The 144,179-nt window shown below is 36.6% G+C and overlaps 3 protein-coding genes and 1 long non-coding RNA gene across 5 annotated transcripts in view; 1 reads left to right on the forward strand and 3 right to left on the reverse strand.

Moving 5' to 3' along the window:
• Positions 1-942, forward strand: part of LOC132295220 (small ribosomal subunit protein eS24z) — a 4,054-nt gene extending 3,112 nt beyond the window's left edge. The window contains exons 4-5 of the mRNA XM_059793387.1: positions 457-543; positions 639-942. Coding sequence (XP_059649370.1) covers positions 457-543; positions 639-680 — 129 coding nt within the window. The 3' untranslated portion in view covers positions 681-942. The remainder of the gene's footprint in view (positions 1-456; positions 544-638) is intronic.
• Positions 943-1,812: 870 nt separating this feature from the next.
• LOC132295221 (uncharacterized) lies at positions 1,813-10,328 on the reverse strand. The gene is made up of 3 exons (XR_009478367.1): positions 9,592-10,328; positions 5,967-9,497; positions 1,813-2,401 (listed from the first exon to the last, which is right to left on the reverse strand). It is a non-coding gene; the product is annotated as an uncharacterized LOC132295221 (long non-coding RNA).
• Positions 10,329-12,282: 1,954 nt separating this feature from the next.
• LOC132295222 (5'-3' exoribonuclease 4) lies at positions 12,283-62,361 on the reverse strand. 2 transcript variants are annotated; one of them, XM_059793388.1, is made up of 22 exons: positions 61,990-62,361; positions 50,661-50,763; positions 50,379-50,455; positions 50,096-50,287; positions 49,804-49,923; positions 49,565-49,627; positions 49,292-49,441; positions 49,011-49,175; positions 48,641-48,718; positions 47,078-47,164; positions 37,042-37,122; positions 31,246-31,341; positions 19,212-19,282; positions 18,730-18,858; positions 18,506-18,582; positions 18,386-18,426; positions 18,207-18,281; positions 15,443-15,579; positions 15,239-15,343; positions 15,084-15,159; positions 13,977-14,059; positions 12,283-13,505 (listed from the first exon to the last, which is right to left on the reverse strand). In XM_059793388.1, exons 1-22 carry the CDS (start codon positions 62,194-62,196, stop codon positions 12,863-12,865), a joined length of 2,856 nt encoding a protein of 951 aa, XP_059649371.1. In that variant the 5' UTR covers positions 62,197-62,361; the 3' UTR covers positions 12,283-12,862. The 2 variants fall into 2 exon arrangements, with proteins under 2 accessions (XP_059649371.1, XP_059649372.1); XM_059793389.1 differs by lacking the exon at positions 18,207-18,281.
• Positions 62,362-69,965: 7,604 nt separating this feature from the next.
• Positions 69,966-80,409, reverse strand: LOC132296365 (VQ motif-containing protein 31). The gene is made up of 2 exons (XM_059794576.1): positions 79,875-80,409; positions 69,966-70,108 (listed from the first exon to the last, which is right to left on the reverse strand). The coding sequence occupies exons 1-2, from the start codon at positions 80,407-80,409 to the stop codon at positions 69,966-69,968; spliced, it is 678 nt and encodes a 225-aa protein (XP_059650559.1).
• Between the last annotated feature and the right edge of the window lie 63,770 nt (positions 80,410-144,179).

Genomic DNA, 144,179 nt, shown 5'->3' on the forward strand with positions numbered 1-144,179 from the left:
TAGGGAGGGGGAAGGGGTATAGAAGAGGGGATTTCTATCCGGACCGTCATATTATTTCCTCCCAAAAGTAGGAAGTAAGGGTTGAACGTTCTGCCCATCTTCTATTTTGCTTTTTCCCTTCAAGAAAACCATTCCTTTGACACGTAGATGTATCACAATAAGTTCATGCGGTGTATATTTCCCATGGGGTGGGTTTTTTTTTTCCTCTTAATTGTGCTGTTAGATGACATTTCATTTTGAACTGCAGTATGAACATTTTGAAATCAATCAATGAATTTGTCTCAAGAGTTTGATCAATTTCCTTGTTTTATGTATGATAATCTAATTTAATTCCTGTGTGTGTGTGTGTATTGTGGAGGGTTTTGGATTGTGGTGGAAAACTTTATTGAAGTACACTACTTTGTCAAATTAGTGTATCCCTTTGGCACATGTTTCTAATGTTTATTGTTTTCGCAGAATGGACTTGATACCAAGGTTGAGAAGTCAAGGAAGCAGCTCAAGGAGAGGAAGAACAGAGCCAAAAAGATCCGTGGAGTAAAGAAGGTCAAACAACTACTTATATTTTCTTCTTTCCTTTTCTTTTATTTCTTTAAAAGAGAGTCAATTTTTAACCTTTTTTCCCAACCCATTTTGTGCAGACTAAAGCTGGTGATGCTGCTAAGGGTGGAAAGAAGAAATAAGCTTTTCTGGAGTCGTGAGCTGTGTATGGCCTCATATGTAATGATGGGGCTTTTTGGTAGCCATTCTTCTCATTGTATTAGTGAAAAAGAGTCCCGGTGACTTCTGATTGAGTTATATTTGATCTTCAATTCGTGTATTTTAAGATATTAGTTTTGAGGATTTCAGAATAGTACCAGATGCTCTCTTCTTCCTTTGGCTGGTCGTTATGATTGTAGCAGAATTTTAATTGTTTTAAATATTTTGTTCTGGTTTCGAGTAGTATGACGCCCTTGCATTATACTATTAGTACTGTTCCTTTTTCGTGCATTATATAGGCTCATGCTGTTTATCCTGGCATTTGTTCATCCATGTGATGGGAGAATCTTGTAGGTTATGAAACCGAGAGGGCTAATTAGTTGTTGAAATCTGTTCTGGGGCTTGGTTGGTGCATGAGTTGGGAAGTTGGATGGGTTAAATTGCATTTTTTAAAATTATAGTAGTTTACAAAAATTGACACATTTACTTTGCTTTAAGTGATTGGCTGAGATCGTTACCATACAAATCTCCTTTTAGAAAATTACTTCATCATGATACATCAAATTGCAAAACCAAAATTGAGTAACCTATTATCGATCATTTTACTAAATTTTTGATAATTGTGCTCCTATACTCTAGTCTCAACCAAATTAACTAAAGCAACATTAAAAACCTCTAACCAATTCATTACTACTACTGCATTGGAACATTATTCAGCCTCTCACAACATTAAAAACCTCTAACCAATTCATTACTCCTTCCGCATTCGAACATTATTCAGGCCTCTCATGTTCCAACAATCTTGCGAAAAATGGTTTCGTGGTGGAATGTTAACGTAGCTTTAGCTCTAGTAACTCAACCATTAATCTAGCTTGACCATACTTTAGTGTATCTTGGTCGACCAAATTAATATCAACTGCGGCAGGAAACGCTATTCCTACAGTCGTGGATCAAGGTATTCAACGGAAGTCATGATAATGAATCTCGGTCTCAGAAGAGACTAATCATTACAAGCTATTCGTAGAAGTGGTATACTAATTAACTTTCGTACGAGATGGAAGCCGCATTTTTTCCTCAAATTACTGTTCTTTTACAATGTAATCATACTTGGGCCTTCCAGTCATTCAATGTTAATATTACATTCCTTTTCCATCAACACTGATCACTTGATTTTCACGTACATCTACCTCTACCATCACTCTCAAAAATTGCCCCAAGCAGGGACGGACCTGTGATGGGCTTGGGGGCAATTGCCCCGACTCAAATTTTTTCTTTTTGCTATCACACCCCACTAATTTTGCTTTTTTTGAATTATATACTTAAAAAAAATTGAGTTTGCCCCCACTAAAATTAAAGAAAAACTATACTATTGCCCCGTCAACAATTTTTTCTTAAAGATTTGACGCACCCAGCCCAATTTACACTATTTAATAAATTGAACAATTGGAATGCATCTAACCATCTTCATTAACATCATAGCTACGTGATGTCATCACACGTCAGTGTGCCTGTTTAGTAGTTTAAACAAAATACAAACAAAGCAAATCACAAGCCAATTACACAAATCTGACACAACTGAACCATAAATTACAAGTTCTACTACCAAATTCTTCTACAATAATTACGTATTATACAAAAGACTGTATGTTGCTTCTTTCCCAATTCAATACCCCAAGACTCTAGACTTGGCAGTGGCAACCAAACCCTGTACATGAAAAATATAGATATGAAAGGAGTGAGCTTAAGGTCCAGTGAATGCGCGCAACACTACTACATCATAGTAATATAAACAAATATTATCTGATAATTTCAATTAAATTTCATTAGCATATAACTTCCAACTTTACATACATTAAACTATAGTACTCTCCATCTAAGCTAGAGTATGAACCTTATATGATATAGTACTCTCCATTTAAGCCAGAGTATGGACCTTATATGATATAGTACTCTCCTTCTAGGCCAGAGGATGAACCGTATATAAAATATTACTCTCCTTCCAGGCCAGAGTATGGACCATATATAATATATTACTCTCCTTCCAGACCAGAGTATGGACCTTATATAATTATATGTATATATATTTACACATCAAATAAACATTTTTGATATTTCAATTAACACATTCAAGTATAAACTTCCAGTGAGTACACTCACATTGGCTACTTCCCGAATTATTTACTTATCCCTTGGTAATGTCGAAGTTGTCAATTCCTTGTCCTTGCCTCTACAATATTATAGCCATGTTATATTCATTTCTAAAAATAATTAACAATTAATCATCAATTTAAATATAAATCCCAACCTTGGTACGTAATTGTAATTGTAATTGAAATTCAAACCAAAGTTGTGTAAAAAAAGAAAAGAAACAGTGGGACTAGAGAAGCCAGACTAGAGGAGAGGATAGGGAAAGTGAAAGAGAGTGAGAAAAGAAGAGAGAGAACCAAAAAATGGGTGTTCTGCATAAAAGGAAGGAAAGTAAAAATAGTGGAAGGAAAAGGAGACAAATAAGGAAAGCTAGGGAAATTTGTGTATGCAATAATAAAGGTAGAAAATTTTGTAGTTTTAATCTTATATTGGAAGTTTATCTTATCTAATTTTTCAATAAATTATTATTGAGGTGCTCTTGAAGAAAATCCATTCCTCTCATTATTTCTTTCTTAAATAAGTTGTTAAATTATATGAAGCAATACAATTCTTACTTGATTGTAATTACTGCGCTAAAATTTAATTTATATGGTTGTAATTAGAGTTTCAATTACAATTATAATTATGTACCAAGGTTGCGATTTATATTTTAATTGATCATTAATTGTTAATTACTTTTATAAATGAATATAACATTGCTATAATGTTGTATAGGCAAGGAGAAGGAATTGACAACTTCGACATTGCCAAGAGATAAGTAAATAATTCAGGAAGTAACCAAGGTGATTATACTCACTGGAAGTTTATACTTGAATGTGTTAATTGAAGTATCGAAAATGTTTATTTGATGTGAAAATGCTTATATATACTATATAAGGTCCATACCCTGGCCTGGAAGGAGAGCCATATATTATATAAGGTCCATACTCTGGCATGAAAGGAGGGTAATATTTTATATAAGGTCCATATTCTGTCTTAAAAGGAAAGTACTATATCATATAAGGTTTATACTCTGGCTTAGAAGAAGAGTATTATATTTTAATGCATGTAAAGTTGGAAGTTATATGTTAATGAAGTTTAGTTGAAGTTATTAGATAATATTTGCTTATATTACTCTGATGTAATAGTGTTGAATTCACTGGGCTTTAAGCTCATTCCTTCCATATCTATATTTTTTAGGTACAGGGTTTGGTTGCCACTACCAAGTCTAGAGTCTTGGAGTATTGAATGGGGAAAGGGGTAATAGACAGTCTTTTGTATAATATGTAATTATTGTAGAAGAATTTGGTAGTAACTTGTAATTTATGGTTCAGTTGTGTCTAATAGGCTTGTGTTTTGCTTTATTTGTATTTTGTTTAAACTACTAAACAAGCACTCTGAAGTGTGATGACGTCACGTAGCTACGATGTTAATGAAGATGGTTAGATGCATTCCAGTTGTTCAATTTATTAAATAGTATAAATTGGGTTGGGTGTGTCAGTTTTTGGTATTAGAGCCTAGGTTTTCTAAGTTCTGGAGGTAGTAAGAGTCTAGACATGCAGTGGTAGTAGGAAGTGTGTAGTAAAGTCATTTATTTGACTTGAGTTGATACTAACAAATAAGTGAAGCGGATGTGTACTATACATGTATATGTTGTTATATTTGAGATTCACTGCAGATAATAAGTGATGGAAGGAGGAAGCGGTTATCATGGAACCAAGGAAGAAGCCTTTTATATTCCTGTTGAGGCTGAAGTGGAACAATCTATTTAGGATGGTATGGGAAGAGAACAGGAGCAGTTAACTAACATGCAGAAAATGGAGAGAGCTAAAACAAAATTGGCAGAACAAAATAAAAAATTCATTGCAAGTCAAATCATGGTAAGAAAGGGAGGAGAAACAACAGGAAGGAAAGAAAAGCTCTAATCATGAAAGGTTTATAAAGCTAACACCCACAGAATTTGAAGGGACTACGAAACCAAAAAAAGCAGAAGGGTGGGTGAGAAAGATGGAATCAATATTTGTAGTAATGGGTGCAGCTGAAGATCAAAAAGTAAACTTAGATACAATTATGTTAAAAAATGAAGCTAGTTATAGATGGAAAACTACAAAACATTTATTGCTTACTCCAGGGGAAAGAGATGTGATATTCTGGAATCTATTTATTACATCTTTTTATGAAAAGTATTTCCCTTTAGTTTACAGAAAACAAAAGGATCGGGAGTTTATTCTCCTAAAACAAGATAGAATGTCTGTAGTCGATTATGAAGCTAAGTTTACAGCTTTGTCGAGGTTTGCACCTAAATTTGTACAGGATGAAGAAGATAAATGTACGAGGTTCCAAGATGGGTTAGAAGCGGCTATTAAATCTAGAGTTTCAGTTTTTGAGGAAAGAAAGCCATAATTGCTTAAACAGATGTGAAAGAATTGCAAGAAAGAAGGGAACGATATAAAAGAAATAGATCTGAGCCAACACAATTAAGGGGAGGTGAAGTAGGATCTTCGAGTTAGAAAGGTCAAAAGTCACAGTATAGAAGGGGACGGGGTAGTGAGTTTCATGGGTAAACATCAGGCATTGGAAGAGGCCAAGTGTTTTCTTAGCAACAATCCGTACAACAAGGTAGTTTTGGGAGACGTGGTACTAACACGGGGTGTTTTCACTGTGGAAGGGAAGTCCATTAGAAGAAAGATTATCCTGTATTGAAGGCACAAGAATGTTATCATTGCCAGCAACCGGGTCATTGAAAAAGAGAGTGTCCTATGTTGATAGGTGTGACCTCAGTGGGTAGTGTTGCTAGTTCTGGTAGAGATTTTGCACGGGGGAGCTCGTTAAGAGGAGGTAGGGGTGCTCCAAGTAGTTCACAAGCCTGGGGAAGAGTGTTTGCTATGACATTTCAGGATGCTCAAGCAACATCGGAAGTGGTTGCAGGTACACTTTCTATCTATATCCCAATTGCAATATACAATCCCGATATTCATTTGCAACAACTACCACTTCCCCCATTGGTGTAGAAATAAACAATTTACTATCTAGTGATGAAAGTGGTCTACTCAAATGCATAGCAATTGATGATGTAATAAATGAATGTGTTGATCCAGGATCAATAAGTACAGTAACATTTATATCCAAAATAGAAAGTGTACCTGTCACAACTTCCGGTGTTGCTTGAGCATCCTGAAGTGTCATAGCAAACACTCTTCCCCGAGCTTGTGAACTACTTGGAGCACCCCTACCTCCTCTTGATGAGCTCCCCTGTGCAAAACCTCTACCAGAACCAACAACACTACCCACTGAGGTCACTCCTGTCAACATAGGCACTCTCTTTTTCGATGACCCAGTTAATGGCAATGATAACACTCTTTTACCTTCAATACTAAACAATATTTTTTCTGATGACCTTCCCTTCCACAGTGAAAACACCCCCTACTAGTACCACATCCCCCAAAGCTACCTTATTGTACAGATTGTTGTTAAGAAAACCCTTGACCTCTTCCAATGCCTGATGTTTGCCCCTGAAACTCACTACCCCGTCACCATCCATACTGTGACTATTGACCTTTCTGACTCGAAGATCCTGCTTCACCTCTCCTTAACTGTGTTGGCTCAGATCTATTTCTTTTATATCGTTCCCTTCTTTCTTGCAATTCTTTCACATCTCTTTCAGCAATCACGGCTTTGTTTACAAGTCTATTGTAATTTGTCTCCTCAAAAACTGAAACTCTGGATTTAATAGTCGCTTCTAACCCATCTTGGAGCCTCATACATTTATCTTCTTCATCCTGTACAAATTTAGGTGCAAACCTCGACAAAGCTATAAACTTTGCTTCATAATCGGCGACAGACATTCTATCTTGTTTTAGAGGAATAAACACCCACTCCTTCTGTTTTCTGTAAACTGGAGGGAAATACTTTTCATAAAAAGATTTAACAAATGGATTCCAGAATATCACCTCTCTTTCCCCTAGAGTAAGCAATAATTGTTCTGTTGTTTCCCACCAATAACTAGCTTCATTTTTTTAACATATATGTAGCTTAGTTTACTTTTTGATCTTTAACTGCACCCATTACTGCAAATATTGATTCCATCCTTCTTACGCACCCCTATGCTTCTTCTAGTTTCGTAGTCCCTTCAAATTCTAAAGGTGTTAGCTTTATAAACCTTTCATGATCAGAGCTTTTCTTTCATTCCTGTTATCTCTCCTGCCTTTCTTGTACCATGATTTGACTTGCAATAAACCTTTCATTTTGTTTTGCCAATCTTGTTATAGCTCTATCCATTTTCTGCATGTTAGTTAACTGCTCCTATTCTCTTCCCATACCACCCTGAATAGATTGTTCCACTTCAGCCTCAACAGGAATATAAAAGGTTTTTTCCTCGGTTCCATGATAACCACTTCCTCCTTCCATAACTTATTATCTACAATGAATCTCAAATATAACAACATATATATGTTTAATACATATCCGCTTTACTTATTTGTTAGTATCAACTCAAGTCAAATAAATGACTCTACTACACACTTCCTACTACCACTGTCAGTCTAGACTTTTACTACCTCCAAAACCTAGAAAACCTAGGCTCTGATACAAAAAACTGATGCACCCCAACCTAATTTACACTATTTAATAAATTGAACAATTAGAATGCATCTAACCATCTTCATTAACATCATAGCTACGTGACGTCATCACACGTCAGAGTGCCTGTTTAGTAGTTTAAACAAAATACAAACAAAGCAAATCACTAGCCTATTACACAAATCTGACACAACTGAACCATAAATTACAAGTTCTATTAACAAATTCTTTTACAATAATTACATATTATACAAATGACTTTCTGTTGCTCCTTTCCCCATTCAATACCCCAAGACTCTAGGCTTAGCAGTAGCAACCAAATCATATAACTGAAAAATATAGATATGGAAGGAGTGAACTTAAAGCCCAGTGAATGCAACACTACTACATCAGAGTAATATAAACAAATATTTTCTGATAACTTCAATTAAACTTCATTAATATATAACTTCCAACTTTACATGCATTAAAATATAGTACTCTCATTTTAGGCCAAAATATGAACCTTATATGATATAGTACTCTCCTTTTAAACTAGAGTATGGACCTTATATAAAATATTACTCTCCTTCCAGGCCACAGTATGGACCTTATGTAATATATTACTCTCCTCCAGCCAGAGTATAAACATTATATAATATATTACTCTCTTTCCAAGCCAGAGAGTATAGACCTTATATAATATATATAAACATTTCCACATCAAATAAATATCTTCGATACTTCAATTAACACATTCAAATATAAACTTCCAGTGAGTACACTCATCTTGACTACTTGCCGAATTATTTACTTATCCCTTGGTAATGTGGAAGTTGTCAATTCATTCTCCTTGCATATACAACATTATAATTAACAATTAATCATCAATTTAAATATAAATCTCAACCTTGGTACGTAATTGTAATTGAAATTCTAATTACAACCACATAAATTAAATTTCAGTGCAGTAATTACAAACAAGTAAGAAATGTATTGCTTCATATAATTTAACAACTTAATTAAGAAAGAAATAATGAAAGGAATGGATTTTGTTCAAGAGTACCTCAATAATAATTCATTGAACAATGAGATAAGATAAACTTTCAATATAAAATTAAAACTACAAAATTTTCTACATTTACGACTGCAAACACAAATTTCTCTACCTTTCCTTATTTGTCTCCTCTTCCTTCCACTATTTCTACTTTTCCTCCTTCTCTGCAGAACACCGATTTTCTGGTTCTCTCTCTTCTTTTCTCACTCTCTTTCACTTTCCGTGTTCTCTTATCTGGTCCGGCTTTTCTAGTCCCACTGTTTCTTTTCTTTTTCTTTTCCTTTTCTACACAACTTTGGTTTTAAAGTGCTGGTCCATAGAACTCCCAAAGCGCAAGAGGTAAAATAATGTATATATGAAACTTTTATTAGGTGTGTGACATGTGTCCAAGCCCACTAATACCCTCTTTCTTAATTTATTCCTTAAATAAGTCATCCAAAGCTTACCAACATGCTTCTATATAAATACATATCTATACAAGTCGCATGATATATATAATATATATGTATACAAACACACACATGGTGCTGGCAACTATTAGTTTCAATAGTTATCCACCTAACTTGAAATTCATCACAGCCAGCCCACCAACTTTAAAGCTCTAATTGATACCATACACATGAATATATAACAAACATGTGCAAATACTTCTAAGTACCACGTACCATGCATGTGTAAACAATTCTAATGCTAGAAATTAATTGTTTATAAAAATGAAATTTTTTATTTTTGTTTTCTCAACTCAATTAAATATAAATATTTAAGTTTAAATAAATATTAATAAGTTCATAATAATAAATAAAGAACTAAATTAAACCAAGTAAAAAAATTCAGAATGTTACAAGATTGCTCCCTCTCACATATTTTTCTGGGTCCATCTTGCTCGAGAGAGACAATACATCAAGAAAAAGAGGTTTCGAAAATGATGAATTAATATAATAGTGAATTAGGAGTCCAAAAATATTCAACCGAATAGGCACAGAACTCAAAATAGTCAAAATATCCCTCCAGTGTTAACATTCTGTAATACCTTTTCGATTTCATTTTGAGATTTGAATCACTGTAAAAAAACTGTCCTTCAGAAAAATGACTTTCAAATCTTTGCTATGTCAAATGCTTGAAAAAAAGAAGAAGAAGAAAATAGAAAGTATTACCACTATGGCAGATGGGAGGAGATTTGACCCTCTTCAATGGTGGTTTCGTGTTCCTCATGTAAACCCTAGAATATCCAATCGCTTTCTTTTCCCATTCTCTTGTTTGATATAAAGAAGGAATTTGTGAACCTTCTCTTTGCTCCCTTGCTTATTTACTAGCTTCATGCGTTTGCTTTCCATTAAAATAAACCACACAAAAAACCAAAAAAAAAAAATTACAAAAAAAAAAAAAATCAGAACTATTTTCACTCTCTAAATCTGGCTATATTATGTACAAAAACTGTGTTATACGTTATACTTTAAATTTTTTTTTTTTTACCTATCACGTGCCCATTTTTGTCCCAAAGCAGACTTGAACTCTCTAACCCCTAGGCCACATTTTCCCATAAAATTAGTGTTCTCTTAGTCATACTTGGGGCTTCCATTCATATTCAATGTTAATATTCCATTCATATTCCATCCGTAGGAATAAATAAGTGTGTGAGTTTCTTATCAATGATAAATAAAAAAAATAAAAAAAATGCATATAGCTCATATCTTGACTTGCCTGCCAATGATTTGGAAAAAAATAAAAATAAAACTCCATAATAATAATAATAATAATAATAAGGGAAAAGTGTAAAAAACTCCCTTGAAGTATTGGGTTTTGCAACTAACCCCTTGAACTACATAAAACCTCCTTAAACTAATAAATTGTTACATTTAACCCCCTTGAACTAACAATAGGTTGCCGGAAAAGCCAAATGACAACAATACCCTCAATTAATTAACCTCTCTTTATTTTGGGCCCTCATTTTTCTGCAGAGAGAGAGAGAGGGGGAGAGAGAGAGAGTGCTGATGCCCCATCGCCGTTCAAAGCTGCGAATTGGAGCAACGAAAGAGAGAGAAATTGACTCACAGAAGAAAAACAAAGCGGCCTCTTTCAAGAGAAGAGGATGATTCGGCTTTACAAGTGGCTATCCGTCGCTTCTCCCATCGCCGTTGAAAACTGGTTGTATGAATGGCGATTGGGTTGCGCGCTTGGGCCGTCGATTGATGATTGATGACGCCGGCGATTAGGTTGTGCGACTGGCGACGACGATGATGGGTGCTAACGACGGTGCGTGGAGGATGGACTTAGGGAAAGCTTGGCGATGGTGATGGTGGCGGCTGTGGTTGTTGGGGAGAGGCAGAGGCGGCAGCGGCTGTTGTTGGCGTCGGTGTGATGGTGGTGGCTGTGGATGAGAAGCGGCGGCGGCGTGGTATATTGGGTTGCTCTGTTTTTTCTTGAAACATAGAGCGAGAAAAACGACGGATCTATTGTAGAAGCCCTAGCAGAACTTCACGGTGGTCTCGAAAGTCTTAGAGCTTCTACGTCTCTGTCTTTTCCGGCCGCTTTCCACGGCGGCGGTTGTGTCATACGGTGGTCGCAGGTGTCACAAAAGGCAGCTACGTCGACGGAGCAAAGACAGAGGCCTCATCTCTGTTACAGAGAGAGGCTTGCGGCAGTGCTTGGCGGGATGGAACGGTGGTGCTTGAGGCGGAGCAATTGGGTCTCAATCTGAAATTAAATTCGGTTGCGAGGGTGAAGACGGAAAGGGGGTGTGTCGTCGGCAAAGTTTTGGCCTCGTTGTAATACACGTTCACTCTCTCCAGTTGGAATTATGTGCTCTGCGCACACCACCTCCTAGAACTTGGCTCGGCGACGGGTTGAAGTGGCGGCAGCGGTGATGGCTCTCCAGCTTTTATTTTTTATTTATTATTATTTTTTTTTTTATGTAAAAAATATTCAAGCATATGTCTCAAAATTATCTTCAACCAAAGCCAAGCTAATTTGGCTCTCCAGTTGCTGTTATTTATTTATTTGGCTTGGTTTTGTAATTAATTGGTGGTGATGATTGGTGGTGAAAGTCTGCTAATTTGGGTTGCAATGGTGATGATTTAGGTTTGGTTTTGCAGGGAGCATATAGGTTAATTGGTTTTGCAATTGGTGGTGGCTTTGTGATGGGGATGAGTGGTAATTGTGGAGGTTTTGGGTGAAGGAACGGTGATGGTTTTGGTTGAACGTGGTGGTGATTATGGGTTTTGCAGAGATGGGTGGTGGTCGCCGTCCTTGGAGATCATCTCCTTCTCCCTCAATCCCGTCGTAGTGGGTGGAAGGGTATTATTGTCCAAAAAAAATTAATTTGTCTGCCGCGTGAGAATCACGCTCTCAATTTTGGACGGTCGGTCACCGGATGGAGTGATCTGCAACAAATGTATAGTTTAGGGGGGTTTTATGCAATTTTGATAGTTTAGGGGGTTAGTTGCATGATTTTTAATAGTTCAGGAGAGTTTTTTGCACTTTTCCCTAATAATAATAATAGCAATTCTATCTCCAACCTCCCTCTCCCAACACCAGCTAGCGGATCAGAAGTAAATAACCTCTTATAAGTCACACAATTCTTATCGCTCTCACGCTCCGAACGCACTCCCGCTCTCACATTTTGCATGCGCTCTCGCTCAAATTCTCACTACTTATGACTTAATTTTGTCGTTCTCCCACTGCCTCTCGAATTCACTCTCCATCAGCATAATGAAACATAATCATCATAGTCAACCACCACAGAGACAGGGAACCTTAACAAGTATCTAGACGTTGCAAACTCTACAATATATATATATATATATATATATATATATATATATAATAGGTGCATGGAGCATAAAACATAGATTGTAACTATTTGTTTAACCAAAAATAATTAAAAACTTCTGTACTGATCACATCTCCCATGAGTAAAACATGTACTGCTTTTACACACATTAAACTGTAAGTTCTTTTTTTAAAAAATAAAAAATAAAATAAACAAAGCCGAAAAGAACAGTAAGAGGACGACAACAATGCCATGGCACAAGCCTAGAAGTCAGCTACAACACGTCCGTCTTATAATCCTCTTCAACTCCCCCAAAGAAAAAGGCATGAGAATACCTTAGCTAACTCTACAGCCAAATAGTAGAGCTGCTATTTTCCCTTTCTTTTAATTTTCAGAAAGAGTGCACCATCAATATAGAGGGAACCCCGTGTGTTTTACCTCCAACTGAGCTCCCACCACAGGCATGCATCCGTTAGTTTTGCTAAAAGGATTCAGCATTGATGCAATAGAAGATCAACAAAATAATGGCAGAAGATTGTTGTCACTCTGTGTCCAGTCCTTCGATGAATTTACAATTACATTCGGAAAAACCAACGGTAAAATTAGATTGTAGGCACCCGTCAATTGGAAACAATTGAGAATCAGCAGAAGCAACATTATTGCCGGTGCCCAAGATCAGATAGGTTCTTGACCTGATAAACTTTCTTCACCTGCTTCTCACCCATTGTAGCTGATAAAGTTTCTTCTTGTCTAAAATTTGTTCCAATATTTCCAGCCATTGGTCTGTTGATCCACTTAGTAGGGGGTGATGGTGGTGGACCAATGTTTTGCACAAACTGGTGACGGATGTTTGGTAACTGCCCTGAATTTGGCATCCTTGGAGAAATCATTGCTTGTGGCCTGGTTCTTGCGCCGGCTTCTATTGTCATACCGGACAACCCATTCCTTAAGTCTTCGTACTGTTCTTGATACATATATTTTTCTTGTCCCCTGAAATTTTGTCTGTTGCCTTGCAAATCGTAAGGTGAGGGGGCAGATCTAGGGTTACCCATTATGCCTCGAGGGTACTTGTTGTTTCCATGGTACTGATCTAGATCATCATCAAAGCCTCTTTCGTACCATGATGGTCCAGCTGGCCTTTGCCTATTTATTACATGGTTGCTGGGGGAATTCCGATATGGCATTTGCTTCAAAAATGCAGAATGATTGTGATTGGGTTTGATATTCAATGTATTCCTGAGCAGCCGATGTGCTGCTTCTCCCAAAAGAGGACCAGATATAGCTCCAGGTACTTGTGGCCTGAAAAATAGATACCACATAAGGAAACCACTAAGGATTTGAGATAAGTTGTAGTTAGTAACAACGAAAATAATGATGTTGAGAATAATGATCACGATGTATTGATAACCAAAATAACATTATAATTACTATTGTTGGTATGTTGATAAATAAATAAAAGATTCTATACAAAAAAATCATTGACTTCTAAATAGAATTCAAACTTCTAAGCTGCATTGCAAGGTAGTTCAACATTACTGAAGGTTTAACACCCGAGGGCAAATTTTATGACCTGCATGTATAACCAACAACTTTTTCCATGCCAATTTGTATTCCTGACAAAGTAACAGACCATGGTCCAGCTAGATGGGTAGTTTACATTTGCTAATAACGTTATGCAAAATTTGTTTAATTAGTTTAGCATTAGTAGTAGTCTGCAAAAAGGGAAGTTGCAGATTTTATAATTACAAAATAGTGTGAATTTCCTTGTACCTTTCTCTGCCTTGTTGACGCCGGCCACCAATTTCATCATGCCATAACATAGGGAAGGGTTTTATGTCAAGAGGTTTCAAAACCTGCAAAGATAAATAAATAAAAATAAATCAAAAGGAAAACTGGGCCAATTTTAAAAAGGAAATACTGAATAGCGTTGACAATAATAATATGAAACACATTAGCCACATTTCATGTACCCTAATTGGTCTTTAGAAATATAATTGCTGGGCCCACGTTAAATCACATTAAAGAGGCAACTGTTCATACAAGAACAATACACAACCATCCTTGCAACAGAGCTCATAACGCAAACAAAGATATCGGACTGGTTTATTGAAAAGATCAAAAGGAGGAAACCAAGTCAAAGGAAGCTTTTAACACAGCTATTGGACAGATCTGATTGACAAGATTGAGAGGAAACTGACCGAATCAATGGAAGCCTTTCACACTTGCAAATCATGTTCTTATGATCATACGGTGTTTCACTATTCTAAATTATACATCCTCCTCTTGCAAATCATGTTCTTACATGTTCTTAATTCTCCTTTGGTCAATCACTCCACAATAAAGTCGATGTTTCTTGGATAATGACTCCACAGCAACTGTGTTTGCTAGGTAGTTGCTACTTATTGGGGCTTTAGCCCTCTCATGTAGAGAACTTACCGATTGCCATTTGAACGAATTTTTATTTATCAGTTTTAATGTTTCGTAAAAATATTGCATTGACTTGACTCCTTTAATCTCGACGATTGAATATCAATAGGCAGTAACATGTTTTTTAATCCATTTAATTTGAATTGGTATTTCTCAATCAAAAATATTATTAAGAGACTACAATAATTAGTCTTGGACTGTTTATTTGTCAAAATGTATGTATAGCCAAAAACGGACCACACAAAAAGTCGGAGGGAGGGAGAGAGTAAGAAAAATAATAAAAAAACTCCTATAAGTAAACACAATTGTCTGACCCTCGTAGTTGGAATGACCAATATTGCACCTTTTTAAAATTGATAAATGAGAAATTATACATCCTCCTCTCGTCATGAAGAGAAGATTGTTTACAAGCAATTCTAAAAGAAGCCAACGGTCATAGCTGTCACGTACCTTCTCAGGCATGGCCACCCCCCTGGGAGGTTCTGGAATGTGTTTATGGGGTAGAGGATTCTGGTAGGTAACATTTCTGCAAAAACAAAAACATACTTGAGAGAGGACATGTTACTTGTGCTTTCAAGAACAACAATAACAGAAAGGAAACTTACAAGATACAGTTATTCTCAATGTATCGCAATCCTTTGACAGGGGAAGGAACCACATTCGCCCACCCATTCCTCTCACACAACCAAATGAATCCATTCATTCCTTCACTGCAAAAATTTTAATGACCAATGAAGCTTGCAAAACCACCTATGTGCATATTGATCCCAACTAAATTCTAACAGACTAAACTATACCAACCAACCAACCTGTAATTTGTTTCAATCGGCAAAGAAAAACTTTTGTCACATATTTGATAGTACCAAATAATTTGTGCAGCCAATGGATGAGCAGGATAGACGTAGAGCAGATCATACATCACACTATTCCGAACTAGCTCCTCCCGCTGCAAGTATCAAACTATTGATGAGCATACTTGAGAATTAGAATTAATTCTTTCATTTTGAGATTTGTGGGAATCAACAATTCCAACTTCCTCGTAAGAGAGTAAAATTTTAATATCTCATACCAATCCTTCCTTCTTAGAGCAATTCTGTTGTCAAGGGCTTATCTGTTATTACTTATATAATGTAGGGTGCTTATGTGTAATTTCTTAAACTTGTGAGTATAAATAGAATGTGGTGGAAGGATGAAATTATTCTGTCATTCTTTCTCTCTTTCCCTATCTCTCTCTTTTTCTCTCCTCCTCTTCTTCATCTTCTACTTTACTTTGTTTTGATTACATCTTAAAGTCAACAAGGTATTAGAGCATGGTTTGTAAAGCTATAGGGTGCGTAGTTGAAACCCTAGGGCCAGTTTGTATAAACCTTAGTGGATGTGAAGGGTTTTGAAGAGATTCCAAGATGGGATTTGTTTGCAAGGAAGTAGTATTAATCACATCTACACGTACCGCAGATTCCAAAATGCATGTAACAAAAAATATATGTTCAAATATTATTATTAAGAAAACCCAGGACTTTTGGTGGGGGTATTTTAGTAAAAGTAACCCCTCTCGGTTAGTTGTCAAAATTTTTTTAAAGGGGGTTTACTGTAAAACACTACAAGTCAAGGGGGCTTAATGTAGTTTACCCAATTTTCTAACATGCCCAGATTGGCCCTATTGGATACCCTACAAAAACCATTAAAAATTTGTCCCCTTCCAAAATCATATTAAGATATAAGGTCGGCAATGGTCAAGAAAACAAATTTTAGAAAGCTCTTTGGTGGTGAGATTGTTTATCGAAAACAATTTCCCAGTCTCTCGTTCCTAAAACAAATTCCATGTCTGAATTGACGAACTTGTCTCTCAGTGCTTTAAAATTTTAAACCTAAATTTTAATAGGAAACTAAGGGGCTGTCTCAGTTATGTTACCTGGTGTAGGGTACATGTTTTGGGTGCAGGTGTGGCTCTATGTATTGGACCTCGCTAACTCCAAAATATAAGATACGGGAACTCAGTTTGAAACATGTCTTAAACTTGGATACGAGTATGTAGACAGGTCTTCTCGTGTCAATACCGCTACATTAAGAGGGATAGGAGAGTCCATGTGACACAGCTGATTCGTTAAATGTTGGGTCCGCACTCGGTGCAATCAGGTTTTCCCAACCATTAATATACAGTTTGTTTGCAAAGATTCATTAGTACACTTACTTTTTGTCCCAGCAGTGGAAGCTGTCATGGATACTAAACCGCTAAACTACAGCTTAGCAGTTTTATGGCATGGCAAATAGCACTTAATCCTTGAAATTTCAAAAGCTTCTGAATTTTGGAAAAACTAAATCAATATATGTCACATTTTCATTGAGTCCAACTTTTGGACCCTTGAACCTCACATCATTACCTCCCGATCCTTTTTCTAAAGCCTCAGTTACAATACGAACAAAACTTTCTGTGAAATAACATAAGATCTCTCTGATCATTCCCTAATTCAATGCCTTACCTCAGACAGTTGATAGGTCCATACTCTCAACTGCTTTAACTGATGTATAAAACCATCAAATGACCTTGATGTAAAAAATATATATAATCAGTTTCCCGATGCTGAGGCGAATAGCATATATTGTCCCACTGGTTTTAGCTTATAAAGTCATTTGGAATAAGCCTCGGTTATCACATTTTTCCTCAGTCTTTCATTCCCTGGGGTGTGATGAAAAAGAGGCAGCACACACATTTCATCACTGGATATGGTGCTCTAATACCAAGAAAAAAAAATGGATGTTGTAAATAACCGAACCTCGCTTAAATGCAGTAAAAGCAGTTGCTTCTAAATAGGAGTCGGTATATAAGTTTGTTAATTGGCATTCCCCTCAGCTCAAAGCTAACAGCCGGATAATTGTTTCCTTGAGACGTAGTGGCCGCTGAAAGCCTTACATCCCACAGCCTCTCCACCACATTTTTTGTGAATCTCAACATATTCCTTAGGAAATCTGCATGCTTCCTTGGAAGAATTATCGTAGACATGCTCAGAAGATGATCTTTTTCAGGCCAAGTGGGCTGGGATAGTTCTTGGCAAGGCTGTACTTAATCTTGGGTTTTTGTGGCTGAAAACAAAAATACGACGAAGCTTAATTTGACTGCCATTCATACAAGTGCAGTAGTGGTATTGGTACATCCATTGACCCACAAAAACTACCTTGCACACAGAAAGAGATTCATGCTATAAAACTAACTAAAACCCTACTCATCAAATACCAATGGTTCAAGTGGGAAGCAAAAATTATGAGAATTCCCACACTGGAACTTCTTTACACAGTAACTGGTGTCCAATTTGGATCTCATCTCTTTTTTGGCTACAAGGCTTCCCCTCGGCCAGGCCTATTTTTATTGTTTTCCTTCCGTGTTCCAAATAAATCACTTCTTTTTTCCTTTCTTCTCTCTACCAGTCTTGAAACCTTGACCTGGCGCTAGGGAGATGAGACCCAAAGCAACCAAAGACAAAGGTAGACCAGTCAAATAGATCACATCATTACGCATCTATTAATTTTGCAACGTATGAGAGAGAAAAGGGTATGAAATAGACCCATAGAACAGACCGTCAAAGTTTCTTTAAGTTTCTTCGTTACAGCAAGCAACTTGTTCTCATCGATGAAAGGCAATTTGGCAATACCCTGATATCACAAATCGATCCAACTTAGCTTCCATTAGGGGGGGGGGGGGGGGGAAAGTATCAAAATCACAAGGTATATCATGCAGATGATAGATAATACTGTACCTGCCAAGCAAAACGCTTCCCATTCATGTCAATCTCAAAATCTGTCGAAGCAGAGAAACCCCAAATTTAATGGAAAAGAGGGAAAGATTTAAGTGAACCTTCACAATCAACTAATATTACCTGAAGGGTAGAATTCGTGGATAGGTGATGACGGATCAGTCATCAATCTCCTGTATTCTGCAGGCAGAGCACTTGAACTGTAAATGAAAGAGATAAGCTTGCACATCACCATAAACAACATTTGGAATACCACAAAGTAACCAAAAAAATTGAAAATTTCCATTTGCTATATAACTTCAGATTGTAGAAAAGTACAAAAAAGAATAATAAAAACAACAATAAACCTTGCAGCTGGCAAAGTTCCCATAAGCTGATCAAAAGGTTTAAAAGGCTCTCCAGGAAAAAATGTTATCTCTAACTCAGCTAGATCTTTTAGATCAGAAGCAAATGGAGCATAATGGTATGGGTAATACCTGAAACCAAAAGCACTAGATGTAAGATCTAACAATAAGCCTAGTGAATATCATCACTCCATACTGCATAAAATGGTCCAATGGTGGGTTGGGAATTAAACATTTGCAGGGTCATATCTATAAGCTTGCGCCTAACACATCCAAGAGTTTAAAATGCAAATATCATCCGCATTTTTTTATATTTCTTATCCACAGTTTTATACAAGGAAACAAAGAACAAAGATCCTACTTTTCACGAAACGTGCATGCACTGACACACACATGCCCACCACACAAACACATGAACAATTCTATAAGCAGAACAAGTGAAACAAAATATAAGGTTTTCCAATTTAATTGGAACAAAAACTGACCATTGCCATGAGCAGACACCTTGATAGTAATACCGGCAAACCCAACATAAACCTTCCACATACTTCAAAACCTGCAAGAGAAACTCGCATTAACAATCACATGGGCGTCTGCAGGGACTATGGATTTTTAACTATAATGCTACAGATGATTAATGAAATTTGATAATTGGTTCATCAGATGAAAATTTCTTTAACTTCCACAGTAACATCAGTAACTCTATATAGAAATATTCGTACGATGTACCATAAATTTCCTCTTGGGATACATAAAAAAATAATAAAAATTAAAAAAAAGAAAAAAGAAAAAGAAATGTACATGAGAAGAAATGGCTTTCCTATGAGTGGGATTCCAATTCTTTTAACAAATCCAAACTATTGTGATTCTCCATTATGGAATGGAGATGTGTGCAGAACAAGCAGTATAGTGATAAAGAAACATCTTTTTATCCTATTTGGGCATATCTAAAATAAATAAATAATTTTTTTTTTTTTTTTTTTTTTTTTTTTTTTTTAGCATTCCACAGAAGTAATTAGTTAAGCCATTGACAGATGATCCAAAAAGTTCTTCGGGAACTTCTTCAGATTTTGAAAAGAAGTAGTAAACCACCAATTTTTAACGCTTGAACCATAACATCAAATGAGTCAATAAAGCATAAACGTATTGGCTATTCTATCAAATTGGAGACAAGGAATCATATAGAACATCATGTAATTTGGATGAGATATAAGTGGGATAGTAAACTCGTGTTACTAATGATAGCCTCATTTCTAAAAGACCATGTAAGTCACTAATGCCCAACATTCATGTATTATGCTACAACCTAAGTAGCATACGCATGAACAGGGGGCAAAGAAATGATCGTAGTACTATTTATCGGCCGATTCCCTGCGACTTAGCTGAGTCATAATGGACTTGGTTGAGCCCGAGACCAATACTGACGGATACGTCGGTGGGAATTGGAATCACAACAGACTCAAATGAACACCAAATATCCATGGAAATCCCTGTAAGGGCAAAACCAAAGTACCCTGGGCCATTCAGAGCAATTCACTATGAAGAAAAGACTGTTCTCCCTTGCTAGCTGCCAGATCTTCCTGTTGTGCGAATATCGGTGTTGAACTCTTATAGGCTTTGGTTGAATATATAAACACGTACATGTTCTTCCACCCATCAAGTGTACAGATGCTTGATGACGAAAAGGAAGAAAGCTATTCACTCTAGTTAGGCTATCATGCTGAAAGATTTAGGTTCTTAGAGCTTTTCCAACAAGGTTCAATCATTACACCATGAGTTTGATCGATTGAACTAAGGTAATAAGGTCCGATCAATGAGATAAATAGTTTAATCAGTCAAACTAAATCCTCTCAATTGGTCTATCATAACCACTTTCTTTTGGACAAGTTAAGGTGATACCAAAAGCCAGGTGTGACACCAACACATTTCATTTTTATCCAACTTCATATATTTTGAACATGCAGGCCAAATAAAAAGTCAGGATGTTCCCAATTTCAACAAATAATTGTCCCACGAATGGCATTACTTGCCATAATGAGAAGCAACATAACTAAAAACTACCATAGGGAGAAATGACTTTTTTTTTTTTTTTGGGTAAGTGTAAAAAGGCCCTCAAAAGTGGAGTGCATCCCAAAGGAACAACAAGAGGCAAAAAGAGCCTCTAAGCTTTCAAAGAGGCCAAAAAACAACAATATCCTCAACAGATCTATAATCTTTCCCTGTAACCCAACAAAAAAGAGTAGAAACAATAGAGAGAACTTAAGAAAAGAAATAGGCAACTCATTTCCATCAAAATATCTCATATTCCTCTCGAGCCAAATGCACCACCACACACAAAGAGGCGTAGCCCTCCAAGCATCCTGAATACGAGCCCCCATAGGACAACCTCTCCAAGCCTCAATCAGCCCTCTAGAAATGCAGGCATAACCCAAAGAATGCCAAACAGACCAAGCATCAAATCCCAACATTCCTTGGCTATAGAACAATGCAAAAGACGATGATCCATTGTCTTCTCATCCCGAAGACACATGTAACACCGATTAACCACCACCTAATTCCTCCTCCTCAAATTATCCTGAGTTATCTTTCCCAAAACAGTGGTCCAAGCAAAGAAGGCCACCTTGAGGGGAGCCTTAGAACACCAAACACCCTACCACGGGAAAGGACCTTCAGACTCTTCTGTAAGACACCTGAAAAAGGACCGAACATCAAAGCGACCCTGAGCATTGAGAGCCCAAATCCAACAATCAGAATCTCCAACCATAACATCCCGACGATACAACACCTCCAGAAGACGAATGGCATCCTCTACTTCCCAGTCCTGAAAAATACGCCTGAATTGAACATCCCAAACCAACCTCCAGCTATCAAGATGATAACAGTTGACCACCATGGCCTGCCTATCCGTAACAATCTTGAACAGCCATGGGAAGGCGAGGGCAAGAGAAAGGCCCCCACACCAAACATTCTCCCAAAAGCGAATCCTCTTGCCATCCCTGAGACGAAACCAAACATGATTGAAGAAATCAGCCCAACCCTTCCGAATAAACTTCCAAACCCCCACACCCCTAGGACCACGCACCTCAAGAGAACTCCACCCTCCTCTACTCTCCCTATATCTGCTCACAACGACCCTCCTCTAAAGCCAATGCTGTTGAACCGGGGGGGGGGTGTTTGAATTGGTAAAAACTTTTTCAAATTAAACTTCCTTTAAATAGTTAAACAAGCATTCAAAGATTAGTCAAAACAAGATTTACAAGGAAACCCTCTTAACTAGGGAAAACCATGGTTCTTGGCCACTGCCAATATGAAATCCACTACTAGTTGTATGTATCTTGTTACACACTCAGCTGTCTCACTCTCTGCACACACCCAAGCACAATAATAAACACTAGTTTTCACAACCAATACACACACTAGTACACCACAGTGCATACAAGCACTCCCCTTGTCCTAAGCAACCATGCCTGGACCCATTAAGCTCTCATAGCTCACAACACACACCATTACAGATGCAAATCAGTATAAGGAAGTCTTTCCTACAATTAAAAATAGGCTAGACAACACAGAATTCTAAGTTACTACCTCAAAACTACAATCTGCTGCACTTAGGGTTTGAGGGGTAAAATGGGAAATTCCTCTCGAGATCAATTCAGCAGCACCTCACACAGTCGTCTTTCACTGTAGTACTCAAGTTTATAGCTTTGTACAATCAAACATAGCATGAGCATATAACACAGATCAATCACAGTCCTTATATCAGCCCAATGCAGCTTTAGCCTTAAGGTTTGAATACTTAAAATCAAAGCATACCATTTTTTTGTCACAAGGCCAACTTTAACAATCTTGATTCACCAAAATATACTTGCCAGCAGTTTAATAACTCAAGGAATAGCACAGTATAACCAATCAATACTTGAATCCAAGATTAAAACAGAAAAACAAGCTTAACTAGTGATCTCACAGCCCAAATTCATTTTCAGCATGTTTTCAACACAAACACAATACTGAGCAAGTGTAAATAGCTTGGTTATACCTGACACAGCCCTTGAAATAGACCACAGCAGTTTGGAACTCAAAATCTCTACTCAATCCAGCCCTTGCATGAATAATTCTGACAGCAGCATCATCTCAGCACTTTGTACTTACACATGAGTTCTAGGAAGCACGGACACTCTAAAATGGGCGAAGAATCCGTGTCCGACACGGACACAAGTTGGACACGCCCCAACACGTGTCGGACACGCCAAAAAACGTGTCTGGAATTTTTTATTTTTTTTGAATTTTCAAACATAGCACGGACACTCCGCGGACATGGCACGGACACGGACACGGACATGGCACAGACGCTTCTGGAATTTTTTTTTTTTTTTTCGAATGCTGATATGTTCTTTTTTGTTTTGTACTAACCTTTTGGTATTGTAAATGGTAAAAGTCCGAGGTCAAATGATGGATGGGAATAGTTGATAGTACACTGACTTGGTTTTTGTATCTTTTTTGGGGACTAGCCTTTAGGTTTTTGTGAATGTTTAGTGCTAATAGTAAAGTCCTGAATGTTAATAGGCCTTTCTGTCTATGCTTTTGTATTTGGAGTAAAGTTGAAATGATGATTAAATGATACTAGTTATTATTCTAATGTCTTGTTTTTTATTTGGTTTTATAACTCTGCAACATTGTTCTTTTATAGTTTATTAGTTCTGAGTTATGATTTGAGTTTTTTTTTTTTCATTGTGAGGTTGATGAAAAATAGTAACACTCAATAATTTTTAAAGTACATCATATATATATATATATATATATATATATACACACACACACTATTCGCCGTGTCCATGTCCTAATTTTATTGGATTTGCCGTGTCGCCGTGTCGGTGTCTTGTCGTATCCGTGCTTCTTAACCTGAGTTGATTCAATGGGCTTCTTGCATGGATCATCATCAAATAGCAAAGAAAAACTTGTTCATTCAAGGCTCTCGAGAGAATACTTGCTGCAACTTACTTTTCTCAATTCTCATTCAGCTTAAAACCCTAAAGTGCCTTATCACAGCATATATATACTAGTGTATACACACAGCAGCCCTTGTACAACTACTACACTACACCTGTCACCTTTCACCAATCATTGGGAGAGCTTAATTCAGATATTTCTAAGGCAATGAACCAATGAAGGCCTACCACCTCAGCTGTTTTGTCACTATTCTCACCAGCTTTAACATGTTACAGGTTGTATGCTGCAATGTCAATTTTATCCGGACTTAGCCTCTAAGAAATGTAATATTCTTGCATATACAACCACTCTAGGACCACTGATACGTGACATATTCTTGAGCACAGCTGGAAAAGACCAATATGCCTTTCAAACAGATTTTAACCTTCTCAGCAAATTAATAGTGCTGAAGCAATATAATTCACAATGTAGGCTCAACCAAAGTTGTTCAGTACAATGCAGCTATCAAGGCACACGTATAATCATGAAATACAACTTAGAAAAGACCATAATACCCCTATGAACACCTATAGCTAAATTTGAAGAGCCAAACCTCCACTGTCACATTGATTTCAGTAAGAACAGATAAACACTGCAATGTACTATCTTAGACCAGTGTATAAACTGTATTACAAAGTAGTAAATGACAGTACAAAACCTGGACCTTATTTCAAAACACAATGCAGATAGAATTCATACTTAAAGCCACTGAAACTATGCTTTTTGACATTAAGAAGGCAAACATTCCTTAAGGCAGCTTAGGACCAACAATCTCCCCTTTTTACCTTTAATGACAAAAACTAGTTGAACTTGAAATAAGATCTTGAGAATGAGAACTTCAAGGATGTAGTAAATAAAATAGCCCAAATGTAAAAAGGAATAGCCTGAAACTATCCTTATTTCAGTCCATTTCTCCCCCTTTTTGACATTGAAGGTCAAAAGGTGAGTAGGACCAATAATGTAAGTTAAGGAGGGAGAAGGAACAACCCTGAGAAGATCTCTAAGGGTTGAAAATCTTTGAGGAAGAAGAGGTTTGGTCATGATATCAGCAAGTTGATCCTCAGTGGGCAAGTAAGTGATGTCAATAAGGCCTTTTTGAACTTTATCTCTGAGAAAGTAATACCTGATGTCAATGTGTTTGCTTTTCCAGTACAGTGTGGGATTTTTGCTGATAGCAATAGCACTTTGATTGTCACAGAATAGCTTGGGAGGGCCTGAAAATTGAAGTCCAAGGTCTGAGAGTGTAGTTTGCATCCAAAGTAATTGTGAACCAGCTTGTGAGGCAGCTATATACTCAGCTTCAGAGGTTGAAAGAGACAGTGTCTTGCTTTTTACTTAGCCAAGAGACCACATTGGAGCCAAGAACATAACAGCAGCCAGAGGTACTTTTTCTGTCAAGTAAGGATCCACCCCAATCAGCATCTGAGAAGGCTGCAATAGACATTGAGGGTGAGAAAATGTAGTAGAGACCATATGAAATGGTGCCCTTGACATATCTGAGAATTCTTTTGGCAGCTTGGAGATGAGAAGCCCTGGGATTGCTCTGGAATCTAGCCACTAAACCCACTGAGTACATTATGTCAGGCCTTAAAGCTGTAAGATACAGCAGACTACCAATGATAGACCTGTAAAGAGTTGAAGGGACTAGTTTAGTGGTACATTCCAGTGAAAGTTTGGTATTAGGACATAGTGGTGTAGAAACAGCCTTGCAGTCATCCATTTTAAACTTTTTAAGTAGCTCAGAGGCATACTTTTGCGAGAAATGAAGATTCCATTGGATGTTTGAGTAATTTGAAGGCCTAAAAAATATCTAAGAGTCTCTAAGAGTGACATTTCGAACCTTGTCTTCATGAGATTAGCAAATTCTGAAGCTAATGAGGTGTCTGAGCCACAAAACATGATATCATCAACATAGATTTGCAAAATTAGAAACTGTGCTTGATGAGTTTTTACATAGAGAGTATTATCAACCTTGCCTCTATGAAATCCTTGTTCAACTAAGAACTGATGCAGCTTTTCATACCATGCTCTGGGAGCTTGCTTAAGACCATACAGAGCCTTACTGAGTTTGTAAACATGAGAGGGAAATTCTGAATCTTCAAAACCTTCAGGTTGTTCCAGGTATACTTCTTCATTTAGGTCTCCATTAAGAAAGGCAGACTTGACATCCATTTGGTACACCTTGACTTGTTTGTGACAGGCAAAAGACAGAAGCATTCTAATAGATTCCATTCTTGCAACTGGAGCAAAAGTTTCATCATAATCAATACCAGCTTGTTGAGGGTAACCTTTACACACCAGTCTTGCCTTATTCCTGATAACTGATCCCTTCCCATCCATTTTATTCCTGAAAATCTACTTTGAGCCAATTACATTCTTGTCTTCAGGTCTAGGAACAAGTGTCCAGGTATCATTTTTATTAATTTGATCAAGTTCTTCTTGCATAGTAGCTATCCAATCTTTACTTTTCTAAGCTTCAAAATAGGACTTTGGTTCAATGGATGACAACATAGCAAAATGACTGTATTCTTCACCATCTTCAGCTTCTAAATCATTAAGTTTCTTTTTGTTCCTTGTTTGAACTCCAGCTTCAGGTGAACCAATAATGTTCTCCATTTGAACTTGCTTTTGCAGCACTGGATAAGTGGTTTCCCTTGGGTTTTCAGGATTAGCAACTGAGGAGCTGGTTTCATTTGAACCAAGAGTGTTGTCAAAAAGGCTCCTCCAGACCAAAGCACTCCTCACTAGAGATAGAATCAAACTGAAGCTCCTCAAATAATGGTCTCCGTCCAACAGACTATGTGAACAGCTTCTCATAGAACTCAACAAAACCCTTGCAAACCTCGTCCTCCTTACACAATAACTCCCCTTCCACCCGGACCCTCCCAGTATGATTGCCCCTTCTATAGGCGTTGGCCAATCTATGGAAAAACTTCGTGTTCCTGTCACCCTCCTTAAGCCATAAAGCACGAGACTTTTGTCTCCACGAAATCTCCTCCATGATAGCAATCTCAGCAAACTCCGTCTAATAATTCACCCTCCTAACCTTCAAGGAGTCTGCCAGGACCCCTGACTCTCCATCCGATCAATATTAGCAATCTAAAAAAAAACCCGATTCTTCCTCCAAACAAGATTCCCGAAGACCTCTTTATTCCAAATCTTGATATTCTCCTTATGAAGGCGTAAGTTACTTGCGAGCATATGACTTGGGGTACCAACCACTCCAAAACCTTCCCACCATAATCGGACCCTATCCAGAAAACCCTCAGCACGAAGCCACATATTCTCAAATCTGAAGGGAGATCGCCTTTTATGTATCCCACCACAATCCAACATCAACGGAACATGATCAGAGATAGGGCGAGCCAAGGTAGCCTGAACAACATCAGAGAACTTCTCCTCCCAATCTCCTAACACAAGGAATCTATCAAGCCGAGATAGGGTAGGAGGAGAATGGCCACTAGACCAAGTAAAAGTCCCTCCCTCCAAAGGAAAATCGACCAGCCTAGAGTCATCAATAAACGCCGAAAAGGACTCCATGTCAGACGTCTACCTACCCACCGTCAATCTCTCAAATGGAGAGCGAACAACATTGAAGTACCCACCAATACACCATGGTAGCAACCAACGCCTTCCAATATTCCCCAGCTCCTCCCATAGCAATTGCCTAGACAAATCCTCAGTAGGCCCATAAATTCCAGAGAAGACCCATTAAAAACCATCCACCACGAAAGAGTACACATATGAAACAGAGAATCTCCCAATCCAAGAATCCACCAAAGACACCCATCCGCTAACCCACATAACAAGAATCCCACCCAAAGAGCCAATAGCATCCAAATCACACCACTCCACAAATCTCCCACCCAAAGGCTTCGCACAATCAAATCCATCATCGCAGCAATCTTGGTTTCTTGCAGACACACCATGTGACCTCCCCCTTTACGAATCATCAACTTGACCACTTTTCTCCTCACCGGGTCATTTAAACCCGGAACATTCCATGACATAATTTGTAGCTTCATAGGGAAACAGAAGCAAAATAAGTCCTTCCCCTCCACCCACTATACCTTTCCCTGGACCCCTATTCCGTCTTTCATAGGTAGCAAAATCCGCGGATCTCCGCACCTACCTCTCGCCCGCCCCATCCTGAACCCCACCCCTACATCCCATCCTTTCCAAAAACTATGTATTGAGGACATCATGGAACATACTCAACGCCTCCTCCATTCTCCCCTCAAAAGACACTCCCAAAAGAGAGCCCACCTCACCACCTTTCTCTCTAAACCACTCCTCTAAACCTTCCCTTCCTTCAACAGCATCATCACCTCCCGAACACTCCTCTTCTGGTCGAACAACAGCCAAAGGAACACACGTCTCCACAGCCTGCTCAATTCCTTCCCACTGAATCAACCCTAACTCTTCGTCAAGAGCAGAACACAGCACTTCCTCCCAATCCTCAAGGACAGAAGTGGAGGGTGCGCAACTAGCCATCGGAATCTCAAACTCCTCATCAGAAAAAAAAAAACCCCTTGACTCAGTCTAAAAACCTTTCAACGCCAAATGAACCCGCAGTTTCTTAATCAAAGAAGCAACAACAGAAACATCATCCAAATTAATCTGCACATCACGCCCCACACAAACAGTAACACCCTCTCGTATCATGTCTGGAAACCGCACAGAACCCAATTTCTTGCCCTGACCTTCACCTTTCCGATCATCCAAAATCTTTTCCGAAACTGCCTCAAACACCGAAGACAACCTTTTGGAGAAAGAGGACAGCAGTCCCTTCTCTAATCTCGAACACCGCTTCGACACCCCACAAGAAGGGGTATAAGAAGAAGAGGAAGGAGAAAGAAGAGAGGCTTCTCAGCAAAGAGGTGGACTTACCCGGACTGGAAACAAAGTGATAACTCAACACCCACTTCTGCTTCTCTTTACGTGACCATCTCATTCGAATTGCAGGAAGGAGAACCTTCTTCTTAGTCCTCAACCGGCGACCTTGCAGAGGGGGCACAACCCGTCGTCCATCCCTGTTCAAACTAGAAGGTTGAGGTGCAGGTCCATCAGTTGAAGAGGAAATAGGCCCAAACCTATTAACCACATCCAGACCACAACCAACAAGATCAACACGTGGGCCACCCTTCAAACTGCAGCCCAAACTTGAAGGAACATTCAAATAGCAACCATCCTTGACAACCTGGGCCGCCTCATCACTAACCGGTCCACTATGACATGGGTCCGGGCATCTAACAACCGCAGGCCCATCACAAGGCTCACGAGGAAACAGATCAACACTACAAGGGACAATGGCCCCAATCACCAGCCCAACCATGGGCCCATTAGAACAAGAGGATTGCGTGAACTTTCGAGGCCCAGAAATTGAAACATATGTGGATACAGCTGTATCCCATTGCGAACAGCCAATTCTTGAGCGACAACCACGTTGCTGGGTCCCTAACTCTTCCCCACCCACGCGTTAGAGGCACGTGGAGGCCACCTTGGTTTCTTCTCCGATCCCCAACATAGAAATCCGGCATACGGTCATGAACGCTGAAGCCTCCACCCCTATGAAAGTCCAGTCGAGCAACATGCCCGCTACAATTAGACGATGAAGAACCATCTCTCCTTTTCAGAGTGAAGAGCCTTCTGAAGCATTCTGTGTTACGAACCCACAACTTATCCCTCCACACCTTCCATTTCTGGAATTCAACCTTCCCCTTCTGTCCCATTGACTCTCATCTCAGCCAATCAACCTCCTTCAGCAAATGCGAGCCATCACCTCCTTCCAAACTGTCCATCGTCAGGACAAGCTCAGGGTGCTTCTCCTCTCAAACACTTTATAGCAGAATCGATCATCGTGAACGAAGATAAACGGAGGGCAACCACGACCATCAGAGACCGTGATACGAACTCTTTCTGCATCCAAAGATTCATCCACATCAACCCAAATAAAACCACCGCACAAATCGCCGACCGTCACAAACAAAGCATGGCTCCAGAGATGTAGAGGGAGGCCATAGAGCGTAACTTTCTTCAACCCCTTCTCCTTCAAAACCTCATAGTAACCCATTCTGAAACACAAATAATCCACTCGGAGAGTGGCCCTACCCCAGTCTCGACGACCCTTCTTGAGCACACAAGCCGCCTCAGCCGACGAGGGAAGACGAAAAAGAATCAAAGAGTCCAGCAAAGGCGAAACCACCACTTCAGCTGAGACCTTCCAAGCACGCGATGCCCAAGCAGCGATCTAAGCCCTATCACCCACTTCCTTGTCAAACTTACCCACCAAACACGATCGCAGGTCCTCTTTCCTCCTTCCAACCGAATTGTCATCCAAAAAGATCGAAGGACCTCTGTATGTATTTGCAGATCTGGCGGACAAACCCTGAAAAAGACGAGGTAATCTAGCAACCTCCAAGAACGAACGCATAATACACCAGGAAAAGAAGACAGATGAATAGAAAAAAGGGAAAAAGAGGAAAAAGAGCCTTCATCGGAGTAGATGACTCCGATGAACAGAGGTTCTGCTCATGAGAGAGAGAGAGAGAGAGAGAGAGTTATCATTTTCTATTTAAGTAAATGTTTTAATGCAAAATTGGACCACAGAGCATCACACGCTTTTTTCATTTTCTTTGTACTACATCTGCATACAAAGAAAATGAAAAAAGAGGTAACAGTGACCAAACATTATCAAATATACTGACTCCCAATAAAGCATTGAAGTTGACTAGCATTTGTAACATGGCCAACAGTGAGGCAATATTCTTTCCATGTCTCTGAAGTCCTGTTTTGGAAGCTGAGACATGGAAAGTTACTCGAAAGGAGGAAGATATTTGAAAAAAGTTCTGGACCATCTTTTCACTTTATAGTCTCTGTAGATCACAAGTCTTCATAGTTAAAACTTTCATAATCTATGTACAGATTTCTTTGAGTGAAATAATTACCCAGATCGCTTAATCAGTGTGTGCACAACAGATCATCATACTTAATGCATTGAATTATATCATAAATTGTCACAAACTACCTATAAATTTGTTTATAGTTTTTATCTAAAGTCCTAGATACCCAACTGTACTTGCTACTTTATATTAACCCACCAAAGCAAATATGATAGAACATATCACATGCATTCATTAGTATATGCAGAGCTTCACTGACCACCACCACCACACATTTATAATCCCATAAATAAGGAAGTTCATTGTAACATTGAAATGAAGTACAATTACAGCATTAAATCTTGAAGAAAACAATGTAGAATAAATAAAACAGAAAATTACCATAACACTGAATGTATATATTCAAAGTCAGAGCACTTTTTGAAGAAAATACAAGAACATCAAGTAGTTTGCTAGATATCATTTTATTTCTATATGACATTGTAATACATTAGTAGTTTCAAACATTATAAAGGTCATGATAAATAGAAAACACAAGGGCTGAAGATATTAATCTAAATAGCTTACAAGTATGACAAAACACATTAATCGAAACAGCCACTTGCAAGTTGCAACATTTGATGGGACTCACCGTATCTTTTCTAATCTTATCGATCTCATCTGCGTTTGATAACTCAAATTTCTCCGCATAGTACCTTTCTTTGTACCCAGGCTCCCCTAATTTCACCTGAGGAAAATAGAAAGACTAATTTTATCAGCTAGCATTAGAAGAGAGAGTAATGTTTCACATTAACAAGCAGATGCGCAAACATATAAAATTTTGGCATCCAAGAACATACATAATGGGGGAACTATTTTTTTTATGAACAAGATAAAACATATACAACTGCACGTACGAGCAGGGATTACTTGTCGAAGAATACCATTTGCCACATCAGAAAAATTGATATTAAGTCAGGAACATTTAAAATTTTGAACTTGCAACAGGGACAAGGATGGGACAGGGTTGGGAAAAAGACGGAACTGAATCATCCTCATAAGTGATCACAGAAGGCTCAAACACTCAAAATGAACGAATTGTTGAAGAATTAAAAGGGAAAGAGTGTATAAGAAAACAAGGGGGGTAGGAAGCATACAGATATCTCCACTGTCTTTAACTGTTGGGGTTCCAAGTCTATTAGCAATCACAACTTTACATAGCTAGAATCATAAATTTTGTGCTAATATTCTTCTATGGGAAATGGAATCATAGGGAAAGGAAAAAACAGGAACAAAAGTGGTAAGATAGTAAATATTAAAACAAAGAGCTTAGCAGTCGGCATGCTTATCCTGCTTATCACTTTGAAGGACAAAACACCTCATTCAACAATGGAATCAAACTCCAAATCAGTTGATCGAGGTAGCCAATATAGAAATTAGGTAGATATGAGTACCTAACCACACATTACCTGTGTTGTCAAGGTGTCATTACTTGCTGCGCCAAATTGTGTAAAGGTGGCAGCTTAAATAGCCTTTTCATACGACCACACGGCATTCCTACAGAATGCATGTTTTACACCTAAGAGCATCACACGGGGCATTTTCTACAGGAACAGTATCCAACACTTCTCTCCACTAATGGTACATACATAAGACTCCATAATGATCATGTCAAACGACTATGAATCACCAAACAAGATGAAGATTTTTTTCACCAATCACCCTATGGCTAAGACCGGTGACTACGCAACTCTTTCACCGTGTCGAGCGCTTTTTCAATAGGCTTATTATATCCAACAAACTAACTATTTTTAATGGGCCTCAATTTTCCATTTCTTTGCCCATGCAACCCGTCTTCTCTATAAATGTAATAGTCTCATAATCTCAAACAAGGCTCCATATCCATACCTTATTCACTACTTTCTTCACATGCACATAAGATATTTCAAGTGCAGTCCCAGCCTTCTCCACAGGCATATATATAAAAATACAAGGTTTGGCAACTATTTCTCTAGTCATGCAGCAAGCCTATTCACAGAGAAACCACCTTGTTTCTCCATAGGTATATCTTTATTGTTATATTTATTTTAATATTAAGGGTAGTCAGGGGCGGAGCTGCCCTCCAAAATTTTTCAAATTTTTTTTTAGCAGCCCCCAAAATAATTATATTGTAAATAAACTTAATTCACGGTCCCAAAATTCATAATAAATTCTAACAACCCCTACACACAAAAAAAAAAAATGCAACTTTATTTGCATATAGACATGTATAATATTCATTATATGAATTTAGGAGAGAAAAAGAAGAAAATTATACCAATGTCCCTTGTGTCTAATTAAATGAATAAAATTTTCTTCCCAGACATAGTGAAAGTGAAAGTAAAAGAAAGTGAAGTGAAGAAAAATTAAATTTCCAACGTCAATTTGGTTAGCACGAAAAAATTGCAATGATTTAAATAACATGTAATTTACCATAAAAGAAAGGGCAATGTTGTAAGTTCACAAAACATTCTCAATAAATCAAAATTTTCTAGTCTTTTTTGGAAGAAAATTTTACGGGAAAATTAGGTGGTTATTGAAAGTGATTTTCCTCAAAATTTTCATCTTCCTGCTAACCAAACTCCTAAAATGTTTTAAAAAAAATCCATTTCCTTTCTTTTCTAACTATTTCCATCTAATCAAATGAAGCCTAAAGATGGTGTTTATAAGAAAATTATTTAGGATTAAATATAAATCTCTATCAAGTAGTCTTGGGAGCATGGGAAGAAAGAAAAACTAAAGTATTGTGAGAGCACGACGGCAAGAATGCCAACAACAATAATGATATTATATATGTTAATATTTTTAGGTGTAAATTGCACTGACACCCCCTGAGGTTTTGGTCAACGCCACTCAACGGACTATCAATGGCTTTTTTTACATTGACACCCCTTGAGGTTTCAAAAATGTGCATTGACACCTCCTCCAGACCTCTAAGACTATATGAAACTACCTTTTAACCCTTGGACTTGTCAACAACTCCATTTAAATCATGAAATTACAAATTTAACCTCCTAACTAAGTTTAAAGGATCAAACTAACCTCTTCATCTCTTCTATACATCTAGATATAGTTTATATATAACAATACATATATCACCATAACTATCACCACATCGAGAAACCATTACCACAACATAAAAATAAAAAATAAAATTAATTAATTATTTTTTAAATAACTATGTAACTGTTCATCATCATAACCACTACAACCACACCCAAACACCACCATAACCAACACAGTAGAAAAAATAAATTTAAAACATCAATGGCTAACCTATACTTATACGTCTCAAACGCCACCAAAACCACCACCACACCAAAACAACACCACCAACACACCCAACCTCTACTAAAACCACCACCACCACCACAATAGAAAAAATAAAAATAAAAATTTGAAACACCCTGATAACCTAAACACCACAATAGCCACCCACACCCAAACAACACCACAACAACCACCACCAGAGTAGAAAAAAATTAAAAACAGCTATGGCCAGCCCATACCCACCACAAGGGAAAAAAAAAAAACACAACCATGTCCAACCCAGATGTCACCACCACCACAATTAGGGGTGTTCAAATAATCCGCCAATCTGTCAATTTAGTCCAATTCGTGTGGTTCAATTTGGTTTTCTAATCTCGTGGCTCGATGATGGTTTGAAAAATTAATAATCCGTAGTGACCGGATCGTTAACAAATTAGGTGTTGAAAAAACCGAATCGATCCGTAAACCGATCCATGGCAATCCATTCAATTTTTACACACACACACACACACATATATATATATATATATTGAGTAAAGTGATAGCTATTGCATTATACTGTAACCAATAGGGAATCTCACATGGGCATGGGCTCAAAAGCAGACAAAAGAGTCAAAAGACAGTCTGGGGAGAAAACAAAGCCATATGAGTGAGGCTTTTTTTTTAATTATCAAACAGGCGTCAATGTCTTCAACAGATGCTCCTACTGTCTTCTTAGATTGGTTAGGAACGATTGCAACGGAAGCCGGAAGTTCCATAAGTTGGATAACAGTACACACAATTACATAGGAGAGCCGCTCTCATCAGCTAAAGCTAAAGCACAACAGATCTCCTTTCTTCTCAGCAAATCTTCTTTCTTCTCAATAAATCTTCTTCACTACAGATTTTCTTTCTTTTTCTGCAAATCTCCATTCTTCTCCGATAAATCTTCTTCCTTCTCCATTCACGGTAGCATCGTTGACTTCCAATCTATGGAAACGTCCAATCCCTGAAACCGAACAAATCCAATCCATTATTTCACAAATCGGTTTGGTTCGGTTTGAGTATTCCCACGGATCGGTTCGGTTTCACAATTTACCAATCCGTTGAGACCAGTTTGGATTACCTTTAACCCCTAATCCAAACCAATCCGAACTGTGGTTAACACTAACCACAATAGAATGGAAAAAAAAAAAAAAAAAAAAAAATTAAAAGCAGCGACGGCTGTTTTTATCTCACCATTCCCACTAATTCTCCTCTCTCCTCTCACACCTACTTTCCATCCCTTACTCGTCTCAATCACAAATCCAACAACACCACAACCACTATACCACAACATTTTTTTCCCCAAATTCTGCAAATTAACGTGCCCTAGCCACCAATTACATTTCCCTCCATCGGCCACCCGAAACTCCACCAGCAAGAAGAATGACGAGGGGTGCAAGCGTCAGTGGCGAGTTTGGAGGACTGCGGTGCTCTGAAAGGCGGCGAGCTAGAAGTCTCCTCTTGCTGACCCTTCTCTTCCAAGTTTCTCACAAACCCATCAATCACACGACAAATCGCCAGCTGTGGTGACAAGGTTTTCCGGTCACTCGAGAAACAGTCGGAGGAGCGCCGCCGCTATATAGAAGCTCAGAGAGCAGCGGCTTCTGCCTCATATGACATTAGATCGAAAATTCAATCTGATGACAAGAGGACGATAGCGATGCGGAAATGGCCAGCTAATTTGCCCATGGATGAGACGGATTTGTAGCGGCGGAAGGCCCATGAGGCAGCGAGGATATGGCGCGATTCCAACGATGAGGTTGCTTGGCGAGGAATCGCGGCTAATCTGAGGTCTGGTTGGTACTATATGAATGGCAGCAGTGCCGCTCCGGCGGCAAAACAAATTCAAAATTTAGGGGTGGGAATGGCCGGAGGGACCGGGATACGGTTCTGGGCATGGCCGAAGGCTTGAGTTTGAGCAACCCAGTTCAGAGTATGGATTTGAGTATGGTCGGAAGAGCAAGTATGAAGAGCCCAAGCCAGAGTTTGGATCTGGGCATGGGCAGAAGCCGAAGTCGGATGTACCCACCTCGGGATCTGGGCATGGGCAGAGGCCAGAGTTGAAGTACCTTTATTTTCTCAAAAGAAACAGTAAGGGGTTTTTTGCACCTTTTGAATCTAAGAGGGGTGTTTCTTTCACTTAAGCCAAATTATAAACTTTTCTTGTATTTCGGCTTCTTCGGGTTGCTCGGATTAGTAAAATCTTTGCCCAAATCCCGTCCATAATAAATTTGGGCTCTAAAGTATAAACCCACTCTCAGTCCCATGATCTCAAGTATCTCGGCAATGCCCGTATAATTTTCGGGCGGGACTTAGGTTGCTCGGTTTAGGCCCACCCAAGCCCCACCCCTACAAGAAACCATTTGAATATATAGGGTAAAAGAAACAGTTTTTCTTCTAGATATCAATAAAACTCTTAGTCTTGATCATTAAGGTGGTTAATAATTGTAAAAATGACAACCAAAGCCCATTCTTAAAGAATAGGAACCAAATTCTTGTATTGATACCCCTTCCTGAAGCAACATTTGTTGAAGGCGTTCATGAATTCAATCACATAGCTAACCAATATAGGGAGGAAAAATAAAGTTAAACAAAGGATCACAGAAGCGATGAGCAGCTGGAAATGATTTAAACTTTGTACCAATTACAGCCCAAATAGAACAGTCTCCTGTTCAGAATCAGAGTTTTATTGCTGTAAGGTAAAAGAAACAGTTTTTCTTCTAGATATAGATAAAACTCTGAGTCTTGATGGTGAGCTTCAGCTTATATATATCCAATATAAATGAAGGCAATTAGTGATGGTAACTCCAAAAATTTCCCTCCAACTAATTTATTAAATAGTGTAAGTATTTAGATTCGAATTGCTTATGGAAGATTTACAACCAACACACTTCAAGCTGATCATTAAGGTGCTTAATAACTGTAAAAATGAGAAAATAAAGTTAAACAAAGGGCCACAGAAGTGATGAGCGTCCGGAAATCATTTCAACTTTGGTCCAATTACAGCCCAAATCAAACAGTCTCCTATTCAGAATCTGAGTTTTACTGATGTAAGTTAATCTAGGTGTGCAATAATTATATTATCTTGACAATAAAACCAATGAAAATAACTGACCTTGTCCACAGCTGGAGCCTGGGGCTCTTCAGAAACCTCTTTTCTTGACTTAAGCTTCATCTCTTCATTTCTCTCAATAGACTGAAAAGTAAAACCAGTGTAAGTAGTAAATAATAAATATTCACCCAAAATATATGGATTTACAACCAAAAAGAAAAAAATAAAATAAAGAAATAAAGAGAAAAATGAGCGGAAGACAGTTCCTAAGAATAAATGAAAACCTACGAATCACAGCAAGCAAAAAATGCTCACAAAAGAAAATTCAGGAAAAGTGACTTGACACTCTTGACAAATTTTTTTTTTTTGACAAGTAAAGATTGTATAAAAAGCGTTCAAAAGGGGAACGCATCCCTCAAAAGCAACCCATGGCCAAATAGGGCCTCTAAACCCTCCAAGACAACACTCAGACTTTAATGAAGTTTACTTATAAAAAAAAATTAAAAAAAAAATAAAAAAAGAAACACACACACACTGACTTTATAGTCCACAAATATTAATAATACAGCTTTGGATGATGTTTGGATAAAGCACAGAATTCCTAGCATTCACATGAGTCACCTAAAACTTTTTTAGAAAGCCAATAGAAAGAGAAGCAAAATTAACTGCAAACACCGGCTGCCAACTATAGTTCTGGTTATCATGATAACAATTATCTTAGGGTCACTAATAACCATCAAAAGTAAATGAAAACAATAGAAGCCTGAGTTTCTCAATTGGCATCAAACAACTGAAGCATTTTTGACAGGATAAAGAGTTAAACTTAAGACATTTGTTATAATAATGAATTAATTTAGTTAGGTTTCGACTAATTCTACTATGAGAATCACAATAGATGCAAAAAGCTAAACAATAATATATGGCAAAAAAAAACCAGCCAAACATCACATTGTGCAGTCACAAAGCTCCAAAAGTACAAACCAAACTGGATGATAATTCTCAAAAAATTAATTTTTTGTTATTTGTTTATTATGAGCCAATAAGAAAATCATATAAACATGCAAAGAGTAAGGCACGGGCCTGATTGAAGTGAGGTGTGTGTGAATTCAATTTAACCAATGTATAATTTGGAACAATTCAAGATATGCAACGCAGCTAATAAAAAATTCTTTTAGACATAATTTTTCATATTTTTTGGAAAATTAAGATATTCATTCATTGAAAAAAAAAAACACTTATCAAAAAATAATAATAATAATAATAATTGAAAAAAAGAAAACGATATGAATAAATGAATGAAGAAAAAATAAAAGGAGTGTTTTTTTTAGCCTGGAGCCAACTAAAAGGCATGAGCTTGAAGGCTTCACGTGAACCTCGCTAAAGGGGCCTAGTGTCACAAGCCTGGCCCTTGACAATTTCCATTTGACCCAAAAGCTTAAGTGATTAGATAGTGCTGCATACCCACCCTTATTAGCCCATGACTTTCCCCATCCAGATCCAACGTTGGACAAGAACCCTCTAAAACCTAGCATGTAGGATGTTGAGGCATTGCAACTGAGTGCCTGAACCTTAACGAGGCTAGGGCATTTTAAGGGCCTAAGCATGCCTTAGACAAATATGATTAAAGTGTACACACTTTGTATGCGGAAATACACATAAACAAATTTCCGGTGTAATGAAGCAAATGACCAATTCCAGTATTCTACTAGTCATTTTTCATGGAATGCAGCATTCTTAATAATGAACTGGCTGCACAATAAGAATCAACTTTTCAAAATACAACGTGATAAGCGCTTAGTGGACATCAAATTTTAGGGGACCTATTGTATTATGAAACTGATACAACCATCAGTTTGTTTAAACTAATAAATGCATATTTCTCAATCAACCAAAATGTATATTCTCTTTATAATATATATATATATATATATATTAAATAAGATTGTATATAAAGAAACGCATCCCTCAAAAGCTACACAAGACCAAATAAGGCCTCTAATCTCTCAGAGTCTAAAAAGTCCACGATCTCATCCAAGGATTTACAATTTCTCCCAGGAACCCAACAAAAAAGAGAGCTAATAATGGAGAATTTTAGCACACCAATAGAAGTCTCCTTCCCTTCAAAGGATCTCCTATTTCTTTCAAGCCATGAACACCACCAGACGCACAAAGGCGCGATCCTCCAAAAACCACGAACTATACAACCTCTCCAAGCTTCAATCAAGCCTCTAGAAGATCTGGGCATAACCCACTGAACCCCAAACAAACCCAACATCAAAGCCCAGCAATCCCGAGCCACTGGACAATGTAAAAGGAGATGATTAAATGTTTCCTCGTCTCTCTTGCACATACAACAGTTGACCACAACCTGTCTCCTCCTCTTAAGATTATCTTGGGTCAATATCTTTCCCAACACAGATGTCCAAACAAAAACACCACCTTGAGGGGGGCCTTAGAACACCAAATAGTCTTCCACGAGAATGCATCTCTTGGAAAATTCGCAAGACATCTAAAGAATGACTGAACCTCAAAATAACCCTTAGAAGAGGGGACCCACACCACATAGTCAGGGGTGCCACTCACAATCTCTTGGCGATACAGCAACTCCAGAAAACCAATAACTTCCTCAATCTCCCAATCCTGAAAATGCCTCGAAAAAAGCGCATCCCAGGATGTTCTTCCACTATCAAGACGATAGTAGTCACTCACCAAGGCATGTCTGTCTATGGCAATCTTGAAAAGTCTGGGAAAGGAGAGAGTAAGAAACCGCTCCCCACACTAGACCAAAAACAAATTCTTTTACCATCCCTGACTCGAAATCTGATATGCTTAGAAAATTCATCCCATCCCTTTTTGATGAATTTCCACACACCAACTCCACTAGGACTAATATCTAAACTTAGAGACAATTGTCATTGGAGACTGTCTTTTGAGTGGGTCAGCATTTCTGTAGTCTCTCATCCAAAGATACAAAGATGCTTGATACAAATTAAACCCATCTTTAAGCAAAATTATTCTTGACTTCAAAAATCCGTGTGTTTGAAACTTATCACGCTTACCAAAAGTACAACTTTCTCTACATGGGCTCCAAATTAAGAGCTCAGGACCATCTCTCCCCATACACCCAAACTGATACACACAGACCTGACAATTGCCAGCGCACACACAAAAGGGAAATATGTGACACACACACAAAGAGAGAGAGAGAGAGAGGCAATATGAACTGATTGTTTTCTGACTCATATAACGTGCAACTTGTACTTATCAACGAACGGGGGAAAAAAGAAACAAAAAACTATTAGTGGACTGTCCGTTTCTCTGTTTCCAGCAGGGCTGGAGTTTGGACCGTCACTATTGCCTACACTAGATGATTCTAAGCTTCTATAAAGGCTGTGGCACAGATATAAAACCAATTAATGATATGGTAGTATGTTTGAAGCAAGATCAATGTTTAAAATTTTTTCCTAAAATCTCTTAAAAGTTTGTGTGGGGATTCACTGGGGATCAATTTAAGTTTCATCTAGTGAATTAAGAAATGGTGTGCACTAGTAGGGGTGCACACGGTCCGGTTCCAACCGGAACCGATCTCAACGGTTCCTTAAAAATGGAACTGGAACCGTTTAGATCTGGAACCGGAACCGAAGAGATCTGGAACCGGACCTAACCGAACCGGCATTCACGGTTCGGTTCCAAGGAACCGTTGATTGTCGTTGACTGCTACAATGGAAACCTAAATTTTCTAGGAGCTTTGCAAATCTCCAGCCACCCTTCCTTCCAAGGCTTGATATGATAGGTCATTCTGGTATGCCAAAAAAAAAATAGAAATAGAATAGGATTTAGTCTGCAAAACAATTATTACAGTCTTACAAACCTTGATTAATTGATTTAGAAAAAAAAAAAAAAATTAAACCAAAACCTACAAGTTAGCAGTTGCAGATAGAGAGGGGGGCAAGCTTAAGAGTTGAGAGACAGCGGCTAAAGCTCGCGAATGGCGAACCCGAACTGGAACAACGGGCAATGGAAACTGAAAGATATGGGTTTTGATTTTTTGAACAATCTGAAATGATATGCCGATATGGGTTTTGAACTTTTGATTCTTGCAGACAGATAGATAAAGTGAAATATCAAATATATGGGTTTTGAACTTCTGATTCTTGTAGATTTTGTAGTTTGCAGTTGCAGAGAGAGAGAGAAGTTCAGAGTCGAGAACGAGAATAGAGATGGAGGCGATTGGGATTTGGGGAGGCTGAAATGATTTGCCCTAAAATATTATCTGATAATCTGAATATGTGGTCAGTGGTTTAAGTTACAAACTTACAACTAGCAGGATAGCACTAGCAGCCACGGCCCACAGCCCACAAGTATAATTATATAATATATATATAGATATATATATATAAATATTACGGTTCGGTTCCGGAACCGAACCATGAGACCAGAACCAGAATTGAACCGAATCTCAACAGTTCCTCATTTTAGGAACCGGAACCGGAACCGTAAGAACCGGAAATTCGGTTCCGGTCCCGGTTCCACGGTTCTTTTGTGCACCCCTAGTGCAGCCCCCCCTATCCTGCTAAGGGCTTGGGCGTTAGGAGGTTTGATATGCTCAATAAAGCATTGTTAGGTAAATGGCTTTGGAGGTTCACAGTGCAGAAAAACTAATTACGGATGAGGGTTATAAGGTCAAAAGTTGGGGAGAATAGACGTGAATGAAGCTCTGAGGAAGTGATTTCTCTAGCAGGGGTGAGAGCTTGGAAATTCATTTGGAAAGGTTCAAATGAATTTTAAAAGCATGTTCGGTTCAGGGTGAGGAATGGGACACATTCTGTTTTGGGAGGATACTTGGTGTGGGAATAGACCACTTGCATGCACTTTCCCGAGACTACCCAGGATTGCAGTGGTTAAGCATATGTCATCACTAACTAATATTGTCTTGATAACGAGAGGGTGACATGGGTTGTGCAGTTCGAGCAGTATCTTCAAGATTTGGAGATGGAGGATATTGTCAAGGTTTTTTGCTTTACTATATCAACCTAGTGTTGGATTGGGAGGGGCTTGATGAGCGGTATTGCCGTGAAATCACATCATGGGGGTTTTGAGATGCGGTTTTTTTGTTTGACATCTCAAGGGTCCACTTCCCTTTGGAAGGCAGTTTGGCAACCAAAAGCCCCTCCAAAGGTGACTTGTTGGGGCAGACGGTAATTTTGGGGAGGATTTTGACAGTTGATGATCCGAGGAAAAGGTGCTGGATTGTAGTGAATTGGTATTATACATGCAAAAGGGATGAGGAGGCCGGTGAACCATCTCGTTTTGCATTGTCCAGTGAGAAGGGATGGTTGTGTTAGAGAGTTGTTATTCAGGCTTCGTCTTCCTTCTTTGGGTTGTGGCTATTTTAGAGTTGTTATATTTTATATATTTTTAGGGTAAGGGTAGATTTGTCTTTTTCTTTATTTTTAGTTAGGGATTATTACTTTATCCTCTTCTTTGTAATACAACATTCTGTAATTTACAATAGAGAATTCTTCTTCTTTACTCTTTTGTACAAGCCTTTTCATGGTATCAAAGCAATGACAGCCTCGGCAAGCACAACAGTGGCAATCACATCTAATCATTATTTTTGATAAGCAAACATTGTATAAAAGAAGCATTCAAAAGGGGAACGCATCCCTCAGAAGATACACAAGGCCTAATAGGACCTCTAAACTCTCAAAGAGTCCAAAAAATCAACTATTTCCTCCATGGATTTACAATATCTCCTTATAACTCGCATCTAATCATATCAACTTCGTTCACAATTTCTCAGTATCTTTCTCACTCTCAGGCTTATCGCCTCTGCATCAGCAATCGTATCGCAATGCAACAGTAACCCTAAATTGGCAATTGAAATTTCACTTCTGCTTCAACTTCACATTACACAATTTCGCATCATATCATCTGGTGTCATAGTAGCATCTACTGTCTGCATCATATCATCGATTCTGGCCCTGGACTTCATCGCATAGCATCACACAACTTCGTTATCTGTTTCAGTTTATGCAGCCAATGGCACACCAATTTCATTAGCTGGTATTGGAACTATTATTTCTCCTCATCTGTCTCTTTCTGATGTCTATTGCATTCATCAGCTTATTTGAACTTAATTTCTGTTAGTCAATTATTTGACTCAGGATATTCTCTTCACTTTTCTTCCGCCAGTTGTATTGTACAAGATTCCAATTTTAAGAATTTGATTGGGACAAGTCGTAGAGAGGGAGGAATTGTATGTTCCAGCTATAGTTGCTTGTTCTGTTGACTTGTCCTCTTCCCAGTAAAGTCATAAGTCATCTAGTTTTTATATAAGGCACTCATGTCCTGGACATATTTCTAGTTCTCGTTTACACTATTTAGTTTCTGCTGGCGTTTTGGGTAATTTAAATAGTCATGATCATTCTAATTGTAGTGGTTGCAACTTGCAACATTTTCTGCTTTGCCCTTTAATAAGAGTTCAGCTGTCTCTATGGCACCATTTGATTTAGTTCATTCTGATGTGTGGAAACCTGCTCCTGTTTATACTAAGGGAGGGTCCAGATATTATATTTCCTATATTGATGATTATAGTCAATATTATTGGATTTTTCTTATGAAGCGTCATTCTGAATTCTTTTCTATCTTTAGTGATTTTCGTGCAATGATTCGCACTCAAGATTCTTATGTTATCAAATGCTTTAAATGTGATTTAGGTGAAAAGTAAAATTACAGTTCCTTCCTTGATATGCTAAAATCTGATGGCATTTTTCAGTGATCTTCCTGTATAGAAACTCCTCCGGAGAAGAATGGTGTTGCTGAGCGAAAGCATTGACACATCATGGAGACTGCACGTTCAATCCTGTTATCTACTAGTGTTCCCAGTAGTTTTTGAGGGGAGGCTGTTCTCACGGCCATACATATAATCCCAACTGTTGCTACCTCTGGTGTTTCTCCTTTCGAACAATTGTTTGGTAAGCCTCCAGATTATTTTTCCTTGAAGGTTTTGGTTGCACATGTTTTATTCTTCTTCCTAAAGCCGCTTGTACTAAATTATATGCACATTCTGCTGTGTGCATTTCTTGTTTATGGTGAAGGCCAAAAAGGGAATCGATGCTATGATCTAGTTGCTCAAAAGTTGTATGTGTCTCGTCATGTAATGTTTCTTGAGCATATTCCTTTATTTTCTAGTCCCTCTAGTCCTAGCACTTTGAGTAGGTCTGATCTCTGATGACAATTCTATTGATGATGTTTCCTCTTCTTCCGCACCAGAATCTTCCTCTGTTGTTCCTCCTCCTATTGTTCACACTTATGCTCGCAGGAATAAAGCAGTACCTTTTGCACGTACATTTCCTTCATCTCTCTCAGCAGACTCTCCATTGGTTTCTGATGATGTTGATCTTGCACCACCTCATTATCCACAACGTGTTCTTAAGTGTCCTGATCGTTTTGGTTTTTCTAATTCTTGTTATTATACTGCTTTCTGTTCTTTTTTGGCATCTATTCATTTGTTTTTTGAGCCCACCTCTTATAAGGAGGCTGTTCTTGATCCTCTTTGGCAACAGGCAATGAATGAAGAGCATTCTGCTTTGCATAAGACTAGGACATGGGACTTGGGGATTTTACCTCGTGCCAAACGTGCAGTTGGATGCAAGTGGATCTATAAAATCAAGACCAAGTCTGACGGCTTTGTAAAACGATATAAAGCTCGTCTAGTTAAAAGAGGATTTACCCAGGAGTATGGTATTGACTATGAGGACACTTACGCTCCTGTAGCCAAAATGACAACTGTTCGCACATTGATTGTTGTTGCATCTATTCACCATTAGAGTTTGCCACGATTGGAGGTTGAAAATGCCTTTTTGAATGGAGACCTAACTGAAGATATATATGACTCCTCCTGCTGGCCTTTCTCACAGTCCTGGAGATGTGTGCATACTTAAAAAGGCATTGTATGGTCTCAAAACAAGCACCTAGGGCTTGGTTTGAGAAGTTCTCTACGGTGATTTGTGCTTTGGGTTTTCAACCCAGTCATCGCTCCGTTCTTAGTTGTCGTATTATTCTATACGTTGATGACATGATTTTGAGTGATGGTATTGATGGTATTACTCCGTTAAAGTCTCAATTGCAGCAATAGTTTCAGATGAAGGATCTTGGTCCTTGTCGTTACTTTCTTGGCATTGACATAGCTCATTCTCCCAAAGATTACCTTCTCTCAGTTTAAGTATGCATCAGATCCTATTCACAGAGCTCATCTCACTGATATTTGGACAGTTGAGACTCCCCTAGATCTTAATGTTCGCTATACTCATACTAGTTATAGTTGGCAGTTTAGTGTCTCTCACTGTCACTCGGCCTGATCTTACCTATGTTGTTCACATTGTTAGCCAATTTGTATCCTCTCCGACTACTATGCACTGGTCTGCAATTCTTTGTATCTTGTGCCATCTTCGGGGTGCTTTGCATCAGAGTTTATTGTTTTCTTCTACATCAGCTTTGGAGATCCGAGCTTTTTCTGATGCTGACTGGGCTGAGGATTTCTCAGACTGTAAATCTACCACTGTTTGTGATTTTCTAGGAGATTCTTTAATTTCCTGGAAAAGCAAGAAACAAACAATTGTTGCTCACTCTTCTGCCTAAGCTGGATATTGTGCCATGGCTGCTACTACAGCAGAGAGAGTTTGGTTTTGATGGTTGCTTGATGATTTGGGCGTTCCTTTGTCTGCTGCAACGCCTATGTATTGTGACAACAAAAGTGCTATTCAGATTGCCCACAATTCTATTTTTCACGAGTGTACGAAGCACATCGAGATTGATTGTCATTTTCTGCGCCATCATCTTCAGCTTGGCACCATTTCTCTACCATTTGTTTCTTCTTCTATGCAGTTGGCTGACTTCTTCACGAAGTCCCACACTACTATGCGTTTTAATTTTCTTCTTAGCAAACTCTCGATATCAGAACATGAGGATTTTTTTTTGGGGGCGGGGGGTTGGGTTGGGTTTGTTATTTATGCTTCATCTTCCTTCTTCGGGTTGTGGATATTTTAGAGTCAACCTTTTCAGGTAGGACAAATTTTGTTATCTTTGGTGTTCATTGGGTAATGTTGGACTCTATTATGGCCATCCTTGAGGCTTGGAGAGGTTGTATGGCAGTCAAGTTCGAGATGCTTGGAGGGCAACTTTCCTATGCTTATGGTGGGGTTTGTGGCAAGAGAGGAATAGGAGTTCCTTCGATAAAGAGGAAGCCCCTATTTGGGAGTTGAAACTCTCCATCTTGAGCTCTCTATTTTTTTGGATTAAAGGGTGGTATTGTACATCTATAGAGGACTTTGTAGATTTTCTGGATAGTTGAGAGTAGAGTGGGCCTTTTGTTGGCCTCTTGTGCAATTCTTAAAGATCACCCTTTCTGAACGCATTTCAATGAAATTTTACATAGCCAAAAAATAATTATTTTTTTTTTTCATCTATACAGACTTCTGCATCTTCTTTTTACTTGGGCCAAAAGGTCTTCATTTTCAACCGACATATATCCTGTACTTGAAAAGGTAACATACTTAATAACAGTTCCAGACATCTCAATTCTTCACCATGGATTAAGATGAATTGACATTAGCTAGATTCTGGTAGAAGATCATCGTATAAAAGGATAAATAGAATAAAATACACCAATTATTCAATTGTTTAACCTCCAAAAAAAAAAAAAACAAAACAAAAACAAGGATCAAATGATGCTTTGAGAAGCACTTGCATTTGTAGGCAATGCTTTTATTCCCAGTAAGTATATACCATGTAGGCATCATGCTGCTCCATATAAATAGACCCTAAAGCTGATCCTAATAATAATGAGAATATAAGCTTAGAGAACACCTGCTGTATGCGAACCCTTTTTTGAAAGATTTGGTCCTCAAAAAAATCAACTGACTGAATAAAATGTTCTACTCTGTCCAACAAAACATGATGCTTTAAGAAGCACTTGCATTTGTAGGCAATGCTTTTATTCCCAGTAAGTATATACCATGTAGGCATCATGCAGCTCCATATAAATAAACCCTAAAGCTGATCCTAATAATAATGAGAATATAAGCTTAGATAACACCTGCTGTATGCGAGCCCTTTTTTGAAAGATTTGGTCCTCAAAAACAGCAACTGACTGAATAAAATGTTCTACTCTGTCCAGCAAAACCTGAATAGGTAAATTATAGAACATTAGGGCATTTTTTTAAAAGGGTCGATATTCCATCCTAAACATGCTTTACCTTGAAGGGCAAAAAATTAAGTCATCAAACGAGCAGCATTAGAGAAATGGAAAACATAGAATTGCAAGTGTTATAAAGCATGGGAAGGAAAAAGGTTTAGATTGCATTATCCTCCAAAATAAATAAATAACTATTACAATTTAAGTTGAGAAACAAGACAGGTTCTATCAACCTCATGCATGTCTCCTGTACAAGGAATCAAGCTAAAGCACTTGCGTTAAAGAGTGAAGATATAGCAAGGAAGGGCTAAGGCCAAAGACATCAGAATTGCAAGACCGAAGCCCAGCTTGGAACTAGGATTTTGAAAATTCAATCAAGATTCTTTTCAGGGCCCAAACCAACTGGTCTGACCCCAAACTAAAATATTTAACTTCAAACATAAGAACTTAAATAGAAATGTTTATATACCTCTCAATAGTCAAGTGACATTATTACCTAAAACAGAAGTCTCTGTGAAAGAAAAAATAATAATATTATAACATTAATATAACTAAGATAAGCGAGATAAAATTTCAGCCCAAAAGTTGTGGGACTGTTAATTCAATTCATCATAGCAATGCGGTCTGCATTCAAGAGTAAGAGCATGCAAAGCACAATTGCTGTCCAATTTGGTTGTACTTGTGCTAAGTGAAGTTAAGAAGTTTAACACTGTTTGGAAAGCATAATCCAGAGCAATGTTCTTATTTACTACAATGCACCAGTGCTCCCACTAAATTATAAAACTGAGCCACACACTACAAGGTAACTGACCAAAGTGCTGGACAAGCAGCAACTGCACAAGTCTACACCCATCTTCACAACTGTATTTTCAGTATCAAAGACAAGAAATATATTTGTGTATAGCATAAAAATAGGCCTTTCATCCAAGATCTAACATCCAATAATTTTCTTTGATCATCAACATGGGACAAGCCCCAAAGGTTGATGTCATTAAGTCTCTATATGTGTTTACGAGACATGTAGGCTCTTTTTACAGCTTTTCTAAGACAACAATGTTTTGAGCACAAAAGTCCACGAGTAAACACCAAAAGAAGATGAAAAGTAGTGCCCCTTGTTTCCCTTTTGTTTGTTGCCGATTTTGGGCAGATAGGTTTTCATGTGCGTGAAAATATTTACTTCCGTTGCCCTTTATTTCCCACTTATGTCTTCATTCACACATTTTTCCTTCCCTCTCTTTACTTATTACTGGTTTTCTCCCTACCAGCATATGACTCTGTCTTTAATTTTAGAAATGAAAAATAAGGTCACGGGATATAATCAAATCACTCCTGGTATAAGGGAAGCAAAAACATTTTAATGGACGTAAAATAGAAGTGCATGCCACAGAGATACATCTTCAAAAATCACATATATAATTTTAAACGAAACAGGGATTGAGTAGAATAATTAATGGAAAAAATTACCTCACCCGCATCAGTAAGATAACCGCCCATCGCTGCAAACTCTCTTCTATAAACGTACATCAGTAGATTTATAGCACCCTGAGTAAAAAATAAAAAAAGTTGTCTGCTAATGTAAGAATGCAGTATGAGGGAAGGATTTTCAGTCACAACAGAATAATTTGATTCTTAAACATTATCATTGTTAGTATAAATAATGAGATGAATAATTATTATGTTCCTAACATCTAGAAAGACCAAATGTCATGTTAGCACTATACTATAGAAAAGCAGATGAAGTATTTCTATGATCCTAATCTCGTAAAAAATAAGCTTCAGCCAACTGGATTGATCATAAATCATTAGTGCCAGAGACTGCCAACCAGCTACATACCTCTCGAATTTCCAAAGTCGGCATATGCGGAAGAAAGTCATTGCCAACAAAAAAACATAGAAACACAAAGTCATCCACCAGTCTTTCGAAGTTAATGTCAAACGGGGGATTAAAAACCTCCAAATCATATTGCAGATATTCTCGTAACACCCAGATGTTGAGGAACTGTTCACGCAAAAATTAATAATAATTAATTGAAAAAGAGGGAGGAGATGCAGCTTGAGATTGAAGAATCAGAAGTCAGGAAGTCCTTCAAAAGGGAAGCATGACAATTATCCAACCTGATATTTTTTCTTGTGAATTGGTGTGTCATCAATCACATCTCCAGCTTGGTCACCTGGCCCACCACGACACTCTGCCGCCAGATGGCCAACTTGTCCGCAAAGAAAACATTTCTCCTGCTGTCCAGGGCCTCCAGGCAGAGTGATCACCTGTAGAGTCATCAAATATGATATCATTCTTGAATGAACAATGATTTTATATATATATATATAAATCACGATAACCAGTGAAATTAGCAATTAAAAGAGTATTCCAGAAAAGTAGCTACCAACCTCCCTTAATATCGAGAAGTGAACTTCGTGTGTAGCTAAAGACAGCATAATTAGATCTGCATCCTGATTATGATAAACCATCATTTAGGACTTAGCAAATTGAGAGATCACAATGAACATGTAAATAATTTAATTTACCATAGTTACGAAATACCGTGTGAAAACAAGACAAGAAGAGATCTATATGAGAATTCTTTAATTACAATAAACAAGGACCAACATAAAAGAAAATTACTAACCAGACCATATAGACAATGCCGAGTGTTTGGATTAAAACCAGGAAGGTTACGTTGTAACCGAATGTAGGACATGATTTTGTGTTCTCCCTCACCAGGGACATTTGAATCAGAAAGAATAACCTTCAAATAATCACCGAATGCAGCCCCATAAATAAATTAACAGAGACAAAGTATCCTGAAAACCAAAAGCATAGTGAAAGAATAACCGGAGGGATTACTCCACAGGAAGGGAATCATCCGATCTTGAAGGGATTAAGGGAAAGAAAGAAGTATCTAGAAATGTCCATCAAACCTTTGTGTACCGCCAACCAGGATTGTGGTTCAACCTAGACTGTATATAATACTGAAGTGCCACAGAGAGCACACCCATAAATTGAGTGCCAGGAGTGATGACATTTGAGTCAGATGTTTCAGGCTTTTCTTTAAGAGGTAGATTTTTGCCCTCAGCCTCAAAATCTTTCCTAGATCTTTCTTCTTCAGCTTCCTATAGGTGAAAACAAAACAAAACAAAACAAAAAAATGTTTACCGACATTGTCAATTATAAATCATAATACAAGAGAAAAGAGAATCTTACAGCTGCTGCAGCATCTTTAGCTGCTCTAAATCGACGAGTACGCTGCTGATTCATTTTAGCTCTCGGAGCAACCCCATCTGGAATACTCAAAATTTAGTGAGGATAATTTTAAGAAACTTACCAAAGGATATGTAGTCCAATGGTATAACCTCCCAAGGAGGAGAGGGGTTCGAGCCCGGGTGTGGGCAAAAAAAAGTGTGTGTGTGTGTGTGTTTCTTGCGAATGTAAAAAAAAAAAATTTAAGGAACTTGGAAGATTATAGATTTATAAAATACAGCTTACCAATTGCCATATAAAGTAGCTTTCTTGGGCGAACCAACAAGAAGAGATGATCAATATAATCAAATATTGATTTAAATACATCATCATAAGTAGCAGGCGCAGGCTGCATGTGCAGACAATAAAGTATCGTCAGTCTTTTATTTCCATCATAATATATCAAAGAGATGTGATAATAAGATATTTTTATATATTATATATATATAAAGGGGGAGAGAGAGAGAGGGGATGAGCTAAGATGTTCTTCAATTTAGAACAATAGAACCCCAATACTAATTCATCAAACTTGGATAGTCACATAATTATACATTACAAGCGAAACCTGTGTTTGAACAATTTTGCAAGAAGAATGCACAACAAATTCATTACAGCCAACAATTGACCAATTCAATTGCAGTCAAATGTAAAGCAAAAGAGCAATATATAGGTGGCAAGTAGCGGGGAAGACTCTAGGTAACCATACTGGAGACCGGATCAAATCTCACCTTCATCAAGGTTTGGCTTTTGTCAAAGTATGTGGGAATATTCATGTAATGAGCGTAATTAGTGGGATTTTACCACGTGGGGTATTATTTTAAATCTTATTTTTCACAAACATAAATATAAGGGTGTAGAGATGTCAGACGCATTCTACAACCTTTCCTCATACTCTCTCTTTCTCTTCTTTTCTTTCCCTCTTCAAACCCTAAACATCTAAACCTTAGAATATAATAAAAAAAAGTAGCTCAACTTGGTAATAGAGCTAGTAATAAATATCAGAAGGAGGTCACAGTATTCAAAAGAGTAAATAGAAGGCCAGGAGGTCTACTGACATCAGCGTCTGTAGGCTGACATAAGCACGTTAAGGCCCAAAACCATCCCCCTGAATCGCCTCTTCCTGCATAAGCACGTTAAGGCCCAAAACCATCCCCCTGAATCGCCTCTTCCTGCTGAGCATGCTGGAAAAAAAAAATTCCTAAATTTTTTAAAGCCATTTTCAAGTGCTTTCCATTTTTCAAAACTTTTTCCAACAAAGGGGCAGCTTATTTCGATATGCTTTTTGAGCTGCGTTGGTTGAATTTTTTTGCTTTAATCCATCACAGAGGGGTGCAACTAGGCCATCTGAATGATTTTGTTGAGTTTAGTTGCACGATTTGAAGGATTGCATGGTTTTTTGCTTGATTTGGACTTGCAGCTCCTGTAGAATCCCTCCTGTTGATGTGTTGTGGCATGTTATCCTTGGTCCAACCTTGCATTTGGTTGACATTCGATACTTTATGGATCGCTTTGCCCCAGTAAATAGTCCTCAGAGAGATCAGCAATCAGGACAGCCTCGTGTTGATGGCAAGAGCGGGAGCTCTAAGAAGGACCAGCTAAAGTGTGATATCTATGAGAAGACAAGGCACACTAAATATCATTGTTGGAAATTCCACAATCATCCCACCAGAGGACGAGATGGTGGTTGATCTGGCACAGGAAGATCGCATCGGGGGAGATACTACCACTTTTACCGCAGATAAGTTGCAGACACTTCAATGCTTGATGGCTCCTCTTAATACTCCATCTGCCTCAACTTCTACTACAGCCTCATCTTCTTCTCACTTTACTCACACAGGTACATCTACAAGTGCTTTTAGTGTCTTTCCACCTTCCCGAGTCATTGATTCTTATCTTTTCCCCCCCTTATTTCACATGTTCTGCTAGGGATAAAACTAGAGTTGCAAATGTGTCATCTATCTCTAGAAAGGGACTTGTGGAATGCTCCCCATTCATGTCACTTTCTTCCATATTACATGTTCCAAATTTCTCTACTAATTTACTTTTCTATGAGTTGTATCACCGGATCTTAAAATTCAGTTGGAGATCTCATCTTTCGGTGATAATTCGTGTGTATATCGGTTGGAGATCTCATCTTTCGGTGATAGTTCATCTTCACGTCAGGCTTTTCTTCATGCTGATGATTCTCCGGCAATCCAACAACTACATTAGAGGCATGGGCGTTTTGGTCATCTAACTATTAGCATATTATAGAAACTTTTCCCATTTTGGTAAAGCATGTTATAAAAATAGTTTTATTTGTGATGTTTGTGAATTTGCAAAACATCAACGGAACTCTTATCCTATTAGTAATAATAAAAGCACTGTATCTTTAAGATCGTTCATTCTCGTGTATGGAGACCCTCCAAGGCTAATTCTGGATGCGTCAGGGAGATCCATTATCCCCACTTTTGTTCATCATTGTGATGGAGGGGCTTAGTAGATTGATGGGGAGGGTTGTGGAGGTGGGCTTCATCTGGGGTTTTAGGGTGGGAAGGGATGATATGCATCAGCTGGAGATTTCTCACTTGTTATTTGAAAATGAGACTCCTGTTTTTTGCGAGGCTGAGGTGTCTCAAATGAGATATTTGAGGTCGGTGTTGATCTGTTTTCAGGCAGTCTCGGGTTTGAAAGTGAATGTGGGGAAGAGCGCTTTGATTCCAGTGGGTGAGGTTCTGGAGATTGAGGAATTAGCTTCTGTTCTTGGTTGTGGAGTTAATTCTTTTCCGATCTCTTACCTGGGTTTGCCTCTGGGGGTTTCTTCGAGGATTGTAGGTGCTTCGGATACGGTGGTGGAAAGGGTGGAGAGAAGGCTTGCAGGGTGGAAGAAGCAATATTTATCAAAAGGGGGGAGGGTTACCTTGTTGAAAAGCACTTTGTCAAGCATTCCCACATATTTTTTATCCCTTTTCCAGATTCCCACATATTTGAAAGAATTCAGAGGAACTTTTTATAGGGAGGTTTAGGGGATGAGCTTAAGTATCTGGTTCGTTGGGAGCAGGTGTGTAACCCTGTTAAGTTTGGGGGAATTGGGATTAGGCGACTGTTGCCTTTTAACAGGCATGTTAGGTAAGTGGTTGTGCAGATTTGGTATTGAGCGGGATAGATTGTGGAGGAGGGTGATCTTGTGTCGCTTTGGGGAGGGAGAGGAGGAGGAGGAGGGGGGGGGACCTAGGGGTGTCGGTGTTTGGAAAGCCATTCGGAAGGGATGGAATGAGTTTTCTAAGTATATCAGATTCAGAGTTCATGATGGTAGGGAGATTCGGTTTTGGGAGGATGTGTGGTGTGGAGACCGCAATTTAGCGTGCTCTTTCCCTAGACTTTTTAGGATTGCGGCTAATAGGCATGCCTTGGTGGCTGACTGCTATCGCCTTGATGGCGGGAGACCGGTTTGGGACGTGCTTTTTCAGCGATCTTTTCAAGATTGGGAAATGGATGATGTTTTTGGTTTTTTAGAGTTGTTGTATAGCCAGGTGATCCGTGGAGGAGGTAGGGATTCTCTTGTTTGGATTCCATCTTCTAGGGGAATGTTTAGTGTGAGATCTTTCTTCGGATGCCTTTTGGACTCAGATGGGGTGGTTTTCCCTTAAAGGCAGTGTGGCAAACTAAGGCGCCATTGAAAGTGACCTTCTTTGCTTGGACGGTTGTGTGGGGTAAAATTTTGACGCTGGATAATTTGAGGAGGAGAAAGCATACCACGGTGAATTGGTGTTGCATGTGTAAGTGCAATGGCGAATCGGTTGACCATCTTCTTTTGCATTGTCCAGTGGCGAAAGGTCTGATGGACACCTGGAGAGGGGGGTGGGTGGGAGCACAGGCTCGAGGGTTCTAGAGGATGGCGCCTCTGTCTCTTTGGTGGTGCCTGTGGAGGGAGCGGAATAGAAGAACCTTTGAAAGAGAGGAATCTTCCATCATTGTTCTGAAATCTTATGTTATTAGCTCTCTCTTTTTTTTGCGGTTGGGTAGACTTTGTTCCTCTGCTGAGGAGACTGTTGAGTTTTTGGCGTCCCTGGGGCTTAGGGTACCCAGGTTTTTGTGGTTTTGTAGAGACGCGTTCCCCTTTTGAACGCTTTTAATGAATTGCTTAATTATCAAAAAGGATTGTTACTTCTATTGATTGCTTTTCTCAAATTTCCTGGGTATATCTATTACATCATAAAAGTGAGGCATCTAACATTTGACACAGGGACGGAGCCAAAAAAAAATTTGGGGGGCGGGGGGGGGAGATACAAATTACATAATAATGTATACACATATAAATAAGTGTTTATGGAATATATATATAAGAAATATTGTTTTTTTAAGGAAACATGTATAATATACAAGGGAAGGAGAAATTTCAAGAGGGTCATTTTTACACATTTCCAAAAAATATATACATATTATAGGGAAATATATATAGAAAATAAGGGAAGGAAAAAATCGAGGGGGGCCCGTCACCCCCCCCCCCCCCCCCCCCCCCCCGAGGGGCGGGTCCTATACTGCCTCCATCCCTGATTTGACAAGATGGTATGTACCCAAGTTGATGCCAAGATCAAGATTATTAGAAGATAATGGAATAAAGCACAATGAGGGCGCTTTTCAACCATACCTAGTCGAGCATGGGATTGTTTGAAACCAGTTGAGTTGATACTCCTACACAGAACGTTGTGATTGAAAGAAAAAAGTTGCCATCTTACTGAAGTAGCTCACTCTTTAGTGTTCAACATGCTCTTCCTTAGATTTTTTGGGGTGGTAAAGACACAAGGGTGCCACCCTCCAAAAAAAATATGGGCTAGAGAGCCCACTATACAACCTCGCCAAGTCTCAATCAACCCTAAAAAAGTCCGAAGCATAACCCAGTGAATCCCGAACAAAGATGAAATCAAACCCAAACTGTCCCTACCTACCGGGCAATGCAACAAAAGGGGACCAATTGTCTCTTCATCTCCCTTGCACATAGAACACCAACTCACATACCCTCCTCCTCAAATTGTCACACATCAGAATCTTCCCCAGCATTGCCGTCTAACAAGAGGAAGCCACCTTTAAGGGGGACTTGGTGCGCCACACAGCCTTCTAGGGAAAAGCTTCCCCTGAATCATCTGAAAGCTTCCCACAGAAGGAACAAACATCAAACCTCCCCTGAGAAGAAGGTGTCCATACCAAGGAGTCATCCCCCACAACAACCTCCTGGCAGTAAAGGAAATACAAAAGCTCAAGAACGTCATCAAGCTCTCAATCCTGGAAATGCCTCACAAAACACACATCCCAAATCGTCCTCCCACCATCAAGGTGATAGCAATAGGCAACTGTAGCATGCCTATCCGAAACAATCCTAAAGAGTCTAAAAAAAATGCACGCCAACGTACAATCCCCACACCAACTTTCCTCCCAAAATGGATGAATTGGCCCCTTGAAACTTGAATCTAATGTGTTTAGAAAATTCCCACACCTTCCTGATGAATTTCCAAACACCCACCCCACCTGGGATCCTCACCTCAAGGGAGCACCACCCACCCCTATCCTCCCTGAATCTCTGGGCAATGACTCTCCTCCGTAGTTTGTCTCTCTCCACACCGAATCTCCAAAGCCACTTGCCCAAAAGATCCTTATTAAAAGTACCAGTCTCCTAATCCCCAGACCACTAAACCGAATTGGCCTACAAACATGCTCCCACCGGACAAGAGGAAGGGAAACTAGATTTTGAGTCATATTAAAAGCATAAGAAATAGGATTTTAGGGTTTTAATAAAAATGACGAAATTAAAGAAAGATAGAACAGTTAGGTGTAGTTTGATAACAAAATTTAGCACGTAATTCTAGAGGGATTAAGTGTTTATCTTATTAAGTGTGTTTGATAATGCAATTTAACTATTACTTAATAATAATAATAAAGTGTCATTAAAAACAAGGTATAAATTTAAGTAAGAGTGATTTAACTTATCACTAAATACAATGTTGAACACTTAAAAATAAAAAAAATAAAAAATAAAAAATAAAAACCTTAGGGCCTCATTGGATCACCTTTCACTTTTCAAATTCCGAGAATAGTTTTTAGATAATCAAAACAGAAAACAATTTTCAGTTTCTTGAGTTTGAAAATTCACATGGTTGAGAAAACTGCAAAACAGTTTTCAAAGAACAAAAACTCCAAAAATCCGTTTGGTTGTATCTATTGAAAATAGTTTTATGAATTATGAACTTAAGAAGAAAAAAAAAAATTGTACATCACTCTTTTTTTTATTTATTTTTGAGATGTAAACTACGAATGCAATATTTATTAATAAGTATCAAAAAATACATTATTTTTTCAATATTCTCAAGTTAATAAGAATAGCACAAATAAAATATCACAAGCTTACAGAGAAGAAATCGTGATTAATCTTCCATGCAATATTCGCTACTTATCATGATAAAAATATGGAGAGTCTCTTGTCAGGCGGTTTTCGCTGAGATTGCAAGTATGGAGGAGATCTCGTGGCAACAAAAATCTCGGGCTATTTGGCTAAAGGAAGGTGATCGGAACACAAAATTCTTCCATCGGCTTGCTAACGCTCATAGGAGGAGTAACCATATAGGAAGAATTTGGGTGGATGGTGAGTTGTGGAGAGAGGAAGAGGTGCGTAACGGTATTGCCTCCTTTTATCAAAAGCTTTATACCGAGCCTTTAGTTTGGAGGCCCAAACTTGATGGTCTTCATTTTAAGGCTATCTCTGAGCTTTAAAGAGATAGGATTGAGAATCCTTTCACTGAAGAGGAAGTTCTTAAGGCTTCATAAAGTTATAATGGGGACAAAGCTCCGGGACCTGATGGCTTTACCATGTGATTTTTGATGAAAAGTTGGGCAGTTGTAAGAAATGAGGTAATGAGTACTTTTCAGGAGTTTCATTCTTTTGGCGTCTTTGAGAAGTCGCTTAATGCTTCTTTCATTGCCCTTATCCCAAAGAAGGGAGGCGCTTCAAATATAAAGGATTTCCGTCCAATCAGTTTGGTGGGCTGTATTTACAAACTTATTGCTAAGGTGCTTGCTTTAAGGATGAGGGAAGTTATGGATGGGATCATCTCGGATTCCCAGAATGCCTTTGTTGGCGGTAGGCAAATTCTTGATTCAGTTCTTATTGCTGGCGAATGTGTAGATTCCAGATTGCGGAGTGGTATTCCTGGAGTTTTATGCAAACTTGACATTGAGAAAGCATATGATCATGTGAATTGAAATTTCCTACTCTATTTGTTACAAAGAATGGGGTTTGGAAGTAAATGGAGGAAGTGGATTGAGACTTGTCTTTCGTCTGTCAAGTTTTCAGTTCTTGTGAATGGTTCTCCCGCTGGTTTCTTTGGTTGCTCTCGGGGTATAAGACAAGGTGACCCTTTGTCATCTTTCCTTTTTCTTGTTGCTAAGGAGGGCTTAAGCAGACTTATGCGCAGGGCAAAAGACCTTATAAAAGGTTTCAGGGTGGGCAGAGATTTGGACCATCAGATGGAGATTTCTCATTTACTCTTTGCTGATGATACCCTGGTTTTATGTGATGCTGATGTGTCTCAACTTCGATATTTGAGGTGTATCTTGACTTGCTTTCAGGCAGTTTCCGGGCTTAAGGTCAATGTGGCTAAGAGTGAGCTTGTCCCAGTAGGGAATGTTCAGGACATTTCCTCTTTAGCTGCAGTCCTTGGATGCAGAGTGAGTTCTTTCCCTATTCCTTATTTGGGCTTACCCCTAGGGGTTTCTTCAAGGTTAGTGGGGAGTTGGGATTCCGTGATTGATAGGTATGTGAAGAGATTGGTAGGTTGGAAGAAGCAATACTTGTCAAAGGGGGGTAAAGTTACTCTTATCAAAAGTACGTTATCAAGCCTTCCCACTTATTTTCTTTCTATGTTCCAAATTCCTTGTTCCGTTGCAACTAGGAATGAAAAAATTCAAAGGGATTTCCTATGGGGAGGAAAGGGCAATGAATTCAAGTACCACCTTGTCAAATGGAAGGAAGTTTGTAAGCCTGTGAAATTGGGTGGACTTGGAACAAGACGTTTAGTTCCTTTCAATCAAGCTCTCTTGGGTAAATGGTTATGGAGATATGGGAGGGAAAGACATCGTCCATGGCGCAGGCTAGTATCTTGTCGATATGGGGACGAGGCTGGAGGTTGGTTTACACGTCCAGTTACCCTCGCGGGAGGAGTCGGGATGTGGAAAGCTATTCGGAAGGGATGGGATGCTTTTTCTGCCCATATTAGATTCAAACTCCGTGATGGTCATCCTATTCGGTTTTGGGATGATCTTTGGTGTGGGGATCAGCCACATTCTCGTACATTTCCTAAATTATTCAGTATTGCTGTTGATAAACACGCCTACGTAGTTGATTGTTATCGGCTTGATAGCAGTGGGATTACGTGGGATGTGCATTTTCAACGCTCTCTTCAGGACTGGGAGATGGACAAGGTATGTGTTTTTCTGAATCTCTTGTATCGACAGGAGGGTGTTGGTAGAGATAATGATGTTTTGATTTGGGTTCCTTCTTCCCACGATCGTTTTGAAGTTAGATCCTTGGTCTTATGTTTGTCTAATTTTGTTAATCGAGAATTCCCATGGAAAACTATTTGGCGGTCTATGGCTCCAACTAGAGTGGCTTTCTTTGTTTGGACTGCTATGAGGGGAAAGATTTTGACAGTTGATAACTTGAGAAAAATGGGTAATTATATTGTTAATCGGTGTTGTCTATGCAAGGATACCGAAGAGTCCGTTGATCACCTCCTTTTGCATTGCCCTCTAGCGACCGATTGTTAGAATTTATTGTTGGGTTTTTTGGCATGAGTTGGGTTATGCCACAATCTACTAAGGAATTAATTCATGTTTGGAGAAGATGTCGGGTGAGAAGAGATGTCCGCGATTTCTGGAGAATTGTACCTCATTGTGTATGGTGGTGCATCTGGAAGGAGAGAAATAACAGAATGTTCGAAGGGAAAGAGTCGCCTACGGCAATGGTCAAACTTTACATTCTTCGCTCTCTTTTCAATTATGTGAAGAGAAGTTTTTGTTCTTCTTCGGATGATTTAATTACTTTCTTGGATTCGTTAGGGCCTTAGTCCTAGTCCCACTCTTGTAATTGGGACGCGTTCCCCTTTTGAACGCCTTTTCTTATATTATTTTTACTTATCAAAAAAAAAATATGAAGAGTTTTAAGGGGAAAAATGGGGGATTTTGAGTCTTGTACCCCATTCACCCTTTCTAATCAAAAAATAAATCTTACAGAAAAAGGAAAAAGAAAAAAATTATTGGACATCTTACAAATTCTTAGTGAAAATGGTACTCTTAACTTATGAAGTGAATAGAACATAGGCATGAAATGAATAATAACATAGTGACTATTTTTTTTTTTTTTTTTTGATGTTTTGACGACATACTATTCATTATTTCAGTTGCTACTAAAAATGAAAAAAGATTTCTACAAGTAACAATTATTGGCGTTTGCATTAGGAGAATATTATATATAATTCTTCCCAAACTATGATGAACTAAAGATTAAAGAGGGGATTTAAGATCTACCCCATAATATTAGACCAATAGTCCACTTGTAGAATAGTAATGACAAGGTTTTTTTTTTTTTTTTTTTGGGGGGGGGGGGGGGACTAAATAAAGACCTTTCTAGACTACTCAAAGAATTTATTGGGAACATGAATTTAAATCTATTTAAGAGGAAAATGAAAAATAATCATAGAAACCCTTTTTTATAGAGAGAGGAAGGGAGGTTTGAAGTTGTCAAAATGATGTTGTATACATGTGATGATGCTCTCTCTTCTTCAATGTTTCTGGTTTTTGGATGACTAATGTTAGAGAGAGAGTGTGTGTAAGAGTTAGAAAGAGAACACGGAGGGCAAAGGCATCAAAAGACTAGAACATTAAAATAAAAAACATTTATTAACCTTCGTGGGGTCCATTCCAATTGAAAGCAAACACTCAATAAATTAAGAAGCACATTAAATTTCAATTGGAATGGACCTCGTGAAGGTTAAATTTGTAATTTGAGTTTTTGGATTTGTTGAGGGTTTAGAGACCCTATTTGGCCTTGTGCTGTTTTTTGAGGGATGCATTCCCCAATTGAACGCTTTTATTGAATTTTTTACTTATCAAAAAAAAAAGAAGGTTAAATTTGTAATTTTAAAATAACAATTATAAGCATGTTAATTTAACATTAAATAGTAAGGTCAATTTTGTCATTTCACAACCCAATTAACACGAATATGGGATAACATGATAAGTTTTGTTAGTTCTGGCGGTTATTTGATTCTGTTGGGGTTATATGCATATTTTTTATGGTACCCGAGGGTTATAATTTTACTCCTTATAATATCTATTTACCAAGAAAACGTATCTACCTATCTATCATATTCAAGGAATGCCCCGAGGTTCTGATATGTTAAATAGTTAGAGTGCACAAGGTCCAAAAATAGATCTAAGGGGTGAATTGATCTTGTCCAAATCTAACTAACACTAACTAATTTTAAAATCTAACAATTAAATTGAAAACGCAGCAGTACAGGAACTGCAACTGAAAAAACCACAGGACATAGTCCAACATATTAAAATCCACTAAATGAGAGAAATTTATAACTAGGTTACCCGATTCCCTCCTAGAATCACCAAGTCTATCCTGACTGAGACTTGCGCAATATCCTCCCGATCTTCTCAGCTATTGCTCTGTCAACAGATCCACATTCGCTTCTCCATGGACTTCTCATATCCAGCATTAGTCGCGGCTGCTCTCCAAATATGTTTGTTGTGTGATGTAGGTATTGATGGCAATTTAAGCTCCACAAGTTGACAATCAACACTCTGAACAATAACTAACCACCAGGCCATAGGCTTAGGTGGTATAAACTATAACCCTAAATGGGAGGTGAGTGGATGTGTATTTATCATCTCTATATCTATGTATGTCTGTCATACAAACCTAGAAGCATTCATACGGTACTATTGAGTCAAAAGGAATTAGGGTTACTTAGTTCAAATTAGAAAAGGAAAACTTAGCCTTTTAGAATTTTAATTAAAGAGTGTTTCCAAAAGAGTTGGTGCACATGTCAATCATTTAATACAATCCTATAATCCCAACATTAATGTCTCCAACAATCTAACATTTTGACTCAATCTCTTCTTTTCTTTCTGATCATAAGTAAAATATTACTGAGAAGTTTATGTCAACTCATTTAATATGGTTTTGCTTACGTAAATTTTAATTATTATATTGAAAAATATAGAACCATTTCTATATTCTAAATTTCTAATTCAACTTTTACAGAAAATAATTGAATTTATCAGTTATACATTACTCAGCATATCAAGAGAAATTAACCCATATTCTGAGTTTAAGTTTCAGAATTCTGCTCAAATTATTAAATTCAAATTTTTAGTACTATCAATACCATCCAATATAATCATCGTCTAAACAAGAATTCAAAACACAATATGTACACATAGAAGTACAGAGCTAGTAAATCAAACGTTATCCTCCAAACAAGCAAACACTGAGAATAAATTGGGTAAACAAGAGGCATTTGACAGCACATACCTTGCCTTCAGGATGAAAACAGGGATGAATGATCCCATTCATGTCCAAATACAAATTATCGAACTCCATGTTGTTAGGATTTGGTCTGGACACATCGACGGGTATGAGCACGCCATTGTGGTCCTCCCTTGGCTCTTCCTCCAACACGTCGACGATCGATTGAGGGTACCGATCGGCGAGCCACCTGTAAAACGCTGGGACGCCCATCGAGCTCGATCCAGAGCTGATTCAACACTACAGAAAATGGCGTGTTGTGATGGCGCTTATTAAGTTTTAGAGAGAGAGAGGCTTGAGAGAGAGAGGGAAGGGGGGTTCACGACGATTCGGTGGAAGTCGGTGGAATCAATTTGCTACCAGTGGCGTGGTGTCGTAACAAGTGCTTCTGATATGCATATGGGGTTAAATTACGATGGTAGCCTTTTTGTCAAACTAATAATAATTGGAGGGTAATGTCACACGGCGTCGTCTAGTGTATGATAGGAGTCGTCAAAGCAAAACATTTTATCTGCGTGGAGAGATATAATTGATTAATGATGGCACCTGTCTATTCACAGTTGCTATTGTTATTGGTGTGTTGAATTGTAATTTATACCTTTCTTAATGAGATGTTTTCTACTTTTTATAAGATATTAAAATATATATTTTTATGAACAAAACTATCCTTATCCCTTTCATTTGCCTTTCTTCCCACTCTCCCTCTATCCTTACCTCTTTCATTTGCCTTTCTTCTCATTATCTTTTCATTCACATAGCAATGTTTATATATATATATATAAATAGCTAACAATATGTGAGTTTATTCTATAATATGTGAGTGTATTTTTTCTTCCCTTTTATTTTAAATTATCGTTTAACCTTTATATATATATATATATATATATATATATATATATATATATATAAACTTGCATATGGATCTAACAAGGAAAAAGAAAAGAAAAGGAATTAAAGTAACCCGTATAGATCTAACAAGGAAAAAAAATGAAAAAAAAAAAAAAAAAAAGAAGAAAAAGAAGAAGAAGAAGAAGGAAAGTAATGTTGTAATGTTATATATATATATATATGTAAACTTCATTAAGTGAGAATTGAGGAGACGGATGAAAGGCTTAAAAGGGCTATTTTGTCCCAAAAAAATATATAGTTTTAATATTCTATAAAAAGTGGAAAACTTGTAATTAATGAAGACATTAATTACAATTCTACTCACCAATAAGAACAGGCGACTGTGAATGGGCAATCGCCTTAGCGGTCCTTTTTTTTTTTTTTTCACACTTATCGACTGTCCTTAGCATTCCGCTTTTCTTATTGAATTACTCTAATCTTGAAGTTTGGACAAATTAAATGTGGGTGAACCATTGAGCGTCTATTATTTTGACCTTTTTAAAATTTGGCGTGTATGTTCAACGATATCTTTAGCGTTTTATTTTCGACAGACCCATTGATTAAATTTTATAAAACGATCATTTTACTATTCCCTTATTTGAAAATGTCTTTTCCTTATATGAAAATCGAGGCTGTTGAAATATCTGTATTATTATTATTATTATTATTATTATTATTATTATTATTACTAGTTGTTTTTAGCTGGTGTTTTATGTAAGATTCATATTATCATAAGATCACGTAAAGATAAGATCCCCATAATCATGGGATCACGTAAATTTTAACACATTTCATGTTTTTCTTTCATTTGGTTTCTTTTCTTTGTACCATATTCTTGTATATAAATATAGCTCTTGACTCCTGGTTTAAGTAAGCCAAAATCCAAAACTTCTTCTTTTTGGTATCAGAGCAAAACAAAACATTCGCCTCCCCATCTTCCTCCCCAACGCCACCACCTTCTCTCTCCCTCTCTCTATTTTCCCTCACCTCCGGTGCACCTCCATCTCCTCCCAACCCTTGCGCCGAACCCCTCGGGTAATCCTCTATTTTTTACTCCTTTTTTAAGAGAATTCCCTTAGGTTTTTTTATGACCTAAGGGTCCTTCTGGTGTTTTTTTTTTTTCTTTGTGGGCTATCGGTGTTTGTTTGACAGTATATTTGGAGGAAAGCGCTGATTTTTTCGGTTTTGTTTTTTTTTTTCTCTTTCCTCCTACTTTGACGTGTGGATCAACCTTATTTTGGTACTATGACTGAATCTAGTAGCCAAAAGGACACTTTATCCTCGGTCCAGTATACTTTATCTTCGGCACGTCATACTCTAGCACAACGGATTACTAATGTGTTCTTGAATGGGCATAACTTCGTATCTTGGTCCCATTCTCTTCAACTCCATATTAGAGGGAAAGGGAAAACTGGTTGGCTTTTGGGTCTAGTCAAGGAACCAGAAAAGACGGATACTAAATATATTGCATGAGACATGGACAGGTGCACCATTCTGGGTTGGATCTTCAACTTAATGGAGAAGTGTATCTATAATATGTTCACGTTTCACACTTCCGTTTTTCATCTGTGCAAGCCCTTAACAAGATGTATGCCCATTCCCGCAATGATGCTCGTATCTTGGAACTTATCGGGAGATTACACATCCATCTCAGGAGACATTAAAGCTGTCACTATCAAAGTATTTTGGGTACCTTCAGTCTAGGTGGGAAGAATTAGCACAGTATGAACCTTTCTCCGATTTCTCTTAAGAAGTTGTAACTCTTTTGGTCAAGAGACTGGACGGCCAGCATACTTACCAGTTTTTTATAGGTTTATGATCTGAGTATGATGCTCTTAGAACTCAAATCACAAACACATCTCATATGCCTGATTTATGAGGAGCATAGACGTCAGATCTCTCACCCAGTAGCTTTACCAGAGACTCCAGTTGATCAGATGGCTCTTATTGCTAATTTTAGACTTTCATAGGGAAAGGTTATTTGTCAACATTGCGGAGCCACGGGTCATGTAAAGGATCGTTACATTAAGCTTTATCTCGAGCTAAAGCATAAATTTTCTTGCAATCGTCTTTCTGGTCGGCCGCACTGCCGTAGTAACCAATACTATTGGTGGGTATACTACTCCACAGATTGTTGTCCCTCCTGCTTCAACTCCTCCCAGGCCATCTTTTCAGGACTTCAATCAGTTACAGTCCTACATTGGTCAGCTTCAGGAGCAGTTTGGAGCTTTATCTACCAAAGCTGGCTCTTCTATTCCCATGGCTATTATATCTATAGGTACTCCTTCTAGTTTTATGTTAAAGCGGGAAAACTTACTTGGGTTCTGGATTCCGGCGTCAATGATCATAGGACTGGTGAGTTGTCATTCTTTTCTACTTTCGTTACCTCTGTTAATCAGGCTGTTAGTCTAATCGATGGGTCAACCACCATTATTCATAGTAAAGGAGATGTTCATCTATCCTCTTATATTATTTTGCTATTTGTTCATGTTCCTAACTTTGCATTTAATGTTCTATCTATTTGCAAACTTGCCAAATCACTAAACTGTGCAGTGATTTTCTTTCCTCATTACTGTGTTTTACAGGACCTGTGTTCGAAGAGGATTTTTGGTAGGGGATATAAGCACGATAGCCTCTACTACTTTAGGGATCCTTCACCGATACTTCCACCACTTGCTTTAAGCCTTCAAGCCTCTGTTTTTCCAGTTTTTAGATTTTATAATTTTTCTTTTTAGACTTTAAATTTATGGCATGGTCACCTTGGGCATGTAAACTTTTAGTATTTATGTCTACTTTTCCCTTCATTAATAATGGCTTGTAAGGATAATTAGTTTCAAAGTGAGATTTGTAAGTTTTCTAAACAAACTAGAACCCGTTATATTTCTCATATGCATCGTGCACATACTATATTTGATCTCATACATTCTAATGTGTATGGTCCTTCTCCTGTTACTGCTTTTTCGAGGCATCGTTATTATGTCACATTCATTGATGATTATTCCCACTACACATGGGTATATTTACTTAAAAAGAAATCTAAAGTTTTTCTTCATCAACTTACTTGTCCATATATCCCTTAACAGAATGGTGTGGCAGAGCATAAAAACCGCCAACTAATGTCAGTTGTTCGATATCTTTAAGTGGTATGAATGTGCTAAAGTCATATTGGCACATGGCGGTTCTTACAGCTATTTTTCTCATTAATTATACCCCTAGTAGAGTATTAAATGGTAAGGCCCCCTTACAACAAGTGCTTCAGCCTGATATTAATATTTTTTCCATCATGCCTCGGGTGTTTAGATGTACATGTTTTGTTCAGAGTAGTAGCCCTTCTCGTACTAAACTTGATGACAAGGCCATTAAATGTATTTTTTTAGGATACTCTTCATTGTTGAAAGGTTACCGCTATTATGATTTTGTACACAAACACATGTATCACTCTCTTGATGTCACATTTCATGAGCATACCCCTTTTTATGGTTCCAACACTATCTTGCAGGAAACTTCTACTCCCGATTAAAAGGTTCCTCCTCTTGCTCGTCCACTTCCTGCTTTTCAAGAAGAGTCTTCTCTTGTGGTTTCCTCACCTCCTTTGCAGGTTTATTCTCGCTACCATCGTGCTCCTCCTTTACTGCCTTCATCCTCCTCAGATACAGGTTTAAATACATCTTCTCTCTCCCCTTTACATTTCCCTGACCTTGTTTCTAAGTCTCGGTATCCCACTCGGGACCGTAAACCCCCTGCTTAATTCGGATTCGTTTGTAATACTGATCATCAAATTTTGCAGTATATCTCTTATAATGGTCTTTCGGGGTCTTACCGAGCTTTTCTAGGCAAATTTGATTCAATTTTCATTCCCATAAATATCTCTGAGGCTCTCCGGAATCCCAATTGGATGTCTGCTGTGATGGTAGAAATGGATGTCTTGCAGCAAAACGAAACATGGGAGCTTTCATTTCTCCCTCCTAGTGAAAAGACTGTTGGTTGGAAATGGGTATTCAGTGTTAAATATCTGATTGATGGATCTATTGATCGGTATTAGGCTTGTTTAGTGGACAAAGGGTTTACTTAGATTCCTGGTAAAGACTTTAATATTACCTTTGCTCCAGTGGCTAAATTGGCCTCAGTTCATTTGTTTGTCTTCTTGGCTGCCTCTCACAATTGGCCTCTTCATCAGCTTGATGTGAAGAATGATTTCCTTAACGGTGATCTTCTTGAGACTATTTATATGGATCGTCCACCCGATTTTCGAGCTGAGGGGGAGTATGTTGGAAAGGTCTGTTGATTGTGGAAGTCTTTGTATAGGTTAAAACAGTCTCCCAAAGCTTGGTTCAGCCGCTTGAGTGATATAATTTTATCCATGGAGTTTGTTAGATGCCATTTTGACCATACATATTTTATCCATCGTTCTTTCACCGATCTGTGTATCATTCTTCTTGTCTGTATTGATGATATCATCATTACTGGCAATGATATCCCTGGGATTGCTCAAGTAAAGATTTAATTGGCTAAAGCTTTTGATGTGAAAGACCTTGGGCAACTAAGATATTTCTTAGGATTGAGGTTGCTAGATCTAAGTAGGGCATCTCTTTCTCGCAAAGGAAGTATGTCTTGGATCTTTTTCGAGACACGAGTATTCTTGGGTGTAAACTCGTTTCCACTCATCTGGATCCTAATATAAAGATCTCGGCTGAGTCTGGAGATCTCCTTTCTGATCCCTCACAATATCAGAGTTTGGTAGAAAGATTGATTTATCTTACCAACACCCGTCCTGATATGGCTTTTGTTATTAATGTTATGAGTTAGTTCATGCATGCTCCTCGTACAACTCATATGGTGCAGTATATCATATTACTCCCTCTGTCCCAAAATACTTATCTATATTTCCATTTTGGGATGTCCCACAAAACATGTCCCATTCCAAAATTGAATATACTATTTTTTATAACATTCCCAAACTATCCTTTTAACTAAACAAGTGCACTAATTACGGAACACTATTTTGTCTTTTAGTAAGGGAATATTTGAAACCTCACTTATATCCCAAAAAAAAAAAAAAAAAAACTCCACTACGATAAAAAGTTGGATTCCCCATGCAGAACATGTATTTTGGGATAGAGAGAGTATTCGATATCTTAAGTCCTGTCCTGTCCTGGACTTGGATTATTCTATTCTTCTAACAGGCAGGTTGGGCTATCCTATTTTAGTAATGCAGACTATGATGGGTCAAAAACTGAAAGACGTTCCACATATAGCTTATGTACTTTCTATAGAGATCATCTTATATCCTGGAAAAGTAAGAAGCAACCTGTAGTTTCGAGATTTTCAGCAGAGGCTGAGTATCGTGCCATGGCCCAGGGTACTTGTGAGATTCTTTGGCTTTGATCTTTCTTGGAGGAATTAGGGCTAAGTGACAAATAATCCTCAGACTTGTTTTGTGATAATAAGCCAGCCATGATGTTTACTTCATATTCTGTTTTTCATGAGAGGACTAAACATATAGAGGTGGACATTCATTTTATCAGAAAGAAGGTTCGTTCAGGAATTATCAAGCCGTGCTTTGTTCGGTCCTCTAATCAGTCGGCAGATGTGTTCACCAAATCCGTTGGTCCATCGTTGCTTCATTCCTCAATTACCAAGCTGGGCTTGATTGATATAAACAAATTTTGGTAACTATTTATGTTTACAATTTATTGTTTATATAAACAAATTTTGAAGAAAAAGATGTTTGTTAACATTGGTTATGTTTATCGATTATATAAATTCACTTATATAATTACCATTCACATAGTCCAATTTTATAAATGTCAAAACGACGTTTATGTTTATGTGTTTTTTTTTTTTTTTCCTTCTTATTTTTCTTCTATATAAAAAAAACATGGAGCTAATAAGCAAAACAAACATTATTCTTTTGGTGGGTCTTCATAATGGGTATCTTGAAATATTACTTAAGTAATGAGTACCTTCCGGAAAAGGAAAAAAAATTTGAGTAGAGTAGCAATTTGTTACCTAAAGCCATTATAAGTAAGAAATAATTGGACACTTTATAGATGTTTTTATTAATTATTCAAAACTGATATTAAATTTTTAAAAAACAACTTAAGGTTAACAAACATATTTTTTTGTTTATTCTTTTAAAAATAAGATAAACATTTTTACGTTATCAAACAATGTATCTGTTTATCGATAAACAAAAACTACATATAAACACTCATTATATTTAAGCTTAAATGATAAACAATAAACAAAAACGGTTACAAAAAAGGGGCCATTATTATTATTATTTTATTATTAGCTGATTTCAACCTTTTATTAGGTGTTTTATGTAAGATCCCTATTATCATAAGATCATACAGATATGATCCCCGTAATCATGGGATCACATAGATAAGATCCCCGTAATCATGGATCACATAGATTTTGGCATATTTCCTGTTTTTCTTTGATTTTGTTTCCTTTCTTTGTACGCTATTTCTTGTATATAAATATAGCTTTTGGCTCTCAGTTTGAGCAAGCCAAAACCCAAAACTTCTTCTTTTGGGGCATTACCAACTTTTTACACTCAAAGTCACCTTTAGATAGTTGATTTCTTTATAGGGAGTGGTTTATTTTCTTGATGAAAGATACCATATGTAAGCTTTGATTTACCATTTAGAGAAAGCATTTCTACATTGATCAACTCATCAATCTCATTATAATGATCATCTTTATAGGAATAGGGGTCTGTTTCATCAAATGAGACATGAATAGATTCCATAATCCCCAGTGTTCTTTTATTGAATAGTTAGTATGCATTGTTATTTAATGGATAACCAATGAAGATATATTTATTAAATTTAGTGATAGTAGATTAACTAATGATATGGTGGATCATCAAGTTAAAGGATTAGATATAATTCATTCGATAACAAACATGTAGGTTTTTTGAGAGAATCTTTACTTATGTATCTTATTGTTGTAACTCATCGTATAAATACACAATATAACACCATTATATGAGTGTGGTGAAAATTTTCAAGATTATTTTCTTCTTTTTTCATATAATCTATGTTTTTAACTTGGTATTAGAGAGTAAAATACCTCGGTTTTTTAAATCACACAATTCCTCTCTTTTCTATACCACGATATGATCTCATGGCCTCCAATCCAACCTCATCCACTTCAACAAATGTTTCACCTCTATCACTCTCATATCTCCCATCACCTATTTCAGGAATCCCAAACTTGGCACAAGTATCTATCAAGCCAAATAGATCAAGTTATTTTTTGTGGAAGAGTCAACTCCTCCCCATTCTTTATGGGACTGAGATATTAAGTATGGTTAATGGCATAGGCTCCACCAACCATTATCTCCAGGAATTCTATAGTGGCTCCAAATCTGAAATACCTTGAATGGAAGAAGAATGATCAAATTCTTCTTAGTTGGGTACATGTTACGTTAACTTCTCAAGTACTCGCATAGGTCGTGGGCTACAAGACTTCTTGTGACACATGGGTTGGCTTAGATAATGTCTACATGTCTCAAGAAAATGCTATGTATTATCATATCAAGCATGAACTTTCTATTGGTTTTGTATGCCCTAGTATAACAAATTAATGAATTGGGATGCGTTATATTCAATTGATGAATTATGTGTATTGGTCAGTTCAGTATTTAAATTGAGGTGTCTACTTGACTACACAAGTAATTTATATGTGTATGAGGGCATATCATATGCAGTATATGAATTATAGGATTTATGTTGTCATAAATGGTTCATGATCAGTAACAAATGATGGAGTCCTTATAATGAAGAGATGAACTAGATCTACGATGTGGATCTAGAGTTGTGAAAGTCGTTATAACAACTAACTTCATATCACCATCACAGCGAATGACAATCAAGGATGAGAGAGAGATCGACTCTTATATTAATTAATAGTTGCATGTTTTATTCGACGGGATCTATAGGACCTAATGACTGATACTTTGGGTAACTATTATTGAATAACTTGGGAGCATACCCTCAAGAGTTGCATCGGTGCTATTTTATTTTGACTTGATTGATTTGATCAAGTAAAATTCGGGGGCACTGGTGGTTTTGATAAAATATTTTTTCTTCATATATTTATTTATCAAATATATTATTTTATCAAATAAATATTTTATGTGGTCAAACGGAATAATCAAGGAGTCGAAATAAAATGAATTATTAAGTGGTCGAATTGATGACTTATATTATCCGATAGCTTAATTAAGTATAGAGCGGCCATGACACAAATTGACTTCATGGAAATCCCTATGCCAAATGGAGTGCCATTAATTATATTTAGTGGAGTTGGAATTAATTAATAGGTTAATCAAATTAGGTCAAAGGAGGTTGACCATATCAATTAATAGTCCATTGGAGCCATGAAGAAAGTAAGCCCAAAAATCTTCACCCATAACCCAAGTAATGAATTTGAAGCAAATTAATGAGAAAAAGACAAAAATAAAAAATAAAAAAAAAAAAATTTATAGGAGGTGATTGGGGCATCCCATGCAAGTTAAATGAATTGATATGGACACCCATATTAAACTGTAGGAGTTGTTAAGTCCACTCAAAGACATCTATATATTGGGTACTTATAGAGAAATTCATATACTTAAGAGTTGACATTTCACATGCAATTCTAATGAGAGAAAGTATGGGATAAAACCTATACATACAAGTCCCATATATCAATCTCCTTCTACAATTCTAGATCTAAGGTTTTGCTTCTTGATGAGTATATATTTAATACATATTTTATCCCAATATTTATATTTGTTAGTACTTTTATCTATTTTATTTTAATTAATAAAGGGTTTTTATGTCTTTTCAAGTCTTTGGTAATTTTCACATCATTAAATGCTATATCTATCGTTTTAAGCAAAGACCAATTGAGAAGATCAAGTGTCCGAATGCAATCAAGGGTTGAGATTGTTTAAGGATATTCTAGAGAATATTTACCAAGAAAGAAATATTCTGAGAATTATTTTAAAGAAGAATATTTATATTCAAATATGGAAATTATTTGGACAGAAAATTCTAGATCAGTTTTAGTAATTCGGTCATAAATTTTGACTCGAATATTGGAATTGGGCAAACTCAGCGGCTATGGAAAGGGGACTTAAAGCCCATTATTTTTGTCTCTAATATAGATTTTATGATTCACACTCCAAAAGGGACAAAATCGAGATGGAATTTGCTACATTTATGGAAAGAAAATTCTGGCAGATTTCATTCTCTGCCAAATTTATTCTTCTTTCCTTTGGAGAAACCCTTAGAGAACTATTATATAAAGTGGACAGCAGAGTGAGGAGAAATACAAAAGAGAAGAGGAGGACGCATTAAGCAATCAGTTAGAAGACATCCAGGTTTACTTGTTTAAATTCTTTTTACTCATGTCATCTTTCATATATTTGCTTTGTTCTTTTATCATGTGTAACTAAAATCCTCAACTAAGGTTGAAGATGAAACGTCCATTAATGAAATACAGTTCTCTTATTCTTTTTATCAATTCTTATTTGTATAATGCTTATGATTTTTGCTTCATATGATTAATTGTTATAAGTTTCTTTCACCATTATTATCATATATTGATGGTAGTTAGGAATATTAAATAATTAATCTAGGCTTACTTTTTATATTATTTAAAAGTAATAATATTTGATCCTATGTTTTTCATTAAGTTAAATACATAGGATGCTTAGAATTTTACAACTTGTAAGTGAAGGAAAATCTAGATTTGAAAATATTTTACTTGAGTTTTAATGATAAAATCTTTCGAAAAGAATGGAGTGACTCCCGAATTGTTTTTATTACTTAAGGAATTGATTAATTGATGATTGAGACTTTATGAATTTAATGGTGGTGAAATCCGATACCTTAGTATTTTTTCTCTGTTGATTTCAAACTTTATTTTAATTTTAATCTTGCTTGTTTATTATTATTCACTCTACAATCAATTTAGGTAAGTAGGTTAGTTTTAATTTAATTTAGATTTGTGTTAGCTAGTTTTCTTCAAAGCATTTCCTTGGGTTCAACCTCATTCTTGCCGTTCTATATTCCAATAGATTCATGCGTTTGCGAGTATATTTTAAAATCAACATCACTTCTCATTTTGAACTTACCATCAAAGGCTTGGAGGTACTCATTGATGATGACATATGTGTGAGACCAAGCTTTGGAGGTGTTAGAAAATATATGCTTCAAATGACATTTAAGATATAACTAATCTTATATATGCCATGAGATAATTAATAATATGCTAAAAAATAATTAGTTAAATATTTTACTGGATATTTAATTAAACATGCAAATTAAAGTAATAAAATAATAATAACAAATAAATAACCTGAACCAATGCTAGTATTGAATACTATATCCTTAAGACAATTTACGTCCCGCATGGTGCTGACGGACTTTATGGCGCTTGTCTCTCAGGATACAACGGTTTACATTTACCAATAGCAACACTACAATCTCGTGGATACGGCGAACCTACTTCGTGTAATACTCTCTCTGACTCAAAAATGCATCTATACTATATAAATGCTGAATTGGGTGCAATTCGAACCAAATGATTCGGACCAATCTTAATATGGCCCGATGAAATTGGATTAGGGTCTAAGTGGCTCAAACCACTTGACGTATGGTTTGAACCACTTGGGTTGGGTTCAAGTCTAGAGAGGGAGATAGAAGAAAATGAATTGAATTAATTGCAAATGGCAGCCTAAGGGGGTATTTATAGAAATAAAAGTGTCTTTTCGGATTGGGTGTGTCTCTTCATCACTGGACACAACCATTTACATGTGTCTATTCATCACTTGACATAACTATTTATATTTGCCTATTCATCACCAGACATACCCACTGCAATAAGTTACAATGGTTCACATTGAATATGCTATGTCTGTTGGTTTTGAGTTTCATATTTTCGTCCCACAACTAACCAGTGATCACACACGTTCAGTCAAAAGCATTTGTTGATGACTGATAAAATAATTTTCATTCAAAAATTCTAACAGGAGGATCTACTTAAGGTTATACAATAGTTTTAACGATTGAATTGTAATATATTTATACCATTAGGGTAAGTTTCCTACACTTCATATATATATATTTTCATGAAACTCATATCTACCAAGCATGAGCATATTATTGGGTTTTTATTCATGTTTCCACCATTTTAAAATGCCATTTCCCAATAGTTAGAGAAGTAATACATAAACAGACTTTGGGTTTCCCATAGCTAGACTATTATTCACGTTGGCATATTGATCAAGACTTCTAGCACAATAGAATGATCAATCCAATTATTTACCATAGTTTGTTAAAGACCCTATTCATCCCTCCTTTATGCTCCGTTCGTTAGGAATGAAGAAAATTGAGTGGAAGGGAGAGAAGAAGGGAAGGATGAGACATCGTTGGATGGAAGAGTAGAGAAAAACCTACCAAATTCCTTTGTTCGTTAGGAGAGAAGGGAAGAGAGAATTTAAAATTATTTTTACCATTATATCCTTCATTATTTTTTTTCCCCTGTAAATAGCCATCATCTTTACTACGCATTTGAACAGTACCAATAATTTCACTCTAATTTGTTGTTTGCTTTATTTATATATGCATATATAACTACTGTATTTTGAACTAGGTGTGAACATAGAGTTTTTTTCGTTCTAAATATGTTCTTAAAAAATGCTTTATGGCATTGTATGGTTCTTTATATAGATTGTGTATTTTTTCTTCTGAATCATCTTTTTTACTAATAAGGTAATTATATAACAAACAATCTATATATATATATAACACATGAATCAAACCTGTTTGTAGATAGTGTCGATCTATGTATATGAGAGAGATCACTGGAGAGAGCGTTTTGCGTGAGATGAGATGTGTAGGGTTTAATTTTAATTAATATTTGGGAAGGATAATATTGTAATTTAGTAATTTTATAATAGCTCTACTTGTTTTCTCTCCTGTCTTCCGCCTAAATTTTGGCGGATAAAATTTTGTAAAGGAGGGACATCCCTCCTATTATCCTTTCTCTTCGTGTCTCCTTCTTACCGAATGAAGGAATTTTGTTCTTTCCCTCCAATTTTCTTTCCACCCCTCTTCATTCCTTCTTACTGAACAGAGCATTAGGGTCCTTATTTGGGCAACCAAATATTTTCAGCATCTAAATTTTTTAATATGACATAAATGGTCTTGAATGAACATTTACAAGTATGAAAGATTATTTAGAATACCTGTTGATTATCATTCATCAATACTCGAAAACATTTATCCTATATTGATCTTTTTACTTGATTACTCAATCTTAAGTGTAGGATTATGAGCTTATACAAATCTACCCATCGAGAGATTATTGTTGTATGAAACTCAAAACCTAACTTATTTAGTTATTACGGTCAACAACCCTTGGAAAGATCAAGTGAAGTGAATTGCATTTGGCAAGAAAGCTTGGGTTAGCTTGTAAAGGTATTCTATTAACCTGCAACAAGAGTGCGTAAAGGTTTTACTCTTGACTTGCAGGAAATAATCCAAATAGTAAATGTAAGGAATCCTCAAGGGGGCGTCGTGAGGCGAGGGCATCGGCAGGAGTGCTCAACCTCGTTATATCGCGGAGTTTGGTTTTCTCTATCCCTTAAACTCTCTTATTATTATTTGCGCATGTTATTAATCTTAAGTTCTCACATATCATTTGCGCATTATAATAATTGAAAAACGTTTCATAGTTCGCCACTAACCCAAATTTACCCCTCTTGGGCAACAAATTTTTATTAATATTTATTTTAATAAAATTTGATTTGTTTATGTGCTTTACATACACATTTGGTGAATGGTTGTATTGGTTAATTCATGAAATACAAAAGTTGTTCTCCGACTATGTAATGGTGATATTGAATCAGTAGAATAAAAAAAGTCTTGTGCATAGGAGATATAAATCATTGAATTACATTATCATAAATTTGTTCAGATTCAATAATTACAATTAGGCATTCTGTTGAAAAGAATGTAACGTACATGTTGGTTCAATGAGATAAGGTGGCTTGTTTTAGTCATTTGAGTGGAAGACTCAAAACCATATACATTGATGCGTCAGACACATTGAACTGGATTAAGAATAAGTAAAAATAAGAATAATTGTCATACTAATTTTTCACTTGTTAGTGTTATAGCGAGTAACTCTTAAACCCTAGAGAGTAAAAAACTTTTGTCTTTCTTTTATTTACTTTAGTATACAGACCATATGGTCTAATATCTGGGTATTTTAGATAATCATTAATTGTTGGTATTGAAACATGTATTCTCGAGATGATATCTACACTAGAGAAATTATTTTGACTTAATTTGTTTGATCACAAAAATCTGCATTAAGCAGTTTTGATAAAAATTATTTTAATTTATATTTATATACTAAATATATATTATTTTTTCAAAATAAATTTTACGTGATCCAAGGAAATAAATCAAGGAGTTAAAATAAGGGTAAATTTGCAATTTGATTGATGAATTTTTTTTTATATTAAAATACTAATTACATAGAGGGGTTATTTTATAATTTAACATGAAGAGGCTTTTATATATATTTTTTTCCCTTCAAACTAATGTTCATGATTGTGCACCTAAGGTGTTTGACTAGGTCCCATGCTTTTTTTACTCTTCATTAAGGATTTTTTTTTTATTTTTATGTAAATTATGGTCTCTATTTATTTATTAATTTACTGTTTATTTATTTATGGATTGCATGCTATGCTCAAGATGATCGCGTAATCTACATGACTTAATTTTTTCTTAAATTAAATTTAGTTAGTTAAATGAGTTAATATCATCATAAAACTATTATTTTTCTACCAGACCTATTCACCTCCTCTACTAATAAACATACTATGGGCTTGAGTTTTTTTTTTTCGCATTGCGAGGACGACAAATTCAAAGTGAATACCAAATTGTCAACATGTGGTTGCAACCAACGTCCAGCACTTTTAAGTGTGGGATATGAATGTTAGTTCTTCGTAGTGAAATTAAGTTTATCATTCTTTTTGCGCCAAGAATATACAAAATACTTGAAAAAGGACTATGGTTATCGGTATATATGAGTCCCGGCGTGAATAAAAAAGTATGTGTATTTATTTTACCATTAAAATATATATATATACACAAAATTCGTGAAAAAGGACTATGGTTATCGGTATATATGAGTGTCATCTTGCTTAGAGTGAAACTTTAATTGAGGACAGTCTTGCCATAATGAGAGAGGTGCCACTTTTACTGCACAAGTTGCCATTTTCACTACACATTGTTGTGCCACTTTTACTGTATGAGAATCAATTTAAAATATTAGAACATTTTCAACCGTTGTATAGATTTACACAAAAAAAAATTAAATTATTTATTTTTAACTCGAGCGGTTATTTTATACACTTTGTGTAAAAATATATCTCCCAATAATAACCAACCATTATAATTTTTAGAAACTTACTTAATATAGGGTTGATTTGGAATGAAAAAGAGGGAGGAGAGAGAAAATATGATGATGTGGCTGTATAAAAAGGTTGTGTAAAATACACAATAATTTTACATATTGGTGATGCGGTACTGTATCTTAATAGATTGCTGAAGATAAAAAAAAATTACACATCATACGTGACAATGTATATTTTACACAAAAGAGTGTTTTAACACCTTGCTGGAGATGCTCTTAGTGACCTATATTGTTATGAGATTAAGTTTATCCTTTTTACCACACCAAGAGGACAACAAAAATATGTTCCAAATTTTTAACAAGAGATCACACTTGAATGAATGAATTGTAAGTAGTAATTACCATACATATGAATAGAACCAATCTAGAATATAATGATGTACATTGTTATTTCTTAAAACATTTTGAACATGATGCTACATAATACTAATGTGATCTAGAAAACAAAATTGACTAGCACATGCACTGCATACTTTTTTTTTCTTTTTTTCAAATTGCATAAAGAACACACCATACACAAACTAAAAAGTCAAGTGTTATACAAAATTGCAAAAATGAGTAATAAAAAATTAAGTTACAAAAGCTCATATATGTAGTATCTTATGTGCATATTGGTACAATGGAAGTTCTTCAATTGATTGTGATTTCATACAATATAGGAGGTTCTAAACTTGCCACTTAACTTTTATTCTCGTTGTCATCATCCAGTATAAGGTTAACAATGAACTTGGCGTGCATTACATCCACATGTACCTGAAAATTGTGTTTAATCAAAAACATATATCATACTAAGGAGCATTATAAATGACTAACACAAAATAAACTTTAAAAATATAACAAACTTTGGCTGCAATTTTTATGCCTATAAGGATATTAGATTCGAAAACAAATTTCAATTATGAGTTCTACATAATAGAATTTAGGGGGATTAGCATTTAGTTTTGCATGGAACGCCCAAATGGACGTAAAAGCCCAAGCCAAAAAGTCAAAAGTCAACGATTCATAATTATACAAATTTAAACTCTTAAAAAGAAATCTAAAAATAAAATTTGTGATTTTGAAAATAATTTTCTTGGCATTATGAGATTTATGTAAAATAAGGGCTAAAAGTTAAAATTTCACACAAAATTATAGCGCTATTTGAACAACTTTGATAGGGCGTGTGAGTGTGTATTTTTTCAAATTAAATTGTGTGTAATTAAGGTAAATCTTTATGGAATGCGAGTGCATTTAACCGAAAATAAAATAATGTATATAGAGGCTTTTAGGGGACTGAAAAATTTTAATTTTGTTTTCTTGTATTGGTGCAATTCACTTTTGGACTAATTTTCCTAGCGAGGTGTATTGGTGGTTCATTATATTTATACCTATATAATCCGTCAGGCTATATAAAATGGATAAACTCTTGCTAGAAAATTTTCAACAATAACACAATATATACATAGCTATGCATGCATCAATAGATACAGACACATGCATAAATAAGTGTATCTATTGACATTTAAACACATTAATAATCATAAACACATAAACACTCAATTTCCTTACTTAAATAATAAAAAATAAATAAAACAATAAAACAAAATAATAGTAAATATTACCTTGGTGCGCTTAGAGATCTCATCGGAGTAAGTGTGTTCGAAGATCTAGCCAAAGTGGTCGGGTTCCTCTCACCAAAATATTTGCTGCTGGTGAATAGGTTTGAACTTCTATATATATATATATATATATATATATATAGAGAGAGAGAGAGAGAGAGAGAGAGAGAGAGAGAGAGAGAGAGAGAGAGAGACGGATTTAGATATATTACTCCATTCGTTTTAAAATTTTTGTCCATCTTTTTATTTTGGATGTCCATTCCAAGTATGAATATACTATTTTTGTAACATTTCCAAACTATCCTTCGACATTGACATGATTAAACAAGTACAACAATTATAGAGTACTCTTTTGTGATAAATTTAGAAATTCAGTATTATCAATAATATAAATAAGTATTAAAAATTTATTACCGTAAAAAGTTAGATGAAATTTAGTATTATCAATAATATAAAAAATTATTAAAAATTTATTACATAATTTTGGTACGGAGGGAGTATGTTCAATCTTTACCAATAGGTAATTACGGGTAGTATGGTCTTTTTCTTGCATGGTTGTAATGATAAAAATTGGTACTTGTCTTTATCTTTAGGACGTGTGTTGGCACAGTTTGGTCAATTGGTAGGTTGAGGGCAATTGCGTTGAATTGGGCAGATGGACAATTTGGACTATGAAAAAGTATGAATAGTGATGAAAAGTATTAGATTTCTAATTAGTTTTTAGAATTTGATATATGGTCCTTTGCAAGTTGGTAATTTGTAATTTGGGCTCTAAAATTAGTCACTTTCAAATTTTTTCAAAGAAGAAACTATTATTTACTGCTACATACATACATACATACATATATATATATATATATATATATATATATATATATGCATGGATGATTGAATTGGTCAAGATTTATTTATTACTATGATTTGTGTTTGGGGACTTGAGAGGAAACAAAGTGAGTAGCTCTGGCTCAATGTGTCCTACCGGTTTAGACCGTGGTGATGGATGTAAATAAAAACGCCTCTCTTTAATGGCATTTTCTTCTTCAGCAGCATTCAGATCATCAGAAAATAACAATGTTGATTCTCGTCTGCTTTGTTTTAATCCAGGCAATGAAGAAAAAGAAGGTGAAAGGCTTTGCCATTCCGTATTTGGAGGATTACTAGTGCTAGATATCGGCGGCTGCTGCAAGATAATTGTGCTAGGTTTTATAAATTGGTGATGAGTAATGAGTGGTTTAAAGATTTCGAGTTTGGACTCTAAATATAGTTGTCTTCTTTCATGGAGCTTAGGCTTAGGTCTCTTGCCAATCCTTTGGGCTGATGATAAACCTTCATTTGCTACGTTTGATATGGATTGTCCGGTTAAGCGTTGAACCACATCTCGAAAATTGGTTGAGTCTGCCTCCACAAATGTTGTTACCGGTTTAGAACCACCAGTTTTGCCTTGGCTCATTAGATATGATGCTTCTCTTTTGTATAGTTCAGGCTTTTAGTTGCACCAAATGCCCATAAATTAGAAGACTTGTGGCTTAAAATACCTGTATATTTATATGTAAAGCAAACATTTAGCTAGCTAGGTACTTAAAAATCCTTAAGAATGAGCATGTATGTGGTGTGAATATTCATGTATACATGTATTTAATGTTGCCCAAATGTATTTCGTTTGTTTCAATGTAAAATATTTTTTTTCGAAAATATTTTTCTTTTTCAGGTAAAATATATATTTTTTATTTTTACTTTATTCGTGTTTGGCAAAGGTTTACGTTGAGGTTGAGGTTGAGTCTATTGGACGGAACAGGTAAAATAACTTGCCGAAAATATTTAAAAAAAAATATTTTACATGTAAACAAACGGGGCGAATGTGCAAATATTTGACTTGCCTGACCTAATCTAGTCAAGAGACTTGGTATTATCCTAAATTGTGTTGACTTATAAATGAACTTAAAATATCAAAAAGAGTCTTTGAACATAACTAATATAAAAATAGACCTAAAAAAAGTTCAATCACATAAATTTATATATATGGTGCTACTTCTGCATGAAATATTTTGTTTTCATTTATTTTAATTCATTTAATTTGTGTGAGAAATGAGTTCAAATCCAACCTAGCGTACCTATGGGAAGATTTATCTCAAAGGTATAACTGAAACCATTTTAAAAGATATATTGAAAAAATAGCATAAAAAATATACCATAAATTTCTGTAGTAGTGTGCAGTAATAATTTCTTTGGTATAAATGTGTATCATTTATAGAATGGACGTATGCCCACATGGTCTAAAATTTCATGATATACATCCTTTTCAACTAGTAAAAATAAAAATTTGACCCCCTAGCCAGGGTAATATAGAAGGAGATGGATTATAGATTACCAATAACACTACATTAATTACGTGCATGTCTCTTTGAAGGAAGATAAAAAATAAAAAACTTTCCGAAAAAAAAAGATAAAAAAATAAAAAAAATAATAATAAAAAGGTTAGCATTGCAATTAATTTTATATATATAAAAAAAGGTTATATATCATGGGTCAAATCCTAGTATAAGGGTACGTTATTGCTCCAACTTAAAAAATGAGAGATAACCAGTTTTTATTTTATTATTATTTTTACCTTCTTAAGTAACTAATATACTTAATTTTTATTTCTAAGGCTACTTAAACTCTAAATCTTTAAGAAAATAAAGAAGAAGCACTGCACTATATCTCTTGTATCGTGAATTCAATTATTATGGTAGTCATTTTGCATAAAATAATGAAAATAAAAATTAATACGAGAGCAACTAGTTTCTATAAACTAATGTTACAGGATATCCCTCACTATTGATTTTAGTAAAACCATGTATTAAATGTCAACATGCCTATATTTTAGGCTCATGTACTTCTCTTGATATAATTGTATGCCTGCAATCATAACGCCTTAAGCAAAAATCACATCTCAAACAAAAATGGATATATAATATTATATAAAAATATATGCACATATATACATATATATAAACTCCTATATATAATTTATATATTGCATACATATACAAATATTTATTCACAAATACACATACATACTTACACATTTATATACATATATAAACACATATGTACAAATATATAAACATATACATACAAAAAATACACATATAAACGCATACCTATACATATATATACTTACAAAGTTGCAAAAATATATGCATATTTACACTAATGTTATGTATTATATGGGTATACATGTGATTATGTCAAGTATATATGTATTCATGTGTATATGCATGTATCTTTGTATGTGCATATATGTTTATTTATATATTTATTTGTGCATGTGTGTGGTGTTGGAATTTAGTGTGCCCTGCAAGTCAATTCGATATTTTATTGATGTAATTTGTTATTTTAATTTATATGTTTTACATACATATATGGTGAATCCCTAAGATTAGTTGAATTTAGAGTTCGTTGACTCAAAGGTTTCTTTGATTGTGTAACATGATTTATGTGCATCCATGATATAGTTAAATGCACAGGAGATAAAAGTCATGGAAATCATATTTTCGTAAAAGGTAGTTTGCCCTCTTGAATAAAATTAGTCACTCAATTATGTAACAGTGTAACACATAAGTTTCTATTTATGAATTAACTTTTCTCATTCATTATATATAAAAGGACTTGTACATGTTGGTTTGTACCACACACTCAACTAATCGAGTATAAGTTGTAGAAATTATGATTGTCATCATTGTAACTTTTCATTTTTTGTGTTATACTTAATTACACTTAAGTTTGGGAGAATAGTGGATTTGCGTATTAGTTAGTGGTGACTTTGATTTATTCAGTGGGCCTTAAGGTCTAAAATCTGGGTACTTTCGGTAATCATTAATTATTACATAGAAATTTTACGAGTATTTTCAAGTTTAATGATATCTATGCAATGTTTATACTTTATACTAGTTGATTTATTATGAATTCATTAAGTTTGACTGCAAAATTTGGATTCAGTAATTTTTGATGAAATTATTTTATTATTTATTTCTTTATTAAATATATTATTTTCCGAAAGGAAACTTTTGTGTTGTCAAACAGAATTAATGAAGAAATTATTATTAAAAAGGTAAATTACTAATTGAATTGATGACTATTTTATTTGGCCGATATTCTAATTTGTGCATAGAGGGGTAATTATGTACTTTAACACATTACGACACTTTTGAATATAGTGTTGACTATTACTTTAAGTGACCCATTGGAAGCCAAGTTTGATTAGGCCTATCTAGATATCGTCTCCGGACCATTGCTGATGTGGTATGGTGACATGATAGGTATGTGCATAAAGTATTTACTTCGTACGTATCTAATAGTCTCCTCGTATGTATCTTTTATTGCCTTCTGAAGAGAGAAGGCAATAAGAGAACTTTTTGAGACCGAGTTGACTCGGCAGCGAGGCAGAGCCACGGCCGAACCCGAAATTCCGGCGGGTTGACGGGAAGAGAAGAGAGAACAGCTGTCGCCTCCACTCTCTCTACCTCTGGCCTCTCTCCAAGCTGCATTCTTCCTCCTCTTCATCCTTCGCCTTCTCGTTGTCGGCGTGGCCGTGTCTACCTCCTCCGCCTTGTCTGGCGGTTCCGGCGAAGCCTGCCACCGCCAAAACTCGCTGGGGAAAGGATGAGGTTCATTTCTCGCTGTCTCTGCTCTCGATTCGTTACTACGAGAAGATGAATTTCAATAACCGAAGCAAATGACTTGAACTAAGCTTGAATTTGTCTAGACTCTGCATTTAATTTTGGTTTTTCTTTTAATTCCTATCATTATATGTGTTTGTATGATCAGATCTGTATCCTAAGTATGTGCTAGTTTCTTGATTTCTGAGATCCTTTGTAAATTTAGATATGATTGATCTATTCTGTTATAATTCTATAATTAGAGGTGTGATGTGATTGTGATTTTTATTTGCTTTCACTGAATCGAACTTCCGTGATGTGCGTGTTTGGATTTGAGGAAAGTGAGGGAAAAGAAATGCATGTGGATGCGTTTTCTGAGTTGATACAAGCAGAAGGAAACAAAGGGTTCGAGTTGTTAGCGGCCACGCTTTCTGGCAATTTGCGCACAAAGATTTTGGAGGCTAAATGGGTAAAGGTTTGGTATGGATCTAGAGATGGAGATGGGTTTGTGTGGAAATGGGAGAGAGGGATGGTAATAGTAGAGGACGTTGATGAAGAGAGGAGAGAGAGTAAAGAAAGAAAGCAGAGGAAAGAAGAAGGGGAAGCCATGGGTCTGCCTTCTTTTGGCCCACGTATAATTTTCGTATATTGTATTCGTATATGTTAAGTATGTATTTTGTCTATAGTATTTGTATACGGTAAAAAAAAGTAAGGTTTAAAAATTACTGCTGACTTGACGCTTCGTCATCGCTAACAAGGCAATGACATGACAAAATGTACTGACGTAACTTCATCCCAACCTTTGGATCTACCATGAACGCCCATCCTAGATCCCACCCTTAGTAAAAAAGAAACCAAGAGGTAGTGAAAAAATGAGTGTAAGTAAGGTTAACCCTAAGGTTTACCTAAGGTAGCTGTCGCCCCTTCCATACAAATACGTGTGCATTAGTTTTGATGCAAAAGATAAGTTCTCATATGCAATCTTGTACTTTCTCACTCTAGCCTAGGGTTTCATACTCTCTTGTTTGGAGTCCATTCTTTCATAACTATTACGAAAATATTTTATGTATTGACATATTCCTCATCAAAACTTTTATCAGTTTGTTATTGTATTTGTTTAGTCAAACATAGTACTTCAGAAAAGACAAGGCAGATATGATATGTTAAGAATATCTAAGAATTGTTGAATCATGACAGAGATTTCAGTAAAGATAAGGAGAGTATTGACAGATGTTTTAAGAGTATCTCAAATTAAGTTACAGACTGCAGTTATTACAAGAGAGAGATGTTCTATAGAGACATATATATCAGACACAATAAGCAAAAAGGTGAAATCAACATATTCAATTACTTGAGTAGGATTCAGGTAATGACTTAGCTTGACTTTAGGATTGGTTATTGGCTGAGTGAGGAATCGTTTTATAGCTTTTCTAGATATGCTTATAATGTTTCTAGAATCAAGTTTCAATGGTGCATAACTTGCTTGATCATCTTAGGCATCTAAAGGAGACTTTATGTTTCATGCATGCTTAATACTTTAAGAAGTCATTTGGCACAATAGGTGGTACAAATGAATTACATGATCATATCTTAAGTGTGCATTTAGAACCTACTTATGTGTGTGTGTGCGCGTGCGTGTGTGTGTGTGCGTGCGTGTGCGTGTAGTCATCTATATATATACACACATTTTATTTTGGTATCAAGGAATCTAGTTTTTACATGATTAAGATGTATATATATATGTGTCAATTGCTTAAAGTTTTTTCATATATATAGACACACACACACTCTGGTATTTCTTGAGAAATCTGAATAATAGGTTCCACTACATGAGATAAGCCATATACACATACTTCATGTTTATAAGTTTTCTAAACTTATTCTAAGATATATTTATATATGTGCTTCATGGTTACAAGTTTTCTAAACTTATGCATCAAAACTTTTTCAAATCATGCATATATAGTTATATAGATAAATTTCATAAGTTTCTACAATTTATTTAAACTTTACTTATGCATGGATAAAATTTTCAGAACTTAAACTTGTATGAAACCTTCATTTATTTATTTCTGAGAAAATGTTTTCATCTCAATTGAAGCCTCTATCGATCGAGGCATGCTACTACTTCAATCGACATTGTACATGACTGAGATCCTAAGAACATGAAAAATATCGCTCGAACTTAGACCTCATTCGATCAATCGAGGACTAAGCAAGTTCGATCGCAGCCGCATTTGGTTCAACCGAACTCACGGATATTTTGATCGATCGAAACCACTTTTAGTTTTATCAACGTAAATGTCAGTCACGGTTATTTTTCCTACATGGTAAGACGTAATACTTGGAGAACAAGTATATGGGCTTTATAAAAAGGCTTAGGTTAGACATTAAACAGGGGATTTGGAATTTTATTTATCATCTAACTCTCATTCTTAGGGTTTGTATATTCGTCATCTTATGTTAGAGTGGGTAACTTTAGAATCTCTTGGAGACACTTTATGTATTCATGTTTTACAAAGGGATTCTGAACTTGAGAGTGGGGTTTTCACTGTCATATGTTTTTACTCTTGGGTAGATGGGTTTTGTTTATTTTTCAATCTAGAAACCATATAGACATATGTGTTGAGTGATTGAATATCAATTGAAGAAGCCGGATTCTATAACTACCGATACCCAAAGGTGAGAAGCGAAAGGTTGGGATTGAAACAGATAAGCAGCTGCGGTAAACAATTCGGATCGAAACTCAATTCTGACTTCTCATCAAAGAGGGAAGAATAAGTATGGGATTATTCTTTCATCTAAGGAGTTAATCTATGTGGTATACAGTTCAGGTTGAAACAGGCATGTGAGTTGTGGTAAATACAACTAAGCACCTTGGAGTAGATTGAAGAAGATTCAAGGTGAGGAAGTTGCGCATAATGAGATTGATGTGGATCAATGAGATCATGTAGCGGTTAAATGGATTAGTTGGAGGATACTTCGAGATCTTCAGGAGTGCTTTAGCAAGGCGATTGGGTGAAACAGGTGGAGTAAGCAATTGCACCGTGAACGAGTATTGACGGTTTGGTATCTTGCTGAGTCTGGAAGTTAGCTAATGTTCATCGTGTTGAACTGGACTAGTTGTAATATCTTTTTTCATAGTGGATTCTTCTTAGCCTTGCAAAGGCTCCCGAGGTTTTTTGATCCCGAGTTTAGGGGTTTTTCCTCATGTATCGGTCATTTCTTATTCACTCTTTACCTTATTTTTGTTTTTGTTGCTCTTATTATATTTGTAAATTGGGTATGCATGAGCAATCATTATTTTTACAAGTATATTGAATTAGCAAAATAATAAGTAAAGTGAGATCACATAAGAGTACTTTTAAAAGGGGAGTTTTAAAAGTAAATCATAATTTGTTTTCTTTATTATAAAATTGTCCATAATTATGCATACGGCCTATTCACCCCCCCTCTAGGTCTAAATAGATCAGACGGTCTTACTACGTTTAGTACTTGATTATTACTATATTAGTCAAGTCCTCTTCAATTAATATTGCTCTCCGAGTTAATTGATAAAACGCACTTTCAATAACTTTTGGCTACCATAGAGTTCATAGAAATGGAAGGTTTAGAGGTGTTTAGTACTCACAAACACCATTGAAGAAAGCTTGATGATTGAAATTCACAAGTTTTTCCTAATAGGTTTAGTAGTCACAAAAGTAGGTGTATTTCCTTCGTTTCAAGTTGAATTGACTATTTGTTACTCTTGTTTTTTCCTACCCTAAGGTTTTGACGCTTTCCGGACTCAATGACATAATCCCTTTTTATTTATTTATTTATTTTTTCATCTGAACATCTTATTAGACCAATTTTCAAGTTTTAATTAAACTTGAAAGGGTTAAGGGTGTAAAATTACGATTTTACCCCTTCCTTGATTGAGTGTTAGGAATTATGCTATGAACTTGGCTCTAGGTATTTCCCAAGGTTTTGGGACGTTCAGAATGCAATGGAAAATTATATTTTACAATCCAACGGTCAGATTTATCTTTTTTCTAGTTTGGCCAAGCTTGTGTTATTTAGTGAAATATTGAATAATGAAGATTACGATCTTCAAATTTTATCGGAATGCCCATACAAATTGGTAGGGGCAAAATGGGGTGTTGACACAGATTTGATATTTATATTTAGTAATCTAAGAATGTTTGAAGATTTTAAGAAAGTTGTGGTTCATGAGTTAGGGATGAGGGATATTGGCATCATGTCATATTATCGTGGCATTGAGGTAAAGCAAATGAAGGATGGAATATTCATACACCAAGAGAGCTATGCTAAGGAAATTTTCAAGAAATCAAGATAAAAGGTTGTAAATTGGTGAACACAGTCATTGAAGTTGTCAAGAGATGAAGATAGAGAGATAGTAGATCCAACATTTTTTTTTTAAAGTCTTGTGGGAAGCTTGTGAAACTTAACTTGCACAAGGCCAGACATACTCTTTGCAGTTGGACTTGTTAGTCGGTTTATGGTGTAACATATTATGAATCACTTAAAGGCGGTTAAGAGGATTCTTCGTTTTGTCAAAGGTATCTTTGTTTTAGGTTATTTTATTCATTTTTTGATGAATTCAAGCTTGTGTGTGATTATGAAGCGATTAGATTCAAGATTTGGACAATAGAAAAAGTACTTTCGGCAATATTTTCTTAATAGAAAATACGATTGTATTTGGTGTTTAAAGAAAAAAAAAAACCCATTGTTATAGTCTCAACTTGTGAATGGAATATGTTGCAGACAATTCATGTGTTTGTCAGGTGATTTGATTGAGGAATTTGTTGAAGGAATTACAGATGCCACCAAAAGAGTCAATAGAGATCTTTATGGATCAACAAATTGGTAATTACATTGGCCAACAACCCGGTAGTTTATAATCGAAGCAAGCATATTGACACAAGGTTTCATTTCATTAGAGAAAAAATAACAAAGAAGGAAGTTGAGTTCAAGTTCATAAAGCCACTAGATTTAGTTGTTGATATTTTCACCAAGCTCCAAGAGTTTGGAGAAATATCAAGGATTTTTTTTTTTTTTTTGGGGGGGGGGGGGGGGGGTGTTGGGGCCGTTTTGGGGTCAAGGAGTTTTTCTTTTATTTTAAGGTTATGAATCATTTCATATGGTGTTTAGTTTTGTATTAAGGAGAGTAAGGGCTGAGGTGGAAGTTAAGCTTATCAAAAGTCATGTTAGTGGGAGTAGTGACATTAATTTATATGTAATTGTTATAGAGATATGTGTTTTGAAAGTTGAAACATATATAAACTTGTGTACTCTAACCATTTAATCAAGTCAACTCATGATTTTTCAATTGTTCCTCAATCTCCACTTCTATACCAACATTATTGAGAGGGAATTTGGACACTAGGGTGATGTACATATATATATTTGTATCATTGTAATTTCTCAAGTAAATGCAGTGTATTGTTTTTTTTTTTTTTTTTGGTGTGTGTGCATGCAGGTAGGATGTTGTCACATTAATTCACATTAAATATTGCTTATTGCTCATGAATGAATTTTCATTGACTATATGTTCACTGACCCAACAATCAATAGAGAGCTTACCAAATCGTTGGCACACAACAATGACAATCTGCAAAATTCAACTAATTACAATATTTCCACCTTTCATTCTGATGTGGTTGCATGATCAACTAATTATGTAGGATTAAAGTAAACAAAATTTCTTTCACCTTTCAAAGTAGAAGATTAAGGGTTCAAATCATCTTAAGAGCAAATTGAGTGTGTTAATGAGATTCTTGCTGAATTTAAAATTAAAAAAAAAAGTAAACAAATTTTTTTTTCAAGTATATATTCTAAACCATTCTCGGATCTGGTTTTGTTGCCTAGTTTAGATTATGAGCCGGAAAGAGGGGGAAGGAAATAAAAAAAAAAAAAAAGAAAAAAAAAAAAGGAAAAGAAACAAAAAAGAAAAATTTGGAAGTGAAATACTAGGCATATATAGTGAGTTTTATTGTACATGTTTATCAACATGCCTGGCTCCTTACAAAATCAAACTTAATATATAAAATTAATAGATTAATGATAGAGACTTCGAATTCAGCTCCAAATAATCATTTTCCAATTTAAAATCTTCAAGTAATAAACACATTAATTAGTTTCTACCATGCATAGTATCGCTGTAAAAGGACTTTTTTTCGATAATTGGGGTGTTCGGAACTTTGTTTCAACTAATTCACGAGACCTGTAGAAGGCCCCCCACACGGATCGGAAAAAGCTCAGACTACGTCTGCAGGCGTGGCCCCTAAAAAATTGTTTACACTTAATTTGTTGATGCAACATAGAATGCAAAACCATCTAATTCAAATTCCCTGAACATGAAGATCATCTCGAGCTATACATATATATATATATATATATATACACACATACATGTGTGTAACATAAATATATGAACATGTGAAAATAAAAGAAGAAAGTTTGAACAAACCTTAAGAGACCTTCTTGATTAGTTTCCAGGGATACAATGTGGAATTTGGCCAGCTTTCAACTGTATATTTGAAGGAAGAAATCAAGAGAGGAGAAGAAAATTTTAATGTGAGAGAGAGAGGGGGAGGGAGGGTGGGAGGTGGAGGTGGGAGTCTTATTAGCAATTACAACTAAAAGCAGCCATAATTTTCTGTCAAAGAGTCAAATGGCCAGTTGGGACAAAGAAAAAGTATTGCATGGTCAATTACTGAAACAAACATGTCTTGGATTATATTCCACCTTTTATGCTATATATAGTTACCCAAGTGTCAGACTTGGATTATATTCCACCTTTTACTCGATCAGAGTTATTAACTCAAATGAATGGAGCCATGCTGCAGGATTTCAAGCTTGCCACACATTATTTTGTTTAATAGCAATTACTGACAAACACGTCTCTCTCACACAATATGGAGTGTGTATATATATATATATATATATTAGGCTGACTTCTATTTTGACTTGGGGAAAAGATTAATTTTAGATTTTGTTAATCTATCTACCAGGCTATTACATTTATTTTTATTTTATTTTAAATTTAATTTAATTAATTAATTAATTAAATTTTTTTTTTTTGAATTTTCATAACAATTCGTGTTGACAGGTCGTGCTCATGTCTTGTCATATCCTATTAAATGGTTTGATATGAACACGACATGATTGTTATTCGTGTCAAGAAATTTGGACACGAGCACAACGCAATTAATTATTACACAAGTAATAAGACATGACACGCATAACCCGTTTAATAAATGGGTCAAGAATATGAAATAACACGACAAGACACGTTTAAGTTATTTTTGACATGAAGTCAACGATTTATCCAATACATTTAGTTAAATAAGTCATTTTTTTACACGAATATGACACGATTATCTGACACGTTTAGTTAAACAGATTAATTAGGTTATAAACATGTTAGAGGATTAAAAACAAACATAACACATTTAATTATCGTGTTAAATCGAGTCAACACGATTATGACTTGAACATAAAGTCAAACCTAAACTCACTTATTCTTTGTCATGTTTAAATCGTGTTAGCGTGTCGTGTCAAATATTACCACCCCAAAATTTCCACTCCAGGAAACGACCCGGTTGGCATTGAGCCTTTCAACGCATTCTATAAGATCACGTGTTCAATTCATGAAAATATGAATCATTTACCTTGGATTCAACCCCATTGCCCTGAATTGGGGGTAACCGCAATTATTCAAGGGCATACTATAATGACACTCTCTCATGTTAGGTCAAATCTCACATAGAAATATTTTGTTATAACTTTCACTCATATTATAAATATTTGATCCGTATTTCACTCACACTCTAACTGATATCGTCTGACACTATGTAGAATGACTTTGATATCATTTGACTTTATCAGAACACCAAAAATGATATAAAGAGACTAAAATACCCAACAGATTCTTTGTAAATTTACAATCATGCTCTTTCAATTATATACAATTAGTAAGCTAAAATTATTATAATGTAATTGGCTGCTAATCAGTCACAATTGCCCACATGTCAGCAGCCTATTGGTTGCTTACCTTATTTTTATTTATTTTTTGAGTTATTTTCCTGGTCTACTTCTCTCTCTAGCCTCTTTGGCCCAAACAACGATCACTTAACAAGAAATCTATTGGGTCGTCGTTGAATTACTCCCGGAGAATCCTCGATGCCGCCGTTGTTACAGTCAGCGCTCTCAAATTTTCAATCCGTTGCTTCATCATCATTTTGCTTTGTTGCTATGATTGTTGCCCTTCTTCACAATTCTTCTTTCAGGTTAGGTCATGCTCAAGGAGAATCGACATCTTTTGTCAAAAACAAAAATAAATGGATTAAAAAATATATGTTGTCCCTTATCCATATTAGTAGTTCATCATTTTTTTTCCTAAATGGTGACAAGATTTTATAAATAAAAGAAAATAAAGTACAAAAAGAGAGAGGCACACCCCTCTAAAGCAAAACTACAATAGAAAAAGCCCATTTTCAATAGGCCCCAAAAAACGTAAACCTATCAATTAATAGCATAAAACTAATAAAATACATTGATTAAATTTCAAGAGAGCACTTCAATACATGAAGAACTTCCCAAACAATACTTGCAACCAGCACAACAGGGGTGGATTTTGAACCATGATGAAGAGCAGCATTTCTATGTGACCATAAAGTCCAAATTGTGTTAGCAAAAACATATCTCAAGACCCTAGACCTCCAACCAGCATCAACACACAGGACCAAAAACCAGTTCACAAGGCCATTAAAAGAGCCAAAATTCCTATACACAGTGTTGAGTTTGTAGAAGTCCTCCTCCACACATCAACAACAATAGGACATGTTCAAAAAAAAGATCATTATCATCCAAACAGTAGGAAAATGGCAGTAAGGATGATGCCTCTTCTCTATAATTGCACAAATGACAGGTTCCCATTTTGCAGAATCAATGGAACAACAATGGAAACTCTAAGTTTGCAAAACTTTCTGCATTAACTTAGTCCATGCTAACATAGCAGATTAATTCCTAGAAGCATTCCATGCAGATATTAAACAAAACTTTCCATGATTCCAAACAACGTCATCAAGTTCAATAGTAACTGAAACTCCAGCAATTAAAACTCTCACTTCATCTACAAAGTATCTGTTAAAACTCCACTGCCCTTTAGCAATGATCATTCCAAGGAGAGCTTTGTGATCCAGACCTCTAAAGCTATTTGCACCAAACCTCTGAATTACAGACATACTACCACACCAAGGGTCAGATAGGAGATAGAATATGTCACGACAGCCGACCTTGAAAGTATAATGACTCTTGAAAGAATCTTTTACTTCAATCAGAAGCTTCCATACAAGGGAATCAGAGTCTTTTGGAACTACAATCCAAAAAGAAGCTTTCCTTAAATATTTAGAATTGAACCACTGAACCCATAACTAATCCCTCTGATGCAGCATATCCCAATATAAAGACAGTTTAGAGGAATCATCAAGGTCCTTAATATTTCTAATATTGAATCCTCCTTCAGAGTATGGTAATGTTATTTTTTTCCAAGCCATTTGAGACATCTTCCCGAGCTCCGTCCTCCCACTCCATAAGAATGACTTAAATTTCCTCTCGAAGTGAGTTGACATTCCCAAGGAATTTTAAACCCAAAAATCCAATAATATAAGAAAGAGTACAAGAGAAACTTAATCAACTCAACCCTCCCAGTAATGGACAGATTAAAAGAGTTCCAGTAAAGTAGTTTACAAATTAACCTTATCAATCAGAACTTGGAAATTAGTTGCCTTCAATTGCTTATCTGAAAGTGGCACACCCATATATTGAGTGGGAAAATCCGCAGAAGCAAACTGCAGAACCTCTGTAATTCTTCTTCTCCGCCTTACAGACTTGGAAAAAATAATGGAGTTTTTTCCCTTATTTACATGCTGACCAATACAAGCAGCAAAGTCTTCAAAAATCTCTGTAAGAGCTCTAGCTGAGGATATACTTGCCTTAACCACAATTATCAAATCATATGCAAAGAAAGTATGAGAAAGTTCCATTTTAGCTTTGGTGACACTCTTGATGCATTGTAATTGGCCAGAATCAATTTTCTTCATCATAAGACCAAAAAAATACTCAGTAACTAAGGAGAATAACAAAGGGCTGAGAGGACAATAACAAAGGGCTGAGAGGACATCCTTGTCTCAAACCCTTCTTAGTGGCAAAACATCAAGCAAGCACCCCATTGAACATAATGGATAAAAATGGACTGGATACACAAGACATAACTCAAGCAATCCACTAAGGACTAACGTTGTGTTTTTTTGTGGAGTATGATCATGTGTTGATTACGTGAAGGGTTTGGGAAGTTAATGGTTTCTATGTTATGGCTACCGGCACGTTTGAACCGGTTCAGGAGTTTTTGAACCGGTTCCACTGGAGTAGTTGGTTTGGACTTTGGCCAGTGCCAATTTGAACTGGTCCAGCATTCTTTGAACCGGTTCAAGTGGGGCAGTGCGTTGAACCGGTTCAAGAAAGGCTGAACCGGTTCAACTCTTTTGGGAACCTACATATCTTAATTTCCTTATTGGTTTTGGATTTTACAAAAGGCAAAGTTTGTAGGACAAGTTGTGTTCCATTGTATGGGGTTATAAATATCAACCCTAATAAGTTTTTAGGATGTGTGAGAGTTAGAGATAATTTGAAGAGAGAATCATCATACGTGTTGTGTGATTGATTAATTTGTGCCAATACAAGAGAGAGCAATTGAAAGAGATTGAAAGAAAATTCTCCATTGTAATTCATCATCTTCTTTATAGTGAATTTATTCGGTGTGTTCCATGGACGTAGCCCTAAGATTTGGGTGAACCATATATATTTTATGTTCTTGTGTGTGATTTTTTTTCTTTGTGATTGCTTGTGGTTATTCCTTGAACAGCGTTGTTATTTGCGTTTCCGCCAGAACAATTGGTATCAGAGCATTCGGTTAATTGTGTTGTGCAGAGCAACTCCAATAACTGGTATCAGAGCTTTTGGTTGAGAACCTAGGGCACAGAAGGTGTTTGACGAAATTCTAAAAGTCTTTCGATCAGATTTATCCGTTCGAGTGGGAGTAATGGCATAAGAAGATAAGACATCTATATCTATGATCGAGAAGTTCGATGGCACAAGCTTCGGTTTCTGGAAGATGCAAATAGAAGACCTCTTATTTCAGAAAAATCTATACCACCCTTTGGGAGAGAAGCCAAAGGATACAAAGGATGCAAAATGTGAATTACTTAATAGGAAGGCTCTTGGCACCGTCAAATTGACGTTGTCAAAGTCAGTCGCCTTCAACATTAAGAACGAGAAGACGACGAAGTCTCTCATGGCAGCCCTTTCTAGTATGTATGAACAGCCTTTTGCAGCGACTAATGTGCATTTGATCAATAAGTTGTTCAACACGAAGATGGTCGAAGGTGGTAAGTTCAACGAACATCTAAACATATTTAATGAGATAATTGGGCAATTATAGTCTGATGATATCGACTTCAAATATGAGGTCCAAACACTGCTAATTCTAGGGCCGTTACCCGAGAGTTGGAGTGGCACAGTTACAGCAATCAGTAGCTCTGCAGGGAAGGCCAAGTTGAATTTTGATGATGTTATAAGCATGATTCTGACTGAAAAAATCAGAAGGCAAACAGCAGTGGTTTCCACCAGTGGTTCGACATTGAATGTTAGAGTGTGTATATATATATAAGGCTGACTTCTATTTTGACTTGAGGCAAAGATTAATTTTAGATTTTTTAAATCTATTTACAAGGCTATTACATTTTTTAAATTAATTAAATTAAATTAATTATTAATTATTTTTTAGGTTTTTGGGTCAATTCGTGTTGGCATGTCATGTTCGTGTCGTGTTAAGATCGACATAGGTATTTTATTAAATAGTTTGATATGAATACGACACGATTATTATTCGTGTCAAAATTTTTTGACACAAACATAACACAATTATTACACGAGTAACACGACATGATATGCATAACCCGTTTAATATTTGTGTCAAGGACATAAAATGACACGACAAGACACATTTAAGTTATTTTTGACATGAAGATGACGATTTATCCAACACATTTAGTTATATGAGTTATTTGTTACACGAACACGACATGATTATCTGACACGTTTAGTTAAACAGGTTAATTGGATTATAAACAAGTTGGAGGGTCAAACACGAACATGACACATTTAATTATCGTGTTAATTCGAGTCGACACGATTATGACCTGGACATAATTAAGTCAAACCCAAACTCACTTATTTTTTATCATGTTCAAGCCATGTTAGCGTGTCGTGTCAAATATTGCCACCCTAAAATGATGTAGGACAGAATTCTAAATAGTTCGACAAGTCTATCTTCGACAAACCAATAATGTTTTTTGGGTAGAAACAACGTATTGAGAAAAACCCACTAGCTTTTGCTTGTGGACCATGCTGAAAACCTTCGTTTAGGGCTCTGAAATCACATTTGATTGTCTTGCAGGAAACTTGCTGATTATTTCGAGATTTTTGTTAAAGGGCATAAACAAAGTCTGATTGCTCTCAAATTTTAGATTTAGTAAATTTTATTTACTAGGTTTCTTATTGTACTTTTTTAGAATTTTTAGAGATTTTATTTTTAGACTTATTTTTAGTGTTATTTTCCTTTTGCTATTAGGTTTTTTTATGTTTTAATTTTCTTCTAGAGTTAGGTTTTCTATTATTATAAATATGTGTACTGCAAACTGCAGAATTAACTTTTATTCATTCAATTATCAATACAAATATAAGATTTTTCTGAAATTATCGTTTGTTTTGTGGATTCGAAACACCCCATTTGGTGGATTCAAAGTAAACCATTCCTTGTGAACAAATTTATCGCTTCCACTTACATCAGTTGATATCAGAGCCTTATCTTTTCCTGGTTTGATGGCAGATGAACGTGGTGACGGCAACCTCGTTGGCGACGAAGATCGATAGAGAGAGGCTCCTTTTAGGGCCGAATTTCAAGACTGTCAACGTGAAACCCAACAAACGTTGCAAGATATTCAAGCAATGCTCGGTTGGCTTAAGCAGAACTGCGATAACAATAAGTTGTGCAACGACATAGATTGTGTTTATCCGGTTCACAATGACAACTTCTTCCTTCTGTATAATCAGTCAGCCTATGAGGAAAAGGTGTTTGGGGGTCATCGATATGCATGAAGATATCATGATTATGAAGATTATGATTCTATGAATTTTCCTTCTAGTTCTGATAGTATCTTTAATGTTGAAGATTTTTTAAATTGGTTAGAAGATTTTGAGAGGTTCTTCGATTACATGGGGATTCTAGAGGATAAGAAGGTAGCACTCATCGTGTACAAATTGAAAGGAAGAGCTTCTAATTGGTGGGAACAATTGCAAATTACTCGTGCACGACAAAGAAAAGGACCGATACAATCTTAGTTGAAGATGAAACGTCTTTTGAAAGCCAAGTTTCTTCCACTAGATTATGAGGAGTATGAGGAGATCCAATTTCAGTCAACCGAGGTGTCCAAAGGTTCAACCTTATACCGACTTATCATTGTCTTCGAATCCTCATACGACCGAGGTGAACAAATTTATTGCTTCCGCTTACGTCACAAAATTTCCCTTCCAATAAATGACCCAGTTGGCATTGAGCCTTTCGACATATTCTATAAAATCACGTGTTCAATTCACGAAAGTATGAATCATTCAACTTGGGTTCAACCCCATTGCCATGAATTAGGGGCAACTGCAATTATTCAAGGGCATATTACACTGACACTCTCTCATGTTAGGTCAAATCTCACATAGAGAAATATTTTATTTTTTTAACTTTCACTCATATTATAAATATTTGATCCGTCTTTCACTCACACCCCAACTGACACCTACAGAGGTCTGACACTATGTAGAATGACTTTGATACCCTTTGACTTTATCAAAACACCAAGAATGATATAAAGAGACTAAAATACCCTACAGATTCTTTGTAAATTTACAACCTTGCTCTTTCAATTATATACAATTAATAAGCTAAAATTATTATAATGTCAACAACAAGAATTGCCTGCTAACCAGTCTCAATTGCCCACATTTCAGCAGCCTATTGGTTGCTTAACTTATTTTTATTTTTATTTGTTTTTTGAGTTATTTTCTGGGTTTCGTTCTCTCTTTGGTCCAAACAACGATCCCTTAACAAGAAATCTGTTGGGTCTGCATTGAATTACTCCCGGAGAATCCTCAACGCCGCCGTTGTTATAGTCGGTGCTCTCAATTTTTCAATCCTTTGCTTCATCATCATTTTGCTTTGTTTCTATGATCGTTGCCCTTCTTCACAATTCTTCTCCGGAGAGTCTTAGTTTTAGTTAATTTAACCAAAAAACAAGTACGTAAAATTCATTAAAAAAAAGCCACTTGTACAGTTCCAATTTTGATCAAGATTCAAGACCGCTGGGAAGGATATCTATCGACTTATAGACTTCAGAACATTATTTACACAATATGATTGTCTGCAAAACCAAGCAGTGTTCTCATTCTTGACAGCCTGCGCACAGTTTTACATAACTAAACCAAGGAATGAATTATTCTTTATGGTAAAATGCTTCTAGAAAAATTCATTGTTATTCATAATACCTGTCAAAAGAGCTATATATATGCAGTCTTTGGCTGCTGGTGGAACATCCTCAGCTATGATCCTATGCCTGGAAACCATTTCTTGGTGAACATAATGGAATTCATTAATTAAGTAGGAATAATTCATACCTGTTCTCACATGTAAGCTCTCTAAAACATTATTTCATGCCATCTCATAGAGTCATAGGTAGAATCAGATGTCAAGATTGAACTCTTCATGTGAGATTAGTGAATGTGGGCATCACCAAGAACTGGGCGGTGTCATTTGTTGCCAGTCAAAACGTTTAACAAAAATGGACATCTGAGAAGTTATTACAGACTCATCCACAGTTCAGTTAATGCAACAGTATTCAGCACCTTGGATCATTCATGGAAATGTTCCAACTGCATTCCAGCACAATCAAGTCCCGAATAATACCCTACTAATTGCAAAAATTTAAATCCTTACTTTGCTTGTATGATTTATACCAGTATTTCCGCCGGGGGGGGGGGGGGGGGGGGGGGGGGAACTGAAAACCATTATAGAAAATTACCAAATTTTGGCACACCTATGGTGGGTGCGGAAGAAACTGAAAGACAAGTTAACCTTCAAATTATTTTACGATGCTCTCAAATGTTCAATCTTGCATGCAACTTTGTCAGTTCAAGATTTTCATTATCAAAGCAATCACCCTTATCAAGAAAAACATCAGAAAATAAACTCAAATCATAATCTGATTCATTGACAGGTATACGAAAGAAAAACCACTGGATTAATTAAAAATGGAGAAAAAGATAATTTAGGAACTCATGTCGTATAAGTATTCAAAACAAGTCATTCCTTAAATTGAAGTAAAACTAGCTTATTTCATAGGTGATGCGTAACCAAATAGCTTATTCCAATTTCCAACTATAAGGCAAAGATTACCATTTTTTTTTTTTTTTGGGCTGGAGACATAAATTATAAATTCTAGACATTTTCTTTCATGAGGTTTTAGTCCTTACTTTTTCTTTTTATTATTTATTATTATTATTATTATTTGGGGTGGGGGGGAGGGGGAGGGTGGGGGGATTTGGAATTAGACCTAAAATCCCAATTACCAGAAGTTTGATAATGTTTGATGGGTGATCAGACACAAAATACAAAGATGTAAAAGGCAACAATGACTAACAAAACATAATTGTGGCGAATACTTTTCCATAAGAATAATAAGGTATTAAAAGGACATGCCTGAACACCAATTGTAAAAAAACAATATAAATAAATATGGTCCGAAAGTAATCAACGAACTATGCTTATATAAAATCTATCATGAACTTTTGGGGGTGCCATGAGATGGACTCAAGGTATGGGGATTTTATGAGCTGCATACACAGGAATGAGTTGGAAGACCTGAGATATAGTGGAATCCTTTTCACTTTGTCTAATTACAACCTTGGTTGTGCAAATATCTCAAAGAAGCTTGACAAAGTACATGTTAACCAGGCTTGGATGAACTTCTTCCCTTAATCAGCTTGTGAATTCTTGCCACATGGGATCTCAGATCATTCAACAATGGTTGTTAAGCTTGGAGTTAGGGCCCCAAGGAAGAACTTTCCATTTAGGTTCTTCAACTTTTGAACACTGGATGAGGAATTTTTTAACATTGTCCAAATGGGATTAGGGCTGCAAATGAACCGAGTTGTTTATGAATAGCTCGGGCTCGGCTCGCTAAGGGCTCGGCTCGGGCTCGTTCGTTAAGCAAACGAGCCGAGCTCGAACCCAATTTCTAGGCTCGTTTAGTAAACGAGCCGAGCCTGAACAATGTTAGGCTTGGCTCGTGAACAAGGCTCGTTTAGGCTCGTGAACAAGGCTTGTTTGAAGCTCGTTATATATATATATATATATATATATATATATATATATATATATATATATATATAATTATAATCACGTGGGTGGACCTCATTAGTTTTATTAAACTTAGTACCCTAAATAAAAAATAAAAAATTGCAAACATGTGCAAAACCTTATCTCTTTGCATTTTTTTGTTTACTTTTTTTCACCTCTTTGGATTCTCTAGGTATTGACACATGACCACATAACCTTATCTCTTTTACCATTGATATGTAATACATCTAAGCCGTATATTCACTAAAGTTAATACATCTCAACCGTATATTCACTAAAGTTAAGAGATATGTATAACCTAGAACTAAAAGTCTACTAGAGCCGCACATTCTTCTTTTCCTTTCTTCAGCTTCGCGAATGCTATCGCCGGTAGCCCTCACCATGCGACACAAACCTCCTCTCTCTCTCTCTCCCACTCTCTCTCTTAAAGGATCTAACATGGAACTGTGCAACAATACTGTAGATCAAGTCAGTAAAACCTTAGAAGCTTTGCTACCATTTTAAAAATTTGTTCTATAATTCTATTTTTTCTTTCTTATCGAAGATGGAGTTCGATTGGATTTCATTCGTATTGGAGATGGAGATCAGATGGATTTCATTCTTGTCGGAGATCGGATTTCATGGATGATTTATTGAAGATGAAGATCGGATTGTTATGTATGTGACTGAGCCGAGCCAGGCTCGGGCTCATTGAATCTCTGCCGAGCCGAGTTTAAGCTTGCTTAGGTGAAGCTTGGTCGAGCCCGAGCTGAGCCCGAGCACCTCTCCGGATATAACGAGCCGAGCCCGAGCAACCCAAAGCTCGGCTCGGCTCGGCTCATTTGCAGCCCTAAATAGGATGGCAAAAACAAGTTCAAGGCACAAGGATGTTTTGTGTTGTTCAGAAACTGAGATTACTCAAGCATCTGCTGAAGTTGTTGAACAAGATAGAGTATGGCAGTATATCTCAAAGGGTCATTGATAGTAGGGAGGAGTTGTTTACCTGCCAAGCAAACCTTGACCTCAACCTAGGTAATAATAGGCTAAGACTCAAGGAAAAGGATTTGGCTAGGAAGTATGTTAATTATAGTTTAGCTGAAGAGGTGTTCTAAAAGCAAAAGGCTCAGGTCCACTAGCTGAAGGTGGGAGATCGAGATCAGAACACTTCTTACTTCATGAACTCCTCCAAGTCCATCAAGAGGAAGGTTGTGTCAATTGATAACTCAAATGGAGATGTGTTGCAGGGCCCTGAGCTACAAAATGAATTCTTCAACCATTATCAAAACCTGTTGGGCAAGAGCTACACCAACTATCCAGGTATGTCTTCTTTTGCTCACTTAATTTCCAAGTCGGTTCCCCAACACCTATTGCCTGCTCTCACAGAAATTCCCACAGACTTAGAAATCCAGAATTGCATCCTCTCATTCAATCCTTATAAAAGCCCTAGTCTAGATGGCTTTAACTCCTATTTTCATTCATGCTTGGCCTATTGTTGGCTATGAAATCACTGTTGTAATTAAGGATTTCTTTGTTTCAGGGAGGATGCTTTCTGAACTTAACTGTTCTTACATTGCTCTCTTGTCCCTAAAGTGCCTAACCCATCCACTGTGAATGACTTTAGACCAATCTCATGTTGTAACCTTATCTATAAATGTATTGCTAAGCTCTTAGCTTCCAAACTCAGTAGTGTCCTTCCCATAATTATCAGCCCCACACAAACAATTTTTGTAAAAAATAGACAGATTAGTGATAACATTTTGTTGGCTTATGAACTCTTTAATGGCTACCATAAATCATCTCACCCCCCATGTTGTGCTCTCAAAATTGACCTCAAGAAAGTTTTTGATACCTTCCACTGGCAGTTTGTTTTGGACACACTTCAATTATTTGGTTTTTCGCGCTGACCAATTCACACACTGGATTGCTTAATGTATATCCACCCCCTCCTCTTTCTCACTTAATGGGGAAATTATTTGGGTTTTTCAAAGGGAAAAGAGGGATAAGACAAGGGGATCCCATTTCCCCACTGCTTTTTGTGCTTGCTATGGAAGTTCTAACACTGTCTCTCAACAATGCCATCTCACAAAGCACATACTTCAAGTACATTGGAGATGTTGTAAACTCTCCATCTCCCACTTAGCCTTTTCTGATGATATCATTATGTTCTCACATGGAGATGTGAACTCTGTTGGGATTTTGTTTTCTGCTTTGAATAATTTCTTCACAGCATCTGGTCTATCCATTAATTGCACCAAAAACCTGGTTTTCTCTGCTGGGGTAGATGGTCCTACAAGAGCCTCTATCTTAGCACTCCTACAATTTGAGGCTAGGGTCCTACCAATTACACACTTAGGGCTTCCACTGTCTTCTACAGCTATCAATGATACTAACTGTCAAACATTGGTGCAGAGAATTACAGCCATAATAGGGATGTGGACTTCCAGGTTTCTTTTATATGCATGGAGGGTTGTGTTGATAAGATCAATCCTTTAATCAATTCAAGCTTATTGGACCCAGGCATTTGTCCTTCCATTGAAAGTTTTCGAGCAAATCAACTAAATTTTAAGGAATTTCTACTGGTCAAGGGTGGAATTGAAGATGGGTTGTACTAAGGTTACATGGTCTGCCATATGCAAGCCAAACGTATGTGGAGGTCTAGGGTTTCCTTGCCTTGAACTAACAAATAGAGTCTCTAGCCTTAAACATATTTGGAAGCTTTTTTCAAGGAAAGATTGCCTTTGGGTTGCTTGGATATATAAGTACTTCATCAAGACAAAGAGTTTTTGGACTGTCAATGTATCTTCAATGAGCTCAGGTTTCTAGAGAAGGTTACTCAAATTGAGGAGCATGATAAGAGGACTTATTAGGCACAGGGTTGGTTCTGGGACTGATACAAGCATGTGGCTGAATTGTTAGTTGCCAAATGAACCTATCTCAAGTCAACTTCAGCTCACTGATATGGAAATTCTTCAACCAGACAATAATGTCAAAGTTGATAGCCTAATTTCCAATAATCAATGGGCTATCCCAACCTCCTTCCAGCTAATCCCTTTCTTCCAATGACATTCATTCACCTCACAACTACATAACCTCCCAGCTCCATCAAATGATCCTTACCAAACTTATTAGTTGTCAAGTGCCTCAAAAGAGTTTTCACATAGTCTCACAATGAAATATTTTACCTCTCTATCTTTCCTATTTGCTTGGAAACACCTCATTTGGTTCAAATACAACATTCCAAAGCACAGCTACATTGTTTGGCTTGCACTTAAGGAAAGACTTTCCACCTTGGATACCAAACCAATGCTTGTCAAGCATTACACCAATGCCTACTACCTCTGCCACACTGTTTGGGAGTCACTTAATCACTTGTTCTTCAAATGCAAATTCAGTGGTGTTATTTGGGAGTTTATTCAGCACCCTGCAACCTTTTCAGTTGGTGTTCATCTACTTGGATTAATGGCAGCTTCATAACACACAAACTCCTTCTCTCAGCAGCTATTTACTTCATATGGTAGGAAAGGAATTCAAGAGCGTTTAGGAACAAATCCTCTTCAGCTCACCAAATTGTTCTCCTCATTAAGAACTGTATCAGAGCAAGATTTGCTTCCCTCAAACTAAAGAATGGTGTAGACTTAAGGTTGCCGAGTTCTGCGGATGACATGCATCAGCTTTTCTTACAGGGTTGTTCATTTGCCAATGGACAATCCTAGTTCCTACTTTGATTTAATTGAAAATTCCTTCACTTGATGCATTTTGGTTAATCGGGTTTATCCTCTATCATGGTACTAGTACTGTATAGTGTTGTTTTACATTGGTGCCTCTGGAGTACGCTCCTATGGCTTGTTGTGTTCACTTTGTTTAATGTTCTTCATTCATGCCTTTGGAGTATGTTCCTTTGGCTTGTTATGTCCACTTTGTACATATTTTCTTTATTTATACAAGCTTACCCATTTAAAAAAAAAAAAAAAAAAAAAAAAAAACATTCAAATGGTGGTCACTGGTGGTCAAGTTGGGTACCATCTCCCCTAGAAGGAATATCCCTTTCAGATTATTCAATTTTTGGACTCTAGACCTCAAGTTTTTGGATATTGTTGCTACTAGGTGGCTATTGGAGGTACAAGGAACTAACTAAGATGTTCAGAGTTGTGAGAAAGCTCAAAAGCCCTTAAGCACCCACTCAGGCTACTCAATAAAAATTATTACAATGATCTCTCTTCAAGGGTGGGAGCATGTAGGGATTAATTATATATTTAAATGTAAACAATATCTGGACTTGAATCCTGTAGATGATCAACTTAGATTAGCTGAAAAGGAATTGGCTTCCAAATACTCTGAATTGTGTTTGGCGAGGAAATGTTCTACAAGCAAAAATCTCAGATCTTCTGGCTTAAAGAAAAAGATCAGACACCTCTTTCTACTTTATGAAAAGTTTCTCCTCCAAGGCAATAGAAGAAAGGTTCATTCAGTTACTGATCCTAATGGAGATGTCCTACAAGGTGATGATTTAAAAACTGAATTCCTCAACCATTTCCATGCATTTCTTGGTCAATCCACAATCCAATACCTAGGTATGAATTCTTTCTCTAGTCTCATTTCTCAGTCTGTTACTCCCCACCTTATCTCTATACTCGATGTCATTCCCACAGAATTAGAAATTCAGAATTACATCTTATCATTCCATCCTTACAAGAGTCCCGACCCTGATGGATTCAATACATGCTTCTTCTCACATGCTTGGTTTATCATTGGTCAAGAGGTCATTGCTACCGTTAGGGATTTTTTCATCACTGAAAAGATACTTTCTAAAATAAATTGTTCTTACATTGCCTTGGTCCCCAAATCACCTAATCCATCTAGTGTTAATGATTTTAGGCCTATTTCATGTTATAATCTGATATATAAATGTATTTCTAAGCTCTTAGTTGCCAAACTTTCTCGTCCTACCTTCACTTATTAGCCATTCATAAAATGCCTTGGTAAAAAGAAGACAAATTACTGAAAATATCATGATGGCGCATGAACTTCTTAATGGATATCACAAAGCTTAAGGTGGATCTCATGAAAGCTTTTGACACTATGCATTGGCAATTTCTTTTAAATGTATTTCATCTCTTTAGATTTCCCAATGATTTCATACAGTGGATCCCCTAATGTATTACTACTCCCTCTTATTCCATTTCACTTAATAAGGAGTTGTTTGGTTTCTTTACAGGTAAGAGAAGGGTTAGGCAAAGTGATCCCATATCACCTTTGCTCTTTGTAATTACTATAAAAGTTTTGATTATGTCTATCAACAGTGCTATTCATCTTAATCCTGGATTCAAATACCATTGGAGGTGTAGCAAATTATCCATCTCACACATTACTTTTGCTGATGATGTACTTACGTTTTCTCATGGGAACTTAACCTTAGTTCAGGTGTTGTTTGAAGCACTACAAAGGTTTTTTTCTTGCTCTGGACTCTCACTGAACAATTCTAAAAGCTTGGTGTTCTTCACTGGTGTGGACAACCAAACAAGGTCTGATATCCTTTCTCTACTCTAGTTTGAGGAAGGGGAACTCCCTGTCACATACCTTAGGCTTCCATTATCTTCTTCAATAATTAATGCAAGGGATTGCCAAACTTTGGTTCAAAAGATTACTTCAAGAATTAGCAATTAGACCTCCAGATTCTTGTCTTATGCCGGAAGAGTTGTCCTTATAAGTTTCATGTTGTGTTCAATGCAAGTCTATTGGTCTCAAGCCTTTGTACGGCCTAAAGGGGTAATGGACTAAGTTAATAAAATTCTTAGATGGTTTCTCTGGTCAGGTATGGATATGAAGAAGAGGGCTGCTAAGGTGGCATGGATCTCAATGTGTAGGCCTAAGAGGTATAATGGGCCGGGCTTCCTAAATTTGGTAATGTCAAATTTGATTGTTAATCTTCAGCACATCTGGAAATTGTGTATTAAAAAGGAATCCCTATGGGTAGCATGGACTTAGAGTTATCTCATCAAGGCTAAATTTATTTGGACAGTAAAACCATATGCTTTCAGCTCTGGTTTTTGGAGGAAATTGCTTAAATTGAGGGGAATGGCTAGAGGGCTTATGAAACACAGGGTTAAAGTTGGAACTGACACAATGATATAGCTAAATTATTAGCTACCAAATGGCCCAATTTGCACTCAACTAAACCTATCACCTAATTTGCACTCAACTAAACCTATCTGAGGTGGAAATTCTTCAACTAGACAACAATGTCAAAGTTGATAGCCTAATTTCCACTACTCAGTAGGTGGTTCCACCTATATTCCAGCATATCGAATTCTTTTGCTCCAATGATTTTATATCTCAGCTTTAAAGTTTACCACCTCCATCACTTGATACTGATTGTGTGGAATGGATCCCAAGTCCAACAAAGCAATATTCATTCAAGCACACCATCCTATATTTCAGTCCTCCATCTATAGCATTTGTTTAGAGCCATATCATTTGGTTTAAACACCATATTCTAAAGCATAGTCTTATTTCATGGCTAGCTTGTAGGGGCAAATTGTACATACTGGACACTAAGCTTATAAGGAAAAAAACATTACACTAATGTTTGTTACTTGTGCCTCTCAGATTCTGAATCCTTGGATCACCTATTTTTCAAGTGTAGTTTTAGTTGCATCATTTGGGAAGTCATTCAGCATGTTGCTGGATTCAATATCCATCCAGACAATTAAGAGGAACTCAATGCCTAGTGCTTACACAATTGGTCAGCAAATCAATTTACTAATCATAAGTTATTGCTCTTTGCAGGTATTTATTCTATCTGGACTAAAAGAAACTTAAGAGCCTTCAGGAATATGTCTTTTTCACCTCAACAACTAATATGCCATATCAAGAGTTGTTTGAGAGTAAGATTTTCATCACTGAAGCTGAAAAATGGTACTGAGCTAAGGATCTTGGGGAGCCAAGATGATCTACTTCAACTTTTTCTTCAGGGGTGTGCTTATGCTGGAGGACATGCTTAGTGTTTCACTGATTAAGCTACATTGGCCTCTACATACTCGGTTTTCAGGTTTGGGGTTATTTGTTGATGTTTTTCCCCCGCCATTACTTAGAATGAAGCTTCTGGTTTCAATTCAATTATGTTTTGTTTAGGTGTTAATCTGATGTTGTCCTTAATGGAATGCTGCTATATTGGATGTCAGATGCAAGATGGAATGCTGCTATATTGAAATGTTACATTTCTAGTATAATTAGATTGCTGCAAAATGTCATTACTGGTCATATTTAGGGATGTTTGTTGTTGCCACTAGTGGCTTTTGGTTAGTTATAACAATCTTCTTGTGTTTTTGGAACATTCTGGTTGTGCCATATGCGAAATGGGATTGCTTCTTTTTATACCGAGTCGCTAGCTTGGAGACCTAAACTTGATGGTCTTCATTTTGAGGCTATTTCTGAGATCGATAAGGAGGGGCTTAAGATTCCCTTTATTGAAGAAGTTCTAAAGGCTTTATCCAGTTGTAATGGGGACAAAGCTCCGGGGCCAGATGGGTTCACTATGCCGTTTCTTATGGAAAATTAGGCGGTTGTGAAAACAATGTGATGGGCATTTTTCAGGAGTTTTATTCTACTGGTGCCTTGAGAAGTCGCTAAATGCAACTTTCATCGCCCTTATCCCTAAGAAGGGAGGTGTTTCTGACATTAAAGACTTCTGTCCTATCAGCTTAGTGGGTTGTATCTACAAGCTTATGGCTAAGGTCCTTGCCCTTAGGATGAGAGGAGTAATGGATAGCATTATATTGGATTCCCAAAATGCTTTTGTTGGAGGATGGCAAATTCGTGATTCAGTTCTTATTGCAGGCGAACGTGTGGACTCTAGATTGAGAAGTGGTGTTCCCGGAGTCTTGTGCAAACTTGACATTGAGAAAGTGTATGATCATGTGAATTAGAATTTCCTGCTTTATTTGCCTCAAAGAATGGGGTTTGGAAGTAAATGGAGGAAATGGATAGAGACATGCCTCGCGTCTGTCAAGTTCTCTATTCTTGTGAACTGGTCTCCTGTTGGTTTCTTTGGGTGTTCTCGGGGTTTAAGATAAGGAGATCCCCTATCATCTTTCCTTTTTTCTTATTGTTATAGAAGGATTAAACAGACTTATGTGAAGGGTAGAGGATCTTGATCTTATTAAGGGCTTTATAGTGGGGAGAGATCCTGTCCATCAGATAGAGGTCTCTCATTTACCTTTTGCGGATAACACCCTAGTTTTCTGTGATGTTGATGTGTCTCAGCTTAGATATTTAAGGTGTATCTTAGCCTATTTTTAGGCTGTCTCTGGTCTGAAGGTTAATGTGGCTAAAATTGTGCTTGTTCCGGTTGGAGATGTTCAGGATATCTCATCTTTAACGACAGTCCTTGGGTGTAGGGTGAGTTCTTTTCCAATTCCGTATTTGGGTTTGCCTTTAGAGGTTTCCTCTAGGACAGTGGGGAGTTGGGACCCTGTGATTGATAGGTATGCGAAGAGATTGGCATGATGAAAAAAGCAGTACTTGTCTAAGGGGGGAAGTTACACTTATAAAGAGCACTTTATCGAGCCTTCCCACATATTTTTTTTATCTATTTTCAAAATTCCATGCTCTGTTGTCACTAGGATTGAAAAAATTCAAAGGGATTTCCTTTCGGGAGGAAGAGGAAAAAAATTTAAGTAACACATTGTCAATTAAGAACAAGTCTTCAAGCCAATGAAGTTTGGTGGTCTTGGTATCAGAAGACCGGTCCCCTTTAACCAAGTTCTTTTGGGAAAATGGCTGTGGAGGTATGGGAGGGAAAGACATCGCCCTTGGCGAAGGCTTGTTTTATGCTGATATGGGGAAGAGAATGGTGGTTGGTCTACTCGTCCTGTCTCTCTCGTAGAAGGAGTTGGGACGTGGAAATTCATTCAGAAGAAATGGGATGCTTTTTTCTACTCATATCAGATTCAAAGTTCGTGACGGCAGATGTGTATGCTTTTGGGAGAATCTTTGATGTGGAGACCGGCCTTTATCTTGTTTATTTCCCAGATCATATAGTATTATAGTTGATAGACATGCCTACGTAGCCAACTATAATCGGTTTGATAATAGTGGGATTACGTGGGACGTGCACTTTCGACGCTCTTTTCAGGATTGGGAGGTAGACGAGGTATGTGTTTTTCTAGATTTCCTGTATCGACAAAAGACAGTTGGCAAAGGTTGTGATGACATAATATGGATTCCTTCTTCCCATGGTCGCTTTGAAGTTCGATCCTTATTCTTTTGTCTTTCTGATTTTGATATCGTTGATTTTTCGTGGAAGACTATCTGGTGGTCTATTGCTCCAACTGGGGTGGCATTCTTTGTTTAAACCACTGTTTGGAGTAAGATCCTAACAATTGATAATCTAAGGAAAAGAGGCAACTGTCTTAATAACCGGTGTTGCCTTTGCAAACAAGATGGTGAGTTAGTTGCTCATATTCTCATGCATTGTCCTATGGCGAGGGATTGTTGGAATCTTATCTTTTGTCTGTTTGGTATGCGTTGGGTTATGCCTCGTTATCCTAAGGATTTGATTCATATTTGGAGAGGATGCCGTGTGAGTAATGTTGTTCATGATTATTGGAGAGTTGTACCACATTGTGCCTGGTGGTGCATTTGGAAGGAAAAGAATAATAGAATGTTCAAAGGGAAAAGAATCGTCCACGGCGATTCTGAAACTTCATATCATACGCTCTCTTTTTAGTTATGTGAAGAGGAAGTCCTGTTCCTCTCCCGAAAATATAATTATTTTTTTGGCTTCTTTGGGGCCTTAAACCCCGGTTCCATTTTTGTATAAGAGATACGTTCCCCTTTTGAACGCCTTTTTATTTCAATTATTACTTATCAAAAAAAAAAAAAATTATACAAAACTTACCATTTCAACTCTAGAAAAAAAAAATAACAAAAAATAAATAATAACAAAAAAACAAACATTCAAATGATAAGACCAACGTAAATAATCAGATTTACTAAATGCAATGACAAGACATATATAAATTGGTCATTCATGAGAAAACATAATTTAAATTTAAACAACCTAAAGCTAGAGGGGTAGCAAACGAAAGGGAATCAATTTCCTACTAAATGAACTTGAAAAAGTTTTTCTAAGTATTTGGAGTCGGTTACATCAATCTTATTTCACCATTCAAATTACATGTTATCAAATATGTACATATAATCAATGTGCATTCCCCTTTCACTTGCATTACCTTTAAGGTAGACCACGCCACTCCTTCTTAATGTCGGCACGTAACCAAACCATCTTATTGTTTTTGTCATACTTTATCTTTAATGAGTGTTACTTGAACAATCTCGTAAATGTTTTCACCGCTGATTTTTATCCTTTCATGTCTTACCACGCACGCAATCTCAACATTTATGTTGAAAGAAATAAAAAAATAAGAGAGAATATAATAAAAGTGATATAGCCCTTTAAGCTTTGTGTCGTGAATGTAGCCTTAGTGACTAAACTATGTGTTGTTCATTTTTAATTTCTCTCTTCAGTTTTTATTTCTTTCAACAAGGTATCAAAGCAGGTTTATCATACTTTAATCTACTCATCTCGGATTTTCAGGTCAACACGTCTCAGATTTCAGCATCAACTTGTCTTGGATCACAAGATCAACTCATCTCGGATCTCCGAATCAACTCGTCTCGTATCTCCAAATTAACTCACCTCATATCTCCTGATCAATTCGTCTAGAATTAATCTTCAGATTAATTCGCCTTGGATCTCCAAATCAACTCGTCTAGAATCTTCAGATTAATTCGCCTTGGATCTCCAAATCAACTCGTCTCAGACTCTTGATAGTTTCGTATTTATTTCCAAGTTAGACATTTGAGTTAAAATCTCTGTATACCAACTTGAGAAGGGGTGTTGGAGAATAACATTATAAGAGTGACTAAAGCCCTCAAATCATTCATTGACACAATATTGATATGAGTGAATTATGAGAGTGATTTTAGGAATCTTTCTTATATCGTATTTATCACATGTTTGTATTCTTTGGGCTTTGCATCACGTGGATGTAAGCCCTAATGGTTGAACCATGTAGTTATTCATGTTTAATTTCTCTTTTCGATTTTGCCAATTCCTCATGCATAATGGATCACCTGTCCATGTTAATCAAAAAAAAGTGTTGGGCAATCAAAGAAGTTGTATCACTATAAGATTTGCTTAAAGCATATGTTAATAATATAGTCATATTTGTAAAGTGGAAGTCATCAATTCATTGCACTGCTAACTTAATTGGAAGCAGCTCCCCTTTCTTCTTATCATTTGTTTAGGCTTTTAATTCATCTATTTATAGGAGATTCTTATGGTCTAACCTGGAACAAAATGCTGCTTCTATCCAACCCAGCCTTTGGACTCTTCTTTGGGATTTTAATGCAAACTGTCATGTCAATGAGAGCTTTGGGGGTGCTTGCATATGGAACACCACCATCACTTACTTCATATGCTGCCTAATGTCCTTAGGTTTGGAAAATCTGAGATATCCAGGCATCCTTTTTTACATGGAACAACAAAAGTGAAGGGCTAACCAACATTGCAAAAAACCTTGATAGGGTTCTTACAAATGGCCAATGGTACTCCATCTTTCCCTCCTCTGAATGCAACTTTTCTCTGATGGGGTTTTTCTGATCACAGACCAATATTGCTCAAGCTTGGTTGCCCTAGACCTAAGAAGCTCGTCCCCTTCAGATTCTTCAATCACTGGTCTTCCTAAACCCACTTCCTTCCAACAGTTTCTAACATTTGGAGATCCTACATAAAGAGCACCTCTATGTTCCAAGTGGTCAAGAAAACTCAATTTTTTTTATTTTTTATTTTTTTGAAAGGTAAATTTCAATATATAGATATGAATATAGACATATGTACAGGCCGGTAGGTTAGCCCAGTACTAACAAAGCATTACAAATCGAACCCATGATCTCAATTAACCACTGAAGGATCTAATAGAAGTGTAATTCCAACCAAAGCTCTTCATCTTTATATGAACTCAAGCAGCTTATTTCCACTTGTCTAGGAATGCTGGACACTAACCCACTGTGCTCAACCTTAAGGCAACAGGAGAAATGCTTGCTACAGCAATACACCTCTCTTTGCTTCTCTGAAAAGCAGTCACTTAAGCAGAAATCTAGGTTTGCATTAAACTTGAAAGGCAAATTAAAATCTCCAAGCAAGGCCATTGGCCTGGTGATATAATTAACCTCACCCTCCTTATCGGGATGGAGAGGGTTCGAGCCCCATTTTTGGCATTTGTAGGGCGAGTGTGAGTGAGTATTCACCTAAACCCCAAATCAACCCACCCACCACCACACCGCTACTTCAAATTACTAGCACCAATAGAAAATCAAAGAGTGCTCATGAAGGGGAGATCACATTATCTTGAGAAAATGTAATTAATGAAAGTATTATTTATGTTAAGAGAATTCTTTTATCTTTGGGTTACGCTACATCAAAGTTTATTGTTTTCGTCCACATTTATTTTAATCTCTTTGGTCTTACTTCCAAGAGTTTTGTGGCATTTTACATTCTCCCTCCCGATTGGAAATCAACTGTATCTTGGGTTTCTCAAGTTTGGGGTTCCTCAAACAAGCTCAATCAAATTTATATTAACAAAGCTTGTTCTCAGCTACTGTGTTTATCGTGTGTGTAAGGAAAGATATCAAAGAATTTTCTACGGAGGTATTGCCTAGAGATAGTCTCTTGTTGGTTATAGTTCTTTTCTTTCTTTGCCTTCTTTGTTTTGTGGGCTATCCAGTATTTACATCCTTGAGGTTGTTTTCAGTTCTTGTTCTTAGTTTGTTTGGGCCTAATCTGTTTACCATGCCCTTTTTTTGCTGCATTGCAGGTCTTTCTGCTGCTCTTGTAGCCTTCTTACGTTGTCGATGCCTATATTCCTATTCTAGTACACAATTTTCTTTAAATTTCAATATAATCTCTCACTTACCTAGCTGCCAGGGGGGAAAAAAAAAAAAAAAAAGAGCGAACATAAAAAAAAAAAATTCTCTCTTATTTCTTACTATATATGATGGATACTTGCCAAAATCTTTTAGGGCCATTGGTAGTTTAAATCATGAGATATATTGCTAAGAACCATTTTACAAGTGATATCAACTAAGTCCAACTCAAAGTCACTTCAATCTTAAAGGACTAAATAAAACACCAAAACCAGCCTAATATCTGCAATGATCAAGTGCTGGAAAATAAACTTGATTTTAGTAAATAGATCAAAATATATTGACTAAGTAATATATATTATATTTCTATCCACAAATATGAAGAATTAAAACACATAGTGCAGCAAACATACACAAACTAAATCATACAAAAATGAAACCAAGTAATATTACCGGGGGAATTAAGTTTCCACACTGACATAAAGAGATTAAAATATATATATATTGACCAAGCAATATAGATTATCTTTCTATGAACAAATATGAAGAATCAAAACACATAGTGCAGCAAACGTATACAAACTAAAAAAGAAAAAGAGAAGAAAACAAGTAATATTACCTTGGCAATTTAGTTTCTACAAAATAAGTTTTGTAATGTTGTCTCCAGCACCAAGCAATAATTGCTGTCAAAACAATCAGAATGTTTGATCAGCTGTATATATAAAAGATCATGTGTGTAATTAATTAGTCAAGGAAGACCCTTGGCAAAGAAAAATAAGAGACTTATAAATCTACTAAATGAAGCAAGTTTCTAAACTGTAAATGGGAAATTTTCTTGCTTGGTAAGGGCTTTGATTGAAGAGTGAATACATGTCTGCCCAGAAACGGAAAGAACCGAATCTCCCCAAAAAAAGCAAAAAAAACAAAAAAAAAAAAAAAAAAAAAAATGGTAAACAAGTCCTTCCACAGAGGATTGCATGCATATTTTGTCATACATTTCCAAAAGGGTCTTCCTCTCCTTCCGAACAGGATCCATGACAGTGAGGAGAGAATTCAACCAATTGAAAAATAATAGGAAATATATACACACAAAGATATAATAAATAAAATGGTTTGATGAATTTTTATTATTATTATTTATTTCTAGTGATTGGAAACCTGCTTTGAATTCAAAAAATAGAGGTAGATTTAGGGCGATAATATAGAGGAATGTTGAGGTAAATTAAGAGAGATGGATATTTACCGGGGAAAAAAAAAATTTTAGAGAGATGGATAGAGGAATGTTGAGGTAAATTAAGAGAGATGGAGAGGAGAACAGATCTAAAGGCAAAGCTATGCATATGCATAATTTATTCAGTGAAATCAGTTTTTTTTATAATGGCTAGGTCTCCATCACAAGTACATAATATAAGCTTTTGCAAAACCAAAAAAAAAAGTACATAATATAATATTTTTATAATGGATTAAGAAAAAAAATAGAGAAAAAGACAAGCAATTCATCGAACAATAATAGTATTACAAAACTCAAACATAAGAGAGAATGAACTTATTGTTCCCATGGTAGAAACCCAATTAAACAGTAAGAAGCACAAAGAGGGTAATAAGTACTACTACTCTGCATACATGAGACGGCCGGGGAGCATAGTGCTGGTCTAGAGAGAGAAAGAGGATATGAGGTGGAGAGAGGGAATATGGGGATATAGATAAAACAAACACAGTTGAATTGAATTGTGATGTGAATGAGAAGTCGTGTCCAATCCAAGTGTCTCTCCTGCCGCTCAAACAGCTCTCTCTACAGTACTAGAAACATGAAACAAAGTGAGGAACTGAACAGGTGGTGTTGGGAAGAAAAGCGCACAGAAGAGGAGATGGAGATGGAGATGGAGAAGGAGAAGGAGAAGGTACTAAACTAAACACACAGTCACACACATACACACAATCGTAGATGGAATATAATTGGTTGACAGAAGAGAAGTGAGCACACACAAAACCACAAAAGTACTCATTAATACAATTGTCTGTGTGTACTCACTCTCTTCTGTCAGCCTTTCCTGTCCTTCCTTCCTAATTCTCTCATTCACTCGATAATATTAGATAAAGATCACAAACCCAAACCCAGAAATCTAGATCAAACTACTGTATGTATAAACACTTGCTCTCTCTCTCTATATATATATATATACATTACTACTACAGTCAAATCTGAACCCACCCTATACCCTATTTTATATTAAGCCATAAGTCAAGAACTTAGGGTTTTATGGGTGCAATCACCCAAATCTAATTAGGAACTCTCTCTAATCTTTCTTTTCTTTTCTATTTCTTGCCCATATTGACCACTTGATTCCCATATCATCGTGCGGTCGGACAAGAGTAGTTGGGGCTTATGGGAAAGAAAGATTTCTCTAGAGAGAAAAAAAAAAACAAAAAAAGAGAGAGTGTTGGTTGCTGTTGCAGTGGCCGTTCTATGGAACATAATGGAGTGGGATCCACTTGCCGGTAATTAGCCCTATGGGAAGTTGTGCCAATAGGACTGCGACTGTGTCATACAAATTTCAAGGGAGACAAGATAAAGACGACCACCCACCATTTATACAGGAGATAAGATTATTAGATTAGACTCAACTACCACTAATTTATAATTATATAGAGGAGAGACAGGAGACGATTAATGCAAGGCAAAAAAAAAAAAAAAGGAGACGGTTAATGCACTTTTTTTTTTTTCCAACTTAAATGTTAGTACTGTATTGTCTTCTATTTAACTTGCTCTTACTGAGATTGGAATGCAAAGAACTGATCATTCTATTTTTTTTAATATAAAATTTAAAGTAAAGATGATCATTTTTTTGGAATGAATTTTTTTTTTTGTTCCTAAAGCTATAAAATGACCATTTTATTTTTATATAAATATTTAAAAAAAATCAAATTTTAAATTTTTTTTTAATGTAATAAGGTTAGGTGCAGCCACATGGAATTGAAATGTTAATATTGAAATTGGAAAAGAATTTAGTTCAATTTTGTGAGTTATTTTTCTCCAACACCACCATCACCATCATCGACACTTTCCACCACCACCTTCACTTTCTTCCACCAATGTCGCTACCTTCCACCACCACCCCATCACCACAGTTACCGGCACCTCTACTACCACTACCTTGGCACTTTCCATCACTATAGGATTGGCTCTGGGCCTAGGCCGCCCAAGTGATCACCAAGGAAATTAGAAGGGTTTCAAATTTAGGACTTGAGCCAAAAAATATATATTTTTTAAGTCATAGCTAGGCCAATTTAAAAGGGTCTCAAATTTGAAAGTTCGCCTATAGCCTCTCAAAATTTTAAGAATCTCAGTACTAGCTTGCATCACCACCATTGTTGCCACCACCACTGCCATCTTCCACCTCACCACCACCACCTCCACCATTGCTTTTAAAAAAATCGTAAAAGAATGTTATTTTTGTTAATTTAAAATATTTCATATTTGTGACCTAAGAAACTAATAAGAATGGTCATTCCATTCTATTCCCATTCTCATTCTATTTTTGCATACCAAACACATGCCTCCTCATGATTAAGATTCAAGAGTTCTTCACATTTAACAAATAAATTAAAAATTGCATTAAATGATTCACTTGAATTTTTACACATCTGTAATTCAATAATTAAATATGATGAGCTCTTGACAAATTTTTTTTCTTCTCGTTGATTGATTGAGCCTTGGGCTAGATCGATCAATCAAAAACAAAACTAATCTATATTGTCAAAAGGTTTAAAAATAGCCATAAACCCAATAGTCTCAAATCGAAAAACATTGACCAAGAAGAGAGGCCCAAAATGCGTAAATATCTAAACAACTAACATTGCCATAGACCTGGGCGGGAACTCATCAACAAGTACAGAGATCCTCCGTGGCTATAATGGAGGTCAGGGATGGATTTAGGAAGTTGTGGGAGGGGGGCAAAAGTGAATTTAGTGTATTTAAAAAAAAAAAAAAAAAATTAGGGAGGGCAAAGTGAAAATTTTATATGTATATAATTGAAAATAAGAAAACTTAGTGGTATATAATAGTAAAATAAAAAATAAAAAAATAATTTGCCGTCCCTGATGGTGGTAGTAGTAGTGGTGGTATGGTTGGTGTTTGTAGTAGCTGTGGTCGTTAGGCGAAAAAGAAAAGAAAAAAGGGTTGGCATGGGTTCGAAGGGTTGGTATGGGATCGATGGTCCATGGAACGAGCTCAGACGATTTCATTCATTTGCAATTTTCGAGACGTACAGGCACATCTTTTGACTAAGAAGAGTTTCAATCGAACCGAATTGATCACTGTCATCAAAATCTATGATGGAGGTAAGCATTTGTTGTGAAATATTTTGTTGTTCCTTTTCTTCCACACATGATAAACATAACTTGCCAATGTAAGTTTTCATGTAAAAATTATGCAAAACTTCAATATTTTTTTCAATTTGATAAAAATATTCTGATACACATGATAAATATAACTTGTCATGAGTTAGGGTTTGTAGAAACCCTAGTTTGTGTTGCAATTTATTCTAAACCACTTTTGAAATATATATATATATATATATATATATATATATATATATATATATATATATATAAAGCGGGAGAGAGAACAAATTCTATAGCGACAGAATTAAGTCATAAATAGTGAGAATTTAAACTAAAGCGCCCTATATATATAATATATATATGACTTAATTCTGTCGCTATAGAATTTGTTCTCTCTCCCGCTTTATATATATATATATATATATATATATATATATATTGTTGTAAAAAATTATTAGATGAGAGGACGCTCTAGTTTAAATTCTCTATATTTATGACTTAATTCTGTAGTTATAAAATTTATTCTCTTTCCCGTTTTATATGATTTAGCTCAGAACCATTAATACTTGATGAACTGATTTAAATCAAATTATTTAACTAGAAAAATAATTTATATTATATATAATAATCTAAATTGAATTAATTCATCACGTGTGAAATGATCCAGGCGGGTCTCACCTGATGAAAAATTATGTTATGTGGTAAAGTACCGTGATTCATTGACTTTTTTTTTAATTTTCTGAACGGTGGTGATTCATTGGCTTTTTAAAGCAAGTGGAAAAGAATTATAACCCAAATTGCCAATATAAGTAAAGTGAGGCGGTGGGTGGTTTCACATTCACGCGATGGAACTTGTACGTCCATCTATAAAATAAATGCCACAATTCAAGGACAACGCAACTGTCCCAAAAATGATACTTCCAAAAATACAATAAAATCTTATGGCTCCTACTTTGACAACTTTACAGCTATAATCATAAGTGATTGTCCTATAATGTAAGGACTAATTTTCTGTACTTTTAAATTTTATTATCATGATTCGTTTATGATGATGTTCATCACTTTTTCATTTAATGCAATGTGTAGTTAGGTACTTTGAGAATTATTTTGTTTTAATTGAGTTATTTTTAAACCTTTATATTTGGCCATTGCCGGTATATTTTAGAGATATGTATCATAACTGGATTTTTGTTGTATGCTCGACACGTAATATCATTATCTCCAAATGCAACAAAATTAAATTGATATAGCAATATGATTAATCAAAATTCTAGATACAAATAATTATCTATTTAAACACTTAGAACATGTGCTGAATTGATGGAGACATTGAAAGAAAATAAATGGAAGGGTTTTGAGAAAAATGCCCGAGGGATGAGGAGTATCCTGAGACATCAGATATGAATTTAAATAATGCACATGATTTGCGTGCATTCAGACTCCAAAGGTGGTGAGTGGATTTATTTTTATTATTTAACAATAAAAAATAAAGCAAAAAGTTAGAATGCACAAGGTCACTCCTATTATATTTACTGACAAAATTAAATCCAGCCCCAGTAGACATCTTCCGACCTCGGCCAACTTGGGTTCTTAGAAAATCCGTGAATATGGACAGTAGGAACATTAATATTTTTGATCCATTTTGGATATGGTCTAGCAATTTACTCGTTGAATTTTATAATTTAGCAAGTCCAAGGTCTAGGGTTCGAGTCCCGTTGAATGTTCTTATCCGACCTGAGTGGAGAGGTGTCCTTCCGGATCTTCGAAAATTAGTCGAGTTATTGAGGGGTCCTAAGAGTTCGTGTCATTCCGAACATTTCGGATTAACTAAAAAATATTAATATTCCTGGATCATATTCAATAATGATTTTGTACTAAATTTACTTTGAGATTTTTATTCCTGGACACTGATGTTCATCCGGGGAAAATTTATGTGTCCCCACACGTAGAACGCGATGGTTGCACTATCAGAAGCCATTGTAGCTTCCTTCTCTGATCTAAATGTCCTGAGCCAGATTCGCTACCCGCTAGCATATATCTGTCCAAAGTGGCCATTTTGTACTCCCACTGACGCCTTCGAATCTTGAAGCACTTCTTATAAGTGGGTAACTGCTACTGTTTGAAACCAAAGATTTCCCATTTACATCCGTTGTGTCATTTGTGATCATGCTTATTTTTTCTTCCACCGTAAATTTGATGAGAAGTGAGTTGCATCAAAAGAAAAAAACATAAAGAAATAAGATAGATGATGAAATTCAACACTAAGTATTGTATGTATAATGGATAGATAATATATATATATATATATATATATATATATATATATATAAGGGTAAAATGCAAAAAAAAAACCCCTTGAACTATGGGGGTATTGCAATAAACTCCCTGAATTACAAAAAAAACCCCTAAACTATGAATTTGTTGCAGTTTAGTCATTGGGCAAAGATTCCGGCACTGGAAAAGCCAAAAGACTTAAGTACCCTTATTTAAACGACATAGTTTAAGGCAAATCAAAGCTTCAGTTAATGAGGTGGAAAGGGCAATCTAAAGACCAATGAAAAGTGGACAACTCAGCAATTGTGATAAGGTATGATATCTATATTCCCTCCACCACACAATTGATGGTACCCATTCGCGCCAGTTTCAATCTTAATCAAGATCTACCAGTTACAGAGGTCTGCAACTTGTTGAAACCTTAAACGCCTCTCTTGCTACAAGGTGACGAAAACCTTAAAACCTCTCTTGCTACAAGTCTGGAACCATTGATCAGTAACTCTCTTACCCTAAATAATTGATTGAAACAATTTATGATATCAATTTGTAGATTACTTTACCTGATTTATTTATTACATTCAACGATTGTTGTTGTTTTCTTGTTTTGCACAAAGCATATACTCGTTTTCAAAAGATACGAGTCAAAAGATGATGTTGATGTAGTTTTGCAAGCATTTTTCTGCCTTTGCGTTGGTTCTTTTCTGCTTTTGTGTTACTTATTTTTTGTGCCTTTATATGTTGAAAGCTCCAAGGGAAAAAGACTAAAATATTGTCGAATGTTGTCGGTGTATAAACCCCATATATGGTGTTTTATGTTTTCTTTTTATTCCTTTTGTCAAATTTTGTCTCCATCAATAAACTTGGTGTACATCAAACACTGTAAAATTATTCCTGTCATTGGTGGTCCCTTTATGGTAGTCAAATGTTTTTCTATGTTCTTCAGTGCTTGAGTGGTCCTTATGTATATTTTTTGTCTTTCTGTTATTTATTTTCATACACTTTAATGATTGAATGTTGTCCGTGTATAAACCCTATATATGGTGTTTTTTGTTTTTTTTTTCTTGCTTTTGTCAAATGTTGTCTTCATCAGTAAACTTTGTGTGCATCAAACACTGTAAAATTATTCCTATCATTGGTGGTCCCTCTATGGTACTCATATGTATTTCTATGTTCTGTAGTGCTTGAGTGATCCTTATGTATAATTTTGTCTTTCTGTTATTTTTTTTCATACACTTTAATGAGTGAATTGATGGTGTTGTGTTGACTTGAATATTGTATTATTTTTTTACACTTATTGACTATAATTTACTGAGTAAAAAATTGTAATTTATTAATTATTGAATTGATAGTATGTACACTTGTTGACTGAGCCCACTTGTTGTTTATTAATTTTTGTTGTTGTAGATGGCTGGTCTGTACGCCATTGAATTGCATCATGGGGGTATTTTTGAGAAATCACCCCCTATGACATACCTAAGAGGAAATACCTCTAACTTTGATAATGTTGACCCTGACTTGATGTCATTAATTGAGATTCAAGGGATGGCAACTCAGTTGGGATATAGGAAGGTTAGTGAAGTGTTTTACAAAGTACTTTATGAGTGGCAAAGCTTTAGAGAAGTCAAGTATGAGTTAGATGTATTTAGAATGTTTTATGACCATAAAGCCCATAGGGAAACCAACATAGTTAAGTTGTACATTGGTATACCTTTATTGAATAATGTAGTAAATGAGGAAGGAATAGGTGGTGATGTAAGTTGGGATGTAGGATGGGATGAATCAGAACTTATTGGTCATTTGTCAAGCCCATATGGTCCTAATGATCAGTTGATAAGCTTGAATGGATCTGAGGATGAAGTTCTTGATGGTGGTTCTATGTACCAAGAATACATTCTTTTAAGGGATTTGGGAGAAAATAAACTAGAACTAGGCATGAAATTTGGCTCTGCTGAAGATTTTAGGTTGGCACTTAGAGAGAGGGCATTGAGGGGTAAGTTTGATATAAAGTTCACAAAGAATGATGGAGATAGGGTAAGTGCAGTATGCAAGGCTGAATGTGGTTGGAGAATATATGTAAGCAAACCAGAAGATGAGGATTGCTTGATAGTTAAGACCATATAAACTGCCAGACCATATAAACTGCCTTTGGTTTCATAGTAATGCACAAGCCTCATCTTCCTTCATTGCAAATAGATACTTAGAACAATTGAGATTGAACCCAAAATGCCTTTGAATACACTTAAGAGTGCTATTGCTTCTGATTTGGACATTGATGTGTCCAAACACAAAGTGTATAGGGCTAAGAGGAAGGCTTTAGAAATGATTGAAGGAAATGAACAAGAGCAATATGAAAAAATGAGGGATTACTGCAGTTTGATCTTAAGAACTAACCTTGGAAGCATTGTTAAAGTACAAACTGAGCCCACTGGTGTTGAGAATGTGAGAAGGTTTCAGAGAGTATTTATTTGTTATGCTGCACTGAAAGATGGTTTTAAAGAAGGTTGTAGGTCACTTATTGGTGTGGATGGTTGTTTCCTAAAAGGACCATATGGTGGCCACCTTTTGAATGCAGTGGCCAATGATGGGAATGGACAAATGTTCGCAGTAGCAATTGTAGTAGTGGAGTCTGAGACAAGAGATTCTTGGGAATGGTTCATGGGAGAATTGATGGATGCTGTAGGACCTTATTATGGTATAACCTTCATATCAGATAGACAGAAGGTACAATTTCAACTTAATTTAATCATGATTCATTGAATATTTGTTTGAATTTAATAATTTAGTCTATTTTAATCTTATATTTTATCACTGATTTATACTTAATTTGTCTCATATACAGGGTTTAGTAAAAACGTTTGACAACATAATGGAAGGCTCAGACCACAAATTCTGTGTAAGGCATTTATATAAGAATTTCAAGCTCAGGTTTAAAGGACAACAACTGAAAATAGAGTTATGGGAGGCATCAAGGTCATATACTGCAGCAGATTTTGAACTACATATGAGGAAAATAAGAGAGTTAAATGTGGAAGCTTATGAGTGGTTGAGGAAAGTGCCGGCTGAATTGTGGTCAAGGTCAGCCTTTACACAAAGTTCAAAAACTGATGTAGTCATCAACAACATGTGTGAAAATTGGAATGCAATTATTCTTGAAGTAAGAGATAAGCCAATAATATACATGCTGGAATGGATTAGGAAGCATCTAATGCTAAGGTTCCAATGCAAAAAAGAATGGATGCTATTACAATAAGGCTTGCTATGTCCAAAAATACTAAAGAGTCTCAACAAAGTGAAACAGTAGGCTAGAATGTGTAAGGTGCATTATGCTGGTCATAAGAAGTATGAGGTTGAATGCTATGGAATAAGTGAGACAATTGACCTTGACAAGAAAAGTTACAGCTGTAGGGTATGGAATTTGACTGGAATCCCTTGTAGGCATGCTTTAGTATGCATATTTACCAAGAGGGATTCTCCTGAGGCATATGTTGACCCATACTATCACAGAGAAACCTATCTCAAGTCCTATACTGGCATAATCCTACCTATACCAATGGGAAGGTTGATGAAAACAGACCCCATTGATGGATTGCCTCCACCACATTATAGGAAACCCATAGGTAGACCAAAGAAAGCTAAGAATAAGAAGAATGATAAACTGATCGGTTGATCAACTAACATCAACCTTCGCAATAGCACGAATCATTGTAAAATAGGGCTATTGGTCGGGTAAGTCGAACCACTGGGACTGCGCTAGTTTATGGCAACCTAAGTGTCTAGAATTGTTCTTAGAATGATAAGGGCTAATAAGGGTTTGTTTGATGGTCACTAAATTAGGAATTCAAAGATGCATAAACTAGTAGGTTGCAAGAATTAAAAAGAGATGAAATACAAGTAGAGAAAAACTAGGGAAATGAATCCGCTCCAACCCTATACACATTCTAGATTGAGATTAAATTGGGAAAATCAACATAAATGATGGTCATGACACATAACAACCCTTGGTTGCTATACTATCCTCAAGAGGTTCATTAAATAAAAAACAAGAATAATCCATCAAAGATTCACATGCTTGAACTACCTAAACTAGGGTGTAGTCTTCAACATGCTCCCTAAGCCAAAGATTATCAAGCCCTTAATTAAATGATGAGAGCACACAAAGTTAAGAATCAAGTATAAACCATCAAAGGGCATCCTAAGCAATGATTTATCAAAGTTCTCAAACTCCATGCCATTAAAACCATTCCATGATCTAACTTCCATTTCCATTGTCACTATGGAAATGCAAGCAATATGATTAGGAAGAGAAACCATCTAAGACAAGATGAATAGCTCAAAATAATCATGTATAGACATTAGAATTCATTACAACACATATGATGCTCTAGATCATAAAATCACCAACAATAATACATTGAAATCCCAAAAGTAAAATCTACACTAGAACATGCTTACAAGGGAGGGGCTTCATCACCTCCCTAGAGAAGATTTAGTTACCCATAGGAGCAATGGAAGAAGGAAGAAGCTTGAAAACCTCCTCCATTTTCGTGCTCCCTTCTTTAAGCTTGAAGAACTCTCTCTCCTTGCTCTCTTCTCTCCCCAAAATTTGATCCAAACTAGCTTAGGAGATGTGTGGCTCTTATCCCTCTTATCTACCACCAAACTAGACTCTCTCTCCCCCCCCCCCCTAGGAACATCTCCAACCACCTCATAAAGAAGGAAATCAGAAAATGAAGGAACCAAGAAACAAGTGGCTGAAATAGTGATTTTTCAGAGACAAACTGCCCTAAATTCGAGTGCTCGAATTTGGGCCTCGAGCACTCGAAAATTGGGCAGAATGCCTATTCTCCATTTGCTCCGCCGGGACCTACTTTGATGAAATGGCCATAACTTTGCACTCCAAACTCCGAATGACGAACCGTTTGAAGATTTGGAAAGCTAATTCAGAGATTTAAATACTTCATGTTTTGGTGGAGATCCAATTCTCAAGAATGGTTGGTCGAAAATGAAGATCAAGGCAGAATTTCATTGCTGCCAGGCAGTTCTACGCACCTCTGGTAACAAGGCCATAACTCTCTGCTCCGAGCTCTGAATGACAAACTGTTTGAAGATTTAGAAAGCTAATTCAGAGCTATAAATATGGCATTTTATAATGGAAGTCCAGATCTCGAGCTTTCTGGGTTAAAAGTGGCAATCAAAATCGAGTTCCACTGCTGCCTGAAATTCAGCTTTTGAGCACATTGTTGATAAAAAATCCATAACACCTTATTTTTGCTCCTTTTGGGCCAAGGAACCTAAAAATGCATAAAAACATAGAAATGAAGATAATCTACATAAATTAACATACAACGGACTTTACTAATGCAATTTAGGGCGCTTAAATATACAATATTCGGCGCTTATCACACCCCCAAACTTACATTTTGCTAGTCCCTTAGCAAAACTACAATGAAAAACTTAATGAAAAGACAACCATGGTCATGCTACTACAAAAATATCATCCATGGTAAAATGAGATATATACATAGCTCAAAAATAACTTGAAACAGAAAAGGAGCTGGAGATGGGGTCATTGGGAAGACTACCTTGCATATATGAAGCATTGACACTAAACACATTTCAACATGCATGTATCAACATCATAGTCCATATAAATAACTCAATTGTCATCTCTTAAATGGAAATTAACTCTAACTTCAGTGAAAGTGGATTGGATTATCAACATGCGGCTTTTACTTTCTTTTCCAATTTCCAAGCACAAGTTTTCAAATCATTGAATTCCCCTTTAAATGAGGTCCCTAAGGCATGATTTTATTTACAAAACAACTTTTGTTGCTTGTTGACAATTTATTGTAACTCATAAGCGAAATATAGAATGGTTGTGCAATGCTGAAGTCCCTTAAGCTTTCTAACCAACCCCTATAACAAGCGTTAGGCCAACAACTCCCAAACCAGACGGTTTTAGGGTGTTAAGTATAGAGACACTCCATAGGGCTTAATAGCTCAAGTTGGAAAGGTTACGAACTCCAACGAACTATGTTTATTACCAGTTTATTTTTTGAATGACCGTGCAATGTTTAAGTCCCTTAAGCTTTCTAACCAACCCCTGTAGCAAGCGTTAGGCCAACAACTCCCAAACCAGACGGTTTTAGGGTGCTAAGTGTAGAGACACTCCTAGGGCTTAATAGCTCGAGTTGGAAAGGCTACGAACGTCAACTGGTCATTATTTTCTTTCTTTCTTTTTTTTTTTTTTTTTAGACAACTTAAATCATGCCAAAGATATTCATCTATTAGGTTCATCAAATCAGATTAACTAGGCCAAGGTCAAGGTTGATTAAGTTGCATGCCTCACAGTTAAGTTTCCAATGTGCATCTGTGTATTGTGAAGCTTAAAAGAGTGTCAAATCCAGCGAGAATTTAATTGAGACATTTATACAGACTAATTTGAATCTACATGATCATTTCAACTCAAATTTTTCTTTATTTTCAAAAATTTCAATTGCTTCTATACACAAGGTATTAAATATATGTTTCATCTCCGACAAGTGTCAAGTTATACTATCATTGCTTAGCAAAAATTATGAAACCAAAAATGCATAAATGCACCCCCAAACTTGAATGACACATTGTCCTCAAGGTGTGAAGACAAGCATACCAAAATAAAAGCAAAAAAAAGGGGGGGAAAAGAACAATATTACCAAGTGGAGTGACGAATGCAAAGATGTCCATCTATGTGAATGCACAAATGCGTCCCCCAAACTTGGACCCGAAGACCTGCCAAAACAGCACTAATATACACAGGTAAAAGCATAGGTTTCTAAGAAAAACCAAAAAAAAAAAAAATAGAAGGTTTGTGGGTGATGGGGGTGTGGGTTTGAGGGTGGTTTGATGGTGGTGGTGAGGTGGGGGAGGTAGGAGGAGGTTGGGTTGTTACATGGCTGGGGTGTGGTGTGCATGGGGTGGGTTGGGTGAGTTGGGAGCCGAGGTGGTGGGTGAGTGAGGAGTTGGCTCCGAGAGTGGGGATGAAGTGAAGGAAGAGATGAAATGAAGTGGGTTTAAAAGAGATGAGGTGGAGCTTGGTTCGAGCACTCGAAGTGGGTCTTCGAGTGCTCGAAAATCCGGCAGTGGGCTCGACTGTTGTGGTTGGGGTTTGCATGGTTGTGCATGGGCTGCGTGGTGGGTTGAGAGAGAGAGGAAGGTTGGTTTGGTGGAGGGGTTGTGAGGTTGATGAGTTGTGGAGAGGTTGAGCCGAGTGAGAGGGAGTTGGTTGGTTGAGTTCGAGCATGGTTTATGAGGTGGTGGTTCGGGTGAGGGGTGGTTTGGTTGGTTCATGCATGAGAGGGAAGTGGGTTTGCCGAGAGGGGTTGTGTAGGTTGGTGTTAGAAGGTTGGGTGGTTGTGTTGGAGAAGGATGTGTTGGGGTTGAGAGGAGAGAAAAGAAAGGTGGTGTGTTGGGTTGATTGTCCATGGTAGGAAAGTGGCCGAGAGGTGGAGGTGAGTGTGTTGCCGAGAGAGAGAAGGTGAGGTCTGGGTTGATGGTGGTGGTGAGGTTAGCATGCATGCTTGATGGGAACCGAGAGGTTGGAAGGGTGCTTGGTTGAGCATTGGGCATGCAGGTCGTGGAGTTGGTTGTGGGTTTTTGGTTAATTATTGGAAGTGCCGAGAGGGTGGAGATTGCATGGTGCTGTGCAGGAGTGGTGCCCGAGCATGGTGGTGTTGGGTTGTGGGTTTGGAATGTTGGGGTGGTGTGGTTTAAGAGAGAGAGGAAGATGAAGCTGGAAGTGGGTTGATGAGATAGAGAAGGTGAGATCGAGCACTCTAAATTTAGCTTCAAGTGCTCCAAAAACAAGCAGAGCCTCGAAATTGTTTTTGTAGAAGTTTCGAGCACTCTGGATTGGCCTTTAAGTGCTCGAATGTGAGGCAGTGTGCTTGGGATGTTTGGGATGGAGGTTCGAGCACTCGAAATTGGAATTCAAGTGCTCGAAATGGAGACAGTAGCTGCACATGAAGGGCTGAATTTGAAGGGCATCAACGAGCACTCCAAAGGGAGCTGAGATTGCTCGAAATTGAGGCAGAGGGTGCTTGGGGCTGAAAGGTTGGATGAAATTTTCATGGCTGAATGCATGGATGAATGCAAGAAGGAATGCATGGATTTTTGATACTTGCAACATGGGAACATGCAATATTGGAGGCAAAGCAGCTAGCACTCGAACTAGAAGGCATGGATGAATGAATGCAAATTGAATGCATGGCTGCATGAAACATGAAGGCAAAGGCTGCAAAATTTGAAACTTAAAAGCTTGCATGAAGTTTTCTAGCAGATTGAATGGATGAAAGAATGCATGAACTCAAATTGCATGAAGGAAGTTGACTGCATAGGTGATGATGCATGAATGCAATGCATGCATGCATTCATGGATGAATGAGCTCATGGTTTTTATTTTTTATTTTTTATTTTTTTTATTTATATATTCTTTTTATTTTTTATTTTTTATTTTTTGAAGGATGGAAGAAAAATTGCAAGCCAATGCATGGGAAAATATTTAAACTTTGCACTTCATCTCAAATGCATGGATGGAATTTGGTCTTTTCAAATGCATGGATGAATGTAGGAAAAATTTTTGAACCTTTGCAACATCACACAATGCATGAATTAAATTTCTGAAATTTTTTCTAAAACTTTGCAAATTCATTCCAATGTAATGCATGGATGGAAAATTTTGAAAACTTTTCAACTTCGTTCTAATGCATGGACAATTTTCAAACTTTTGAACTTCAATCCATTCTAATGCAAGAAGGGAAAATTGTCAAACTCTACACTTCATTGCAATGCATAGAAAATTTTTCAAACTGTGCAATTTTCCGCCAATGAATAGATGAATGAAATTTGGGAAAACTTTGAGACCTTGCAACTACTCTCTTCTGCAAGAATGCATTTAAGAAACTTTTCAACTTTTTGCAACTTCAATGCAATGTATGGATGATTTTGAGGAATCATGATCCAACAATGTAGGAAGAGAAGAGGCTATGCATGTGAGTGCCATGTCGAAAGTCCAAGAAAATTGCCTGATAGAGCCGGAAACTTCCGGGAATGAAAACTAGAGTTGAGAAGGTCTAAGAAGCCGGTCTAAAATTGCGGAACACAACTGAAGACCATTTCAGAAAAATCAAATTTTTGGTTTTTCAAAACCATTTCCCAGAAAATTTCAAGGCACGAGCAATTTGAGAAGATAGGGAAGCTTGGAAATTGAAAGAATTGCTTCCTATGAGTGCTAAATTTAGCGTCGATAGCTAGACGCACCGAGATCAAGTTGGTCCTCCTTACCCTATACCATGTCTCTCTAGAGAGTCATATTTCCCCAGATAGGATAATTCTTTTAAAAGCGGAGGAAGACTTTGAAGATAAAAGTGGAAAAGAGGTAACGGAAAGACCTCAACCCACTCTTTATCCTCAATGAAGAACTTTGGATTATGGGGCTTATTTGGATTATAGGAAGATGGAGTAGGTGAGGGTGCACCTAGCAAAGGCTTTTGAAGGGTCATATTGAGCACGGGGAATGCTCGACAACTTATCCTTCAAAATTTCAACATCCTCCTCACACTTATCCGGCGGTTCGGGCTCAACAACTTGAAATAACTCAGGAGAAGGAATGAGAGGAGGTGCAAGCTCCCACAAAAGAAATACATTTGATGTTTTCCAATGAGGAAAGTGAATGAGTGGGGGAATATCAAGCAAAGAATTGACCTCGCAAACAAAATTGGTAACATCAAAATCCTCATAATTAAAATGAGCTAAGCATGTTTTTAGAGGATCCTCCATTAAAGGAGGTGCATCAAGCAAGTGATTATGTAGGGACTGTGCTGGATTTTTATAGGATACAATCTCATCATCATTAATTTCCTCATTTTGAACCACAAATTCTTCAATTTTTTGTGTGGCTACAATTTGATCTTCACCCACTATTTCTTCATTTTCACATGCAGTAACCACTTGAACATTCTCGTGATGAAAATTACTAGAAGTAAACTCATCATTCATAGAATTCTCTTTTGGATTGACCACAAGTTCAATTGGAAATTCTTCTTCCTTTTCCTGATTTAGAACATCAACCATTTGTTGAATTTGGGCTATTTGGTCATCTAAATCAACTCTAGATTGGGAATGAGAATAGGCGGTGGATTGCATGCTAACAATGTCATCCAACATTTGCTTGTTGGACTCCATCATTTGTGTATGCATAGACTCTATCATTTGTTCGTTAGCAGCTATTAACTCATCCAATGGAGACGGTAGAAAAGGAGAAGAAGAGGGCTGGAAATAATGATCATTGGGTTGAAAATTGGAGTGAAAATGTTGCCTAAGAGATTGCGGGGCTGAATTTCCTATGTCAAGCCACAAGAAGTTTTGATGATCTCCTGAACCTGAGTTATAACCATTGAAGTATGGATCACTACCCGGTTCAGAGAAATTTGCATTTGGTTGCTCTAGATAGAAATCAGAGAATTGTCTCGTTGGAAGACAATCTCTTGTATGATGTGTATTACTAGAGCAAAAAGCATAAAACGCATGTGGTGTGTAGAATTGAGTTGGGAGATAATTATTCTCCATCTAGGAGTAATTCAACAACACATAAAGCAATCAACACAACACTTCATCACCATAACCTCCACATATGATATTCCCTCTCTCCTCAATTATCAAGACAAAAATTAAATTGGCCACGACAAGGACCGATGTTTGAACACGAAATTTAAACAGGATAAGAGCCTCAACAAGGGCTTCATAACTAAACTAAAACTAAATTTAACACATGCACAATATTCACAACTCGAAACTAAAAGTCACGAGACTTACCTGGGTCCTCTAGACTTACAATTTGCTAGCATTCCCGCGGCAAGCTTCGAGTCCCTAAAATCTTACAACACTTAAAACACAAAGAGGGTCAAAACACACAAGGAATATTCACAAGACACAATATTCACAATTAAACTAAAATTAACCCTAAACTTTGGTTGCTAAACCGTTTGCAGTCCCCGGCAACGGCGCCAAAAAATTGATCGGTTGATCAACTAACATCAACCTTCGCAATAGCACGAATCATTGTAAAATAGGGCTATTGGTCGGGTAAGTCGAACCACTAGGACTGCGCTAGTCTATGGCAACCTAAGTGTCTAGAATTGTTCTTAGAATGATAAGGGCTAATAAGGGTTTGTTTGATAGTCACTAAACTAGGAATTCAAAGATACATAAACTAGTAGGTTGCAAGAATTAAAAAGAGATGAAATACAAGTAGAAAAAAACTAGGGAAATGAATCCGCTCCAACCCTATACACATTCTAGATTGAGATTAAATTGGGAAAATCAACATAAATGATGGTCATGACACATAACAACCCTTGGTTACTATACTATCCTCAAGAGGTTCATTAAATAAAAAACAAGAATAATCCATCAAAGATTCACATGCTTGAACTACCTAAACTAGGGTGTAGTCTTCAACATGCTCCCTAAGCCAAAGATTATCAAGCCCTTAATTAAATGATGAGAGCACACAAAGTTAAGAATCAAGTATAAACCATCAAAGGGCATCCTAAGCAATGATTTATCAAAGTTCTCAAACTCCATGCCATTAAAACCATTCCATGATCTAACTTCCATTTCCATTGTCACTATGGAAATGTAAGCAATATGATTAGGAAGAGAAACCATCTAAGACAAGATGAATAGCTCAAAATAATCATGTATAGACATTAGAATTCATTACAACACATATAATGCTCTAGATCATAAAATCACCAACAATAATACATTGAAATCCCAAAAGTAAAATCTACACTAGAACATGCTTACAAAGGAGGGGCTTCATCACCTCCCTAAAGAAGATTTAGTTACCCATAGGAGCAATGGAAGAAGGAAGAAGCTTGAAGACCTCTTCCATTTTCGTGCTCCCTTCTTCAAGCTTGAAGAACTCTCTCTCCTTGCTCTCTTCTCTCCCCAAAATCTGATCCAAACTAGCTTAGGAGATGTGTGGCTCTTATCCCTCTTATCTACCACCAAACTAGGCTCTCTCTCCCCCCCCCCCCTAGGAACATCTCCAACCACCTCATAAAGAAGGAAATCAGAAAATGAAGGAACCAAGAAACAAGTGGCTGAAATAGTGATTTTTCGAGGACAAAATGCCCTAAATTCGAGTGCTCGAATTTAAGCCTCGAGCACTCGAAAATTGGGCAGAATGCCTATTCTCCATTTGCTCCGCCCGGACCTACTTTGATGAAATGGCCATAACTTTGCGCTCCGAACTCCGAATGATGAACCGTTTGAAGATTTGGAAAGCCAATTCAGAGATTTAAATACTTCATGTTTTGGTGGAGATCCAATTCTCAAGAATGGTTGGTCGAAAATGAAGATCAAGGCAGAATTTCATTGCTGCCAGGTAGTTCTACGCACCTCTGGTAACAAGGCCATAACTCTCTGCTCCGAGCTCCGAATGACAAACCGTTTGAAGATTTAGAAAGCTAATTCAGAGCTCTAAATATTCTATTTTATAATGGAAGTCCAGATCTCGAGTTTTCTGGGTCAAAAGTGGCAATCAAAATTGAGTTCCACTGCTGCCTGAAATTCAGCTTTTGAGCACATTGTTGATCAAAAATCCACAACACCTTATTTTTGCTCCTTTTGGGCCAAGGAACCTGAAAATGCATAAAAACATAGAAATGAAGATAATCTACATAAAGTAACATACAACAGACTTTACTAATGCAATTTAGGGCACTTGAATATACAATATTCGGCGCTTATCATAAACCAAAAGGTACCAAGCTTAACAGGTCAAAGGAATGTTTGAAGTGTTCAAGGTGTAAGGAGGGTGGCCATAACTTAAGGACCTGCAAAGCACCTGAGCCATTGGTGATTAAGAGGCCTCTTCCAAGAAGGGGAGGTAAACCACCCATTCTTGGAAGGGGAAGAGTAAGAGGACCTGAGGGCATGGCAGTCAGAAGAAGAGGAGGAAGGGGTGGAAGAGGGAGAGCAAAAGGAGTTGAAGTTCAGCTCCAGTACCTTCAAACCAAAAGGTACTTTTAATGTAACGTATATCATAATTTTCATGTTGTGTGTACCTTAAACTAAGCTAACATGTTGCTACTTATTTTAGGTTCTAAACATACCATTTACACAGCTATCACAAACTCAGGCATTATCTTCTTCTAGGTATGATGAAAACAGTCCCCTATGTATCAATACAAGTCTACTTTAATGCAGTGTACTGATGAGTAATGTTTGGTGTCAATTCTTTGTTGCATTTAATTGTCATAACTGCCTTAAACATAACACTACTTCAAAATTAGAATCCACAACACATCACAATACCACTTCAATAGCACAATAACAATGTCACTACAAATATGCACTTCATATTTCATTAGTCAACAACACTATTACAAAATAGAGCTTGGTTTCATCATTTCACATACCATACAACCTAAACCTCCATTACATCATACAACAACCCAAATCTCCATAACAACATACAACAACCCAATCACTCCAAAACTACATTACATTCACTTAAGAATAAGAGTAAGAAGTCAAACAAAAGTAGAGAACCCAAACAAAATCATGCTTCCAACAACCATAGCAGTTGCAAATGACATAATAGAATTGAGAGTTATTGGAGGAACTTCATCATGCAGAGGGCCAACTCCATGATGCCCATGAGGGACAAGAGGAATATCTTAAGGAGCTTAAATTATATTTGAATGAGGACTCCCCCATTCAAAAAATTTGCAAACCTTTTTACTACACTTAAAATATAGCCTCTCAGGATTATGCATAGAATCATAAATGATTACAGATGCTTTTTGGCCACACCAACACCTTTTATTCATCATTCTAAACCTAGCATTGTCCATTATACAAACCATCCAAAAATTATTACCTGAGATAAAAATTAATAAGAGAAATATAGGTACAAGACCTATAAAATTAGGGTTAAACTCTTCAATATGTGTGTGTATGTGTGTGTGTCTACATATATATATACACAAAGAAAACAGATCCAATAAGAGGCAGATTATTACTTTTTAGGGTTTTATTCCATTAACAACGACATTGATAGAGAGGAATAGATCACGACAAACAGAGAGAGGATGATGAATTAAACACGAACCCTATGGCACGAGAGAGGATATACCACCACAAATAGGTATTGATAGGGATTGAGAGGTATGATGAATCGAGTTAGGGGTTGTCTGAAAATTGGGTTAGGGTTTCAACAGTTGGTATGTATACGGGGTGTGTGTGTATATAAGGTGCGTCTGTATATATAAGATAGTGTTTGCTTGCAACGGTCACAAATAAGGGCAAATTGGTCTTTTAAGGTTTGTAAGGGCAATACTGTCCACCAAAATTAATTTCTATGTCACATGACACACACATGCTCAACTTACGATAATTTTTGGCCGGATTAATGTTGGAGGGGGCAATCTGCAACAAAATTGACAAGTTTAAGGGGTATTTTGCATATTTTGTAGTTTAGGGGGTTTATTGCATGTTTAACAATAGTTCAAGAAGGGTTTTTTGCATTTTACCCTATATATAAACTAAAATGTGCAAGATCAATAGAATAAACAAATACTACATATTTGTGTACTTGAGGTTTACTGCTTGAAAAAAAAAAAAATTTAATTAAATTAAATTCCTTACTCAAAAACATAGGCCACGCTTGCTTGAAGAAATATGAATTAAAGCCATTAGGTCTGGGACTTCTAAACTCATTGAATGACAAAAGCCATTCCTGCACCAACAAAACATAGGGTAAAGTGCAATAAACCCCCCTGAACTTTGCTCTCTCCCCTAAGGAACCCCTCTGAACTAAGTAATGTCCCTTGAATTATTCAACAAGTGTAATTTAAAGACAAAATCCAAACTCGCAGGCACCTGAGCTAACCGGAAATGTTAGATTATAAAATTACCCTTTAGTAACAACCAATAATATTGTGACAACACACAGCCTTATAACTATTATTTTTGGACAAAAATATCCACATTATTGAATCAACCCCATAACCGCCACCACTATCCCCACCTAACAACCAACAGCGACACCACCACCATCATTTCCACCCCCATCACCACTACCATCTCTGTCGAACGGCACAACTATCAATGGCATTGATCTGTTGAGAACCAGAACCAAAATGCGGCGGCACCACCTCCCGGAGGCTAAAATCGAGTCCACCACCGCTGTAGTACTCTCTAACTCCTTCGTCTTCCTCCCTATGCCGCTCAACGCCGCCTCACCATTTTCTCTCGTGACGTCCAATGGCACCTCTCACCAAGTCGTCGTCTTCTACCTTTTCACACATTTGTATAAAGATGGGATGAGGGAGACAAAGAGTTGTTGATTGGACAAAGTGGTGGTGATTGTGGGGTGGGCATGGCGGCAAGGTTGGTCTTGTCAGGCAGCGGCGGCGGTGATTTTTAGGATTGGGATGGCGGCGAGGTTGGTTTGCAATGGCGTGAAGGAGAGAAGTTAAAAAAGGGAAAAGGTAAGTTACATGAATGCCCTTCTTTTTTTAATGAGCTAGCATATTTCATAAGGTTGTTTTTGTCCAAGAAATAATTTGACAAGCACGTAAATATACACACTACGTGGGAGTAAAGATTCCAGAAAGGGTAGGATTGTCATTTTTTATTTTTATTTTTATTTTTTTTACCCTGGCAAGAAAAGTGCCATACACCATCTGTAGGCAAGGATCAAACTACAACATCCACACAAGAACCACATACAACAGCAAAAAAACAAATGCTAGCTACAGAAACTAACACCCATGCCAAGATCACAGTCTTGACAATAACAGGGATTAAAAGGTGTCAGAATTGTGGTAGTACTAGCCCCCACAAGTAACGCTAGCTGAGTAGCAAAAAATTGAGAAGATTCAAAATTATATGACTCCGTCAGGTGAGCCCCAGACTTTCCAAAGGATTCAGATTTCAACCCAACCTCACCCCCAACAACATCCATGGCCACTGTCTGTTCTACTGTATTGGCAACCACAGCTTTAAGCTTTTTTCTCACCGCGCGCACGGCCTCCTTGAGAACCGCCAGAAATGGATTGGCGACGTTTGCGACCTTTCCTAGCCAAGGAAGAACCTTGGCTCTGAAAAGTAGCAGAGGAATCAGAAGTAGACCCAAATACTGGTTTGACACGACTTTTACCTTTCTTCCAACATTTAAATAAATTGATCCCACTTTTGTAAAGGAAGAATTCGACCTTTAATAGGAGAAGTGATTGGATCCGATGCCAGGAGCTCCTCGTTTTGCACTGACGCCACATGACTATGTGACGAGAAGCTTGCAATAATAGCCCCATCCGTCTGCAAGACAGGCAAACCAAAAGGCCCAGCAACTTCACCCTTACCAACATCCTGGTCTAGTAACACAACTCCTGTCAAACCACCTGAAAATTCTCTAAGAACATCACCTCCAACCAGGCGTGACTGTCCACCGACACTTGAAAAAGCAACCACATCATTACCTGATTTTTCTCCCAGAAGAAAACTCGGACCACTAGCATACAGAATAAACTGATCACCCTCCCAATTAGGAATCTGATGAAACAGTGAAGATGATTTAGACCCTGCAAGACCATCGTCATGATCAATATCCCCGTCTTCCAGATACAACCAGTTTTTTCGAGGCCCGTCACCCACCAACCACTCCATCTCTATCCAGACTCCAAAGGTCTTTCCCCAAGAAACCATCCACCCCCAACCAAGTCCCATACTCCTTAAGATCCTCAGGGCCCACAGAAAGCCCATTCGGACAAGATTTCCATTGATGACCTATAATACCACATGTAAAACAAAAAGACGGCAACTTCTCATAATGTACTTGCGCTTATGATTCCTCACCCGTTGGACTGGTAAGAAGAATATGTCGCCTAAAAGGTTGCATGATATCCATTTCCACCCTAAGCCGAAGGACTCGACTAGCATTTCCCACCAACTCTTTCCCTTCAGTCACACCTTTATCCCATAACTCGACTTTTAAACAGCAACTAAAGGAAGAAGCAATTCGGTGCCCAACTTTCTCCGAAAGAAGATTAGCAGGCACATCAAAGAGTTTGATCCAAAAAGGAGATACTTGAAACGAAACATCAGACCCTAATAAACCCTCCTCCCACTCTTTAATCACCACCAAATGTCCATCAAAAAGCCATGGACAACCATACGCTGTTGAAAAGGAGCATCCGATATAATTATCTGAAATAAATTTTGCGCCACCTTAAAAATTTGTAACTGCTTGGCAATAGGCTCCTACTACTTGTCTTTTGGCCATAATTTATTAAATAGTTTACCAAAGGTAAACTTAGCCCCTGCTAAAGTGGTAGTTTTAGAGGCCCACACCTTCCCAAATAAACTCGATCTACACAGCTAGTCACTATGGGCAATATCATCCACTTACAGCTGAATAGACTTCTATTCCTTCTGGGTCAACGTCATACCACGGAATTGGGCCAGAATATTGGCTTCCATCGCCATCCTAAAAACAAGATTCCAACAAAAGAACACAATGGAACCCACAACCCCCCACTAAAGTCTCCCTGCCCAGGTAAAAGAGAACCGAAAATAAACTAAAAAGGAATACAAAAAGAAAAGGAAAAACAAAAGGAAGAGAAGAACCCAAGAGCAAAAAAAGATTGGACCACAGATAGCAACCACATGAAAATGATATATAAGACCCACATCAGCCAGAATAAAGGCGCAGCCAGAACAAAGGCGTAGCCATTACCCCAAACAATCCGAACCATACACGTCTTACAAAAGCAGGACAGATAAGATTGATCAATATCAAAAAGCGTACCTGAAGTAAACATCTGCAGCACTGCCTTATATAACTAGAGAGCTAAGTCAATAGTAGGGCCCCACAGCAATCCAAACAGATCAGCAAGAAAAACGTGGTCGAACGTTATCCATAACATCAGCTGTATCATCGCCTTAGACCACCAAAGAACGAAGTCAATATGTAGGCCCCACATAAATCCAAAAGAATCATCCAAAAAACCCTGGCAAAACGTTATCCATGACATCAACTAAAAGTCGGCCCACCAAGGAGGAATCGACCCAAAAAGCCGATAAGTCGACATAGCAACAGGCAAACCAGTCGTCCCACCGTCGATCATGGTGCAACAAACCAACCAAAAGAAAGGAAACGAAACCATCGCCGATCGCACCACCAAACTCGACGGTACAACAGTTCCGGAACGAGATCGCCAATCCAGATCCATTTCTAATTGAGACCATAGATGTGAAGAAACGGTCCCAAATAGAACAACACCCAGTATAGATCACATCCCAGATGAAAGGCTCTCCAACGTGCAGATACAACGATCACCGGTACCTAGAAGAACAAGAAACAACCCCAAAGCAAACCACCAGTTGAAACAGCCACGAGATGGAACAAATCGGACGAGAAAAGTCAAAACAACGAAATATAGCACCACCAAATTTTCCACAGAGCTAGAATTTTGCCAATAGCAAGTCGAAATCTAGAATAACACCCAAAGGAAGACATATTGAATAGAGGTGACCTCAAAACCCAACCGAATCACCCAAATCGCGAACAACAGAATACCAAATTTCAGGGAATGAAGAGAAAAACAAACAGCAAGGAACACGGATACATAATCCCAACCGAACCCCACAAAAGGGAAAAGGAAAAATAAGGAAGAGATAGGAAGTTAAGAACTGACCCCAAGAGCACAAACAATCGAATGATTCGATCTCACAACGCTCAATGGAGACGAGAATACAATGGAGCCAAAAAACCTTGACAGCTGCAAGGAAACCCTAAACCTGTTAGGAAATCCTAATGCTAGGGAAAGAACTTATTGTTCAAAGCTTATGGAACCATAAAAAATGAAAAAAAGAAAAGAAAAAGAAAGCATATAGATATATATAAATAGATAGGAGGGACCAACCTACCTTATTAAGAAATTTAGGCAAGAAAGTGGCAAGCAATACACGGAAAGTTCTACTATGGTGTATACAGTACATGTTTTATGGTCAAAATCTAATGGAACAGTGTGGTCTGGTTTTTTGGCAAAAATTGGGATAGTTTAAAGGTCTGTAAATAAAAAATAAAAAATAAAAAATAAAAAAAAGGTTCAGCCGGGTTTCTTGGGAGAGAGAGCAAAGTTCAGGGGGGTTTTTTTCGCACTTTACCCCAAAACATAATTGTGGTGGCTATCTAAAGAAACACGAGACACAAACACATTACGACACAGATATTCAGACATGTCAAATTCCAAAAAAAGTAGAAGACTAGTACAGCGTGGAGGCTACTAATATAAATATAGTATATTTACATTTATACATCTATTGAGAAAGACATTTATAGTACTTTAATTAATTCATAATTTCTATACTAAAGTTCAATGAGTTAGAAACTATTCGAATATCAAAAAAATATTAAATGCCAGTTAGTTAAGGGAGGGTTTTGTGCCAAAAAAATTCAGAAGGAAAGCTTACTACAAATATGTATAAGTTGGAGGGGAGGTGGGGTTCGCCTATTATCTATAATATTGTTATTTTATCTTGTCATTATAGTTATATTTTTGTTCATTAGTTCTCTATGAAGTTGCGAAGAGTGTTTTAATAAGTAAAGATTGAATCTTTGAATAAAAATATCATATTATGACATATGTTTAATGTCAATTTTTCAAAGAAAAAGAGGTTGGACACTTTGATGTATGTTCATATTAATGTTGTTTCCATAATTGTAATGTCTTTGTTTTACATAAGACGAAGAGTGTGAGATATGTTGGTTGAATGTCCAAAATATGTTGATCGAGTGTCCAAGATGTATTGGCGAAGTGTCAGAAATAATAATAAAAAATAAATATATTTTTAAATTATGGAAATGGCCATAATGTCCGACATGTGTGCAACACGAACATGATCAGAAATGGACCCAAAAAAGTATGTGAGAAGGGGGGCGACCTTTAACAAAAGATTAAGCTAATTAACATAGTGAGTAATATTCACGGGGCAAGATGCAAATGACATCAACTTTGGTAGGCCGCTCTCGCTATTTCAATTACATAAGAGATTGTCGAGATTACCCTTGTATGATATATCTATGCTTTATTATTATTATTATTATTATTATTATTATTATTTGGAAGTTATGCTTTATCTTTTTTATACATAAAGCGAATATTATTTTCAGCCTAACATTGTACTGGGGAAATTCTATCCTCTTCAAAAAATAAATAAATAAATCCCATCCACTATCGAGTCCCAAGTGACCTTCGAAATAGAAAAAGTTAGTAATTTTATTCATTTGCTAAATCTATACCCAAATTCTAAGTAAGGCATGGAAGGAACTTAGCATACCAATATATATTTAATCCAAATTTAATTAGAAGTTACTGCAACAGAAAAGAAATTAATCTGCACACACAAAGGGGGGTTGCTTGCCATGCACTTGTTTGAAGTTTTAACTTCCATTGTTTGCAATAGATATGAAAAATGTTTTTAATAATAACCCAAAACGATGTCACTTGATTTTCATAAATGAATTTAATGTCATAGCTTAATAGTAGTGGGTGGTATAAAAGGAATTTGTTGTAGCTTCTTCTATGTTGTGTCTGACACACTTTGTCCAAGAAAAGGCCCCAAAATGCATGATTCTTTTTTAAATGCATCATCTTGTGGAACAATCAAAAAATTTGTTTTCCACTTCAATTGAAACTTTCCTAGGAAATTTTATAGACAATTTGGATGGAATACTTTAGGGCAAGGGGTATGGTGATTAGCGCCCCTTTTTGATTAACTATATTCGCATTTGCTTTTTAAAAATATAACCGTTACATTTGTAGACCGTGTAGTGATTAAAGATTTGGCCATCTATTTATGGAACTCACCACTTTAGAAGAGAGAGGAGGAGGGAAAAGAAAGAAAAATAAAATGATAGCCATCTCCACACCAGACTGTTCAGTCTAGCCACAATGCAACCACACCGGTTGCTCTTATAGGGAAACTTAAACAAAAAGACAATAGATACCTTTTACTGCGAAAAATAGAGCAAAGTTGTTCAAGTTTTTACTCAATGCAATTATAAACTATTAATATAATAATCAAAATATTTGAATAAAGGAAAGCTAGGGTAAAAAGAGAAGGCTCTATATGCGACATACATTTTCTAATTGATTAAGCCTAGTTTGAAGCTTCTTTGTGATAAAAATTTGATAAATTCAGAGAATCATGACCATCTAATTTGTCAAATTCCTCATATCATGTACTGAATGCACATCTAGTAAGAATTTTTGGGTTCAAGGCATCAATTTTTTCTAATTTGTTTCATTCTTTTATCATTAACGAGCAAAATGCACGTGGAATGCATGTAATAAAAAAATTAAAAAATGTCACTTAACTAAAATCCAACAACAATTTGGAATAATTACTTGATAAAAAGAAAAAATTAGAGATTATTTGTGACACCACACGTCATTGAACTCGTAAAATTTTTAAAAGTACACGCATGGTCATTCTCATTTGAGTAGACAAGTGCAAAGTTAAATTGGCCACAAAAAAGATAAATAACTATGACTTGATCGTATGAAGATTTTAAATATATAAATTAATTACTACAAATTAAGCTAATAAAGTAAAATTAAACATAAATATGTCAAACTGAAATCAATGGATACATATATAAGTATATATATATTATCTTATCTTTGTTGAGCGGTCTCGATACTACTAGCATTAGATGATTAGTTTGGTGTGCCTCTTCACTTTCATTTCTTCAATAGCACTTGATCATTTTGTTGGGATTTATATGCCTTGACATAATAAATTCTTATTTGAATTGTATAGACATTGTTTCTTATCTGAAATGATATTTATATTTTATGCAATTGGTGAATGTAAATGTACTATGTTTCAGTTTATTATGGAATCGAATGTGTCCACTTGATTGCAAAAGATATTCATATGTATTTAGTAGCGATCAATACAAGAATATAAATAGTGATCATAAATAATTTGTAGTCAGTAATTGAGGATGGACTATTAATTAACTAAGTCTGGAACCAGATCCTCGATAAGTTGAAATATATTGCGAGAGTCATCGTATGAAAAAGGTCATGCTCAAGGAGAATGGCATCCTTTGTCAAAAACAAAAATAAATGGATTGAAAAAAATACATACTCCCTTATCCCATATTAGTAGTTCATCATTTCTTTTTCTTTCTCTTTTTTTTTTCTTTCAAAGTGGTGACAAGATTTTATAAATAAAAGAAAATAAAGTACAAAGGTTTTTGGTTGTGTGTGTTGTGTTCATGTACATTCTCTTCATAGGGATAAGCTTAGCCCTCGTGCTCTTAAGTATGTCTTCCTTAGTTACTCTAGTTCACAAAAGGGCTATAAATGTTTTCATCATCCAACAAGTAAATACTATGTGTCCATGGATGTTCAGTTTTGTGAAAGAGAGTCTTATTTTCTTGGGGATGTATCTCTAATTCCTGTTCAGGGGGAGATTAGTAGTAAGGAAGAGGAACGGTTATGGCTGGAAGAAAAGAGATTGTGGATTTCAGGTAAGGGGGAGGATTCAGCTGTTATGAAAAAAGGAAAACCTTTAGATACTCTTGATCCTGTGGAGACCGAGTTCGAGGAAAGAATAGGTGAAAGACCAGCCCAATTGTTCAAAGAAGTATATATGAGAAGGTTCAAGGATGCCACTATCATGCTCCCTCCTTCTAACTCTAGTACCCCTCTCGATGATACTAACGTGCCATCAGATGAACCTTCTAGGATTAACTCTTAGGTACATGTTTCTTCTCATTTAACTTCAACTTCAGATATTAATTCCCTGTAACTTCTGTGGAGACTGCTTCCTTGAATCCATAAGTTGGTGATCAGGGTAGGAGGTATCCTTTTCATGATCATAAAGAACCTGATAGGTTGGGTTTCTCCAAATCTTTTTCTAATGTTGTCTATCCCATCTCTAATTTTGTTTCCTATCACTACTTATCTAAGACTCACCTAGCTTTTGCCCTTCAGTTGTGTTCTGTGTCTATTCCTAGTCATTTTCAGGATGCCTTTGGAGATCTTAAGGCTACTATGGTAGAGGAAATGAAGGCTCTTTAGAAGAACTCTACTTGGGAGTTGGTTGAGTTACCTCAGGAAAAAAAGACCGTGGGATATAAGTGGGTGTTTACAATGAAGTATAAGTCAGATATGACAGTTAAGAGGTACAAGGCTAGACTAGTTACCAAGAGAAACACTCAGACTTATGGGATTAATTATCAAGAGACATTCGCTTCTGTGGCCAAGATGAACATTGTTCGAGTTATACTCTCTCTTGCAATTAATTTGGAATGGCCATTACAACACTTTGATGTGAAAAATGTCTTCCTTCATGTTGATTTGATAGAGGATGTGTATATGGATCCTCCCCCGGGGTTTACACCTAAAGGAAGTAAGGTATGCAAGTTAAAGAATGCTTTATACGGGTTAAAACAATCACCAAAAGCATGGTTTGGCAATTTGAGCTACTCAATGAAGAAGTATGGTTTTAAGCAAGCTTTGGCAGATCACACTCTCATCTATAAGAGGGATGGTGATGATATTACTTTCCTTATTATTTATATGGATGACATGATTGTTACAAGTAGCAACACCAATGAGATTGAGAAGCTTTGGAGATATTTGGCCAAGGAATTTGAAATGAAGGACTCGGGGGTTCCGAAATTCTTTCTGGGCATTGAAGTGTCTCAGTCCAAACAGGATTTTTTTCTCTCTTAATGAAAGTATACATCAGATCTCTTGGCTGAAACTGATAACTCTATATGTGTTCCTATAGAAACTCCTATTGAAGTAATGCATGGCTTAGCTATTTATCCTGATCAGATTCCGATAAATAAGGAGATATATTAAAGACTAGTAGGGAAGTTGATCTATCTAACTCACATTAGGCCAGACTTGTCATATGCATTTAATGTTGTAAGTCAATTCATGCATAATCCGAGTAACTAACACATGATACATTGAATTGTATCTTGGCTTATCTAAAGTCCTCTCCAGGTAAAGGTATTATGTTCTCCAAGCATGGGCAACTAAACATTATGGGTTATACAGTTTCTGATTTTGTGGGAGCTAAGTTGGATAAGAAGTCTACTTCAGGGTATGTGTCATTCGTTGGAGGTAATTTAGTGACTGATGAGCACTGAAAAGTGCACATTTAAACCCGTTAAGCTTAGGTATTCTAGGACCTTTATCTATCTTATTTTTCCGTTTTAGATTGATTTCATGTTATTTCCGTTTTCAGGCACTTATTCACAAAATAAGCTAATTCAGCCAAATAAGAGCATAATTGAAGCAATCTTGAGATGAATGAAAGAAAGGAGCAAAGTGGAACCAAAATGAAGCAAGTGGTGGAAGTTTAGCAAAGTTCGATTGATCACATAATTTCTTCGATCAATCTGAAATAGATCGATCTCTGCAGTCTAAGATGGATCCAATC

The sequence above is a fragment of the Cornus florida genome, unplaced genomic scaffold (genome assembly GCF_030987335.1).
Source record: "Cornus florida cultivar Cherokee Brave unplaced genomic scaffold, ASM3098733v1 CherokeeBrave_3.0.0_Hap2_Chr02, whole genome shotgun sequence".
In the NCBI taxonomy this organism is placed as follows: Eukaryota; Viridiplantae; Streptophyta; class Magnoliopsida; order Cornales; family Cornaceae; genus Cornus; species Cornus florida.

What these genes read in the sequence shown, in the direction of transcription:
- LOC132296365 (XM_059794576.1), bottom strand. Translation starts at nt 80,409, where the DNA reads ATGAGCCAAGGCAAAACTGGTGGTTCTAAACCGGTAACAACATTTGTG. An exon ending in GTCCCCAAACACAAATCATA is followed by an intron (nt 70,109 to 79,874) that starts GTAATAAATAAA and finishes TTGGCTTGATAG; the next exon opens with ATACTTGTGCCAAGTTTGGG.
- LOC132295222 (XM_059793388.1), bottom strand. Translation starts at nt 62,196, where the DNA reads ATGGGCGTCCCAGCGTTTTACAGGTGGCTCGCCGATCGGTACCCTCAA. An exon ending in GGTGTCTGCTCATGGCAATG is followed by an intron (nt 18,859 to 19,211) that starts GTCAGTTTTTGT and finishes TTTTGGTTTCAG; the next exon opens with GTATTACCCATACCATTATG. An exon ending in CCGATTGAAACAAATTACAG is followed by an intron (nt 15,344 to 15,442) that starts GTTGGTTGGTTG and finishes AAATTTTTGCAG; the next exon opens with TGAAGGAATGAATGGATTCA.